This window comes from Carettochelys insculpta, chromosome 2 (assembly GCF_033958435.1).
Source record: "Carettochelys insculpta isolate YL-2023 chromosome 2, ASM3395843v1, whole genome shotgun sequence".
NCBI lineage: Eukaryota > Metazoa > Chordata > Testudines > Carettochelyidae > Carettochelys > Carettochelys insculpta.
In genome coordinates this window covers 185,146,508-185,290,686 of record NC_134138.1, presented here as the reverse complement: position 1 = coordinate 185,290,686, position 144,179 = coordinate 185,146,508, and the positions used below count along the sequence as shown (strand labels likewise).

General features: G+C 42.3%; 2 protein-coding genes across 7 annotated transcripts; one reads left to right on the top strand and one right to left on the bottom strand.

Annotated features, from left to right (window-relative positions):
- The first annotated feature begins 56,456 nt into the window (after positions 1-56,456).
- On the top strand, positions 56,457-108,140 carry STARD3NL (STARD3 N-terminal like). Of its 6 annotated transcripts, none has more exons than XR_012644543.1 (11): positions 56,457-56,650; positions 73,999-74,084; positions 74,638-74,935; positions 78,585-78,662; positions 81,503-81,580; positions 84,911-84,964; positions 85,049-85,166; positions 91,980-92,078; positions 106,061-106,132; positions 106,511-106,769; positions 107,492-108,140. XR_012644543.1 is itself a non-coding variant. In XM_074988093.1 (11 exons), exons 4-10 carry the CDS (start codon positions 74,699-74,701, stop codon positions 106,111-106,113), a joined length of 717 nt encoding a protein of 238 aa, XP_074844194.1. In that variant the 5' UTR covers positions 56,775-57,162; positions 57,896-58,269; positions 73,999-74,084; positions 74,638-74,698; the 3' UTR covers positions 106,114-106,132; positions 107,492-108,124. The 6 variants fall into 6 exon arrangements, 5 of the variants coding, with proteins under 5 accessions (XP_074844192.1, XP_074844196.1, XP_074844194.1 ...); XM_074988093.1 differs by lacking the exons at positions 56,457-56,650; positions 106,511-106,769 and adding exons at positions 56,775-57,162; positions 57,896-58,269 and having other exon boundaries at positions 107,492-108,124; XM_074988091.1 differs by lacking the exon at positions 106,511-106,769 and having other exon boundaries at positions 107,492-108,124.
- Positions 108,141-112,138: 3,998 nt separating this feature from the next.
- Positions 112,139-115,592, bottom strand: TARP (TCR gamma alternate reading frame protein). Its single transcript, XM_074985485.1, has 3 exons — positions 115,292-115,592; positions 113,788-113,841; positions 112,139-112,654 (listed from the first exon to the last, which is right to left on the bottom strand). Exons 1-3 carry the CDS (start codon positions 115,590-115,592, stop codon positions 112,512-112,514), a joined length of 498 nt encoding a protein of 165 aa, XP_074841586.1. The 3' UTR covers positions 112,139-112,511.
- Positions 115,593-144,179: the final 28,587 nt, after the last annotated feature.

The window sequence follows — 144,179 nt, the reverse complement described above, 5'->3', positions numbered from 1 at the left end:
ATAGCCAATCTAATATCAGAGATCCTGTTAAACTTAAAGCCACCAAAGGAAGCAGAACCATGATCCCCCGACCCTTAATTATGATGCCTCAATCCACTCTTCCTTAGAAGCCCTAGTGTACTTTGGAGCATGGTCTGAAAGCTAACAATTTGTCTTCAAGGCCACGTATGGGTCCCCAACCTTGTTGTTTATCTTGTCACTAGGCTTTCATTAGCTTCTTTAGAGAACCACAGTCTGAATGTTAGAGTTGGTTCAAAAACTACCTTTTTCTGAGCTAGCCAAAATCAGACCTATATTTGTGCTGGCTTTTCAATTCATGCTACACCACAAATTTCCTGTGGCTGTAAAGGCAAATGCTAACTTGTAATTTTTCATGGTTTTCATCTCTCAGTAACATTAGCTGATTGGTTCTGGTGGCTTTCATATGTCCTAGTTCATAACCACATGCTTAAGTTCACTCATAAATATGGTTCTTGAGGGGAACCATGTTCTGCCTTGATAGATCAATGTTGCTTCCTTAGCTGAATACGGCTTCAGTTCCATAGCTGATGGCAGTAGCTGTATGCATGCTCATTCTTTGAGACCTTCCAACCCTGGTCTTCCTTTAGAATGCTCACTTGAGGTTTTAGGCTTTCTAGGCATCACCTCTTTTGGGATGAGACTTGTGACACTCTCCTTCCAGATCCAGAGTTTAGGCTTGTACTCTCTCTGCACCTCGCTGTGATTTTCCACAGCAGGTCTGACCTATTTCAAGCATCTGTGGTTGACCTTTTTCAGGCGCTGCAATAGTATACACCAGTTGCCAAACAGCCTTCAAACAGCAGTCTGTTTATTCTAGGGGTAAAAATATCATGGAGAACAACCTAAAAAGAAGCCTACTTGTGTGCTGAAGCATACCAAACATCACTCTCCGCTCCCATGAGGGGCTTTGGTAGGTGTCAATCTGTCAAACCCTTCAACTGGGTTAGCTCTTCTGGTTACCAGTTTGTGTCAGGTTTCAGATCAGGCATGAGAATAACCTTGAGACAATTCAGCTGTTCCTTCATACAGTTTGAGTCTGTAATCTTTGACCTACAGTAAAGGAAATCACTACTCAGTTACACAGGGTGAAGTTTCAAAAAGCTGCACTTTGCATAACTGCTGTTGTGCAATTTGCCTTAATCATCCTCCAGGAAATCCCATTCACATTTACTGTCACAAAAGCTCATGCTGTCTGGTACTGTTCAATATAATAATTTTCTCATCTAAACTTCCCAGGTCTCTTACCTGTCACATGTCCAACCACGTTGGCCATAGCTTAGGATGATGCAGAGCTGCAAAAGAACACAGTAAGTTTGTCAGTCAAAAACTTGCCAAGTATCCTGTTTTGACACAGTGCACAAAAGATACTGTTAGACTGTCTTACATCAGTCACTGGGGCAGATGGTTCTAAAAGTTAGACATAAACTTGAAATGAGAAATAATTTCTGTTGCTATCATAAACCCGTGAAATCGTAGGGGGCGTGTTAATTTTATTAATATTTTTGTTGGTCATTGGATATCTCTTGCCTCTTGTACTCATTTGATGTAGATTTAATTCAGAAGAGACAGCAAAACAAGCCTTAATCTCTCCATTTTCTCTGTAATCACTATCAGTCATTCCTGACATTTGTTACTTTGGGTTTTGGTGAAAGGCAGTGTCCAGGAAGCAAGTAATGGACATCTTAGTGTCTTCCTTGAGAGATGGGCTTGAAAGTAGAGTAAGGCTGATGGAGTAACAATGGCAACAGGTCAGGTTGAGTTCTGACTGTTGCTTCAGTGCTGATGAGAGGTGTGATGTCTGAATTAGGCACTGAGGGTCCTTACACAGCGAATTGGGGAGTTAGGTACATGCTTGAAAAGCAGCCCAGATGAGCTGGGAGTGGCCCAAGCCAGCATGGAGACAGCAGTGCTCACACATGGCAGCCGTCATGATGACAGGCATTAGCAGGTGCCCCCCCATAAGTCCCCGGTGATTCAAGAACAACAGGACACTGTGAAAACCAGCTCTAATGAGTTTATTACCTTGAAAACTATCAGGGCTGCCTCCCCACTTTGACAGTCTAAATGCCGAAAGTGGGGACCCACAAAACCAAACCAAAATAAAATGAAAACAAAAAAACCAAGGGACAACTCTCTGCAAAGCACTGTACTTTGTGTAGAATGTGTTTGATACTTAAAAGGACATTGGTAAAGAAAGTGGCACTTCAGTGGCTCAAGAGACTTTGGGTGTACAAAGGCTGGAGAGGGGAAAATTACAGCACACACTTCAGACATTTTCATTATTTTTATCTCTGGTTTCTTAATATTTCCCAGAATTGACATCTGGGAGCACTAACCCCGTCCCTGTTTCTACATGTGCCCCTTCCTTTAGAAAGGGGCATGTTAATGAGTGGGTTCGAAAGATGCTAATGAGGCACTGCAATGAATATGCAGCACCTCATCAGCATAATGGCGGCCGTGGCAATTCAGTTTTCGAAAGCCCTTCTTCCGATCACTAGATAGGAAGAAGAGCTTTCAAAAACCGGGGGGGTACTTTTGGAAGGTCCTGTCTCCACGGGCAGCACGTGATTCGAAAAGCCGCACTTTCGAATCGCCACGGCTACCATTATGCTGGTGAGGCGCTGCATATTCATTGCAGCACCTCGTTAGCATCTTTTGAACCCGCTCGTTAATATGTCCCTTTTGAAAGGAAGGGGCACGTGTAGACACAGGGAGGGGTTAGTGCTCCCAGATATCAATTCTGGGAAATATTAAGAAACCAGAGATAAAAATAATGAAAACATCTGAAGTGTCTGCTGTAATTTTCCCCTCTCCAGCCTTTGTACACCCAAAGTCTCTTGAGCCACTGAAGTGCCACTTTCTTCTGAAATGTGCTTTTAAGTATCAAACACATCCTACACAAAGTACAGTGCTTTGCAGAGAGTTGTACCTTGTCCTGCTAACTTATTTTATTGGTCTCATAGCATCATTTGAAGCATAAAAATCCATAAGAGATAAAAGCCCTGCACATACACTAGCTGGATTAGACACTGCAACATTTTAAAATAATTTCCATTTGAATCTGCTGAAATAGCTTTATGATACTAGAAAGCAGCACAGGCTAATTTCCACTCTTGTGTGACAGGTGGAAGGTTACAAAAAGGAAAGGCTGAAGTGCCCAGAGTCTTTTCTTGTAAAAGCACAAGGATACAATGGAACATGTGGCGATGATGATAGAGTGGGAACAAAGCACAAACTACTAGTCATTAAAAACCCACATTCCAGACAATGCCACATAGCAGCATAGAAGGAAAACCAAACATTTCTTGCTTACACAAATAAATTACATTGTTTTAGCTTTTACAAAAACAAAACACTGAACAAGTCCAGTGCAGTCACTAAAATAATGTCTTTCTAAAATTTAGTCTTGACATTCTCAAAATAAACTAACTCCCTAAAAAAAAAATCCAAGTAACCATTCTAGTATATTGGAATGTGACCTAAATGAATTCAAAAATAAAACAAGGGTTCAGGGCATAAAGGCTAAAACCTCTTCCCCCATTCACACTGTTTTTGCCACGTTATTGGCTTTTTTGAAATTCCTCATTTGGATATCTCGTGTTATCCTAACTCAGTAGAGTGTCTAGAGAACTCTTTGGATTTCATCTCTTGTATGCTACTTTGAAAGCAAAGCAAACTGGGATTATGTCAGCTCTTTTTGGATCTGCAGTATTCATCCTCTGTCACCAGCTTCATTGCTGTTATTCTTCCTTATGTTTGTAGCTTAGCCACCGGCCCAGTATGTGGGCTGCCTTCCCCTTAGAACTCCATCCTGATCCCAAAAGGTGTGTTCCTTCAGATTCTATTTTACGACCATTACCTGGAAATATTTAGGAGATAAAACAAGTCTGAGAATCTCTTTGGTTGTGCCTACACTAAGAGCTAAAATTGAATTTATTGATATCTATTATTAATGTTATTTTAGTAATTTGATTTTGAGCATCCTCACGTTTCCACAGGCTCCCCATAAAGTTGACTTGTTGCTGCCACACACAAGTAGCTTAAACTGACTGCTGCAGCAGTGTATTGTGGGAACCTATCCCATAGTTCCCTGAGCCCCATAGCATTCTGGCTATTTTCACTGGTGCAGTATGGGAAAAAAATGCCCCGCAAGTGGCTGTGGGTATCTGACAACATCTTCCCACATTTTGTTTCCTACATTTCATTTCCCTCATTCCCCTGCCATGTTAAACAAACGTCTCTTTTGCCAGGCAGGGTCTGACCCTCAGAACAACAATTTTCATCCTTGCAACCACTGCAAAATCCTTGCACCCAGTCCATAATCTAAGTGCCTGGGGGTGTTACACTGAATGTCCACCTGATCAACTTTTGATGGCACATTCTGTGCCTATGTGTAACAGGGAGCCAGGGTTAATTACGGAGAGGAAGCCTGAGAAATGGCCGCCACATTGGAATGAGTACACTTTAAATCCTTTAGCAGTGATCCATTGAAAGACAAATTTGGTCCCAGCCCCTGACTCTGGGCGCTTGATGCTCCTCTGCCCCAACCCCTGACTACATCAGATGCCGGAGACTACTTTCCCCAGGCAGCTGCCAGACCCCGAAAATCGTGGCCGGCAATGGTGACTTCCCCTGGACAGCTAAGAGACTACAACGACAGCCAGCACCCAAAAATCATGATTGCCCAGGAAGACGCACCACCTGATCCTATTAATAGTGTGCCCAGGTTTGGATCTAGGTTTGGACCTGGCAAAGATTTAGACCTCCTGGAAAAGAGGACCCTTAGAACAAAAATCTGCTTAAGTAGACACAGGCACTACACTGACACTGAAATTAATCGCTGAAACAGTTATGGCTCGGGGCAGATAAAAGACTGCCAACTACAGCCAGCCCCAAGAACTGTGACTTCCTTCGGGCAGCTAAAAGAGCCCTGGCTGCAATCAGCACCTGAAAATCATGACCACCGAGGGAGACTTCCTCAGGGCGGCTAAAGGACCCCTGACTGCAGCCAATCCGTTGGCCTTTGGATAAAGCCGATACAAGGATTTCCTCTGAGAGGACAGCCACTGTAGTGACAAAGTATTTTCTTCTGTTGCCCAAAAATTGTGACTGCCAGGGAGTCTTCCCCTGGCCAACTACAGGAACCTCACCTGTGGACTGGGTACATCCATGCCTGAATTTGTTAGGATCTCACTTTGCCTACTGGGGACACCAATTTCAAATAGCTGTAGGAGAATTTAGGGAATTAGAGGGAAATAACCAAGCCCCCATGCTATTGGCTTCTAATCCTCTACTTAAGCACATACTTGAATGTGATGTTTTGTTCCTGACCTCAGCGTACTGTGCATACTAACTGTGACGATGCGTTAGGGGGTACATAGACTCAGAGGGGCAGCTGTGTTAGTCTGTAGCTTCATAAAAAACAAGCAATTCTGTAGCACCTTAAAGACTAACACATTTATTTATTAGGTAATGAATTTTCAGAATATGAAGAAGTGGGTTTTACCCATGAAAGCTCATTACCTAATAAATGAATTAGTTTTTAAGGTGCTACAGGTCTGCTTGTTTTATGTAGGAATACAGTTTCTCTAGATGGAATAAACCTACAACATTTGGGGAAACTAGCTGTTGATACTGAAATAAAGCAATGGTGTTTTACCTAAACTGGATGTTTCTGCTTAAAAAAAAATGCAAACAATGAAACAGCAGTTACACTTTTGCATTAATGCACTGGTGAAATAACTGACTAAAGAATATTAACCTGCAGTTAGTTTCACATTCAGAACGTTGTTTAATGCAAGCTTAAGAGTTAGCTGCTTCTGAAGCAGCTGTAGCACTCTCTCTGCTCTGCAGCTTGTAGCAGAGGAGTGAGTGGACATAGGGAATCTTATATTCCTGTTGTCCACGATTTACCTGTGTTATGAGTAGATGTTAGACTGGCAGCACTCTATGTATCGGACACACAGCATTCACTTTTCTTTCTGACACACTGATGATTGCTGAATACATTACTAACTTGCAATAGAACAGGTGTCTGGGCTGAACATAAGTTATGTCCAGCCTCCCTTTCTTTTCCAATGCTGACATCTATGGTAGAAATTTAAAACTGGTCATTTATTTTGTACAGTATAGTAAACTCTCTCATATGTGGCATTCCATCTTCCAGAACTCTCAAATAACTGGCATTTTAACCATAACTAAATTTTAGTTACGTTTGCCTTAAGTACAGCATAATGAAAGTAAATACAAATATACAGCAAATATAGTATAAGTTTACAGTGTACTGTACGACTGTGGTTGATAAATAAAGTACTCTGCATGCATTTTTGTTTGTTTCTTAATATGAATATCTAATCTTGTTTTTCTTTAGTGTTATGCGTTGCTAGGTATACCTCTCTATTATCCAGAATATTTGTATATGCGGCAACCTCCCAGCCCTGGGGTTGCTGATATGAAAGAGTTTATTGTATATACAAAATATTTCCTCTCTCTTTCCCTTGGAAATCTGAAGGGATTGTTTTGTGTCTCTTATGCGCTCTACTTGTTTACCTAAGTAAATATTTCCATTTGTATTGCATATGTTGCTGTACAAAAAGTAAAAGATCTCACAAACAATTATGTGACTGCTTGTGGGATCTTAGGCAGAATGGCAGTCTAGCTCTCTGGCTTATCCCTCACAGCAGCAGTGACCTGTGCAGCTCACATGATAGGAACTATTCTGGAGCCTCAACAAACCACTGAGCCCGTGTGCTTGTTTTCATCTCAAGCCCAAAACCTCCAACCTCATGGCCTCATTTTGATTCAGCAGGAGCTCTGAATTTGCTAAATGTTTGTGTGGCCCACCTTGTTTGTTTTTCATCTTGTACACCAGGGAGAAGTGTGTGCTTTGGACGAGGTTTCTAAGGCATTTGACTGTTTATTTATATTACAGAAGGCCGGGCCCAGGAAATGAGCTGGTAAGGTTTGTGATAATCATTTCGTAACGATGTATGTGTGTGTTTGGGGAGGGTACCCGTGTTAGTCAGTAACTTGACAAAAAACAAGCAGTCCTGTTGCACAGTGATTCCCAAGCTTTTTAGTAAGACGACACAGTTCAATGAGACAAGAAGTTCCACAGCACACCCACTTTCTTCAGCTGAATTGATTGCTCAAACATTCGCCCTTCCCTGCCAAACCTTTGGAGCTGGGACGTGGCATTTAAATCACATCCTACCTCCAACAGGCCCCTGCCCTCCCTCCTTACTACAACAGGGGGGGCAGGCACCCCACCAGCCTGTTTGGGCCAGGAAGCAACATTTCTGCTGCCTCCTGACACGAATGGGCTCCTGCAGGATCAGCATTTCCCGTCACAGGAGCTCTGCAAAAAGCCACTGCAGTGGGAAATTGAGGCATGGGTTTGCCAATTCCCCACTCCTGCTCCTGCCATGACTCTACAAAGAGCTGCGCAGAGGGGAAATTGATGAAATTTCATGGCACATCGTACAGTTCTCATAGCACACCAGTGTGTCAGGGCACACTGGTTGAAAACATCTGCTGTAGCACCTTGAAGACTAACAAATGTATTTATTAGTTAATAAGCTTTTGTGTGTAACCCCACTTCTTCATAATGGATGGACAATTAGAATCCAGGGTTAAGTGGGAAGGGAAGTGGGAGGAAGGAAGGGATCACCTGTTACTAGTAGGATCCATGAAAGAATTAACTTAAGTGGGCAAGGCGCCATTCTTGCAAATATCAGATGTGGGGAAATTGCCCCTGTAATAAAACTGAGATCTCTGTTAAGTTTAAGATTAAATGTGGCAAACTTGCGAATGAATTCCAATTCAGATGTCTCTTTCTGTAACCTTGTAGTAAAATCCTGTTGTAGAAGAATGGCTGCCCATTTTCAAGCACCAAGTATGTTACTATATATGACTCTATTCTGTTTTGCACATAATTTTTTTTTTAATTAAAATGAGATCTAAGACAGAATCCTACCACAGGGGATGCAATATTTCAAGATAGGAAACTCATCTAAAGCTCTGAAGTTCCAAGAATGTTTTAATATTGGCAATGTGAGCCCCATAGCATGTAATTCAATTGAATTTCTCCATGATGAGGCAGCTTTTTATCCCTTACGCTTTAGATGCTTGCTTAAAGCACTGGTCATCTTGAACTGTAGCATGATTAGATGGCCTGTGGAAGACACCAACTAGTCAACAGTAGCACCTCATCTTGTACTTTGTCTTTAGAACATTGACCTGTAAGCAAGAGTGTCAATGCTTCTCCCCACTCTGACACTTTTCCCCAAGCGCAAAAGGTGGAGGCCCTCAAGAGACCTTAAAAATACCTTGTCTCTATAGGCTTCTGCTTAAAAACTTCCCAACGTCACAGATTCTCCTAACTCCAGGAGGTAGCTGCCAGCACCCAAGTGAGAAAACCTGTCTTTACAACCTGGAACACACACTTGGGATGTCTCCCTGTGGGGTAACCCCAAGCTCTTAACCCTCAGAAGAGAGTTTGAAAACAAAGAGGAAGAAATTAAGCTGCAATCTGATAGCTGCCCTTTCAGTTTTAGGCATGAATATACACATACCCTTCTCTAGGACACAGGAGTCAAATCATTCCATAAAAACAAAAGATATATGTAATCAAGCATACTTGGTTGCTAGGTGTTACAGAGCAACTAAAGAAAAAAAATAGATTAAAGCACAGAGAAATACTTGCCTGGGATTCAGTTTAAAAGTTACAGTGTACAGAGGGAGGGTATATCAGTCAGCCTGAGAAGTTCTGCATCAAGCCCAAAATAAAAAATAACCTGATCATGTCTGACTAAACATTTTGTTTCTACTTACACACCCGTATGCCCAGATCTGCTTGATATTTACCGAATTCCTTAAGCCTGCTCAGGCTTAAGCATCTTTCTGTATCTCTCCTATAGCCACACACATGAAAAACAAACAAATAAAGAAACAAAGCCTTAAGCAAGTAACCGCTTCCATTAAAAAAATCCCCCCTCCCCCTTGGCTCACTTGGCTGCTTGCCGACAAAGAACCCACTCTGTCTGAGTTTAACCCTTTATAGGCATTCATTCATGACAAAGAGCCATTGTTCACCCGTGACATGGGACTCACAAGGTCATCAACTCAAATGCTTGTTAGCCTGGTCTGGCTTGTCAACTGGAGCCTAGGAAAGCTGAATGGCTTCTAGTCTCCACTTCCCTATTCAATTTCCTGTTCCTGTTTAAATAGGTCAGTACGAGGGCAGAAGAGGGAGCATCCTTGATTATACCCAGGCTATTCTGATGGTGAGCTCTTGGGTTTCCCCTAAAATAGCCTCCTTCACATGGCCCTCTAAGAACATACCATACAGACCAAACACCCAGGCAGATCAAGGGCCAAAACTGTCCATTCACTGTATTTAGTAAGCTACTTTCATTGCTTGAAGGATTTTCATTTTTGCCATGCGTACGTATTGCCTTTTGCCTCAATGATCCTTTTTGTCCCTCTTCACCCCAGGCTACAATGTAGACTAGATTCTCAGCTTGACAGTTCTCATTGAGCTGCTTTCGCTGCTGACTCCAAGGCAAAAGGAGCTACTCATTCTAATTACAGATTTCTCCAGAGTCTTGCCATTGTCTGGGTTCGCATTTTTTCCTTCCTAAGTGCCTATCCAAATTGAATAGATACATAGTTACTTCAATAGTTCCCCAGCTTTAAGTGGCATCTGCTGAAAATTTGGGGCCAGCACCATAATCTGTCCTTCTTTCTCTCATTTAAAACACTGGTCAAGGATCGCTTCTGAAATGTACGTAAAGGTGTCCCAGGACTTGTCTTGCCAATGGATTTGTAGCTTCCTGAAGCAGGTAGAACCATCCAACAAACAAATATACGGCAGATTTTAGTTGGTCAATGAAATTGCATAGCTCCTTGTCTAGAGACTGGTTGGCAATATAAAATAACCTTATTTATTCTGTAGTATTACATTTAATTGGTACAAAGTTTTAGAAGCTGCAAGATGACTAGTAAAACCTCTTCTCTAGGTGATTTGGGATAAACTTCTAAATCAATTGTCAATGTTATGATATATTCCTGGCAACAATAATTAAAATAATACTCTTAGTACTCCCCACAGATCTCGGGGAACTGCTTGGTAAAATACATAACATGGAAAAATAATCCCCAAGGTCCATGGTGTGTACAATACATATACGTGTGCATACAGTCTGCCTCTGTGGCCAGATTGTTCTCTTGCAAATATTTTTGGCTGCAAGTGATTATAGTGTTTCAAAACCTATTCTGACCAGTGGAAAACAAATACATTTATTTCATGCATAATCATTGTAATAAGAGCCCATGTCCTCACCATGACATTTTGTTCTGGTTTTCGCCACAAAAATGCTGGGTTGAAGTACAGTGTACACAGAAAGGGTTAAAGTTTGCAAGCAAATGATTAATTAGACTTTATGAAAGTCATAAGCATATAATTGAAGTACATAACCCCAAATCCCTCACGTAGGACCCAAATGAAAACTTTTATGCTTACTGCAACACTTCTCATGTTTTCAGTCAGGGACTTTTGTTTTTAAAGACAATTTAACAAATTAGTCTGTATTATATTCCTGAATAGCCTGGGTTTCCTAGTACAAATTAATGTTATTTTTAAATGTGCTCTTATATGTTAAAGTAATGAGTCTTCTTAATAAAGAAGTGGAGTAAGGTGTGTCCAATCCTGTAGCCTTGGTTCTTCTGGGCTTAGAGAAGATTTCAAAAGGGGGGGGAATACCACTTTTTAAAATTCCAGATAATGGAAATAGCCTTGTAAAATGCAAAAGCTGCAACAGATTGCACTTAACTGATAGACATCCATAGATAGGACCTGGCAGGTCTCATCACTTTTCAAGGATGCTTTATGGCAGTGTTGGCCTCTGCGGAGTACCTTTGTGACTTGCTGTGGGCCTATTCAACCTACCTCAGTCTCCTTCTGGGCCACAGTGTGCATCAGACCCCTCTGTCATGGCCCTGGTTCTGTAGTAACTTAGCATATATGCTAAATTGAGGAGAGGGTCCAGTCCTTCACAGGCTATGAAAGCTCCAGAGCAAATACAAGAATCAAAAAGGAGTGTCATTTGGGCTGGATCAGGTCCTCATCTCTTCTAGCTAATGTCTCCCTCCTTCAAGCCTTCCTTCCCTTGGGGAATCTCTGATAGGCAGCCAGCTGTCAGCAGAGGTAACAAGGCAGGGTTGATTAATTCCACAGGCTCTCAATAACCACTTCTTGGTCAAGGTGGGAGTATGCACCATATGCCTTTCTCAAGACTGTTCTCAGGGCACTGTGAGCTGTTGCTCCTGCGAAAAATCTCTGTTCCAGAGCGAGTGCCTTTCCCACTCTATGATATATTTCTATTGCAGATGGCTAAAGATACAAGTACTATTGCATTAGCTGGGAGTTGCAACCTTCAGTGCATTAAGCCACCACAGAGGGGCATTTTCTGTAATCTAGATGAAGAGGCTTTCAAAGAGGCAGTAGCAGAGGGAGTTCATGACCTTCTTTAGCACCAGTGCTTCTTTCTGGGTGGCAATATATGCTCTCTCTTCCGGAAGCAGCTTTGGGCTGGCCCAGGTGGTTTCACCCCATGGATTTACTGGGACTACACTGCCCAAACACCATGTTGGAAGCATTGTTCTGGAAAATAAACTCCCCTGGGACATCCAGGTAACATAGAACTGGTTTCTTCATTACTTCCTGCAAGGTCAAGGACTTTCATTGGACTGAAGGAGCTTTCAAAAGTTTTCCTGGAGTAGTATCTGATTCTTGCTAGGGTGGGCAACTGAAGGAATCTCTGACTGGCTAGATCTACCTCCCTTGCCCCCAGAAAATTGGCCCTGCCTTTTCACTCAAAGATCTTTTGTCTTCAAGGTTTTCTGGGGCCTCGGGATCTTAGAGAATCATAAAAATTTGAGGTTGAGGTTGATTACAGGCCTGAGTCCATCATCTAATCTAGCTTCCTGTGCTGTAAACTTAGATTACTCTCATAAAATGTTTGTTTCACCTATTCTTAAACATCTCCAAGGATGGGGATTCCATGGCCTCCCTCCATACCTTGTTCCAATGCTTAAGTTAGAAAGTTTGCCTAATAGCTACCCTAAATCTCCTTTTCTGCAGATTAAACCTGATGTTTATTTCAATTGATCAATATCCTCTTCATAACAGCATTTATTACATTTGAGGAAAATACCTACTTAGGCAGGGAATTGCTCATCCCTACTTTCTGGAAATCCCATATTTAGATGCTTGCCTTGCACCTGTGCCATGAAGAGAAAGATGCCTACTTGCCATCTATTCTAGCTGTGAAAATTCTTGCAGGCATGAGCCACTCAGGGAGTTCATTTGCGCAGTGCTGAGTGGGGCAGCATCTAGGTGCAGGTTGAACCTCTCTAGTCTGGGACCCCTAACGAGAGAACTTGCCAGAACACAGGAAGTCAATACTGTCTAGCAGCATGAACAACACTTCCACTGCTTACTGGGTTCTCAGAAGACCTTTAGGGGTAAATTACGGTTACAATTACAATTACAGCACAGACACTGAGAGCCAGGGCCGGTGGCTGTAAACAAACCTCATGGGACCACAGGAGACTTGGTCACCTTCATTATAAGTGGACATCCGGCTAACTAAAACCGTGCCTGACCAAAGAATGGCCATGCCTTTAAAACTCTATCTCACAGTCAGTATTCCCAGTTTGCGAAACCCTACTTAGTCCAGAAGCAAACATTCTTCCCCTTTAGAGGACTTGACTGGACATAAATGAAGAAAAGAAAATTTTCCCAGAATGGTCAGCAATTTAACTTTTGAATTCAAGTATTCAGTGGTCTGGTTTGCTTTTTTTAAGTATACTCAAAATTTTGGAAAGGATATGTATGGTGTGGCTGCTCTGACTGTGGATTATTTTTGCAATGTTAAATAAAACCATGGACCACAACTAATTGTTCAGTATTGTAACAGTAACATGAATCTTCTAGTTACACCTTAACTCTTAACACGCAGACCTTTTCAGCACAAGAGATGTGGGCTGGACATTAAAGTACAAGATTCAGAAACCGGAAACTTGAGTTCCCCTGCTTGCCATGTCGTTGTAACCTAAGGTAAAATACAGGAAACTCTTTCATATCTGGCAGCCCTGGGACCAGGAGGGTGTCGGATATTCAAATATTCTGGATAACAGAGTGGTATACATAGCAATGCATATGTAGTGAGTCAGTATGGCCTCTTGCAGACCCGGAGGCAGAGGAAGCTATGCAGAGGCCCTGGTGGGCGGGGCCAGAGTCAGGAGACCAGAGGCCCGCCCCTCAGAGGGTGGGGCCAGGGGCTAGAAGAGCCAAAGGTGGGACTCAGGAACCATTCGGGGCTGGGCCTCCAGGCAGGGAGGACGTGCCTGCACGAGCTCCTCGGGGCCAAAGGGAGAGGGCCTACAGCTGCCCGGCCAGGCCGCAGGAGCAGGCCCCCAGAGGCTCCACGCAATCCTGGGTCCGTATGCCCCAAGGAGACTACCCGGACTTCCCAGACCTACCAGGACCTTCCTGCCGGTGGAGACCCCCCGCCTTGGAAGAGGCCCTGGGAGCGGGCTGCCTCAGAGTCCCGGCGGATCCTTACAGTACTCAGACCCAGGACCGCCTTGCGTCTCCTGTATTGCCGCCGCCTGACTACCCTAACGACGTCATTATGGACGATTGGCCGGAGCCCCCAAAGGTGGATGACCCAGAGGAGACAGACCTAGGAGGACCCCTCGACCAGATGGACTGGGACCTGCCGCCAACAGAGGGTGAGGTAGGAAGTGGCCTGGGGAACGTCGCTCACGAACCAATGGGAGTGTGTTGCGGTCTGGATCCCCACTGCCGGGGTTGCATGTGAGCGACCCCCAGGGCCCCGGGCCGGGTCGCAGTGGAGTGGGAGGGCCTGCGACCCCCTACCCCCTCCTTGACACGGCCAGCCCCCGCTGAGCCTGTCTGTAAACCCTTGTGTTGCTGCCCCGCCCCAAACTGAGGGCTGGGCCGGTGTTTAACCCTTGTGTTGCTGCCCCGCCCCAAACTGAGGGCTGGGCCGGTGCTTAACTCTTGTGAACTGCTGCCCTGCCCTGGACTGAGGGCTGGGCCCAGAACTATACAACTCTTGTGAACTGCTGCCCCGCCCTGGACTGAGGGCTGGGCCCAGAACTATACAACTCTTGTGAACTGCTGCCCCGCCCTAGACTGAGGGCTGGGGCCTGTATGGTGGTAGCGGTGAGCCGCTAACTGCCCGAACTGAGTACGGGCTGGTGCCCTAACCCCCTTTTTGTTTGTTGCCGCCCGCCCTAGACCAAGGGGCTGGGTGTCACGGGACGTGTTACAGCATAACACTAAGAAAATAAGATTAGATGTTAAGAAACAAACAAAAATGAGTAGAGTACTTTCTTGAGCAACAACAATAGCATTGTACACTGTAAACGTATATTGTATTTGCTGTAGTTATTTGGATTTACTTTTGCTATACTGTACTTAGAGAAAAACCTAACTAAAGTTCACTTATGGTTAAAATGCCTGCTGTTTGAACGTTCCAGATGATAGAATGCTGGATATGAAAGAGTTTAATGTAATGAGTTATGGCCTCTTGCTCTCTGAAGAATAAGTTCATTAATAAGTGTAAAACACCTGGAGATCTTCAAATGGAAGCAGCAGTAATAGGGTGCTGTAGTGTGTCTGTATGTAGCTGCCACGTTATGCCTTTAGCCAGCCAAACAAACTTCTTCGGCCTCTTCCCACTGCAACTTTGCCTGGAAGGTTGCCTTTGGTTTTAGAGCTTTCTGGAAGTGTCCTCCTGCACCATCCAGCCCCCATCAGCAGATGCACACAGAAGTACCCAGCCTGCTGTCTCCAGAGACAGATGGTATGTCAGCTTCCTGGTTAAGTTGCGCATGCACACCTCACTTTGATATAACAACACAGAGGTGAGTTTATCTGAAAACAAGAAAACGGTATTAATAAAGAACAGATTTAAGTAATTCTCGGCAGAGATAATGAAACAGCAAATAGTTACAACTGCTCCTCCCCCCCATGCCCCCAAAGTATAATCACACTTCCTGGTGGATCAAGTTTAACTGAACCAGTTGCAATCCTTGTCTAATACAGCCTTTTCACTTCTAGCTACTTATTAGCATCATGGGGCGAGAGCCACCCTTCATGGAAATCAAAAAGACCACTGCCTTCTTAGCCCCTTCAGCAGTGAATAACAAATGCAGTTCTTATATTTGCCAAAGTTCACTGTCTTTGTCTCAAGCACCAGGATGACCTCCTGTGGTTCTGACTGTGGTGTGTCCTTCAGTGTGTGGAGGTCATACTGTTCGCTCATCCTCTGGAGAACTAATGTTTATCTTGGATGCAAATGAGCTGCCCATTGTCTCACAGTGCTCAGTTTCATTAGAGACACAGGAAAAACTTGTTTATCACCTCTGCCCTCAAAACATACTTAAGGAATATATTTCAAGCACACACACACAACTCTTTACACACATCAGGCTGTGATATGAATGACTGGTAATGTCACCAGATTTTATCTGATGCTTCACATGACACTGTGCAAATAAATACCATGACAGAGATGTGTAGTAGTGAAACAAAAAAAGCAGTCATGTAGCACTTTAAAGCCTAACAAAATTATTTATTAGGTGATGAGCTTTTTGTGGGACAGACCCATTTCTTCACATCTGGAAATTCACTAATGTAGTGACTAAGTCAGGCCATAGAGGAGCTGCTGTATGGTATATATTGAAAGACTCTTGGGGGTCACAGATAGTTGTAAGGTCAGATTCAGACAAACTGATTTCAAACTGACCAGAATTATGTTAATGTCTGGACTCCTCAATACGCTGTAATGCTCCAGATATGCCTCGTATGTTTAGACTGTCATTTATAAGTCAGGATATTTATTCAGGCACTCAACCAAGAGCAGCAACATTCAACATTTTTAGGTGGGGAGTAAAAATCCATTGCATTGAGATACTTAATCTCTTTAAAGTGTTTGCATTTTTAAGCAGGTGACCTCATTCAATTGGAGCTGTTCCCTACCTGCAAGTAAACTAATTCATGCTCAAGGAGTTGAATTAAATTCAAGATGTGTTACAATACTAACCACACAGATGGGTCAATATTTAAAATACTTCAGCCATTGTAGTTTAGTTTATGTGTCAGTCAGTATTCAAAAGCTGTTATCATGCCCCCTCTCAGTCTTCTCTTTTCCAGACTAAACTAACCTAATTCTTTCAAACATCCCTCATAGATCATGTTTTCTAAGAACATAAGAACATAAGAACATAAGAATGGCCATACTGGGTCAGACCAAAGGTCCATCAAGCCCAGCATCCCATCTGCCGACGGTGGCCAATGCCAGGTGCCCCAGAGAAGGAGAACAGAAGACAAGTGATTTATCTCCTGCCATCCATCTCCTGCCCTTGTTATGAAGGCTAGGGCACCATACTTTATCCCTGGCTAATAGCCATTTATGGACCTGACCTGCAAAAATTTATCAAGCTCTTTTTTAAACCCTAATAGAGTCCTGGCCTTCACAGCCTCCTCGGGCAAGGAGTTCCACAGGTTGACTGTGCGCTGTGTGAAGAAAAATTTCCTTTTATTAGTTTTGAACCTACTACCCATCAATTTCATTTGGTGTCCCCTAGTTCTTGTATTATGGGAAAAGGTAAATAATTTTTCTATATTCACTTTCTCCACACCATTCATGATTTTATATACCTCTATCATATTGCCCCTCAATCGCCTCTTTTCCAAACTGAAAAGTCCCAGTCTCTCTAGCCTCTCCCCATATGGGACCCTTTCCAAGCCCCTAATCATCTTAGTCGCCCTTTTCTGAACCTTTTCTAATGCCAATATATCTTTTTTGAGGTGAGGAGACCACATCTGCACGCAGTACTCGAGATGTGGGCGTACCATAGTTTTATATAGGGGAAGTATGATATCTTTTGTCTTATTATCGATCCCTTTTTTAATAATTCCTAACATCCTATTTGCCTTACTAACTGCCGCTGCACACTGCGTGGATGTCTTCAGAGAACTATCCACTATAACTCCAAGATCCCTTTCCTGATCTGTCGTAGCTAAATTTGACCCCATCATGTAGTACGTGTAATTTGGGTTATTTTTTCCAACATGCATTACCTTACACTTACCCACATTAAATTTCATTTGCCATTTTGCTGCCCAATCACTCAGTTTGCTGAGATCTCCTTGTAGTTCTTCACAATCCCTTTTGCTTTTGACTGTCCTGAACAACTTGGTGTCATCTGCAAACTTTGCCACCTCACTGCTTACCTCATTTTCTAGATCATTGATGAACAAGTTGAACAGGATCGGTCCCAGGACTGAGCCCTGGGGAACACCACTAGTTACCCCCCTCCATTGTGAAAATTTACCATTTATTCCAACCCTTTGTTTTCTGTCTTTTAACCAATTTCCGATCCATGAAAGGACCTTTCCTCCTATCCCATGACCACCTAATTTACATAAAAGCCTTTGGTGTGGGACCGTGTCAAAGGCTTTCTGGAAATCTAGGTATATTATGTCCACTGGGTGCCCCTTGTCCGCATGTTTATTAACCCCTTCAAAGAATTCTAATAGATTAGACAGACACGACTTCCCTCTGCAGAAACCATGCTGACTTTTGCCCAACAATTCGTGCTCTTCTATGTGCCTTGCAATTTTACTCTTTACTAGTGTTTCTACTAATTTACCTGGTACTGATGTTAAACTTATCGGTCTATAATTGCCAGGATCTCCTCTAGAGCCTTTTTTAAATATTGGTGTTATATTGGCCGTCTTCCAGTCATTTGGTACCAAAGTGGATTTAAAGGATAGGTTACAAACCACTGTTAATAACTCCGCAATTTCACATTTGAGTTCTTTCAGAACCCTTGGGTGAATGCCATCTGGTCCTGGAGACTTGTTACTATTCAGCTTATCAATTAATTCCAAAACCTCCTCTAATGTCACTTCAATCTGAGTGAGTTCCTCAGATTTGTCGCCTAAAAAGGCTGGCTCAGATTTAGGAACCTCTGTAACATCTTCAGCCGTGAAGACTGAAGCAAAGAAATCATTTAATCGCTCCGCAATGGCACTGTCTTCCTTGATCGCTCCTTTTATATCTTTATCATCCAAGGGCCCCACTGCTTTTTTAGCAGGCTTCCTGCTTCTAATGTATTTAAAAAACATTTTACTATTGTTTTTTGAATTTTTGGCTAGCTGTTCCTCAAACTCTTTTTTGGCTTTTCTTACTACATTATGACAGTTAATTTGGGAGTGTTTATGTTCCTTTCTATTTTCCTCACTAGGATTTGACTTCCACTTTTTAAAAGCTGCCCTTTTCTCTCTCACTGCCTTTTTAACATGGCTGTTTAGCCATGGTGGTTCTTTGTTAGGTCTCTTACTGTGTTTTTTTATTTGGGGTATACATTTAAGTTGGGCCTCTAGTATGGTGTCTTTAAACAGTTTCCATGCAGCTTCCAGGGATTTTAGTTTAATTACTCTACCTTTTAGTTTCTGTTTAACTAGCTTCCTCATTTTAGTGTAATTCCCCTTTTTGAAATTAAATGCCAGAGTGTTTGACCGCTGCGGTGTTCTTCCCAACACAGGAATATTAAAAGTTATTATATTGTGGTCACTATTTCCAAGCGGTCCAGTAACAGTTACCTCTTGGACCAGATCCTGCGTTCCAGTTAAGACTAGATCGAGAACCGACTCTCCCCTTGTGGGTTCCTGTACTAGCTGCTCCAAGAAGCAGTCATTTAAGGCATCAAGAAATTTAATCTCTGAATCCCGTCCTGAGGTGACATGCACCCAATCAATATGGGGATAATTGAAATCTCCTATTATTACTGTGTTTTTTATTTTGATAGCCTCTCTAATCTCCCTTAACATTTCAGCATCACTATCACTGTCCTGGTTAGGTGGTCGGTAATATATTCCTAATGCCATATTCATATTAGAGAAATGAATTGTTATCCATAATGATTCTATGGAACATTTTGATTCCTTTAGGATTTTTACTTCATTTGATTCTATATTATCTATATTATCCTTCACATATAGTACCACTCCGCCACCCGCACGACCTGTTCTGTCTTTCCGATATAATTTATATTCTAGACCTTTAATCCTATTTGTTGCTCTTTTCTGGACCTTCTCCAATTTCTGCACATCTTTCTTGAAATGTGGTGCCCAGAAGTGGACATAATACTTCAGTTGAGTCCTAATCAGTATAGAAGAAATGTGAAGTTGCCTTTGTTCCCATTGTTCTTCGTGTGTGAATCTGCCACTGACAGAGTTTGAACAAATAACACAACTTTTGGGAGCTTTGGCCTATGTGCAAACTTTAAGGCCACTAGTTTCTACATGCTCAGGAAAAAATCTCTCTCCATCAGAGGACAATTTCTTAATGTCTGAAGTCATCTGTAGATACCAGGTTCCTGCATGTTAGCTTCTTTTGTGGTGCAAGACTGTTGAGGGCCCATCAAAAGCATCAATATAGGAAGAACAGAGCTCATCTGGGAGTCTCTGTTTTTTATTTCTTTGCCTGTTCAATTCCCTGGCCTTTTGGCTCTAGCTTGCTGATGAGACTTTGGCAATTTTTTTTTCTTTTTCAGGCTTTTCTAAAGCTAAACAGTTCTTGCTCTGTTAGATAGATTTTGCCAGCAAACTTAATGTCTAATCTTCATGGAAAGAATGTCCCAAAACAGTTCCAGGCAGAAATCCATTGCTTCCATTTAAGGACTGCAGCTCTGGTTTCATTGTCTTCCAGTCTGAGCCACTGCCTGTAGCTGTGTTTGGAGATTATTTCATCTGGAACCTGAGCTGCGATGTCTCCACAGATTGGCAAATGAGGAGGGAGGTGCTGCCTCTAGCCCTTGGGACTGGAAAAGGTGGGAGACTTGGTTACTGCCAGTGTTCTCTCTATTTTTTTCCATTCAGGTGTGGAATAAATTTTGTTGTGGGAATATGCACCCCTAGTATACACACAGGTTGCTGGCTGTGGGTGCTCTGCTAATCAGATAGCTGTCATTTTGTCATTTGAATCTATTCTGGGTGGCCACCCGAGAGCTGAGCTAACAGGGAACACTGGTTACAGCTGTACTTCATCAGAATCTCCGTCCTCCTCACAGTCCTCTGCTGTAAGCCAAAGTCCGTAATGATGACACTGGGCTCAGAGAATTCTCACTGACTGGCTGATTCTTATGGAAAATAAACATTAACTCACCCTCTTTAGCCTATCTACAGGTCTCTCCTCATCTGGTAGAACAGTCTTCCATTCATTTCTCCCACACTGCTTTCCTGGGACTTGGTAGGAGAGAAGGAAATTGCAAACGTGCCATTCAGTGTATGTAGCAATCTGGCCAGAACTGCTGCACTTGCAAGCTGGTCCTTTGGTTTTGATACAGTGCAGCAAGGTTATGCACTAATGGATTGCCAGCTGATTGGTACCTGAGCCTAGCCTTGTGTTTTGAATCAAACATTCTGCTAGGTCTTGTGGAGAGTACTGAGCCTGGGATAATGGCTTGTATCCATGGTGATCTATGGAGAAATGGACATTCAAGGTGTTGTATTAAATTTGATGGAAAAATGAACCCAAAGAGTGAAAGGTAAACACATGACCCTGCCACAGTAACTTGAAATGGATTTGAAGAAGGCTTAGGCTTGGGTATACAGAGATCCCAGGCTGTTTAGGATTATGGCAAATACACCATTAAAATCTCTATTTTAATCTTTTATTAAAGATACAGAAAAGTAAAGCAGCTAAAGCATTTCAAATATAAATTATTAAGTAAGGCTTTCATTCTAACAACACCCCTCTTCACCTTTCCCCTTAGCTAGAGACAAAAGAAATCCATCCACCTTATCTGACTGTCTTGCAGATTGTATTAAAGAAAATATTTGAGGAAAAGACTAGTTGAAGTGGGATAGAGCTGTTGATATTTAAACCCATTTCCTCTCAAACAAAACAAGGCAAATGCACACAAGAGGAGCGTGACAGCCTGTGAGTTTTCTAAGTCTCTGTGCATCTGACAAAGGCCCCCCAGTGGGATAAAACTGAGGAGATAATTGGTTAAGGGCTGCACGATTAACCAATTAAATTAACTCAGGACAGATAGAAGAGACAGGAAGTGAAAACGGGAGAAGGAGAAGAGAAGAGCTCACTGGGGAGAGATTGTGCCTTGGGAGAAAATAAAAACCTGTTGACTGGGGCTACACTGACCTGTTCTACTGGCAGCTTCATGATAATGAGGCCATTGAGAGAGAAGAACTTGTATAGCAGACTATAAATAAAGCACTTGCTGAATCTGCCACTGGTATTCATGAGGACTGTTGGCAGGGAGTGTCTGGAGTGAGGGAGCCCTGCCTTGTGAAAAGAGCAAGAAAGAACAGTAAAGATAGAAACTATATTTTCTGTGTCCTGTGTTGACTCCAACTTGCAAATCTCTGCTGGAAAAAGGTAAACTTTGCACACAACGTTAGTAGCAACTCCAAGACCTGGGAAGCTTGTACAGCACTAGCACTGAGCTGTATTGGATGTTGCTGTTAGCTGCCTCTTTGGTCACAGGCTCAGAGGAGTGTTTGTGAAATATATCATCTTGGTGGGCTAAACTAGATTCCCTACCCTCTTAAACAGAAGGAAAAAGCAGAAAGTGGTGTGTGGGGGGGGGGGAATAAGGTGGGAAAGGATGAGGAGCATACAGGAATTAGGAAGGGGAGTCACAAGAAGAATTGAAGTCTCACATCCCAGGTGGGGCTTTGGATTTAACAAGGATTGGTGGAAGTGATGGTGTTACCTTTCTTTAGGTCCATTTCTTTAGCATTATTTAACCTGGACATCTCTGGGAATGAGTACAATGAAGATTATGACAGGTCCCTCAGGGTGCAGCCTCGAACTGGGGTGCCACTGAGCTAAATTCCCTATAAGCTGTGTGGATATGCAGCAGATTATCAAGGGCCACACAAATGGGGAGAGGTGCCTCTCCCCTGGCCCAGCATAGCCCAAGCTGGCACAGCCAGAGAGAAATGTCCTTGCCCAGCCCAGTCCAGCCTGGCCCAGCCCAGTCCAGCCTGACCCATCTGGAGCTGCTGTGCCTTAGGAGAGGTGCACTTCCCCCAGCCCTCAGCTGCTGCAGTGAGAGAGGGCTGGAGGGTTGGAAGGGGAGTCTCTCTCCTTTGTTGCAGCATGGGGCAGCCTGTATCTTAAACCTCTCATCCCCTCCACTCTTCCTGCATCCCAGTCCATACACCCTCCATACACATACTCCAGACCCCTTTGCCCCCCACCCCGTCCTACCAACTACACACTACTTTCATAGTGGTGCACTTAAAAATGGATTCTGCACATAGATGTAAAAAAACCATAAGGAATGCTGCTGCTAAGCCCTCTGTCTCACCTGCCTGGGCTCCCTGTCACTGTAGTGTAACAAGATGCAAAGTCCTCAGGGTCCTGCACTCACACTGACATTCACAGTCAGAGCCACATTCAGCTGAATTACATGAGTGCTTTTACCAACCACCCATGAACCAACCACAGAGAGGTTTCAGCCAGGCCCCTCCTCCCCCATCCCCAGCCTATAATGTGACAGTCATACTCTTTTGCCTTGGCCACAAGCCTGACCAGTGTAAGTTGTTATCCAGTTCTCCCCTCTCTCAGTGGGGACAGGACAATGCACTAGCTGCTGTTCCTGAGCAGATTTCCCTTTGCACTTCAAACAACATACTCTTTTAGGTTAAAAAAATACAGAACTCATTTATTAACTACAGCAAGATAGATTTCAAGTGGTTATCAGTAATAAATGTAGAGCTCAAACTAAGCAAAACAAATCACAATCTAGGTTCTATAAACTCGAGAGGATTCGAATCAAGTGGTGTCTCATCCCAGTGGTATGAACAGCTCAACAAATTTCAACACACAGGCTGGCATTCTTTCTTTCCTCCCTGGAACCGGCTGCCCATTTAAAGTGCCTTGGACGTGGTCTGAAGTGTTCAGTTTTGTGGCGTGTGAGGCCAAGTGATGATGTCACTTCTCCCTTTTATAGCTTCTGTCCAGTGGGAGGAATTTTGTTGTCTCAGGCAGAGCCCCCACCACAGTCAGTGGAAAAGTATGGGCACAAGAGGACGTCCAGTGTCATATGAATTGGTCACATGCCCTCGCCTGCTTTGACAAGCCATAGCAGGGGCCATTATCCATGTTCTGGCTAGAACAGCCACAGGAAACTCCATCAGGTGGGGGAATAAGATTTTTCCATGGTCCATTGTGTTCATGATGGGCCATCCATTAGAATAGTTCATTCACAATGTACTGGTTAGAGTGGATGTCAGCTACCTCGTGGGCGTTACCCCAGGAGCAAACACATTTGAAATACAGGTACATAGTCAATGTTCATAACTTCTGATATAAAAATGAGGCATGCATGCAAATAGGATAATCATATTCAGCAAACCATAACTTTTTCATAGATCTCATACATGACGTTTTATACAAGATTAGTTGCAGGTATATGATAGTTGTGAATATGGGGTTGTCATGTTGTTGCTTTGGGGTACAGCATGTCAGAAAGGCTCAGCAGTGTCACAGTGGAACTTGAGAATGCAGAAGATGGTGGGGGGTGGCAGCCATGTTGGTAAAGCTTATTCTTTCCTGTTCTTCCATCTTTGTATACAGTTGTTGGCAGGCTATTGCTGCTTCTGTCAACTTCTCCCCAAGAGTTTCTTTTTAAGAGTCCCCCCAAAAGAAGTGGGGGTTGGAATAGTCTACCCCTCTTCATTTTGTCCAACAAACAAGCCTAACTTTCAATGCACACATTTTTGTTCCCTTGATTTTAGGTAACATAATTGTTTACCTGGTATGGTCATAACACAGCTCCTTAATTATATGTGTAGGCCCTTGTACAGATGCATATTTTCCCCATCAGCGCCTATTGTTGTGACATTTTATGAGCTTCCACTCATTGTTCATAACTAAGCTCACAACTGGGGTAACGTTGTAGACCTAATTATTTTTAAAAAAACAATGGACTATTTCAGCTTCTCTGCATTTCCAAGGGGTCCACCACTCCCCTGCCCCCATCCCACATGATGGCTTTCTCAGCTTGAGGCACACCACAGCCACCCACTGAATGGACTCCCTCCTCTAGGACCTTCTGTGGCAGCAGTATCTTTGCTATATCATGAACGACCCTCCCCTTCTTCTTCACATCCTCTACTACTGTATGGTATGCCTCTGTGGGAAGCATAATGCAGAGTATCCTGGTTTCCCTTATTTTGGCATGAATGCTGCTCGCTGATCAGTTGCCCTGGTATTCACTGTATTGTAGGACTCCTAAGCATGCTTTGAACCACAGATAATGACTTCACTATAGCCAGTGACTGCTCTGTGGTATTGTAACTTGGGAAAAGTCCTAACATGTTTACCAAACAGATTTCAAGGGCAAAAAGACCATCCAATACTTGCTATCTTTGCTCTGCATACATAATCCTGCATCTTGGACATCCTATTATGTGTCCAGTAATGCTCATCAGCTGACCAAGAGCTAATGTCTGAGTGCCAAACTTCTCATTCAAAATAGTTATGATGAGCAAAAGCATGTACTTGTACAGATGCCTGTTGAAGATCCATTGTTCAAAACTAGTGGCGTCAGCACATTGGCTGAGGTAGCCTGTCTAATACAAACCAGTTGTCACAATTTAGGGCTAAACTGTCGTTCTTATACATGTGTACAGAGCTGTGGTTTGGGTCCTGTTTTTCTAGAGCATTCCCATAGGCAGACTTTATGTTTGGAGGGGGTTCATCTCTTCCCTGGACATGAGATAAGCTTTGAACAGAGCAGCTGTGTTCCCTCTTCTGAGACAAATGCAAACATGAATGTTCTTGTTCCCAAACTTTTGCCAATGGACTTAGGCTATTGAGGTATAGCAGGTTTGCCTGTTACTCCAGGGTAGGCTCATTTATTTGAGGGTACTCTTATGGGTGGGTGGATAAATTTATCAATGTTTTGCTTGTGTTATTTGTGTTCATAAGGAGCTTTACTTCTCTTCCCTTCTGCCATGTCCCTCCCAATGTGCCTATTCTGCAGGATTAGGTTCCCAGGGCTGTTTTTTCCCACCCTAGAATCAGATGAGCACACACATATTCACATCCACTACCAGAGGATGTATGAGAGGACTGGGTACTCAGCACTCAAAAACTAATACCTTATACGTCCCTGGACTCAGTAGGCTGGTTTGCACAGCAACGCCAATCTGGGAACCTCATGTGCCTTTGGGCTCAATGGATGTGTTTAAACCACACTTTAAGCTGGCCTCTCATATGCTCCCAGATTCAGCGCCTTCCAAGCCCCACTTTTGTGCAACAGCCATTCTGCTAGTAACCCACTTGATGAGCAAACCCCAGAGGCTTTTTGTGTGCTCCAGGGATCTGTAGCTTAGGTACAAGGAGCATTCCTACAGAGTGAATGGAGAAGCTCTAACAACACCCTAAAAAGAAGGTGGTAGTGGACAAGAGAAAGAGAAAAAGCAACCAGCTTAACAAACAAAGTTAATTATTTCCAGGTAGTAGCCATATAAAAGGAGTCAAAAAATCAAAACAAAACAATATTAAATCTAACAAATCTGATTTGCTTGTAAATCATAACTGATCACATCAGGTGGGGTCAGGAGGTGATACCCAAAGATGGAGAGAGAGATATCACCGCTCCCTGGAGTCTGAGCTGATCAGGGGGCCATAGTGTTGGAGAAAGGCAGAGCAAAGACCCCAGTATGATCAGTATGGAGAAGATGAAGTCCCAATGGAACTGACGCAGAGTTTAGATGGAGGCATCCCCATTACTTGGGGATGAATAGGGGTTTTTGAAGGAAACAAAAAAACAAGGATTCAAGAAGGAACACTAGATTTGTTTCTCAATAAATGGATGGGTGAAAGGAATATTCCAAAGTTGTTCTGTTTCGGCTAAACAATAGAAACTGATTATTCCTGGCTGTGGGTTGTGTTCCTTTGAGGAAGTTCAGAATGCAGTCAGGCAGTTTCAATATTTTGGATCCCAAAAGAGGATTTATTACTAAAATTGGTCTGATAATTACTGATCTGGGTGTGGGCAGGCCTGGGTTCATTAACATCCAAAGCAGAGATTTCCCAGCCCGCATGCCCCGTTATTCTGCTTTCTGTATCCCAGAATTCAATGCAATTTGTATTTTTCTCCATTCTGTATGCTAATGGAGCTGTCTTCTCTTCTGTCTCCAATGCAAAAGACTCTAGGGGTGATACCTCAGGTCAGTCTGTCTTGTGGGTGGGATTCTGGTGTGTCCACCTCTGCCAGTTGTCTTTTGTTCAAGCTGAGGCCTGGGTGGGTAGGGCCTGTGTGTCTTCCATTAGTGTTATGCCCTGGTTCCCCAAAAACAGAACAGGTGGGTAACACATTGTTGGGCAGTTTTCAATTAACCCTAGTCCTAGCATTTTTGGGAGTTCCCCGAGGTAGTCACATTAGTTTATCAGATATCATTATGAGACATGCATATGTAACAATGGGTAGAGTGACTGCACTGTCCTATGGAAAATGTGGGACATTGGCCTCCACAGAGGGGGGCTGCTGTTCCATGGGTGCAGCTGCCCCACAGTGAGGCACCAGGGATGGAGGCTCTGCAGCCTCCTGATGAGGAGGAGTGGGGGATGGGAGCTCCACAGCCTCCCAGCAGGGGGTGCCAGGGAATGAAGAGGATGCTTCTGGCAGAGCTCACCAGCAACGGGGGGCCACCTCAGTGGGGTGCGAGGGCATGGGGCAACCACCCAGCAGAGAAGCTCCCTGGCAGTAAGTGACGCCGCCTCAAGACACTGGGTTCCAGGAAATGAGAGCCCCACAAAATAGGGAACAATTTGCTCGTTTGCTTAAAAAAAGTCAGGACACCTGTGAGACAGCTTAAATAAAGGACTGTCCTGGGAAAAATGGGATGGATGGTCACCTCGACAGCGAGAGAATAATACCCTTTATATGGACCCTATATATTATTGCCCTGCAGGGTTGACAGGCACCCTGGGTCCTGGAGCAAGGGTGGAGTGGAGCCCAGCTCCACACCCTGGAAGGGGTGGGGCCAAGATTGGAAGGCGGGTCCGAGGGCAGTTGGCCCTTAGTGCCACTCAGCCCAAGGCACCAAGCTCCCCCACTCCCTTCAGAGCCTCATGAAGCAGCATTACTGTGATGTTTCAGAGGTTCCCGGTGTAATTGTCCCCTGTGCCCACCCCGTCTATGGGCTTGTTATTGTCAAAACTATCCACATATCAACGTGCTATGTATTCCAGAATAACAGACTCAAAAGGATGGAAAAAGGTTAAACAATAACTTTAAATACATCCTAAGTAATTTCCAGAAAACATTGCCACCGTTATCTTATCAGTAATTGCTCCAAGAGCGGTTCTTTCTGGAAAGATTGACTGTTATATGTATGGGACTCTATATTTTTCTTTTGCATTTCCACAGTTTTTATTATTTCAGCTGGAATCTGAAGGTATTAAAAACATACCTAATCCCTTATTATTAATGGCCAATCAAAATAATGGCTATGTCTTGTGAGATGTGAATAATAGGACACTATATTGCAATGTGTGTATCTAAGAGACCTCACCACTGTTTGTGGAGGCTTATGTTGACATGGGAATCATGTGCCACTTCATCAGTTACTTCATTCTCAAGCCAGACCAAATCTAACCAAATCCGGTAGAGTGGAACCAAACCACACACACAAAACATTAGCTCTGTATTCTGTGCCATCACTTATGAATGAGCTATGAAAAGTTTATGCTTACAGTAACTGTGCACTAGGGGTCAATATCTCTGTCCTTTCAGTAAAAACAGTATTTTCAACACTACTTTTTTTAAAAAATAGGCTCATTTATGTATATTATGTTTCAGCTAGCACGACATTGTATATACAAAAGCTGATCAGTTATAGTGACTCATGGCTGGTCTCTATTTATCAACAATGGATTTTTGGATTTCCCCTGCCTTATTTATCTTTATCTTCAAATAACTAAATTTTTCTGGCTTAGTTATGAGCTTTTGAAATTTCTTCCTGGCCTATCTAATCCACATTTTATTTTATCTTCCTTCCTTTTGGTGTTGCTAGTGCTAGTTTCAAGTACCCAATGAGTTCAAATAACCCTTTGAATTTTGCCTTTTTTGCCATATTGCCTCTTTTTCTTAACTTGTAGCTCTCTTTGTTGTGCCTTGGCTTTGTGATGCTGATCTGCTTAAGCAGCCTCTGTTCTGCATTTTTATTTTCACAGATACCAAACACATTTTGTGCAAAAGGCTCAAGTTTTTAACTGTCGTCCATGGGTTGAGGGATAAACTTCGGGCAACACATTGTTCCTTAATCCCCAGTAAATATCCCAGTGATATTGAGAGCTTTGGAAAAGGATTAAAGGTAGATTACAACACTTGTATAGAAATTTAATTTGAAATTATTGTTTTAGCTGTCTTAATTCGGGGAAAACAAGTTGACCTGTGGGATCACCATGATAATTTCTCCTCTCTTTACTTCCCACAAAATCCCTTTGCTCACTGAGGGTATGTCTACACAGCAAAGTTATTGCAAAATAACTTTTCAAGCTTCTATATGATTGATTCAACCACTATTTCAAAATAACTTTGAAATAGCTAACAGTTAATTTAAAAAAATTGGGAAGAAGGGTGCTTTTGAAATCAGTTTTCTTTTGAAGGAACCCCTTCTATATGGCTAGTTTGCCATCTGAAAGCAGCACTTTTGATGCACTGCGTGGCTGACATTATGCAAATGAGGCTCCGAATATTTATGTCAGTGCCTCATTAGCATTTAGGCCTGCTTCTTTTACATGCCCCTTCCAAAAAGGAGGGACATGTGTCAATGTATCCAGGAAATAGGGGCTATTTCAAAATAAACTATTCCAGAATATCTTATTCCAAAATAATTCAGCTGTATAGACATCATATTTTAGATTAGAACCCCTGGAAGCCATACTGGCTACGTCTACACGTGCGCGCTAATCGAAATAGCTTATTTTGATGTAGAGACATCGAAATACGCTAGTTCGATGAATAAAGTCTACACGTCCTCCAGGGCTGGCAACGTCGACGTTGAACGTCGACGTTGGGCAGCACCACATCGAAGTAGGTGCTGCAGGGGAGCATCTACATGACAAAGTAGCACACATCGAAATAAGGGTGTCAGGAACAGCTGCAGACAGGGTCACAGGGTGGACTAGTGCTTCCGGGGCAACAGCTAGCCGCTCCCTTAAAGGGCCCCTCCCAGACACACGCAGCCTGAACAGCACACGGTCTGCAGAGCCATAGGCACGCACACCTCAAGCGACGCAGGCATGGACCCCCAGCAGCAGCAGCAGCAGCAGCCAGAGGTCCACCCAGCTGCCCCTGCAGGAGCAGTGCTCGCCCCGCTCCATGCCATGCAGGAGGCAGCTGAGCACATCCTTGCCACAGAGGAGGAGCTGCCCGCAGGGGAGGAGGACGCAACCCCCAACCCTGCAGCACCCCGCCCCCCCCCGCCTCATACGCCGCTGGCTATGGAGCTACCCCACCAGCACCGACTGGTGGGAGCGGCTGGTGCTCGGAGAGTGGGACGACGACCGCTGGCTCCAGAACTTTCGCATGAGCCGGCAGACATTTCTGGAGCTATGCCAGTGGCTCACCCCCGCACTGAGGCACCAGGACACCTTCATGCGGCGTGCCCTCAGCGTGGAGAAACGGGTCGGCATCGCTGTCTGGAAGCTGGCCACTCCAGACAGCTACTGATCCATGGGGCAGCAGTTTGGCGTCAGCAAGGCCACCGTCGGGGCTGTCCTCATGGAGGTAAGAGGACCCACGGGGGGAGGGGGAGGCAGCCCTGGCAGGGGAGGGAGGCCCTGGCAGGGGAGGGCAGGGGAGGGGAGGGGAGGGGGGCCCTGACAGGGGAGGGCCACACACACCCTGCACACCCCTCACTGGTGCTCTCTCATGTGCTTCCCCTGCAGGTCATCCGCGCCATCAACGCCCTGCTCCTCCACAGGCTCGTGAGGCTTCAGGACCCGGATGCCGCCATCGCGGGCTTTGCCACCCTGGGCTTTCCCAATTGCTTCGGGGCTCTGGATGGGACCCACATCCCCATCCATGCCCCGGAGCACAGTGGAGGACGCTACCTAAACAGGAAGGGCTACCACTCAGTGGTCCGCCAGGCCTTGGTGGACAGCCGGGGCCGTTTCTTGGACATTTATGCGGGCTGGCCTGGCAGCACCCATGACGCCCAGGTATTCCGGAACTCAGGCCTGTGCCACTGGCTGGAGGCGGGGACCTACATCCCCCAACGGGAGATCCCTGTGGGGGACACCACCATGCCCCTCTGCGTCATCGCAGACGCAGCATTACCCCCTCTGGCCCTGGCTCCTGCACCCTTACACGGGCCATCTGTCAGCCAGCCAGGAGCACTTCAACATGCGCCTGAACCACGCGCACCACCTCAAAGGGCTCTGGAGGTGTCTCCTCACCCACCTTGATGCGGGCCCCACCAACATCACCCAGATTGCAGGCGTGTGCAGCACCCTAAACAACCTCGTGGAGAGCAAGGGGGAGGCTTTCTTTCAGGGCTGGGCTGTGGAGGCCGGCAGGGCTGATGTGCAGCCACCTGCTGCCCCCAGTTGCCAGGTAGACCCCGAAGGGACCCGGGTCCGGGAGGCCCTGCGGGCCCAGTTCAATGAGGCCGCAGGGTGAACACTGTCAGGCCTCCCACTCCACCCCCGCATCCTCCACAACACTCCCTGCCCCTGCGCCCACACCACAGAGCACCCAAGAGCACACACCCCCACACCTTTTCTTGTAAATAAAAGCAGACTTTGCTCGTCAAATCAAATATCTGTAGAACTCTTATTATTATTATCAAGACTAACTATCTACAGGCAAAATCAAACATATATATATGTATTATAAATAAGGATTAGATGAAAGGGGAAGACAAGGAGGGGGAGAACTATGTATATGGGGGGGCAAGGATCAGCATAGCAACAGGTGTCTAATATAAAAACTATTTACAAAATTACAATAAACTGGGGGGAATATATACAAAGGGGGGGGGCCACGTCCTGGGCCCCACACCCCCTAATGTCCAGTGCTGGGGGTGGGCGGCCGCGACCCACGCCTCGGCCTCAGCCCTGGCTGGGGCTGGCTGGGGGCCGGGCGGACCGGTAGATACGGTCGGTGGGTGTCAGCTGGCCCCAGGTCCCCCTCGGCGGAAGGGCCCTCGGTGGCGGGTGGTGGTGTGACAGTGGCCGGCGCAGCGGGTGGCACAGCGGGTGGAGCAGCAGGTGGAGCAGGCAGGGCAGGCGCAGCAGCGGCCGGCGTGGCATGGGGGGCCAGGTAGTCGGCGATATGATCAAATGTCCGCATAAAGGCCCCCCATGCCTCCTGGCGCCAGGCCAGTGCCTGTTCCTGCAGCTGGAGGCGGCGTTCCTCCACCCGGAGCCACTGCTCGGCGACCTCCAGCTGCTGACGATGGATGGCCAGCAGCTGGGGGTCTGTCGCTGTCGGGTGGTGGTGCTGGGTCCACCATCGTCCCTGCCGTGGGGCCGGTCGGTCCTCCGCTGAGGGGCTGGCCTGGAGTGATGGCCCCGGTGGGCTGTCCGGGACCACTAACACCTCACCGGCGCTCTCCGGTCCTTCCGATGGTGCAGCTGCGGAACACAGGAGGGGGGGAAGAAGAGTGGAGACAGCCGTTAGTGTGGGCCCCGAGCCGTGGCCCTTGTCCCCCCACCCCTCTGCTGCTGCTTCCCCATCCCCGTCCCCGGGAGATGCTGCTGCTGCTGCTGATGTGTATCCCACCCCGTCCCCCCGCAGGACCCTAGAGGTTCCGCTCCCCCCAGCCCCGGGGATGGGGCATGGCACTGTTGTGCTGGGGGCCAGGGGCTGATGCACTCTTCTGAGGGACATGCCACTGCTGTCCTTGGGGCCATGGTCATCTAGGCATGTGGAGGGCCCTGGTCATATCTATTACCCCGCCCCTCAACCCCGGGGGTGTGCACCGGGGGGGTACGTACCTGATGGTCCGCTCCCACGGTCGGGGGACACCCGGTGGGCAGACGCCCTGCTGGAGCTCTGCGATGGGATGGTGATCCGCAGACCAGCGTCGCTGGAGGAGGACTCCCCTTCCTTCTCCTCCTCCTCCGGTGTCCCGGGGGTGGGCTCCTGGGGGGGCCCCCGGGGTGCGGGGCTTGACTCTGGGGCAGACTCCACCTCCGGGGCCTGCTTGGGCTCGTTGGCCGAGGTATCAAGAGTGGCCGGAGGGGAGGAGGTGTGCCGGGGGCCCAGGATGGCCCTGAGCTCCCTGTAAAAAGGGCAAGTGACGGGGGCAGCCCCAGATCGGCCGGCCGCATCCCGGGCCCGGGCATAACCCTGCCACAGCTCCTTCACTTTACTCTGGACATGATCCGGAGTGCGGGCAGGGTGACCCCGGGCGGCCAGGCCCTCGGCCAGCCGAGCGAAAGCATCCGCGTTCCGCCTCTTGCTCCCCATTACCTGGAGCACCTCCTTCTCACTCCAGAGCCCCAGCAGGTCCCGAAGCTCGGCCTCCATCCAGGAGGGGCCCCACTGCAGCTTCCCCGCCTGGCTGCTGGGCTGGGAGCCCTGTCTCCCCTTGGGGGGGGTCCCTTGGGGGCGCTTGGGGGGCTGGGGGGCGGCCATCGGCACAGGTGGGGGTGTATGGGCGCGGAGGAGCGTGCAGGCTAGCTGCGTGGCAATGCTGCTGCTTGCACGCTCTCTCAGCTTCCTGCACAGGAAGGCAGGGGGCGGGGAGCTTTAAGGGGCCACTGCACGCGGTGACCATCGAGCTCAGGGGCTGGGCAGAGCGTCTCTCAACCCCTCAGCTGATGGCCGCCATGGAGGACCCCGCTATTTCGATGCTGCGGGACGCGCAACGACTACACGTTCCCTACTTCAACATTCAATGTCGAAGTAGGGCGCTATTCCCATCCCCTCATGGGGTTAGCGACTTCGACGTCTCGCCGCCTAACGTCGATGTTAACTTCGAAATAGCGCCCAACACGTGTGGCTGTGACGGGCGCTATTTCAAAGTTGGCGCCACTACTTCGAAGTAGCCAGCACATGTTGACGCGGCCACTCTGGGCTCTGATCTGAAATAGACTCTATTATGGGTAGACACACTATTTCAGAATAAGATTTGCTTATTCTGGGGCTTCCCTGTAGTATTATTATGCATTATTCTACAATAAATTATTCCAGAATAACCTTGTTGTGTAGACACACCTTGAATAAACTTCATTTGGACCCCTTTTTGTAAGCAGTCCATTAAAATGGTCATGGATTAAATAATGGTGTTGGGGGAAAGTAGACCACGTCTGTTTTTAAATGCAGTCAGACTTGAGAAGAAAACTGTATCTGTTTAAACTTTTGACTGGGAAAGGAATATCTTTGTAACTAAAAACTGCTTTAAAGCTTAAAGCTTTAGAATTTATTTAGGTTATAGGAATGTATCAAGCACAATAATTCTGGCCCATGCACCACATGTTTAACACCTCCGTGTGACCATGTTGTTTAAAGTCTCAGGACAAATTACTATGAGGGCTCTGGTAAGGTCATATGAGCACTGAAATACTGCAGGCAGCCACTGGTCACTGCGGTTGTACGCCAACCCTAAATAGAGCTCAGAGAGGGACAGAAACTCAAATCTCCTTGTCCACATGGTAAACATGTTAACCACAGGAAATAAAGCAAATTAAAAGTCCCATACCATCTAGGGTTACTGCCTTTGAAATACAAAAAATCCTGGCATCCCGCTCCACACAATGCAAGCCCACTGAAACCCCAACCCCTAACCACAAGGTGTTTCCACAATCTTTCCCTTCAAAAGCATCAAAGTTCTCAAGCAAGATAACACAGACTGATAAGATTGACGACATTTTCTCACCTTGGTTGTGTTTCTCCAAGCTGCTTTATTTTGTCCACCTTCATTAAGATTATTTTTATCCAAACCTCATTAATTCTATATTTTAACAGTATACTTGAAAGTGAACATTTTAGAATTTTTTTAAAGAAAATCCACTGAGCCTGTTTCTTGAATTTGTATTTGCTGCTTGTGCTGTCTCCAGCCGTTTCTTATATTTAGTGGAAATATCACAGAATTCCACACAGGTCGCATTTAATGCAAAGCTCACTTTTGAACACTTCAACAACTAGGAGATTCTGTTCATTAGTCCAAAGGTTTCCCAACAAAGTGAAAGCTCACTCTGTGAATGAAGTATTGAATGGCACAGAAAAACACATCCTGGACAATTTTCAAGACATTAGCTTCTTACAACTGCCCTGAAAAATATGTGCCACTTATCAGCATGTTTGACAAGACTGTCATCTTCCATTAGAGGTGAGGAAGCAGTACATAGATGTATCTGTAGAAATCATCCTCATCCATGACAGTAGCAGCACTCAGTTACTAAGGTCTTGAAGCATCATTAAATCATCAAATGATGGCACTTCCTTGATGTTTAAGCATGAGAATGACTTAAATGGAGAATCTTCAAAGGCAAACCATTTAACCAGATAAACTGATATTTGAATGTAAATAATCTTTGCTTCATTTCTGCACTTTTCCTGAGTTGCTTTTTGGCAAGTGTGGCAAAACTCTGGTCATCAGGTTACTGAAAAATTTGTCCTCCACTTATCAATCGTCTGGCTTCTGACATCCAACATCAGATGAAAAATTTCTGTGGCATTCCTAAAATCCTATTCAAGAATGGAGAATGATTTCTAAAAGATGGACATGACAGAATGCACAAAATAAATGTAGCACTCGGAAAGTGTCAACTTCTCACTTAACTCAAACTCCCAATTTCCAACAAATTTCCAAATTAGTCCATCTCAGTCAGATTCCTGACACTCTAAGGAATATATCTTCATGCCTTGTCAGTTCAACAGAAGCCGGGAAGGGGTAGTACCAGTGAGTGCGCACATTCAAAAGCACTTACAGATACTTTTGCTCCACAATTTCAAAGCAGGATTGGAGATGTTCTTCTTCGACACTGCATGAGAAGTCAAAATCAAACTTTCCACACCCGCACTGAGGGCTTTCATGCATTTTTTTTTCTGCATTGTGTAAAATGTAACAGTTGCAGTTAGCTTAGATCATCAGTGGTTGAACACCTTTTGGCTTAGCAAACACAGAACAGTTCTTACCTTAATTTGTGGATGCTTTATTGCCTCTGTAAACACTGACATTTTTCTGGTCCAACCCAAACTCATTATGGCATTTAATTGTATTTCCTGAAATCAACCCCAATGTCTCATCTGCTTCCTCATAAAAATCCAACAAGATGTTTATGCTCTTTTTGACGTCAAAAAAGGAGCAGCCAAAGGACAAAACTTCCAGCTTCCTTTATTTGAAGCCTTAGTAGCAACTGTAAATGGAGAAGTGCTGTCTTGTATCTTTTGACTGCTGTTTCCACAGAAAATGGCCCAACCTCATTCTCAGCTAGACTTCTGATATTTGCTCTTTTCAGCTTCGTTTTTATGTGCTACAGCAGAAGCAGAATTGAACCTTGTAACTAATCTGGTGCCACATTCCATTGAAACAATCCAGAAGTCAAGTAGCACTTTAAAGACTAACAAGACGATTTACTAGGTGATGAGCTTTCATGGGGCAGACCCACTTCTCCAGATCTGAGGAAGTAGGTTCGCCCCATGAAAGCTCATCACCTAATACACCATTTTGTTAGTCTTTCAAGTGCCACATGACCGATGGTTTGTTTTGTAAGGATACAGACTAACAGGGCTACCTCTCTGTTGCTATTCAACATTTCACTGAGGAAAAGATGTAGTGGTGCTTCACTCTCCAACAGATGCAGGTCAATTCACTTGCAACCTCAGTGCCTTTAACTGTGTATCTCTATGAGAAAAACGTTGATGTGCATGCATTTGGTTTTGCACTCTGAACTGCTGTTTTGTGAGGGATTTTCCAGTTGAATGTTTCCAAATAGCCCTGATTCCATCATAGCTCACCCTAAAGATGTTCTGTCAGATTTTGCAGCAGGGGTTTGTTTTGTCAGCACATTTTGTCAGCTGTTTTTCAGTCTCTTTTATTTATCCTGTTACTGTTGAATATGCAGCTTCTCATGTGAGCTTTTTTGGAAGGCATAGTAGGATCACTCACACCCCTGTTACCCATTATTTACTTCTCATGTCTCCTCACTTTGGTTGGACTCAAAACTGTCTGTCACATATATACATGATGGGCTTGCATGTTGGTGGGCAAACAGCTTAGAGGTTTTCCTGAGGAACAGTGCCTATGAAAATCAAATCAGAAGCATGGCAATACCATGGAAAGAAATTACTTCACAATAAAACCCAAACCCTGCAGAGAGACTGCAATGTAGACTCAGCAATAGGGTGACTATGGTATAGTTCTTTCTAGGTGGGGCTAACAACTAAATGTGTTTCCTGAGCTGACCAAACTGTCCTTTCAGGATGGTCTTAAAAATCAAGATCAGATTTCATAGAAGCCAGGGAGGACTTGCAGGACTACCATGCTAGTACTGCCATGCTAGGACACCTGCTGTACATGAGAGAAGGCATTTCCAGCAATAACAAAACAGACACCTGGAAGAAATTTCCTTCTGTAGCGTGGTAGTGAAGGAGCATGCTGTGCCATGGGAGACAATTTAATTTCCTTAGCTGAGCTTCTGCACCTGGCAAAGTTTTGTGCAAACGAACTTATTTCAAAACTTAAAACTTTATTTTATAGGGGCAAATATGTCAAACATCAAGTATTTTTGTAGGAACTTTCAGCCATTAGTTGTGAGAGCGCAATCACTTCAAATATTGTATATACCATACTAGAAGATTACCTGGCATTGCTCAGGTCCTTAGCTCAAAAAAGTTGTGTTTTTCTTTATTTAAGCCATTGCTCTGGGGTGAGGTTGGAGATGAGGAGTTCGGTATGCCGGCTGCCCTGAGGAGACAGAATAACTCCAACCCTCTGTCACTGCTGCAGCTTGGGGCTAGGTGAGATGCACCTGTCCACAGCCACAGCAGATGCAGTGGGAACAGCTGGGGAGGGGTGCATGTCCCCTGGCTTGTGGACAAACACACAGAAAGACAGATACACAATCAGACAAACGCTCTAAAATATATAATAGATATCTGTCCCTTTTTTCACCCTTGCCCCTGGCTGACCCTGTGGGGTTATAGCTGTCCTAATCCCCATTGCTGACCCCTTGATGATCCCTCCTCCCTGCTCCCCTCTGCGGTCATTATACAATATGACTGTCCCTGCTAGCACACCCCCTCCCTTTCTGTTTCATGAGAAAAAAACGTATTCCAAGCACATCCCATTGTCCTGGCACAACCAATCCCTTGTCTTCCTTTAAGCTATGACAAGAGGAAGGAAGCAGCATAGCAAATCTGTAGGGCCTAGCTCTTACCATCTAGGAGGAGTTCCTGAAAAACAGACACACAGACAGACTCACGGATGCACAGACAAACCCTCTCAAATATAGAGTAAGATAATCTCCAGACTGCTTCAGTTCAGAATCCCCATTTATTAAGAGCTTTACAAATACTTTCAAAAGTGCTCACCACAGCCCAACTCATATTCTGCCTGTAAAAGCCAGGACTGGCATCAGTGGGGGGGAGCAAGCTGAGCAATTGCCCAGGACCCCATGCCCCAGGAATCCCTGAAAACAACATTGCTCAGGCTTCAGCCCCATTGACCGTGGTCTTTCTCTTTTGTGTTTTCCTTGTGGGTTCCATGTGAGAGCTTGACAGATGTACTGGATGGTGGTTTTCTGAGAGTATGGCCTCGTCATCCCTACTTACTTATCCTGATGTGACCATTCCTAGTCATTGTGTGGTGGCTTGTGTGTCTCAATGACCCAGAGAGCTATGCACGTGGGAGCCACAGGTCCTAGAAACGACACTCAAACTGGACAGGTCAAAGGGTAGAAAGCAGATAAATTTGGACCACCTCTCCCCGAGGTGAAAAAGGGTTGGCTTAGGGGTAGCAACCCTATCCGTAAAAAACCAAAGCTACAGAAACATCAACAAAGAACCTTGGATCAAAACAAAAAGCAGTCAAATAGCACTTTAAAGACTAGCAAAATAATTTATTAGGTGAGCTTTCGTGGGACAGGCCCACTTCTTCAGACCATAGCCACTTGGATCAGTTTACTTGCATAAAAAAATCTTTTTAGGGCATCAAATGTCCAGAAGAGGGAGCCAGCTCCCTTCCACAAGCCATTGTTTCTGAAAATGTTCAGTGAGCTGCTATGAATACCTCTGTTAAACCCACAGTGCTTCTGGCTTATTAATCGTTGTTCCCCACTATGGATCTGCTAGCATCAGGATGAATGCACTTTTCTTCCCTCTTTTCTCATAGCCCTGTTTATTGAAATAAGGGAGAGTAAAGTTTCAGGAAGCATGAGAGGGCACGAGCTGATGAGCAATTTACTCTGAATTGCATCTAGGAAAGACAACGTCTCAAAAGAGCATTTTTGTGGTTCTGGTTTCTCTGTTTGTAGACCCAGAATGTTACATTGTGAGGAGCTGTCCCTCCAGTCGGATGGTTGCTGGATCCTGTTGAACTAATGTCAGGAATGCTGCTTGCTAAAACCCAGCATGCTGGCCAAGTCCCACTTCATTCGCCCATCCCATCCCTGTGGTTCAATAACTCTTCTTGTGTGTGTATTTGATCCAGCACTTGACAGGAAGGGATCGGTGGAAGGATGTCTCTCCCACGCTCGTTTGGTGGTTGAACTGCTCTGATGTCTTGTCATTGTAGCTTGCTGCTTCTGCTGTTTAAAGCCCTGATCACTGACCATAATCTCTTTGCCCATCAGGAACAATCCCTGTAGTGCACATCTTGTGTGGCTCTAATGTGCAGATTTATGCCCAGCTGGTGGATCTTTGCTGGCCAACTGTCCAATAAAGTATGAATGACATGTGGTTAAAACTCATTATACGTGCAAAATAATTTCTACAAAGAATGGAGGCTCACTTTAAAAATGAGGCCATTGGGCATTTCTAAAATCCATCTGTCCCATGTATATTGTTTAAAAAATAAATGTTCCTGCACAACATTTCAGAAGTAACATAGTTTTGGGAACCATAAATTAGATGGGCAAGAGTATATAACTACCCCCTTCACCGGTGAATGTGACAAAGGCTGGTAACGTCACAAATAAAACTATATACACTTACATAGTTATGGTTAAATTGAAGAGAGAAAAAATAAATTTAAAATCTGCTAAATAGCCAATAAATATTGTGGTATTTCTTTATAACTCAGTCAGGAAGAAGTCAGGGTAGTTTTATATCTGAGGTACACTCATATAACAAAATCTTCTATCCTGAGGAAAAGAGAAAAAAGGGGGAAAAAAATGGAAGTGTTCTGAGATTCCCTACAGCTTCTTACCACCTATGCAAAAGTGTTTGTGTTATCTCATTAGCATGCTATAGTGCCTCTCTACTCTTTTTTATTTATTTTTTTTTTTGAGATTGAGAATTAAATACTTGTGGTTTGCTCAGGCACTGCTTCTTATCCAGGCAGGCAACAAAAAAGGTACTAGAGGTTTTATGGAACAATCACGAGAGAATATCAAATTAACTTAAAAAAATTCCCCAAGAGGAACACATAAGAAATCTATAGGATGAAATATATTTGCATAAATTATCCTGTAAACAACTGTACATAGTGACTGCACAGGAGGGGAAAAATCAAAATATGACAACTAAGTTACTAGAAATTGTTCAGTTAATTCTAGTGGCAACACAAGCACAATGTCCAGTTCTAGAAGTACCTTTCCTGTGGAGCAGATGGGAGCGGACGCAAGAAGAGAGGGTTAAAAGAAGGTTAACACAACGTGCTGTGTACATTATAGATATCTGCGATGCAGTATAAGGAGCAGTGATGGATAACTTAGTTCAGTATTTCTTTAAAATATTTTTAATAAAATTACCTTTTTAAAAGAATGGGGGTTTTTGGTCCACAAAAGTTGTCAACAGTTTTGAAAACTATTATTAAATATTGTGCGTTTAAAAATGTTTAAAATTTTTATTGAAATGGATCTTAGTTCTGTTCACCAAAATAACTTGTTTTTTTTAAACAAAAGACTTCCAAAACCATTTCAATAATATTTTTCCTTGTTGTGTAATTTTATTACATAAACAATGCTTTCAAATGAGCTTGAATGCTTAAAACAAATGCTAAAAATTCTGATGAAAATGCTTTCATTTTTTCAACAACCTTTGAGAAAACAACCTCAACAGTACATAAAGACAAATGTTTACACACAGATTGTACCTCCCTTGTCCAGCACCTGGTGATCTGAGTGATCTTGAACAAGGGGATTTGATGGATGACATGAGGTTAGACCTTCTGGCTGCCTTGTGGGGGCCCCATCCAGTTCCCTGATGTGAGGCTGTCAGGCTTCCCTGGCCCCTGCCAGGTTCCCAATGGCTGCAGGATCCCCGGCCCCAGCCACACGCCTCACTGCCATGGGGCTGCTAGCAGGGTTCCATGCCCCACCCAGGCTCCCTGACGTGGGGCTCCTGGCAGGGCTCCTGGACCTAGGCTGGGCTCCCAACACTGGGGCTCTCCAACCCAGCTCCCTACCTCATGGCTGCCTCTAGGGCTCCCCAGAGCCAGCTGCCAGCAGGGTCCTCTGAAACCAGCTCTCTCATCCAGATGGTCTTTGTTCCAGCAACATCTGCGGTCCTGCCGGACAAGGGATGTTGCCAAACAAGAAAGTGCTGGACATGAGCGTTTCAGTCTATACTAAAGATAATAATACAGATATAACTCTGATCTTTGGAGAATGCTGTCCTCTAATAAGCATGTTAAATACTTAAACTTAAAAAATGCTCTTAAGACAGAGCCAACAATCTAGATAAGGCCAAAAACACTTGAGTGTACTGAATAAATCCAACAGCTACAGAATGATCACTATAAATAGCATACAGATAGCATTGAAAGGTTCAATCACGAGCAGTGCTGAATGCCTCTTCTGAGGTGCTGAGAACTTTCTGCTTACATTGAAGTGGAGGATACTCAGCATGCTTTGGAAATCCGACCTTTTCTAAATAGTCTACATCTGTGAAGTTGTTTATTTGAGGCTGCAGCTGTATTTTGATGAACCCTGTTGTTCTGCTGTCTGGCTTTGCAGAATGAATATGATAGATGCTTCTTGGGTAACATCCAGTCTGGTAAAAAATTCCTCAGTGACATTTACAGGGTGGTTTATTGTACAACTGTATATGATTCATTCCTCTTTTAGCAAGTAAAATATGAAATTAAACTTTTGGGAAAAAATCATCTTTCAAACTTCAGATCCTTTCCCCACCCCTTCTTCTAATTTTAAGCTTGATCCTATTTGCTGCCAAATGCCTGAATTTTGGTAAATGTCAGAGTTTCAATAAATCGGATCACAAGAAAATATAAAATGAAATAATGTCGTTTTAAGCTTCCTGTAACCACAAATTAATTTTTATTAGTCCTTACCTCTGTATGTATATGCCCATTACCACTAACCAGAAAAGTTTCTGGGCTTTGGGGAGAGACAGTATGCTCCTTTTTTACAGCAGTGTGATGGCACTAAGGAGAACCTGCTAGTGCAGTCAGCTTTGATGCATTACTTCACCTGCATTATATGTAAAACCCAGAAGGAGTAGTTAAAAGGGGAGTTCAGTTAGGTTAAAAGGAAGTTAGTAGTTAAAAGGGGAGTTCAGTTAGGCCCTGAACTGGGCTGGGTGGGTCTGCCTGGAGAGCTGAGAGGGAAAAATTTCTGATCCTAAATTAACTCACTCTGGAAACTGAAGAAGCATCTATTAGAGAGGGAAAATGCACACTAAGGGTGCGTCTACACTAGCTGGTTACTTCGAAGTAGCCGGCACAACGTCAAAATAGCATGTGTCGCGTCTACATGCGCTGTGTGCTATTTCGACATCGAAATCGATGTTAGGTGGCTAGACATTGAAATTGCTATTCCCATCCGAAGATGGGAATAGTGCCCTACTTCGACGTTCAACGTCGAAGTAGGGCGTGTGTAGATGATCCGCATCCCGCTACTTCGAAATAGCGGGGTCCTCCATGGCAGGCATCAGCTGAGGGGTTGAGAGATGCCTCTGTCCAGCCCCTGTGGGGCTGTATGGTCACCCCGCACAGCAGCCCTTAGCCCAGGGTTTCTGGATGCTGCTGCTGCTGCTGCTGCTGCTGCAGCTGGGGGTCCATGCTGTGTTTACAGGGTTTGAAACTGGTTGTGGGCTCTGTGGATCTCGTGCTGTGCAGGCCAAGTGTGTCTGGGAGGGGCCCTTTAAGAGAGCAGCTTGGGGCTTTGCTGGCCCCTTCTTTCAACGGGGAGCACTTGTGTGCGTGGACGCTCTGCATTTCCTTCCAGGGTGGCTCCTTTCGACGTTCCCGTCACTACTTCGACGTTGAACATCAACGGCACCAGCCCTGGAGGACGTGTAGACAATACGCATCAAAGTAGCCTATTTTGATGTTCTTACATTGAAATAGGCTACTTCAACTTAGCGTGCTAGTGTAGACACAGCCGAAGTGGTGGAGGGGATGTGGAACAAAGAGAAGAATCAGACAATGGTGATATCAGTGAAACCACAACAACTGTAAGATTCCTTAGCAAAACAAGTACAATTAGGAGATGTTCACTCTGTGACAGCAGCTGACTGCATTAATAACTAGCACAGAGGACAGTGTGCTCTTATATGGATGTGAGACCAGGCATACTAAAAATTCTTCCAATCACAAGCTACAGACATTCGTAAACAGATGCCTGCAGGACATCTTTCGCATCAAGGCTACGTCTACACTTATTAAAAACCTCGAAATGGCCATGCTAATGGCCAAATCGAACAATACTAATGAGGCAGTGAAATGCATATTCAGCACCTCATTAGCATGCCACCAGCCGCAGCACTTTGAAAGTGCCGTGGTTTGCTCGCCCACGGCTTGTCTCCACGAAAGGACTGCGCCAACATTGAAATCCCCTTATTCCTATCAGCTGAATTTCAGGGCCTCATAAGTATTCTTCAATTTGGCCATTAGTGCCATTTCATAGACTTGATGACCTCTGGAAGTTTATTCCAGTTCTGTGAATCTGTAATATATAATACCAAAACTATGGCACACCACGGAGAAGTGTTGTCAACTTGATTTAGTACTTGTAGATGTAGTGTGTGTTAATGGAAGTCATTTTTTGAAATCAATGAAAAACTGTGCATGCTTTTTCCAATGATAGCAAAAATGATAAGCTAGAGAGGGGTTCAGGAGTGAGGAGAGGCAGGATGTGGGTGGCTTAGGGCAAAGGGGATTGGTGGGGGCTCAAGGTGGGGAGGATTAAGCAGTGGGTTAGGGGGTGCAGAAGTCAAGGCAGGTAGAATGTGAATAAGTTAAGACAGGGGTCTCAGGACAGAGGGGTGGGAGGTGGGGTGTTACCGGAACCATCTGTGGTGCTGCTCCAGGGGTAGCTCCTGTCAGGGGTCCAGGGCTGTGCTCCCTGGCCAGTGAATCATCCTGGGAGAGAAGGGTCTGGGCCTGGGTGCCTGCCAGGTGGGGGCTGGGGTTCTGCGAGCTGACCCTTGCTTCTATCTGCCCCCTGCCATCCTGCAGCCTGTCGTGGGTGAGGGGGACAGCCCATAGCCTGCTCTTGCACTCCAAGCCTGCAGCTTCTCTGCACTTCTAGGGTAGTGGCTGCCCTGCCTGTAGCCTGTGGGAGGCAGTGCTCTTTGTGCTCAGCCCAGCCTGTTTGGTGGGGCACTCCAGGGGCTGACCAGGTTGTGGCTGCTGCCCCCCGCCTTCAGTGCCCCCTGCGGCCTACAGGCTGTCTGGGTAGGACCAGGCTCTGCTCAGCGCCTCTCCCTTTCCACGTTCTGGGAGGTTCTTGGATTTCAGGCATTTTCCACGTTCCAGGCACAACCAAACCCTGACCTGGGTTTAAGTTAAGGTAAGATGAATTTGGTGGTCCTAACTCTTACAGTTTAAGAGGAGTTCTTGAACAAACATAGCACCGACAGGCAGACGAACGTACTCTAAAATATATAGTAGATTATCTAACACAAATAATACATCTAATACAAATAAGTGCTCTGGTAGGCGTGATGTTTTTTGCAGATGTCTGTGCTGTCTGTGCTAAGAAGGGCAATATTGGAACGGCAGAATTCTGACTGGGGAAATGTCTGGGCTTTCAACTTCTCCACTGCCAAAACCAAAGAACTGATTTTTACAAGAAGGGAAGTTACAAAGGGATGTAAACTGTATTTGTACAGAGAACTATAAGACATATTGAAAAGTTTTGAATACCTAGTGGTAATATTTCATTGTAAATTACTTTGAAAAGATCATATGTTGCTCAACAAGAGTTGCTTGCACCCTTGGGGGTACACTGAGGTCTTCCAGGGGGTACCTCAACTCATCTAGCTGAAATGTAAGCACAGGTTGCACTCACCTCTTCCAGCACCCTCAGTTCCTGATCCTTCCCAAAGAAGGAAATTTGCTGGATGAGGGGAGGTCATCTGCCTCACCCCCCACCTCCAGTCCTAACAGCTCCTTTACCTGCAGCTGGCCCCTGCTGGTCTGGTGCTGCTGGCCCTGACCCACCAGCCCTGGATGGGCTGCCCACTCCAGCCCTGTGTGGAGATGCCACTCTGCCCTGAGTCCTGGGGAGCCACACTGGGAGCTGGCACAAGCAGCTGGCTCCAGCCCCAGCAGGGGAGCTGGCACCAGGAGCCGGCAGATACCCCTGCTGTTGAGCCAGCACCAGGAATACAAGCCCCTGGCCTCCCCTGCACAAGGCTGCCAGCCCCCTTGTTACTGGGCTCCTGCTCGCTCTTCTTATAGCAGCCTCTCACCTGGACTCTCTGATCCAGTAATATTCGTGGTCCTGCAAGGTGACAGATGTTGCCGATGAGAGAATTCCATTTTTGCAACCTGTACAATATTTCTATTCTGTTTCATTTATTTGACCATTATATGGTAGAAAGTCAGCACGTTTTCAGTAGTAGTCTTCCATGATATTTTTGAATGTCTTTGAAAGTAAGTGGTTTTTAAGTTTGGTGGTATGCAAAAAAATCTGACTCCTGAAAAGGGTACAGTAATTTGGAAAGGTTGAAATGACACTTGTTTCAAGACCTCAGATTACCTTAGGACCATGTTTCTCAACCAGTGGTATGTGTACCCTTACAGGTACCTGAGCGAAGTCTGGCGGTACTTATAAATTTTTTTAAAAGAGCTACTTTATAAAAAAAAAAAAAAGAAAAGGTTGAGAAACACTGCTATGGACAGTGTTCAAGAGAAAGGTAAAAGAAAGATTAACATGCTTAAAAATCTTGCTGGGGCTAACAAGAAAACACTACTGATGCTATACAGATTGGTTGTTAAGTGTGGGTAGTTAATCAGACTAATTATTACAAATTGTGTGCAGTGCATTTATCACAACATACATATGCATGCTACAGATAGCTTCAGATAAAATTACACTTATTCTATGAATGAAACTATTAAAGCAACCGTCTGGAACACAGTTAATGAGAATTGTAAAGATGAAAGCACCAAAGAAATATATGAGGACATGCATCTGACAAAACGGGTCTTTGCCCACGAAAGCTTATGATCCAAAAAATGTGTTAGTCTATAAGGTGCCACAGGACTTCTCATTATTTGTGCGGATTCAGACAAACACGTCTACTCCTCTGATATATAAGGATTATGGGGAATTAAACAGGAAAAGCATAACATACCATGTTAGAACTCCATAGGTCATTCAAGTTAACATGTAGATGCAGAAGTTAAAAGACAAGGAAAAATTAAACAATACCAAAACACTTCATTGTGCGGAAAGTAGTTATGGATGGAAAGTCACATGTCTAAATGTATATTTAGATTTATTTTCTATACCTAATTGGAAAAGAGAGATATTAATTAACAATGAAATGTTACCAATATATAAATGAATACATATGGGTCCAATAAAGAAGGATCAGGAGGACTGAGGACAGCACACTGTAGATCAGCATTTTGAATTACTATATCTAGAAATATATGCAATATTTTAACTGTCTTGACAGCTGAATTATGCTAGTAGCAATGATTCTAGTACTAAATTGGATCTGGGATGTATGCCCAGAAGCAATCTGTTTCATTTTGTTTTTGTTTTTGTTTTTGTTTTTGTTTTCAGAGTCAGTTTCAAGACTTTATGGTCTAAGAATATGGAAATGTTTTAATCAATGAAATTATATTTCATTGGGGAATGCATGTAGCAATGGCTTGGATTCCAGAACATATCCAGAGAACAGAATGAAATGGTAGACAAAGCAGCTGAGAAGACCATAAGAAATGGAAAGATTTCTTGTGTAAACAGAAATTCAAAAAACTAGTATAGAATAATTTAAAGAGAATAGAGAAAAAGATGGACTAACAAAAAGATTTTTTGTCTAGGACCCTAGAATTGAGCATAACAACATATTTCAGAGACTTAGAAGAAAAAGAAGTGAGTGTATTTAGCGTACTGACTTTTATGGCTTAAATACAAATCTTTTGCAATTAGACACAAGAATGGACAATGTGCACCCTCTAAGGTGGAAGAAACAATCACCTTTTATGGGTACAGGAAGTCCTTGTTATAAGTCACTTTGCTATAAGGCGTTTTGCATATAAGTTGTTAATTAATTCAGGTAAGCAGATTCATTACAAGTCACACTGATCTGTACTTAAGTTGTTTAGGGGCCAAGGGGCCAACAGCCAGGAACACAGCAGAGCCTTGAAGTCATGGGGGACTGGTGGGGAGCTGTGGGGAGCTGTGAGGAGTCGGGGGGAGCTCACAGGTAGCTGGGGAAGCTATCAGGGAGTCAGTGGAGATCTGCGGAGAGCTGCCAGGGAGCTGCGGGGACAGGTGGGGAGCCAGTGGGGAGCTCCTGGAACAGGTGGGGAGCTGTTGTGGACTGGCAGGGACAGGTGAGGAGCCACGGGGAGATGACAGGGACAGGCAGAGAGCTGGCATGGACAGGTGAGGATCTGGCAGGTGAGCTGGTGGGGGACCGGGGGAACTGGTGGGGAAACAGTGGGGAGCCAGCTGGGACAGGCAGGGAGCTGGCAAGCTGTGGGGAGCTGGTGGAGCACTGGCAAGCAGCTGGCAGGGAGCTGGCCGGCAGCCAATGGGGAGCTAGTGGGGAACTGCGGGGAGCTGATAGCAAGCTGGTGGGGCCTGGTGGAGAGCCTGCAAGGAGCCATTGGGGACTGGTGGGAAGCTGTATTATCTTTTTCTATATATGTATGTATGTAGTTATGTATCTTATTATTATTTATTACTATTTATCTATTTATTTATTCTATTTATTTATTTCTATTCTAATTCTATATATTATTTTTTGTGAGTTATAAGTATATTAGATGTGCTGCACCTGTGTGAACTGTATGTGTTGGGAATTTATCTCAAGCTAATTACATTGCTGCTTATGGATATTAATTCCCCTTTGTAAGTCGTTTCACTATAAGTTGCATTATTTAGGAATGTAACCTGAACTTAGAACGAGGACCCCTGTGTGAGGAATTCAAACAACTGAGGAATTCAAACATCTTTAGATAGCAAAAATTACATTGTTATTTACCCAGGCAATGTGAAAGGAGGGGGCAAGTGGGATCACCTATAGTCACTCCCTCCCCCCACCCAATTTAACTGATTGATTTCCATTGGCCATGTTCACGTGAATTGAACATGCTCAGGAACACCTGCTGAAGCCACTGACCACATTCTGCCCTTCCTTGTGTTGTTCCTTTCCCCAAGTCCCACTAGTAAGCATGAGTCATCTTGGTTATTCAGTACAAATATCAGTGAAATGCAGTAGCATTAGAAAGGCCTTGTTATGCTACCTCAAAGGCACAGGGCAGTGTGAGAGAATATAAAACACTAAGGGTGCGTCTGCACTAGTCTCCTCCTTCAAAGGGGGCATGCTAAGCAGTTAGGTCGGAGGAGGCTAAAGAGGTGCTGCGATGCATATGCAGCACCTCATTAGAAAAACAGCTGCCGCAGGAACTTTGAAGCTGCTAACTTCGAAGCGCCTGCAAGCAGTGTAGCCACGGGTGCTTTGAAGTACGTGCTGAACTTCGAAGTTCACTTGCTCCCAAAAAGTTCGAAGGAGGGGGCTAGTATTTAGGACTTAATGTTGGTGGCAGCTATACACTGTAGAGTTACATCAGCTTTCCCATTAAAAAAAAAAAAGGTCACCTAGAGAACAAGACAGTTGGGAAGGAGCACCCAGGAGTAAGTTTATGCAGCATTTTCTTTGTTGGTGGAGGCTTCTGCAGGGATCAGGAAGATTCCAGCTCAGTCAGTGACTGCTCTGCCAGGGGAGCCGAGGAAACTCCTCTTCAGCAGAACCAGCTGTATGGCAGAAAGTGCAAATATCCCTACAGTGAAACGGTGGAGGAGGCTTACAGGAAGTGGAGCTGTTACACTGGGAGCCTGGGGAGACTCTGTGGGAAAAACCAAAGACACGTCAAGGCAAGGTCATCATTTCAGGTTGGGGGCGGGGCAGTGGGGCTGACAGCCATGGGGGGACCAAGGAGAGAGGAGGCCCAGCCTCACACCCCCGGAGGGGCCAGTGCTGAGGGAGTCAGACCTCAGGCCCCACTCCCAAGCTGGTGGAGTGGCAGAAAGACACAACGCTACTCCAGCACCAGTGAACTGCTCTGCGTGGAAGTTCAAAGGTACCAGGAGATCCCAGCCACTCGTGAAGGGCTAGCCTGGGGGCAATTTCCCCTGGTGACCCCTGCTGGTGTGTGGGGGGGGGGCTCCCCCTTCCTCCTAGGTGAGTGTGCATGTGGAAGGGCTCCCCCCTTCCCTCTGGTGGTGTGGTTGCACATGCCAGCTTATAAAATGCCTCTATTAGTAACCGATGGGTGTGGGGCCATGGTGGCACACATCTCCACATGCACATATGACCTCACTAGTGGTGAACAAGACCAAACTCACTCCACTCGTGGATGAAAAATGTTAGCAGGAACAGTACCCCACGTCTCAACCCCCTTCCTCCTGAACGCTCCCACATCCCGCTGCCCTGAACCCCACCCCTCTCCACGACACCCAACTTCTTACAGGCCTCGTAAATTTCTTATAGGCATCTTCTCACAATGCCACCCCTCCCTTGAGGAGGCCTTTTAGGCATCTGGGGCAAAAAGATTAAAAAAAAAGATCCCTCAAGGATGGTGCTTGGTCCTGCTATGAGGGCAGAGGACTGGATTTTATAACCTCTCGAGGTCCCTTCCATCTCTATGAGATACGTATATATATTACTAGTTGGAAGAGAAGGATAGTACAGGAGACATACAGCTATAAAATGGCTGGCTGCTTAGAGACAGGATTTGTTATTTTTACACAGCAACCAATTGCAAAGGTGTTCTGTGAAAAAGACCTTAGGATTCAAAAGTGCATTTGCCAGCCTGCTGAGTAATCAATGTTTGTGTGTAACAGTCTGGGCCCTACCAGGTAACCTGATCTAGCCCATTGGAAAGAAAGAGTCTCTCAGGCCGTGTCTACATGTGCCCCAAACTTTGAAATGGCCACGCAAATGGCCATTTCGAAGTTTACTAATGAAGCGCTGAAATGCATATTCAGCGCTTCATTAGCATGCGGGCGGCAGCAGCGCTTCGAAATTGATGCTCCTTGCCGCCGTGCGGCGCGTCCAGACGGGGCTCCTTTTCGAAAGGACACCGCCTACTTCGAAGTCCCCTTATCCCCCATGGGTATGCATTTCATGCAATATGCATTTCAGCGCTTCATTAGTAAACTTCGAAATGGCCATTTGCGTGGCCATTTCGAAGTTTGGGGCACGTGTAGCCGTAGCCTCAGACAAGTGTGAAGTGGAACTAAAGGGAAGAATAGATGTGCTACCTTGAGATACTGTCATTCCCTCCAGAATTGGAGAGTTCAAATAAAATAGGAAAATATTAAGTGTCATTTAAGCAATGTTTCTGGTGTGACAGCATGTTTCTTTCTTGACAGCAGGAAGAGATCCCAGCAGGTGGTCATTCCTTAGTTCTGCTGTTGGTATAGTGAAGCATTCCTGGGTGACAGAGCAAAGAACAGCCAGCCCAGGAGGAGTGGGAGGAGAGAGAAGAGTGAACTAGCTTTTCAATCAGTGTGTCTCAGGGCAGGTGGTGGGGAGGGGAACCTCAGAAAGACAGCAGAGCCAGGGATGCATAAATAAATTATCTTATATTTGTCATACCCCTGAGCAGGGGGGAGGCAGGAGCCAATGTCCTTCAGTGGTAGGGTTCTTGCAGGAGGCTTCTGCCCTCCCATGCACTCCCTCAAATAACATTCCTGGGTCAAGGCTGGAAGACCAGTGTAGGAAGGAATGACTGTAAGCAAGGGATGCTAAAGGAGAGTCTGTGATATCATGCCCAGATACCCAGTTGGGTGCTGGTCACTGGGCATCATAAATGCTAAGAGTGTACACATGAAATAACCCTTTCAGTCAGCGAAAGTTTCTGCGTAGAGATGGGAATAAAATCCAGAAAATTGATGTTCATATTTTTTCATCAGATTCCTAACTTTGTGTTGTGGCTCAAGAATAAAAACAAAAAAAAAATCAAAAAGTGTTTGAAAATTTTCATTTTCTGTAAAATTTGTTTTGGCCAAAATATTTCAGCCAGCTCTATAACTGGAAAATGTTTGTTTAAAAAGCAATAGGGAAGGAATGTTGAAACCTTCAAGTTCTGTAAGGACTTGTACTGACCAGTTGGAGAAGCTCAGATCTGAACAAAGTATAGTGACAGCAGCAGGACCCTGCCCTCTCTCGTCCCTTAGATCAGCTCATTTTTCATTGCGGTGTCCCCAAAAGTATCAATGTTTATACCATTCTGTCTGCAGACTGTGGAAGGGCAGGCTCTGGTAGCTGCCCCCAGGCTCCAGCAGTGTCCCCATCCCCTGCAGCCTCTAGGTTGCCTGGATCTGGGTGGCCCCACCTTCCAACTGCATTCCAGCTGCCCATGGCTGGAACACAGGCTATCTGGGGGGTGGATCCAGATACTGCAGGCTATCTGGCGGGTGGATCCAGGCTCCAGGAGAATGCCTCCCTCCAGTGGTCTCCTGCACTGTATGGGCTATCTGACTGGGGTCAGAGTCCATGTGGCTGCCCCTTCTCCAGCTGCCTCCCTCAGCTCCTATTCCCGTCATGGTCTGCTGCCTGTTTTGAAGGATGCAGGCTCTGAGGGCTGCCTCCTGTCCAGCTGCCCCCTCCCTCAGTATGTAGACTCTTGGGGGATCAGGCTCCAGGAATTGCCTTTCCTCCAGAACTCCCCCCAGACTCTACAGGCTGTTGGAGGGGGGGCAGGCTTCATCGAATTGCCCTCTTCCAGCTTCCTTCTGTGGCCTGCAGACTGTCGGGGAACAGGCTTCGTGGGGGCTGCTCCCTTGCAGTCTGCAGGCTGTCAAGGGAGCAAGCTTCAGTGGGATGAGCCCCATTTTTTGCTGTGCCCTTCCCATGTGGTTTGCAGGCTGTCTTGGGGAGCTAGTTTCCACAGACTGTACACCTCTCCAACTGCCCCCCCCAACAGCCCCTCTGCAGCCTGTAGGCTTTCTCTGGTGGTGGCAGGCTCTGGATTTTGGGCAGGAGAATTACTTACCTAGTCTTTGTGGCAGGCAAGCTGGTACAGCTCCAGACCTGCCAGCCTCTCTCTTAGTACTTCAGCTGCCCACTGTGTCCACCCTCAGTATCACAACCTTTCCGTGCCCCTCCTTTTCACCTCTCTCTGTCCCATCCTTTTCCATGTTCTGAAAAACAGCCTCTTCCCAGCACTTCCCATTTTTCAGGCACAACCAAACCCTGATGTTGTTTTAAACTAGGGTAAGACACAGGTGCATGTCAAATTTTGTGGTTGTAGCTCTTATGGTCTAAGAGGAATTCTTGAACAAATGTAGTATTGACAGACAGACAGACACATTCTAAAACATAGATAGATAGATAGATAGACGGGTAGATAGATAGGTAGATAGACGATTAAGGATTTCCTTTAAATCCTAAGCATCAACTTCAATGCTTGATCTGCTCGATCTATCTGAAAGTCCCTTGTTTGCAGTCTAATGAGGTATGGATTTCTATAATGCCTAATAGGTGTTTCGATAGTCCACTGCCAATGAATCTAGTCTGGCTGAGTATGTGCATGCTAGAATACTACACAGCATTCATTACCACACGGTAATGAGCAGAGTTTCTAGATTCTGTGGTAACACAAATGAGAAATAGTAGTATACTTACACATCACATTGGAATGTCTCTTTGTGCTCTTCAAATGAGATAGTTTGTTTACAGTTGGAAGTGTGTAATGGATTTATCTTCAGGCAGCTAAAGAACTGCAACCAGGACATAAAGGACTGTATCTGTTTCCAGCTGGTAGAGATTTTTCACCTAGCACTCTAGCACTCTGTTTGCATCCAAATACTGAACAACTTCAACGGCCAGTACATCCATTATGGCAGTAGCAGTAATTTCACAAAATATACTACTAATTCTCTTGCCCCTTAGATCAGCTCATTTTTCATTGCTGTGACCCCAAAAGTATCAAACTTATGTTTTTATTCCTTTTCCATATTGTAAAGAACTTCACAGAATTATCATTATCCTACACCTTTACTTAAGTAATTTATGGAATCTACACCACATTTGCCATGATGGGCAGTGTCCCAGCTAGGAGTATTTTATTTCTGCCATCTGATATACTTTCCACTAATCTATATCCATAAAACTTATTTTTTTTAGAGTTGACAGACTCGCACATCAGGAAGGAAAGATAGATGTATAAACACCCAGAAAAAAAAATCTCTGTGGAAAGAATTAAAGATGTCATGCAAGAATTCCATCCAGACCTGTGTAGAACACTAGGGCTAAGTCTACACTAGCAAGTTCTTTCAAAATATTTTTCAAAAGAAGGGGCCTCTTTCGAAATATCCAGTGGATTTTCTACACACAAAAAGTGTTCTTTCGAAATTAAATCGAAAGTACACAGAGCCCCTTTTGAAAGCGCTCTTCCACTCCCATTTCAGGAAGAGCACCTTCTTTTGAAAGAAAATACGTGTAGATGCTCCGTGGGCCCTTTTTTCGAAAGAGCAGTCCTCATGGTGCTGGATTTTTTAAACCCTGCCCCGTTCTTTTGAAGGAGCAGGAGCTGTGTGGATGCTCTGTTTCGAAAGAGCAGCTCACTCTCTGGATCTGCTTTTTTGTGTGTGGACGCACTCTTTCGAAATAAGTTCTTTCAGAAGATATCTTCTACAAGCACTTCTTGTGAAAGATTGCTGCAGTGTAGACATAGCCTATGTGAGTTAAAGTATTCTTGGGCCAAAAGAACGTTTCTGCTTCTGTATTGTAAAGTAGCTGCACAAAATACAGTTTAACGGTCAGGCCACCACTGGAGAACCTATAATCCAGGAGAGACGGACTAAGGATTTCTCAGGGGCTAGAACTGGAACAAGTCTTGGGCAGTAAGGTTGCCATGAAATCTTTGACAAAGATAGACACAAGGCAGAGCTGTTTTACCTGAGGTTTCTTCAAGATGGAGTTAGCTGTGTGTAGTCTGTTACTAACTCTGTTCCGGCTCTGAGAACTTGCATACATATTGTGAATGAACAAACAACACTAAAAATACCTGACTCTGCATCACTTACTTCTGCTCCATATGGGAAGCTGATCTCCAAAGCATCAGTAATTAGCTACTGTTCAGCTAGGGGACAAGTATATGAACATTTTTTAGTAGTAACAATCTTGCCACTTCTTCACTCAGCCACACACAAATACAGCAAACAATTGTACAGTTCATTAGTTTGGCAACTTTAGTGGGGAGGGGGATGATGTACTGGAAAGGACTTGAAAAAAATGAGTCTGAGCTTTTTATTCTTCTGCAGAAGGAATAAATTTCTCATTTCCTCTCTGCTCTAATACAACAAATTTGTCATCCACTTTTTAACAAAAAGTAGATATTTGTTCCAAGTGAAATCAAAAGCATCCAAGGCAGTGACCTTTACATTGCAACCGAGTTCCCGGAAAAGGTCCATTGATTAAAAGAACTTAATTCCCATAAGGCATTTTGTGACTGGACATGTGGGTGGAGCAAACTGGCAACTCTCACTGTTACATAGGAAGCAGAGGAGAGAGCTATACACCAAGCAGCTATTGTTCTTGTAGTCAAAAATGCCACCAGACCTTCAGTGATGTAGGTGATTTTTTTTTCCACCAGGAGTATTTAACTCACCCTGTCTAGAGCCCCATAAAATTGTGAGAAATGTAGAATTTTTTCTCACTCACTCAGTTACTCTGAGTCAACATTTAAAGTAAATGTAAACAGATTGTCGAAAAAGCCATTGAATTCATAACTTGAAACAGAAACTGCTGAGATGGTCTTACAACAATGGAACTCACTTTTCCACTGACAGGGATTTGGAAGCTCATTTGGTGAAAAATGCCACTGAATGTTATACTTTGAGAATAACACTTGCCATTTATGCCTTTGAAAATCTCCTTCTACAGCTCTAATCAAGCCTTATATGGCAGGGCACTGGTTCCCCTTCATCTTGCATGGATGCTGAAGAGAAGAAGAGAGGTGAGCGGGAGGGGCAATGTAAACATATGGGAAGGCAGAATTCCACTGTACTGTGATTCAAAAGATGAGGTAGCTTGCAATCAGAGGGAGTCTCCTGTTACGCTGCTGCTCATGTTGTGTGTTTTAATTTCCAGTAATAGGACCTGATCCAAAACCCACTGAAATCAATGGAAAGATTCCCTCTGAGTGGACCGGGCTTTGGATAAGACCTGTGATTTTTTAATCTCTTGAGAGTACACTTTCTTCAGACTGCATTCATACATTTGTTTGTTTCCACTGAAACATCAGTCTCCATTGTTCTTAACCAAAACGGTTATTTCTTAGGGGTGTGCTGTTTTCCACATCCCCTAAACCCAGAGTGCAAGGAAGAAGATACTGAAGAGGACTGGGGAGGCAGCACACAGCTCCGGCAGAACAATGGTGTGGCAAGCTTTGATGCTTTTTCCCTATGTCTCAGGAGCATTCCCAGCAGGCGGTGATCCTCTTTTTCCAATCATGTTGGGACATCACAAAAAAGGGCACAGCAGGAGTAGGGTCAATACTCTGGCCTTAAGTTGGTACCCTGTCCTTCCTGGGTTAACTCCTGGTCAACAACCGACTTGCAGGTATTGTGGCAGTGCATGCAGGTGATGCATTTGTAGAAGGGCAGATGGACACTGCTAAACTCATGCTTACTGGAACACCAAGCACTTCCCCATTATGTCTGGCTTCTCTGTCAGATGATCTGTGACCCTGGAGGGGCTATGCGTTTGTTTTCTTCCCCTCTAGAAAGCTAATGTTGGCAAGTCAACACGTATGCTGCATGGCTCACAGGACAGCCAGGTAAGTGATATTAAGAACACAATTTTAAGGTGATTCTATAGCCTGTATCACACTGGAGGGTGCCTTTGGATTCAGCTGTGGAAGGTGTGCTACTTGGCATGACAGCAATATATGTGATCTCCACAATATGGCTTACCTTTGGGACCTGTCTCTGGAGGAGGAGGGCCTTGTCTACGTGCTTGTGGCTAGAAAGAGCAGCGAGGTTACAGATATGAATCAACAGGGCAGTGAGCTGACTGCACATGAGTTAGTTACTTCACCTTAGTTCCAATTTGTTTTGTTGCCCACAGTTCCTAGGTGTATTTCCATCTTATCTTTGGTGTACCTGTGCACTGGGGTTACCTCACTTCCTATGGGAGAGATTCTCATTGGCAAAGGCAGGTTTGAACTTGTCAACTCTGGCCTTCCTCTTTACTGGGTCTCCCCCATCTTCATGGGGGAGGGAATTCTTCCTCTGGATTCCCCACTCATGCATCTGACAAAGCAGGTCTCTGCCCACAAAAGTTTGTGCTCTGATTATATGTCAGTCTATAAGGTGCCACAGGACTTCTCCTTGTTTTTTCAGATACAGACTATCGTGGCTACCCCTCCAATACTTGAACCAAACTATAAGTCCCGTCTATCACAGGAACCACTACAAGCCAGCACGCCCCAGCACCTGGGTAAAAAAGGTGTCCTAGACCAGGGACCCAGAGGGTGGGAACAGCTTCAACGGTAGCCGGCGTGAGGGCGGGGCTCCCCTGCTTCCCTCATCCCCTCTCACACGGCGCCCAGTCAGGCTGCCCGAGGGACAACGTGACTACACTGCCCGTGGGCAAAGGGGCGTGATGGGCCACACACCAACACCCCCTCGTCCATATTGCCCTGCCCTCGCGCTGCCAGGGGTGGGAGCCACAGGGACTAGCCCCGCCCACCCCGCTCCCTGCCGACGCTGGCCCCCGCCCCCTGCCGCTCATGTCAGGCGGCTGCAGTTGCCAGGCCCCGCGGCAGCGTCTGTTGTTGCGCGGCCTTGCACAGCCGCCCCCAGCCGGAGGAGGAGCCGCCGCTTCCCTGGCCCAGCGGCGCGGCCCCGCAGTAGAAGACGCCGCGCCGGACCCGCTCCCGCGAGCGGGCGCGGTCTGCCCCCCCCCCTTCCCCCCAGCTGAGGTGAGCGCCCCTTCTCTTGCTGCGTGGCCAGATCCTTCCGCGGGCCTCACCGCCCTCACCTTGGATGACTAGATCCTTCCGCGCCCCGCCCAGCCGCTTTGCCGGCTCCCTGGGGCGCGCTGTGTTTTGGCCCGGGGGCCTGGAGCTGCCTCTCTCCCCCTCCCCAGGGCCTAGAGACACGCGGCGTCCTACGGAGGACGTAGGGCCCTTCGGCCTTGCGGGCCGGGCGGCGCAGTGGGGCGGCTGGAGCCCGGCCGTAGGCAGCTGGGTGGGGGGCCGGCGCGCAGGGGAGCTTTGCGCCGCGCCTGGGGCATCGGTCCTCGGGGGCTGTGTTATCCGCCCTCGAGCTGCGCAGGGACCGCAGCGGGGAGAAGGTGTCGGGGCCCGGCCCGGCTACGCCCTGCTCTGGGGGTGCGAGTGGGGGTGCGGTGGGGCCGAGCAGCTGGGCCCATCAGAGTACAGGCTGGGGTGGCGGCCTCCCCCCGGTTTGGGACACGTGGTGTGGGTGCAGGGTAAGCAGCCGTGATTCGGTACTGGGCCCCCAGAGTTTCACGGGCGTCTACAGGGGCGTGGCGGGGTGAGCACCCATGTCCCGGACCTCGCCCCCCACTAGTCTTTGCTTCCCTCCCATCCCCGCTTGCCCTCCCCCAGCTGTAAAAAGGGGAGGCTGGGACTTAAGGGGGTAAACTCCTGTTTAATTAGTTAACAAATTAAACATTAAATTAACCCATTAGACGGCAGAGGGCTGCTCTGGCCCGGCTGAGCTAGAGTGCCCCTCCCACCATGGACAGGGACTGGTCTGCCCTGGCTTGAGTGCCTCGGGGTCCATCACAGACGGGCACGGAGCTAAATGGGCTGCTGTAGCCCCTAGTGGTTGACTGTAACCGGTAGACCTCATCCATTTAGATTAATCCTTAACACCCCTGTTGGGATTCTTGGTTCCCCCGTTTTTGTGACCCTCGGTGTCCATTTAACACAATGGTTCTCAAGCTGTGGGTGTCTGTATCAGTGAACATTTTAGGGCCATGTGACACTCTCAGGGCTGTACAGGGCCATGTGTATGTATATTGTGTGAGTGCAACCCACATAACACAAAATCTGTATATGGAGCCCAAAGTGGCAAATAGGTTGAAGGTGGTTTAACAAATGCTGCGCCATATACACCTCCACAGGAATTCTGTATCTCAGTGCGTTGTCTTTGATAAAAGCCAAAGCAAATTAGTGTTCACTTTAGTATATGCTTAGTGTTCCTCCAGTGGCACATGACCAGGATGCATCGCTGAATATGGTTCACTACATTGCCTGTGCTGGATACCGACAGTGAGCGTAATGTTAAAGTGGATCCATATCCTCCTCCTACGGTGTAGTCATTGAGTGCTCAGAGCTTATTTCCTGCGAACCTGTCTCTGATACAACATTCAGAATACTTCACTGAATATGGTCAACTTCCTTGCATGGGCTGGATACTGACGGTGGATCCAGTGTGAAAGTGGATCCATATCCCCCTCCTACAGTGTAGTCATTGGGTGCTCATACAAAGCAAATAATTCTAATGTCAGATTTCATCCACTGAATAGTTACACGAGTTGCTGAGAGTTGCTTTCTTATCTCAACAACAGGTAAGTTCAAATTGATTCAGGAGCAGGTTTTCAGTTTTCAGCCAAACTCTTACTGACGTCTGGTGGGATTACTTGGAAATCTTGTCATTGTTTCAAGATGAAATGGATTGTTCTGTAAAGACTATGCAAGAACATTTAAGAGGCTATACAGAGCTGTGTTTAAATTTCAGTAAAGTTACAACAGTGAATTAAAGAAAGAGGAAGTCTTTTTTTTTTTTAAACTAGTGGGCTACGTCTACATTAGACAGAAACTGTTGACAAAAAAGCTGTGTAGATGCTCAGGAGTGCCCTTTTGTTGACAGAGAAGATCAAAAGATTGATCCGCTTTTATGTGTAGACAGGATCCGTTGACAGAAGTTTTGTTTCTGTAGACAGATGTTTCTAGGGTAGACATAACTGTAGTGTTGAGTCACTTTTCAACTTCATGCTCAAGCAAGTGTACTGATTTGATATTATATATAATATCGTTGCTTTCATTTTCCATCATAAACTCTCTGTATTTGACTTTTTCCACTTTGGAGGTAGGGAGCAGAGAAGGGGTCAAGATTAAATCAGTAGTAAAAGCAATCCATTTTTATTCTTACTGAACCACTAGCATTTTCTAATTCAGTTAAACATTCAGTTGACCATTGCTCTGGGGGGAATTATGTGTCACTACATATGCAGAGAATTCATATCCCCTGCAGATTTTTTTTTTTTTTTTTTTTTGTAATTTCCCACATATAAATTTCTTCTGATATGGGAAGCAGAGGGAAGTTGTTAGAGCAGTCACGTGTTCCTACTTGGCAAGTTGGTTCAGGCATGTAGAGTGGCCAGTAGAGATGTAAATCAGTGGCACCATGTATTCGTGTGTGTGAAAGAATGCGAGCAAGAGAGACTCTCTCCTTTCCTCACTATTGCTGTATGCTTGGCGTGGAGGGCTAGTGATTGCATGTACTTCTGAGGAGCTAGGGCATGGGGCAAGATCTGTCCTTTTAGGCAGAGCAGAATGTAGTACAGGTTGAATCTCTAATCCAGAATTCTTTTGTCTGGCAGACTCTGTAGTCCAGCATGAGTTTAATTAGCTGGGTGACTGCTTATCATGAGTGTGGCCAAGTAGATCTCCCGGACGCCCCCAGTTGCGCTACAAGATGTCTGCAAGAGAGACCTCCGAGAGGTAGACATCGAGCTGGACAACTGGGAAGAACTAGCAGATGACTGCAGCAGATGGAGGCAGGGGTTACACAAGGGTCTTCAGAAGGGCGAGATGAGGATCAGACAGCTAGCAGAGGAGAAGCGAGCGCACAGAAAGCACAATAAGGACTTGCCAGACACCCACCACATCTGCAAGAGATGCAGCAAGGACTGTCACTCTCGTGTGGGTCGTCATAGTCACAGTAGACGCTGTAAATGAAGCCCTCAATTGAAACTTTAAAGGGCGCGATCCACAGTCTATGCAGACTGAAGGATGCCTACCTACCAAGTTTGCTGCAGTCCCATAAAGATTGTTTACAGCTACCAGTCCTGGTTCTCAGTGTCCTGTGCTATTATTTAGAGGCAGTTTACCCCCACATGTCTTCTAAGAGCCCAGTAAGCAGTGGAAATGTTGGTAATGTGCTAGGAAATATTGACCTCCCATTATGTGGCAAAATCTTTTGTTTTGGCACCAGTCAGATCCCCAGGGTGATTCAACTTGTGGCCTGCCTGTTTATTGAATTGTTCCTGTTGTCTTTGTGAATTTCACTGGAAGTGTAACTGTGGAAGTTTTAAGGCACCAGAGTGGTGTACACGACAGTATAGCCTTATGTATGGGTATAGTGTTTTAGTGATTAGAACCATGTAACTTTTTGGACTGAAATAATTTCCTATCAGATTTGTTCTTCATGCACTGTTTGCTACTGACTTTTTGTGAGTATTGTGAGTTTGGTTCCTCGGCTGTCACTTGTTTATCAGTTGCCTGTGATGTACCATTGAGCATGTGGATGCATATGTTTGTTCATTAATACCTAGAAATGAAGGGTCAAATTTGGTGTTAATGTACAAGGCCAAGGATTAACAGGATTATGGGATTCGCTTCAACACAGAGCCAGTTAGGGATAATGTACTTTATTAAGCTTAACTATTCATGGTACTATAGTTTCACAAGGTACACATTAACAAGCAAAAGGTACAACAGGGCAATGCACTCAACAGGATAACAGGCTCTTTGGAATGCTTATGTCCCTTCTGCCAAGAGGAATCCGGGTCCTGAAGTGCTTCACATCAGGGCTGTGGCAGACATAGCTCCATCTGGTGGGGGTCCAGGGCACCTCTGAGTCTGGAAGTGCCCAGAGAGACTGGGCTAGGGATGGGGTTTCCCAAGGTTTTATCCCCTAGCTGTTTACTGCGTGTGCATGTACTGGCTCAATGATACTCTTAGTGTTCTCATGAGGCTAAAGCCAAGATTGCCCTGTTTATTGGTTTCCCATGCAGGTGTCAGGGCTGATATGGCTATCTTGTATTTGTTTGCAGGGTTTAAGGCTGTAACATAGGGATAGGGACTTCGTTGTACTACAGGAATGGAAGTTTTCACTTTTGCTCTCTCAGGCCTTAAGGCCTCCTAGTGTGTTGCATAACACCTAGCTTCATTACTGTCATGCAAGGTGGTTTGGGGGTTTCCTCCAGTGCTCTCCATTCTCCTCCTCCATGCATTTTATTGTAGTTTAAATAAATTACTGAAATAATTGAAACCAGTGTGATTTATATTGCTTTATTTTGGTAAATAATATATGCAGAATTTTGCAGAATTTTAAAATACTGTGTGCAGAATTCTAACTTTTTGCTCTGAATTTTTATTTTTATTGTTTTGGTCACATATTGTTTCTCCAGGGACATAGCGAGTAAAAAGGAGTTTTCATATTTTGCATCCTCAACGTCTAGTTTAAGGCTATTAATCCTTGTTCTTTATAGCAAAAATTGGTCCTCAATTTTCCTACGGCATCTGGAAATGCATTGTAAAGTAAGCTGGATGCCTGATGAAATATCATGTGTTGGTAATACTTTACTAAATGGACTAAAGGTCTGTTCCGGTGTTATTCCTTTAGCTTGCTTATAAGTGCTTGAAAGGTTTCTTTATGAATAGGTTATGACTGAATTATAAAACTTCCAAAGTTTTAAGCAAGTCTTACGTGGATATGGAATTCATTTATCAGTGCATTAAAATTAAATATTGTCTCCTTAATTTGCTGATGTATTCTAACTTGATTAAATCTCATAGAAGCTCTTTTCCCAATGTTTTGAAGTCCATTCTGTGCCATTTTCTAGGGCCATCTTTTTCGACCTGCCTTTCTTGGTTGAATTCAAGGGGTATGTCTTGAAGTTTGGTGTGCTCTATAACAACTTTTTTATTGAAGCATTTTGTATAACCAGGTCTAATTTTTAGTTAAAGAAAGAACTCTCACTGTGCTGGTGTGTTAAATTCCTTGGAATAAGAACAGTTAATTTTAGCTTTGAAAGTTAAACTTAAATATGTAAGAAATACTCTAGCAGATTTGAAAAAAATCTTATAATCAATGGTTGTTGTAAAAATCACATTCACTTGGTCACCACAGGGTTATAAAGGATTTTCCTTTGTGTGGCATTGCAAAAATAACCAGATGCATTATTATTTGGGATGCAGTGGTGGTGGAATACTTACCCTAATGATTAGGTATAATCCTCTGCCAGGCACAGTGGAGTGAATTTGTACAATTAGTCGTACGGCATCACAAATAGTCTGTTATAAAGCTGAAGTTGCTAGAAAACAAAAGGGCATATCTTACAACTCTGTTGCTATTAAGTGGTTTTTTCATAGCGATACAATTTTAAGTATGAAAATTACTTTGGAAAGAGAGGCTGCTGAACTCTTTTATATTCAAATTCGACACATTAACACATGGTTTGAACCAGGATATGAATTTTCTGGGTCATTATAGGGTCTCTCTTGCATTATAGGGGCCCTTGGCTTAATCTAATTCTTGACTCCCCTCTCCCTCTTCTGCCCCTCTACTCTCTGATTTGCTCACCTTGATAGTTTTTTTCCTGATTCGTCAACCGTGATTACTATTTTTGGTTCTCTGTGCCTTAAATATTGAATCTGTTCTGGTATGACTATGGTCTGAAGAAGTGAGTCTGTCCCATGAAAGCTCACCTAATAAATTATTTTGTTAGTCTTTAAAGTGCTACTTTACTGCTTTTTTGTTTTGATAGTATATAGACTAGCACGGCTTTCTCTCTTTTACATTCTAAAATAGTTTGCATTCTAAAAATATTTCTTTAAAGGTCCTAGGGATTCTTTCGTTTCCTGGAAAACTAACCAAAAATGCACTTTTTTTTGTGGATGATCCAAGCCTCATAGATTTCCCCATGTTCCTAAAATGTGATCCCAAGTAAATGTAGAAATTGCTGTATTGAAGGCTTCCTTAATCTTACTCAGGAAAAACGATCAAAGCCTCTTATGCCCACACAGTGTCGTATGGTAGTCCAGGGCTCCCAGATTTGAATTAGCTCATGAACTGTCTGTTGAATTTCTGAAGGTAGGAATACAATTTATTTCGCTCACTTGGGAGAAAACTAAAGGCGTCTTATCTACAAATCATCGTATAGTAGTGACAGCAAAGCAAAATATAGAAGAGACAATTATTTAAACTTTTTCTAATTCACTGAGTGCACTTAAATAATTTGTAAAATCTTAAACTTTTAAAGCCTTAATGGACTATTCTGCCTAAAAGGACCACTGTTTCAACTGTGATTGGGTGGATTGACACTAATGATCGTTGAGAAGGAAGATTTCAAAAAGCAGGAGAGAGAGGTCCTGTAGCAGACACAAGATTCTGGAATTTTTTATTCACTAGATCCCGACCTTTTCAATAACACAGCACACTTCATCGAGAGAGACAATTCCATGGCACATCCACTTTTTTCAGCTGAACTGATTGCTCAAAAGTCACATTTATTATGGTTACAGACTTACTAGAGATGTTTGTAACACAGTAGTGTGTACAGCAAGCTAAACAAGCATCACATTTGCTCAAATTCACCATAGAATACACAGTTTTAGACAGCAAGTACAGACACATTTTCAAAATCTGCTTAATGCCGTGCTATGGATGTTGAGTATTTGAGTAACTGCTGAAAATTTCAGGGGGTACTCAATTACTTGCGGGTGGGGGAGGTGGCTCCAGAAAGCAAGTTCCCCTCCCTGCCAGCCTGTTGGAGCCAGCATGTGGCATTTAATCCTCATCCCAGCTCTAACAGGCTCCCTCCCTCTCTCCCTCCCTCTCGCTAGTGCAAGGAGCTACCTGCATTTCAGCTGCCGCCCAGGGCAAAAGGGGTTGTGCAGTGTCAGCATTTCTCCTCATTGTGGCTCTGCAAAGAGCAACCATGGGGGTCATGAGAGGAATTCATGAATTGCATGCCAGTGGGGACTGAGGCAGCCTTGTTACTTGGTCCCCAGCTGGTGTGGGGTTGTTTGTTTCCTCCTCAGGGTTGCAGTGAGGGGAAACTGAAGAAACTAGGTTTGCTGGGGGAAGGTGACCGAAACCCTGTGGGTAGAAAGGAACTTGGAGGCCGGGAAGAAACGCAAAGAGGAGTGTACAACAAAAGTGGACCCTTGGTTCGAGTAGTGAGGGTGGGGAGATCGACTGGTTATCTAAGGTACCAATGCCAGAAGCCTGGGTAACAAGCAGGAGGAATTAGAAGCCCTGGCCCAGTCCAAGAACTATGACTTGATTGGGATAACAGGGATTTGGTGGGATGACTCATATGGCTAGAGTGCTGCCATGAAATATAACTGGAGTGCTGCCATGAAAGGGTGTAAACTGTTCAGGAAGAACAGGCAAGGAAGAAAAGGAGGAGAAGTTGAACTCTATGTAAGAGAGCACTATGATTGCTGGGAACTCCAGTACATAGAGGGAGAAAAGCCTGTTGAGAATCTATGGGTCAAGCTTAGTGGTGTAGGCAGCACTGGAGATATGGTGCTTGGTGTCTGCTACAGGCCACCAAATCAGGATGATGAGGTAAATGAGGCTTTTTTTGGACAACTGAGAGAAGTTTCCGGATCCTGGGCTCTCATTATCGTGGGGGACTTCAATTACCCTGACATCTGTTGGGAAACCAATACAGTGGTACACAAGCAGTCCAGGAAATTTCTGGAGAATGTTGGGGATCACTTATTGGTACAAGTGGTGAAGGACCCGACCAGAGGCTGCACACGGCTTGACCCGCTGCTTACAAACAGGGAGGAACTAATAGGGAAGGTAGAGGTGGGTATTACCTGGGAAGCAGTGATCCTGAGATGGTAGACTTCAGGATCCTGACCAAAGGAAGGAAAGAGAGCAGCAAATTACATACATTGGACTTCAGAAAAGCAGACTTTGACTCCTTCAGGAACCTGATGGGCAGAATCCCCTGGGATGCTACCATGAAGGGAAAAGGAGTCCAGAAAAACTGGCAGTATTTTAAGGAAGCCCTCTTGAAGGCGCAGAAAGAAACCGTCTCGAGGCACAGCAAGAGAAGTAAATATGGTAGGAGACCAGATTGGCTTAATGGGGAAATCCTTGGAAACCTTGGGCACAAAAAGGGAGCTTACAAAAAGTGGAAACTTGGACACATGTCTAGGGAGGGGTATGAACGTATAGCTCAAGAATGTAGGGCAGTTATCAGGAAGGCGAAAGCGCAACTGGAATTGCGACTCGCGAGGAATGTGAAAGATAACAAGAAAAGTTTCTACAGGCATGTTAACGAAGAAGGTGATCAGAGAGGGCGCGGGGCCCCTACTGGATGAGGGAGGTAACCCAGTGACAGATGATGTAGGGAAAGCTGAAGTACTTAATGCTTTCTTTGCCTCTGTCTTCACGGACAAGGACAGCTCCTGGACTAATGCGATAAGTGATGCATTGTGGGATGAAGGTGGACAGCCTTTGGTGGAGAAAGAACAGGTTAGGAGCTATCTAAAAAAGCTAAATGTAAATAAATCCATGGTCCCGGACCTAATTCATCCTAGGGTTCTGAGGGAGCTGGTGTATGCTGTTGACGAGCCCTTGTCTTGTTATCTTTGAAAAGTCGTGGAGATCGGGAGACATCCCAGATGAGTGGAAAAAGGTAAATGTAGTGCCCATCTTTAAAAAAGGGGAAGAAGGAAGATGCAGGGAACTATAGGCTGGTCAGTCTTACATTAGTCCCTGGAAAACTCATAGAGGGGCTCCTCAAGGAAGTCATTTTCAGACACTTGGAGGAGGGAAGCGTGATCAAGAATAGTCAGCATGGATTCGTGAAAGGCAAGTCATGCCTGACCAATCTGATTAGTTTCTACGATGAGATAACTGGCTCTGTGGATAGGGGAAAATCAATGGATGTGATTTATCTTGACTTCAGCAAAGCTTTTGATACGGTCTCCCACAATATTCTTGTCAGCAAGTTAAAGGAGTGTGGATTGGATAAGTGGACGGTAAGATGGATAGAAAGCTGGGTAGAAGGTCAGGCCCAGTGGGTAGTGATCAACGGCTCCATGTCAGGATGGCAGTCGGTTTTTAGTGGACTGCCCCACGGTTCGGTTCTGGGTCCTGTTCTGTTCAACATATTTATCAATGACCTGGATGAGGGGTTGGATTGCACCCTCAGCAGGTTTGCAGATGACACTAAGCTAGGGGGAGAGGTAGGTATGCTGGAGGGTAGGAACTTAGACAAATTGGAAGACTGGGCTGCAAGAAATCTGATGAGGTTCAATAAGGACACTTGGGCCGGAAGAATCCCAAGTATTGTTGTTACAGCCTGGGGTCCGACTGGCTCGGTAGTAGTTTTGCAGAAAAGGACCTGGGAGTTGTAGTGGATGAGAAGCTGGACATGAGTCAACAGTGTGCCTTTGTAGCCAAGAAAGCTAATGGCATATTAGGTTGCATCAAGAGGAGCGTTGCCAGTAGATCCAGAGAAGTGCTTATTCCTCTTTATTCGGCTTTGGTGAGGCTGCATCTGGAGTACTGTGTCCAGTTCTGGGCCCCCAATTATAGGAGGGATGTGCATACACTAGAGAGGGTCCAGCGGAGGGTGACCAAAATAATTAGGGGGCTGGAGCATATTACTTACGAGGAAAGATTGAGGGAATTGAGACTGTTTAGTCTGCAGAAGAGAAGACTGAAGGGGGACTTAATAACAACCTTCAACTTACTGAGGGGAGGTTGCAAAGAGGCTGGAGAGAGGCTGTTCACAGTGGTCATGGATGGCAGAACACAAAACAATGGTATTAAGTTGCGGTTGGAAAGGTTCAGGTTGAACATTAGGAAAAACTGTTTCACTAGGAGGGTGGTGAAGCATTGGAATGGTCTGCCCAGGGAAGTAGTGGAGTCTCCATCCCTGGAGGTGTTTAAGTCTCACCTCGACAAAGCCCTGGCGGGGCTGATCTGATGGGTTTGGTTCTGCTTAGAGCAGGGGACTGGACTTGATGGCTTTTTTAGGTCTGTTCCAGCTCTATTGTTCTACGATGCTATGAAATTCTATGGCACACTTGGACAGTTCTTTATGACACACCAGTGTGTTGTGGCACACTGGTTGGAAACCATTGGTGTAAATTGTTTGTATGTTGTGATCAAGTGTAAAACCCTGATTGGAAATAACATTTTACGTAGTTTTTATCTCTTTATAAATATTGAGCATATTGAGCTGCACATATGCTTGTTATTTTGAGGTCTTTCACTGCAATGTCATGGTAGCTTAAAATGGTTTTTGAAGTCTTGTTTTTGAAAAAAATTCAAGTAATACAGATTTATCATTGGTATTAGTCAGGTGGACATACTGAAGTGGTGGTGGTTGTAGTTGTGGTTTATGCTTTTGTAAGTTTTGCCTTCCTCTGCTAATACTCATACTTGTCAGGGAAAAACATAAACAAATTCCAAACCCTGTTATGTGAAACAAGAGCCAGTCTCAAACTGCGTCAGGGTTGTGGTATTTTGGGTAGCATGGACAGAGTTCCAGGATGAAACGAGCTCCAAGAGAAGAATGCAGTTTTAACCAATACATTTAAAACTGCTTTGGAAGCAAGAGATGATGAACTCATAACGAACATACATCTCCTGGTATAATCCAGTAGGGTATTATTTTGTTAAAAACATTAGAGACATGTTACAATGCCTACAAGAGCTGGCTTTTTAAATTTTTTTTTAATTGGTGGCTGGACAAGAAATCAAGTGGTTAGTGTCTCTATTTTCTGTAATTGCTTTTTTCTGTTTGTGTTAAGAGTTTGCATGGCTTGATCTTTCATTCCCTCTTCTATGTAGGCTATTATCAGGGATCTTCGTTTATGTACTACTTGTGGTTTTTCTAAGATCTTTTACAGAACTTTCTAGGTGGATCAGTACAAAAGCCGTGGAGTGTGTGTCCTAATTGGAATGTTTATCATGCCTTCCATATGTGGACTAAAACCTTTATTTGTGGAGTAGATCATATAATCTGGTCATTCCTAACCCTATATTCTGTTTTTTCAGTAGTCAAGCTATAATGCCAACTGAAGCATGTGTCTAAATATTATTTTGCCTAGCAAATATGAGAGAGTATTTTGAGGAAGTAAAACAGTTATTGGGGAAGAGAAAAATATACTTTAGCACATAGCTAGTACTGTGTCAAAACTTTCCTTAAAGATAGAATCTAGCTTAGGAAAGTGGTATGTATTAAGTGGGAAAGAAGTGATGCTCTTGATATTTGTGATTTAGATGGAGATTGGGATGGGCAGAAGTGGGTATTGTAATATTACTAGTAGCTATCATTCGCTATAAGCTGATTTCTCTGAAAATGAGTTCTTAAGTCATCTTAAAAATATTAATATAGAATTGCTCACAGTAAATGACCGTATTAGCGTGAATGTTGTAATCCTCTGGTTCCCTCAGCTGGGGGAAGTGCGTGGCAGGAGCTGAGGGGGTGGGTGGCATAGCTTCCACCAGCTGGCAGAAGTCAGGGGGAAGCCTCAGGGCTCCTCCTTTCAGTGTTCTGCTGGCAGCAGGGTGCTGAAAGGAGTAGCCGCGTGACTTCCCCTTTCAGCGCTCCATTGCTGGCTCCAAGTGCTGGAGCCAGCAGCGGAATGCTGAAAACAGCAGCCCCACAATGTCCCCTTCCTCCCCAGGTGGGGGAAGCCAGGGCGATGCTGCTACTGGAAGGAGGGGAAAGGTGAAAATGGGGAAAGCCCCTCAGCCACAGGGAGCTGGGAGAGAGGCCCTACTGTGCCTGGCTCCCTGCTCCTCCTCTGAGCCCCCAAACAGGGAGCTGGGAAACTGACTAGGCACTGCTGTGCCTGGCTCCTGGGGGCTCAGAGGATGAGGGAAGAGGGAGGAAGGAGATGGGGTGGGGGGGAGCCCCAAGCCAGGTGCAGCAGTGCCTGGTTAGTTTCTTGGCTCCTGCAGGGAGCCAGGAAATTGACCAGGCACTGCTCTGCCTTGGCTCCTGGTTCCCTACCCCTGAGTGGGAGCCTGGAAAGTGACCTGGCTCCAGGCTGCCAGGGTCATGGAGGAGGAAAGAGGGGTCACCCTCCACCTATTTAGGCAAAGTTTGCGTTAGATGGGTCTTGTGAGGAGCTCAAACCCCACATAACTTGGGGTTTTACTCTATTGATAGATGATGATGAATAGAATTGTAGAAAAATTTGTCTAGTGGGATTCTGAAGGGCTTGGAGACAGCCTCAGTCTCAACATCTTTATTAAACTTTGGAAAGGCATAAAGAGCACAAATTTATTATTGCTACCCATGCTGCATTGTGAGGTGCTGAGCACACGAGTAAGGATAAATCACATAGAACAAATTAGAGATGAAAAATGAGGGCATGAAACAACCAAAATAAAATTCAAATTAAAGCAACATAAACTAACAGGTATAGGAGATAAGACAGGAATGGAGATTATTTGGCAGCCTGAAAACTGAGAAGTGGTAATGCTTAGAGACCTTGGGTGGTGATGGACAGTAAATTGGAGTCAAATCCCATTCTTTTAAGGATAGATTTTACAAATGATCAGTTAAACTTTTTCTGCTGCTCAATGTGACTTCAGTCCTTCAGCCAACATTCAAGCAGCTGTACAAGTTTTAGAAGACAGATTTGGTGATGGAGAGGTAGTTCTCTCAAAGAAATCAGGTATCATATGCATAAATTGTTCACTGTACGTACTGTAACTTTGAGATTTTCAGTTTTGATTTTACAAACACAGTCCCCAGTTGGGGCCCAGTACCAACCTTGTCCTCTGATTCCCAAAGCTGACTTGTCGTAGGATAGAGTACCTTAGGTGGGGACGGGGAGGGTGATGGCAGGAAAAGGTAGGGCTTGGAACAGGTAACGGACAGCCCCTCTCCCGTGCCTGCTGGGGGTCTCAAGCTAGACTCTGCAATTGCTTCTGCCTGGCCTGGCCTGCGGTCTGGGAATTTCAGACGCCAAATTTTATTCTTCCTTTATTTTGCTAACTGAACTTTAACACAGAGCTCCTGGGAGCCCCTTCAAGTACATTGTTCCTCTTCATTCTTTCTCACATATTGGACTCTGGTAGTGCTCTGACATGGAGTGCTTTAGAAAAACTCTCATACAGAGTTGTATGAGCCTAACTACAAAGTGCTGGACAGCTTATTCTCTAGATATACACCCTTTCTGTACTCTGTTACTTTTATATTTTTAGCATAGTTCTCAATGTAATACTTAAATGCCACTTCCTTCTTCTCTTAGAATAGTTACTTTTTACTTTCACTTTGCTGAACTGCTGATGTCTGACCTTTCACCTCTTCTTTCTCTAAAAATATTATTATTGGATGTTAAATACTTGAGCATATTTTCCTGGTTTTCAATGTAGTTTAATATTGTATCCTTCGCTCCGTGTAAGAGACAGTATAGTAGAAGATCAGAGTAATGGATCTCACGTTTCATTGCACTGGGACCCCTTTTGTCACCAACATTTACAACACAACCCCAGGAGTAGGGACTGAAGCTTGAGCCCTGTCTCCCCAGGTAGGGAGGAGGGGAGAAGGTGAAGCTCAAGACCACTGCCTCCTGTGAAGGGAGCAAACCTGAAATCCAAGGGCTTCATCGTCTATCTAGAAGCCTGTAACCTGAGCTCTGCTGCCAGCTTAGGCTTCATCTTAGTTTCTGAGTGGTGGAGCTTGGTATTTGACCCTGGACCCCAGCAAATCCTAAGCCAGTCCTGATGTGGTTGCAGTTGGCTTTGTCTTCCCAACCGAGTTTGAGAACTTCCAGACCAGAAACCTAGAGTTATAAAAAGCTGTATTATAGGTCCCAACTTGAGGCATCACATAAAGTGAATAAGACTGAAAACAGCAGGGAAATGGGACAGACTGGTGTGTTGGTAGGTAAACGGGTATATAGAAAAGTGACCTGATTTCCCACCCCTGCCCCGCCCCGCCCCTGGGCATGATCTACCTGTTAATTGGCTTTTGGTTTTGTGACTATTTTTCTCAGTGTTAATTATCAGTGGATTTTATCAGGCATCAATTTTCTGAGGCTAAGCAAAAGCTAATTTGTAGTCATTAGGGAGCAGCTGAGAACATTTTTATTTTAAGTAGATTTTAGGAGAGTTTATAAGTTTATACAGTTACAGGTTAGAGTTTGCATAAAGGTTAATTTCACAACTATGTATCTAACATGGGGAGTGGAATTACAGTCCTGACTTAATATTAGTTCAATAATTTTTCATTTTGCTTGGGTTCATGAGTACAGTATTTGAGGGTCATAAGACCATTTGATTTTTATCTTGGTAATTTTCAGTTGTACTAGTTTTGTTTCTGCTAAGGCAGTTATTTTATCACTCTAGAATAAACTTTAATAGCCCCTTTCATTTGTCAGAATGAGGTAAAATAGCCATAATTTTATGTTATTTTTTACATGTATGTTAATGAAGTATTTAATGTGCATAGCTAAGGAATTCTTTTTTGTTGTATTAGTAAACAAATATACAAATGTCTAGACTGTAAGGGTTGAAACTACAGGTGATTATAGGAGGAAGTTTTGTATTGATTTCAAGCTTTATTTCCAGCCTCCTCACTTCCCTGCTCCTGTTGTCTGTTGTGCATGTTCATTAATGGCTTTTTATTTAACTGTAAAACTATGTCTTGTAAAATAATTTCGTGGCTTCCATCGCAGAGTGAAGGAGGACTGTTTGTCAAAAATGTAGTCTCTTAGTAATAAGTTTGCTGGAAAACAAACATGTTTCTTCTTATCTGTATCTTGTATGATACTTTTTGTATCATGAATAAGAAATCAAATATATTTTTGTTCTGAGTAGTCAGGTTTTGGGGAATCCAGTTCTTCATCAGAATGAAGAAAGATGGAAGTGGCACTTAATTTGATGCATGGAGTATGAAATTAGGTTATGTGGTTGACATTTGGAATAGAAATGAGATATGGTAGGATGGCATAAGGGAAATTTTTTATGTGAGTAGAGGAAGGTTTACACTCAATATGAAGGTTATTTCATAATCTTCGTCTGAAATCCCCTAGCTTCAATAACTGCAGAGGTTTGAAGGCTAAAGTCCATGAACCTGACCAGTTGGTTTTGAAAAATCTTAAACTCTTCTGCTTTAGATGTTTCCAGCAGACATGTTGAGTAGCAGGTGAGGGTCTCCTGGCATCTGGCAATTGCCCATGTTGTTTGGTTTCCCACCTTTATATCCCCTTTTTTCAAGGTGCGTATTCTTTGTGTTTGGTTCATACTTCTTCCTCATCTTTAATGGAAAAGTACAAGATCCAAGATGGTTTGCAGCATCAGGTGGTAGGGTCACATGTTCTGACAGGACCAACCATAATCCAGGCTTACAGGAAAAACAAGACTAATCGGAGGTGTTTGGTTTGAGTAATTGGCCATTGTTTTTCCTGAGTATCTATAATGGCCCTCAGCACATCTAGATTTATAAGCAGATTCAGAATCACAATTCATATTTCTGTAGTCGCATAAAAGGATATGTACAGAAATAGAACATACTTATTCAGCATATAGTAACTTTTAAAATATCAGGTGATACATTTTGCCTAAAGCATCTTCAAGTTACGCATATTCAGATTCCTACACCAGTTTTCCTAAAGCATGGGCAGGGAGTGGGGGTGGGGAGTGACATGCTTTTGTCTCCCTCTGTTATGTGCCTCACAACAGCTTCTTTAAATGAGTTTAGAGCCTGGATATCTTTTCTGAGCTCTGAAGTGCCTATTTTCAATGGTAGGCCTTCTTTTCCCTCCCTCATCTCCCCATATCTAAATATTCCTATAACACTTTCAGTCCCAATTTGCCTTATATTTGGGTGGCTTTTAAGAAATGGTTTGCCACAGGGCTTTCAGAAGTCATGGATTCTGTTACTTCCTATAGTGACAGAAAGGTGGCCGTGTTAGCCTGTATTCTATCAAAACAAAACAAGCAGTCGTGCAGCACTTTAAAGACTAACAAAATAATTATTAGGTGATGAGCTTTTGTGGGACAGACCCACATCCTTAGATTTTTTGTGGGACAGATCAGAAGTGGGTGTGTCCCACGAAAGCTCATCACCTAATAATTATTTTGTTAGTCTTTAAAGTGCTGCATGATGGCTTTTTTGTTTTGATAGAAACAGACTAACTCAGCTATCTCTCTGTCACTATTTCACTGTATGTGTGAGTAAGTAGAGAACAACCTGTAAAAAGTATGGTCTTTGATCTGCAAAAGCATATACAGGGAGCAGTATTCTCCTGCTTATCAAAAGAACTAGAATAACAAGAGGGCAGGAGCCATTCAGCCATGGAGATGTCTCCCATAGGTTGGGAGCTTTTCCTCTTCCTCCTCACAGTCCTGGCCGGGGTCTCTGTTCTGTGCCGCCCCACTCCTGTGAAAGCAGGACTGCAGGGGGCTCACTGAGACTGCTGCTAAGGGCTTCCTATGGTGGTCCCCATTTTCTCTCTCTCCCACTTTCCTCCATACACACCCACCGGGGCATCTAGTTTATCAAAACCTGTTATCTAGACCTTCACTCTGTCCAAACCCTGATGCTGTTCCTGATACAGAGGGCTTGATTTTTCTGCTGATTGACAAAGAAGGGACTGCATAATTTGGAGGTCTGAATAACAGAGCAGAAACTTCCACTTTTGTCCAAGGCTAGGAGGAGGAACTCCTGGCTGCTGTGGTGGGTGGGCGTGGAGGGAAGAGGAAGAGAAAGAAGTTGAAGTTGAAGAAATCCATTTTTTAATACATATTTTTGTGAATTCTGTTGGAGAAAATTAGTTTGTTATATCTGTTGAAACACATGACAGCCTTACTCAGCTGTCTTTGAGGAAGTTCTCCAGAAAAAGGTATCTCAGGCAGCAACAAGTGATTGGAAAAAGAACCATTCTGCTCCTTGGTATGTGAAGGAATGAATCATTTTGAGAAACGTGGGAGTAGTTAATGTACAAATTCAAATGGAATGAACAAGCATAGGCATTTGTTGACATCTATATGTTACCCTTAAGTTCTGTGCTTCATAGCTTCATGCTAATGTAACAGGATGTAAACAGTGGGCAAGTTTAACCATATCGGCTTAGTAGATCAACAGTTGTAATGAGCCTTTGACTTGCTACTGTTCCTTTCCCTGGCCAGTGGTAACTGCTGTAGCAGATACCCTTTAACCTGTAAGAAGTTGTACCAAGTAGACCTTTGCTTTCTTGTAGCTTATTGAAACAAAGAAGTCACACTGGTATAGTTAAAGTGTGATGTTGCATCAATTTAGCAAAACCAGTGAAACTTTGATTTGTTTTAACAGGTCTTTCTATACAATAAAATACTGCACTGCGTCTTTGATTATATCACTACAACTCTCTGTGAAAACAACATCTCAGTTTGCAGACAGTAAGTCCCTCGTTCCTTTTCACAAAATTATGTGAAGCTTGATCTAGGCCTAAGTACTTTGATTAGCTGCATGTTGCTTTATATACAGCAAGTAAATCATTCTATGAAGCAATGAGGAAAGTGGTGGAAAGAGTAGGCACAAATAGAGAATATACTTTTACTAATTGTTTATACAGTGCTTTCTAAGTTGTAAGTACTGTGCATGCATTAACTAATCCAGTCCACACCTTCTCCATGTGAGGCATTATCCAGAGTTATGCAATTGGAGACTGCAAGACAAGCTGGAATGACCTGCCCAGGGCTGTCCAATCCATCAGTAGCAAAAGAGATTAGAGTCTGAAAACTTCCAGTCCTCGAATATGTTTCCTGAGATATGGCTTACATTAATCTATTCTGTCTCAAAATGGGATTTTATAGGTGAACTTTGACAATTACTTTTAACACATTTTTCAAGATACTTAAGTGTTGGATTTCAAAGACAGGTATGATTAGATGAAGTTTGTTTATGCAGTCAGTTTGCTGTGACTAACATTTTGGGTTTTTATTTCTAAAGGCATATCCTCCTATATGGATCAACCTGCTAGTGATGGTGAAGCTGAGAAAAGGCTACTCTAATGACAGCCAGGATGAATCGACTGCCAGACAATGCAGAAAATGCTCAGAGCAGCAGTCGGAGTTCCTGTCCTTCCTTGCAAGACATCCATTCCATCAACCCAGCACAGCTGATGGCAAGGATTGAGTCTTATGAAGGAAGAGAGAAGAAAGGCATATCAGATGTCCGAAGGACCTTCTGTTTGTTTGTTACTTTTGACCTTTTATTCGTAACCTTGCTATGGATAATAGAGTTAAATGTGAGTCTTGTTTTTCAAGCTTTTTTTTTTAGATTTGTTTTTCCCGCGGTGGGACGGTGGGCTCAGAAATGAGTAATAGGTACCATTCCACTTCAACTCAAAGTATGTACTATCAGTCTAGTTTCACCTGTAGTTTTATAACAAGTGTCTTGACATCTAACATTGATAAACAGAGATCCGTTTAGCTTAGCAGTGGCAACTGTTTATTTTTAATTGCTGGGATTCACATTTCATTATTATACATTTGTTTGTTTCTGAAATACTTCAGGCTAAATTCTGATTATTAACCATGTCAAACTCGAACAAGGTAAGTGCAATGTACTTAGTAGACCAAGGAATCAAGAAGATTCAGCTATCTATGGATGTGGATAGTAAATATGAATATCAGTCTGGAGAAGTTTAGGTTTGTCACCACATGACGCAGTGAAAACAGTATTTTCTATCATTGCTTATCTCATGAGAGACATTCCCCCTGAGGGGTGCTCTTGTCCAAAGTTGTTTTGGCTCATCAAATAATACGTTTTCCTTATGCCAAGTTTACTCTAAGAATTTTTAAAATATATTAATTTTGCTGTTGCTGACATCTGTTCCTTAACTACTTTGATAATCTGGATTATATCCCCAGAAATGTCAAATCCCATGTTCATTGTGGTAAACACTAACATTATGCAATTCAAACCACTTTTTCCCACATTTTGTATTTGACATCATAATGTAAAGATCCCCTATTTTCAGTATGTACAAACCCAGTATTGTGAAATTTGGACGTGCGGAGGCTCTGTCTAGACCTTTAATCAAGTTTTTGAGGCATTTGACCTGGAAGCAAGCAGGAACAAAATATTTAGTTTCTTAGAGATGTACAGTCTCATTTGAAGATGATTTAACAAAAAAAGAAGACGCTGATCTAAATGAGGAGGGCTGTGTGGGAGCGGAATGTACATCTTTAGTTGATATAGTTGATGAACTTGTATCACTGTAGAGAAGGCATTTAACTAGTTAAGGTTAATCATATCTTCACAGCTAAGGAGGTGGTCTGTTGGAGGTGTGTCAGGGAAAGGAAAGCATACTTGTACATGTGGTGGTTGTCCCAAATTAGATTTTTCAGATAAAATTATTGCAGAGATCCATTTTATGATAAACTGTTGGTTTCCTGAAGATTCCATGTCCTGCTTTCTTAATATGCTTCATCAAAGGATCTACATTTTAAACAGAACATCACATTTTTCATTGTTAGCTAGTCTTTGTAGTGCACATAATTGGAAACATGTGAGCCTCCCTCCTATAAAATTGTGGTATAGTAAGATGTGAACTATCCCACACCAGAGAAGCACCAACAAGAGGATAGATATGTTGTGATTTTATTATCCCTTCTAGTGTGCTCTGTAGAAGAGGGCTCCCCATCTACCTTCTTTGACTATTACATTGTGTATCACTTATAAAATAGGTTAATATGTTAAAATTTTATTCTAATTCTGCCTCCAATAAAGAGTAATAAATCCGTGAACCTTAAACTGTACAATATCATGAAGTGAAAAAAAAAATTTTTTTTTTAAATTTTCAAGTATCCATAGTTTTAAGTTAATTTCACAACTTAAACTGGGAGGAGTCTAAATCTTGGGTGTTTCTTTTTTTTTTCTTTTTTTTAAATAAACACTGGGTGTTGATGCAATTGATAGAATATGCTGTGTTCTTGTTTTCTCACCTGGTGGACAACTAGTGACATTTAGAGAAGACACCAGGTTTATGATAAGCAGAAAATGTTTTTCTGGGCATGACTGCGATGTTTGGGCTCAAACTGGTTAACATTACCAATTGTTATTTTGACACTTGGAAATTTAACATAAGTAGCACAAGAAAGACTGGATTGCTTGGCTGGAGTGCTTAGAGAAGGGGAAGTGGATTTCTGTTTTGTTTTGTTTTGATTACTGTCTCGCACACAACTGTGTTTTGGGGTTTTTTTCCTGACCTTATTGATATGCTCCCTCCCTGAGGCTAAAATGCTTATGCATATGGACTTTTTTAAAACTTTCAGTGCTATGGAAAAGTTGTGAGAACTAATATGCCTCTTTTGGGTTGTTTTGCCTGTTGTGTTTTTTTTTTTTTTTTTACACACAGTTCTGCTTTTGTTTAGGCTTGATAGCATTCTCTAAATTTTTGTATGCTATATCCATGGCAACTTTATTATCTGTCATGAAGTTGGATAGATGCAAGGAGAGGTCTGCATGCTGAAGTATTTTTGTAAATTTATCTCTGATGGAGTATTTTGAAGCTCAAATTGAGGGGATGTGCTAGATTTTGGAGCTGTACTGACTTGCATGAGAGAGAGAGGTGGGGATAGGTATTGATGACAGAGTATTGAGAAGTGTCTCATTTCCCTTTTCTGTTCCTGTTCATTAGTCTCCTTTGTCTGTAATATCTGTGCACTCTCGTTTTACCATAATTGCTGTCTTGTGCATGTGTGTGGAGTTTTAACCGTGCACTTTTCTTGTCAGCCTGTCACCACCTCTATGATTGCAGATGGTGCTACTCACAAAATTAGGGGGTGGTTTGGACTTTGGGTTTGTGACAACATGCTAATGCCCTTGAATGGTTCAAGTCTGGACTTCCAGTGAGGCTTCTGTCCCCAGACAGAGCTTCCGGGGCGCTGGGCAGCCCTGTCTGCTGTGCTTCTGGCTGGATTTTTTGTTGAGAGAGAGGCTGAGCAGTCCGACTGCTCTCTGTCAACAGAAGTTTTGTCAGAAGATATTTTTGGACAAAAACCTTTGTCAACAAATCTTTGTAATCTAGACATAACCTATCTGCTAAAGCAGTCATTTAGAACGTGTGTTTGTGAACACAGACAGCACTTGTGTGGAATCAGGAAGTATGGCAAACAGATGAGGATTTGTGACCACTTGCACCACTGTGAGGCAGCACTATTGCATCCTGTTTGTAGATATCAGGTAGCGCTACAATAAAAATGAAGGAGGAAAAGAAGAAAAAGTCAGGCAACTCTGGGAATTTAAAATAATTTTATTTTTACATGGGAAGGAAGCCCGTTCTTTGGGCTAGTCAACTTAAGATTGGCAGAGGAATGTTGAATTGAGCTGGTGATAAAAGGAGGCTTAATAAAAGGATTAAAGAGTGACAATAAAACAGCAACAGGCCATTAAAGAGTAGTAGAGAAAATAATAGTCTTAATGAAAAAAGATGTATCTTGAGAGTATCGTAACACAAATATAGCTGGTAACTCTGATAGGTCTAGGTGACTTGTTCTGAGTGTTAGGAAACCAAAATTTCTTTCATGTCTGCCCGTGGAAAGGAACAAAAAATACATAGGCCTGACTATATCTTCCCCAACATTTTCTTTCACGTTTGTCTCAGGATGAGAATCAGAACTGCAGCATGAGCAAGCCATACAGTCATTAAAAATAGTGAATCTTAAACACATTATTAGACTTTTGAAAACACTAAATACATGTTGGTGGAACAAAGCATATTTGTAACAACACAACTCCCATAAAGATGTCATGTCTCTGGCCTATACACTTACTAATTCAGAGTTAGGCAGAGAAGTGCTTTGAAACAATTAGTTGAAAATGGTAACTGTTTTGACTTCAATAAATTTCCCATTTTCTAAAGCTGTAAATACTATTTATTTTGTTTATAGGTAAATGGCGGGATTGGGACTACTTTAGAGAAGGAGGTCCTGCAGTATGACTATCATTCTTCGTATTTCGATATATTTGTAAGTGTTTTGTTTTAGAATTTCTTTTAAAATATGCTTAATGCAACAACTGGGACTTTCCTGATACAGAGAGAATGTACCATTTAGTATCCCCTAATCTGAGCCTTGTGCAAAGGTTAGATTTTCTTGTAGTTTCGAAGAGGAGCATGTACTCTAAATCACATCTATTAAAATTAGGATGTATAATCTTACCTTGGGCCAATATTCCAGAAATAGATCCATCGGTAGGGAGAGGAATTATTGATAGCAGGACAATAGCTGACCTCTGTATGTTAAGTATGTTGCAGATGTATGTATTCAACTAAAATACCTTCTTTATACTTAAAATCTATGTGGACATAATGACCCGGTTGCTACCCTGTACATACAAGCACTAGGTGCAAGGAAGGAGAGCTTTACCTTCATTGCTCGTTCATCCTCCGTATGGGTTGATAGAAACCTTCTATTCCCTTTTTTGAGACCCCAGCTTCGTGGTAGTGTCAAAGGGGGCAAAGTCAGAGAGCAACTCTCCACTGCATGAGCCCTGCAAATATTCACATGCGAATAAATTTATTTTTCTTCTCTTTGGATCATCAAGGTTTGTAGTCTGTTCCCCTTTTCTTTTGATCACATGCATTCATCTTGGGTAACACTGGATCTTGTCTACCCTGAGGAGATCGATTTTTAACATAGCATTTGTTATGTACCAGTTCCCACCAGTAATGGGTGCATTGAAACTACTCATCTGGTATTAGTATAAGCTTTTGCTTGCATATCCACCTTGATGCTGCCTTATATCACTTCAGATGACAAAGCTATTACGTTCACCTGCCCCAAGAGCCAAATGTTGTCCCCTCAAGTACCTCCCACCATGCCATCTTCATCAATGCATCTGCAGTGTTTCCCATTTCATAAAGCTAAAAAAGCTATCTGTTCAGTTTGGTAATCCTGCAGATAAATCCAACCTACAGTTAGAGCTGCTTATGTAGTAAAACATCCAACTTGGAATGGAAAATTCTTGAGTGAAGACTTTGAAATCCATAAATAATTTAGAATTTAAAATTAAAACTTATTCCTACTCTTGCAGAAATGTAATCTTATTCAACTTTATGCTTAAAACTAAATTAGATCCATTTGTACTTCTGGAGCTATTGTCTACTTTGGTATTTTGATTGTCAAGGGAAAGGCAATTATTTTACATGGTTGCCTGTTACAAGTTTGGAACTCTTTTTGGTAAACTGATTTGAACAGTTGATGGTTTACAGGTAGCATGGTCTCAAGCAGGGCCCTGCACATTTGGGGATGGAAAAATATTGCACAGACCCATGCTGCCAGGGTCTTTATAGCTGCAAATCCTGGCTAGGCTAGGGAGGGATAAGACCTATCCTTCCCCTGCAGAGGAGGCTTTTGAAGGTGGGTCTGATCTCCTCATGACAGGATGTGCTCCACCCAGGGTCTTCTAGCTGCTAGTCTTGGTTGAGCTGAGAACAGGCAAGACTTCCTCCTCATCTGCATGGCTGCTCTTAGGAGGTGAAGATCAGTCAAACTCTGAATATCTTTTGACTTGGGACCCCTATGGTTACAACACCATTAAATTTCAGCTGTAAATATCTAAAAACATGACATTGATCAGTTATAAAAACCAGTGGTGGTGAAATTGATCAAAGTGGACCAGGAATTTGATAGCATCTTAATCATGGAATGAGAACAGGAATGGAAGATTGGGAACTTTAATTCAGAATTCTAATCACACTTCAGCCACAAACTTATTTTTTGGTCATATGCAGGTTTGATAAGTTATCTGTCAAATTTTTCTGTTGTAAAATGTGGATAACTGTGTCTGGAAGAATAATTTCCATAAACCTTTGAAAATGTCAAATGCTCAAAACTAATTTTTGGAAACAGTAAACAAAATGTTAACACAAATGAAAAATTGCAGGTAGTCCCTAAAGAGGAAGCTAGTGACTAAGGTTACGATTTAATCACAGGCTTTTGGAAAAAGCCATGAACAAGTCACAGGCTATAACCAAAATTCATAGTCCATGTCCTGTCGATGACTTCCACTAAAAGCATATCTGACTAAATCTTAGAAGAGGGGATCCTTCTGTGGGTGGGGAGAGATATCAGCAGCTGCTCCTGAGAGGGGGCACACCCAGGGCCAGTTGCACCAGATACCCATTGCAGTTGGGCAGAGCTTGGCAGAATAGCAGCTGGTGTGGCTGTACAGGGATCATCTGAGCAGCTGGTCCTGGGATCAGTGATGCTGGCCCCTGCATTAGTCATGGAGGTTGTGGAAAGTCATGGAATCTGAACTCCATGATAGATACAGATAACTATAGTGTATGAGTTGTTGTACAATCTTCATTTCAGTAGTCCTTTTAAACTCTTCAGTTATGGAAATCATTGTATAGATATGTTCCTTATCCCCTCTCATTTGTAAAGTTAAATATTTAAAACCTACCTACACTGTAACAGTTAGATATTTGGCAGACTTAAGCTCTGAAGATAATTAATGTTCAGGCCCTGAACTGTACACAAGCGTACTATGTACCTGTGTAGAGTCCCACTGACTTAATTTACTTCAGCTGGATGTCACACAGGTGCATGCTTGGTGCCTCTTATCTTGCAAACATTTATGCATGTGCTTACTGTTAGGCATTGAGTTGTCTCATTGATTGCTTTATAATTGAGAAGCCAAAATGTTGAATTTATATCTTAATAAGCAAATACAACCTGTAAAACTTTTTCCTAATAACCAAATTCATTTCTTTGTGGAGTCTTGTTCATTTACATTACAAGCAGTTGATATTCTGTTTTTATATGTTCTGAATTAACCAAAGATTGTTTTCTTTTCTCTACAGCTCCTGGCAGTCTTTAGATTTAAGGTCTTAATACTTGCATATGCAATGTGCAGACTGCGTCATTGGTGGGCAATAGCTGTGAGTAGTAGCCAAACACAACGGAGTTGACTAGAAATGGGTCACATGTTAGATGTCTCCAAACATTAGTATGTTGAGAAGCACCTTATATATATAAAAAAAAAAAATGTAGCAATATACAACAGGTAGCATGCCAAACAAATGAGTCTTGGTCTTGAAAATGTTTGTCTTTATTTGTAGTGGGAGAGGGTAGAAAAACTTTTATTTAAAACTTTTTTTATAATTTGCTAAGCTCTGGTTAGCACATAATCCATTGTTTGCCATGTCACTTTGCAACCTTTTGTTTTATCTGACTTGGTTTTGTTAGATCAGAGTTTGAAAAATCCAGTTAGCCACTGGAAAGTAGGCAGCTTTATTCCGGGAGGCTTGTGGGAAAAGAAAATGGCACAGAGGTATGAAAATGAGTGTGCTGACCTCCAACTACCTACTACCACTCTTGAGTTCATGCATTGTACTCACTTATGTCACTGTGCTCATCTTGTTCTATCCTCCGGTTCATAGTGCTACCCAAAGGCCACCTGTAAAATGGGAAATTTCTTCAGAATATTTTAAGTGAACTGGAGCAAAATTCTTTAACATCTGTTTTCTGTAACATGATGAGGAGAGGGAATTAATACATTTAATGGGTCTGACTCATCCCCACCGTTATGGTGGTTTACAGTGAACACTGCAGGCTATGATATAAAGCAAATAGTGCTAGCTCATACTGCAGGTCCAAGAAGGCATTGTTTTCTTACATTGTGTTACTGTATTTGTTTTATTGGTCGCATTTACGTTTCTGTGGCGAATGCTTTCAAAGGAGCAATGCACATGTCTTGCACTAGGCTGGCTCTGAATATCTTGGTTCAGAAAAAATATATTATTATCTTGCCACAGGTGTACATGTAATAGAAATTGGTCCTGAATTTGAGTAGATTAGGTTATTTTTATTCTCAAGTAGGTGCATCTCAAAATTCCTTTGCCAATTAATTCGACTTGTAGATTGCATGCCCCATCTTTACACTTGGGGCTGTGAGACATAGGAAGCCAAATCCGTAACTTGTAACAGGCATTAGAGGAGATACAAAAACAGATTTAGACATTATCTAGAAGAATTGAATCTTTTAAAATTTCCTTTGTTCTCATCCTAAGAGAACCACAGTTTGCTGCAAATTTGTATTACTTGCAGAGATGTTGGACCATTGTGTGTTAGCAGAGCTATGTAGGGAAGCATTTATAGTATCTGTTCCCTGTATGCTTAGATTGATACCATGTAGCCCCTTGCCTTCACGATCACAGATTGATTAAATCTGGTTTCTCCTCTCCTATTGCGCTTAACAACCCCACCCGTGCAACCTCTCAGAATAGACTTCACTACAGTAAACACTTTCATATTCAGGATTCCAATTTCTGGAGCTCTCAAGTAACTGGCATTTTAACCCTAAGTAATTTTAGTTACATTTGCCATAAGTACAATATAGGAAAAATAAATATAAATAAATACAGCAAATACACATTGGCTACAGTTACACTATAGCACTCTATCAACTGAGTCGCTGTCAGGAGAATTTTCCTGACAAAACTTCTGTTGACGGAGTGACACCACACACACACAAGCCAATTGGAATTGCTCTCAGCTCTGTCGACGTAGCAGCCAGGCTGCCTGGCTGCTGTCTCAACAAAACAGACAAAACAGGCACCCGGAAGCACAGCAGAGAGGGCTACCCATCGTTGTGGATGCCCTGTCTGTTGAGGGAATGCGTCCCCTCCTTCCCCCCCCACCCCGAGCAGCCCCACAGCCTTTTTGTCAGCAGAATCTGTCTACAGCAGCGTTATGCCTCAAAGCTTTAAGGCAGCACACTGCCATTAAAGGGCTGTGTGTTGTCCAGACTCTGTTGACATAATTCATTTTGTGTGTGCACGCTTCATGAGTTTTGTTGACAAAACTGGGGTTTTGCTGGCAAAACTTGCTAGTGTAACTGTAGCCTGTACGTTTACAGCATACAATAATATGTTTGTTGGTACATAAAATATTCTGCATACATTTTTGTTTGTTAGTATTTAATCTTGTTTTTCTTTAGTGTTATACATTGAATCACAGAATCATAGGGCTGGAAGGGACCTCAGGAGGTCATCAAGTCCAGCCCCCTGCTTCAAGCAGGATCAACTCCCATTAAGTCATTGCAGCCAGGACCTTATCAAGCCGGGACTTAAAAACCTCAAGGGCTGGAGAATCCACCACCTGTCTAGGCAACATATTCCAATGCTTCACCACCCTCCTGCTGAAGCAATTTTTCCTAACACCTAACCTACACCTCTTCCTCTTCAACTCCAGACCATTACTCCTTGTTCTGCTATCTGACACCACTGAGAACGGTTTCTCACCCTCCCCTTTAGAGCTCCCCTTCAGGAAGTTGATGAATGCCATTAAATCGCCCCTAAGTCTTCTCTTCTGTAGACTAAACAAGCCCAAATCCCTTAGCCTATCCTCTTAGGTCTTGTGCTCCAGCCCCTTAATCATTTTTGTTGCCCTCCTCTGAACCTGCTTCAGCAAATCCACATCTTTTATTCTGGGGGGCCCAAAACTGGACACAGTATTCCAGATGTGGCCTCACCAGTGCCGAATAGAGGGGAATAACTACTTCTCTAGATCTGCTTGAAATGCTTCTCCTAATGCACCCTAGTATGCCATTTGCCTTCTTGGCTCCAAGGGCACACTGTTTACTCATATCCAGCCTTTCATCCACCATAACCCCTAGGTCTATATCCAGAATATTTGAATATCTGGCAACCTCTCAGTCTGGGAGGCTGCTGGATATGAAAGAGTTTACTGTAGTTATGCCACTTGAAGCATTTTTCTGGGTGGTTTAACTTAGATAGGTATTTTAGTCTTTAAAATGACTTTCAAGATAAATAGCAGGGTAGGTGGGTTGGCATTTGGAGTGATAGTTGTCTACTTTTTGTTTTTCTGAAATAGGTGTGGCTTGATGGGTGGTGCTTTATAAAATAAGGTAGTTAAATCACAATTTACAGTAACTCAGTATCTGCATAGTTTCTAAGTTGTTGTCTCTGCTGTGTGGAAATAGGTGAGAACCCCTGCGTTTTGAGGCATCCAAATTAAAATGCCTATTTCTGTACATCTATGGATGATCTAATTTGAGATGGAAGTTTCAGCATCCTGTTAACTCAGTCTTATTTGTCTATGACCTTGTTAATTGTTGGATAAGTTTTAATGAGATAGCTATGACTTTGGATTTCATGCCATAGTGCTTAATAAATTGCTGTACTGTGTTGAGAAAGTAAATCCACATTATAAGCATAGTTTTAACTATTTTGATGTTCATTTTTCAGTTTACAACAGCAGTTACCAGTGCCTTTTTATTAGCAAAAGTCATTCTCTCAAAGGTATGCATTCAGATAAAATTTTAATTGATTAATTTAAAAGCATGGTTTTCCATGAGAGAAAATAAGGTGTTTTGTTTTTTCAAGTTGCTTTCCCAAGGTGCTTTTGGCTATGTGCTGCCCATTATATCCTTCATACTTGCCTGGATAGAAACCTGGTTCCTGGATTTTAAAGTCTTACCACAAGAAGCAGAAGAAGAAAACAGTAAGTAACTTAGTCACCTCAGGTTTAGCTGTCCATCTTCTACTTTTATGATAAAACTGTACTGTCCCCCTAACCAATCCCATAACTGCCAGTGTTTCTGATTCTTAAGACAAAGTGGGTGAGGTATAATGTCTTTTATTGGTGCAATGAAAAGTGTTCCCTTTTGTGTCCCTAATATCTTGGGGCCAGCAATGCTGCAATAATGGTACGTCTTATCTTTTTTGCTTTCTCCCATCATAAAAAGAAGGACTTTCTGTGTAGAAGAAAGGATTTTATCTAGTTTAGAAATGCCAAAATTCGTAGAATCATAGGCTGGAAGGGACCCCAGGTGGTCATCTAGTGCAGCCCCCTGCTCCAAGCAGGATCAACCCCTAAAGTCATCCGAGGCAGTACCTTGTCAAGCCAGGACTTAAAAACCTCGAGGGATGGAGAATCCACGACCTCTCCAGGCAACATATTCCAATGTTTCACCACCCTCCTGGTGAAGTAGTTTTTCCTTATATCTAACCTACATCTCTCCTTTTTCGACTTCAGATCATTACTGCTTGTTCTGCCATCTGACACCACTGAGAACAGTTTCTCATCCTCCTCTTTAGAGTTCCCTCTCAGGAAGTTGACGGCTGTTATTAAATCACCGCTAAGTCTTCTCTTCTGTAGACTAAACAAGCCCAAATCTCTCAGCCTATCCTCATAGGTCTTGTGCTCCAGCCCCTTAATCATTTTTGTTGCCCTCCGCTGAACCTGCTCCAGCACATCCACATCCTTTTTATACTGGGGGGCCCAAAACTGGACACAATATTCCAGGTGTGGCCTCACCAGTGCTGAATAAAGAGGAATAACTGCTTCTCTAGATCTGCTCGAAATGCTCCTCCTAATGCACCCTAGTATGCCATTATCTTTCTTGACAACAAAGGCACACTATTTACTCATATCCAGCCTTTCATCCACCATAACCCCTACGTCCCATTCTGTCATACTGCTGCTGAGCCGGTCAGTCCCCAGCCTATAACAATACTTGGGATTCTTCTGCTCCAGGTGCAGGACTCTACACTTATTCTTGTTGAACCGCATCAGATTTCTTTTGGCCCAATCCTCCAATTTATCCAGGTCACTCTGGATTCTCTCTCTACCCTCCAACATATCTACCTCTCCCCCTAGTTTTGTGTCATCTGCAAGCTTGCTGAGGGTGCAACCCAGTCCCTCATCCAGGTCATTAATAAAGATGTTGAATTACACTGGCCCCAGAACCGAGCCTTGCAGCACTCTGCTTGAAACCGACCGCCATCCAGATATTGAGCCATTGACCACTACCCACTGGGCCTGACCGTCCATCCATATTATAGTCCAGGGATCCAATCCATATTTCTTTAACTTATCGGCAAGAATGTTGTGGGAGACTGTATCAAAAGCTTTGCTGAAGTCAAGGTATATCACATCCACTGACTTGCCCATGTCCACAGAGCCTGTTAGCTCGTCATAGAGGCTAATCAGATTGGTCAGACAGCACTTGCCCCTGGTGAATCCATGTTGGCTACTTTTGATCACTCTTCCAAGTGCCCCAAAATGGATTCCTTGAGGATCCCCTTCATTATTTTCCCAGTGATTTGAGGTAAGGCTGACCAGTATATAGTTTCCTGGATTGTCCTCCTTTCCTTTTTTAAAGATGGGCACTACGTTTGCCTTTTTCCAGTCATCCGGGATCTCTCTTGATATCCAAGAGTCCTCAAAAATAATGGCCAAAGGTTCAGCAATGACATCTGCCAATTCCCTCAGTACCCTGGGCTGCATTAAATCCAGACCCATGGATTTGTGTACACCTAGTTTTTCTAGATAGCTCAGAACTTGTTCCTTCCCCACAGTTGGCTGCCCCCCACCTTCCCATACTGCATTGTCTAGGACTGTAGTTTGGGAGTTGACTTTGTCCGTGAAGACTGAGGCAAAAAAACCATTGAGTGCTTCAGCTTTTCCGACATCATCTGTCACTAGGTTACCTCTCTCTTACAGTAATGGCCCCACACCTTCTCTGATAATCCATTTATTGTTAACATGCATGTAGAAACCCTTCTTGTTACTCTTCACATCCCTTGCCAGCTGCAATTCCAGTTGTGCTTTCGCTTTCCTGATTACTGCCTGGCATTCTCCAGCCGTATGTTTAGACTCTTCCTTAGTAAACTGTCCACGTTTCCATTTCTTGTATGCATCCTTTTTGAATTTAAGCTGACTAAGGATTTTCCTGTTAAGCCAAGATGCCTACCATATTTGCATTTCTTACTATGCAGCGGTATGGTTTGTTCCTGTGCCTTCAGTAAGACTTCTTTAAAATACTGCCAGTTCTCTTGAACTCTTTTCTCCTTCATCTTCATTTCCCAAGGGATCCTGCTCATCCATTCTCTTAGGGAGTTGACGTCTGCTCTTTTGAAATCAAGGGTCTGTATGTTACTGCTCACCCTTCTTCCTTTTGTCCAGATCCTGAAATCCACAATCTCATGGTTGCTGCAGCCCAGGTTTCCACCGACATCTATTTCTCCTACTGGCTCTTCTCTGTTTGTGAGCAGGAATTACACATCATGAGAGAGCCATATCGGCAACTTGCTGTGAACCCAACAACACAGCTTATTTTCATATATTTTACATCATTTATTTAAAAAAAAAACAAAAAACGTGTCTTGGGGAAATAACATTTTTGGGTAGGCGAGTGGGGTGGAGCAGGGAGCTGAACTGTTGGCTGTTCTTGAAGGGCGAGAGATTTCATAAGAGGCCAGGTGCCACTCGTGGAAAGGATGGGGAAAACAGAAAATAGTATGCATCTACACTACCTCTCTCTTACAGAATGGGTATGTAAATGCAGCATGTTGAAAATGCTGATGAGGTGCTGATATGAATATTGAGCACTCATTTGCAAAATAAAGACCAACTGCCACATCAAAAGTGCCACTTTTGAAATGTAAAATAGCTGTGTAGACAGGGTTCCTTTGAAAGGAAGCCCTTCTTTCTAAAACAAATTATGAAAAAGGGTGCTTTCAAAAACAGGGCTTCTTTTTGAAGGAACCCCATCTACATGGCTACATGTCAAAAGCAGCACTTTCAGTGTGGCAAGTGGCAGTCATTATGCAAATGAGTTGCTGAATATTCATATCAGCACCTCATTAGAATTTTCAACATGCTGCATTTACATACCTTTCCCACAAGGGAAGGGTAGAGTAGACGCAGCCATAATGTTCCTGGAGCTAGTGTATCTGTTCTAATATAGGACCAACACAACCTATATACAGTAAACCCTCACTTTACATGTCTTCACAGTGTGCAAAACTCACTTCAGTGCGAGTTTTGTACAATGTGAAGCTGCTGGGCTCTTAACCTGCCTTCCCAGAGCGGCACTAGGCACCACTCTGGGAAGGCAGGGGAAAGGCTTTTAGCCCTCCTAGCTTCCTGCTGCTGCAAGCAGTTAGAGGGGCTAAAACCCCCTTCCCTGCCCCCGCCAGGCTCAACTCCTCCATGGCTCCAGCTCACCCCCACTCCTGTACTCGGGGTTCTGGCTCCAGCCCACTCATGGACCTGAGGCTCCAGTCCCACTCTGCACATGCACAGGGCTAGGCTCAGCTTCTACCCATGCCCAGCACCCCTGTGCCCTATCTCTAATCCCCCGGCTGGCTCAACACCCCACCCAAACCCTGGCACCCTATCTCCAACCCCCCCACGCCCCATCTCAACTCCACTTTGTCCCTCCTGCAGCCCTAAACTACCCCAGGCTGAACCCCGCTGCCCCCTCCCATGCCCCAACGCACTGCCCGAGCCCCCCAACTTACGTGAAAATTGAAGTACACAAGGGTAGTTGCGTATCTCGAGGGGCTACTGTAGTGCTGCTCCTTCAAGAAGAGGCAAGTGAGGGACAGAGGAGGAGCGTGGAGAATGAGGACCTCTTACAGATTCATGGGAGCAAAAGTAAATGGATTCATGTTAACCGAGTAGTGTTAATTGGGCAGGATCTTGAGAATGCATGTATTTCTACAAAAACATCCTCTAGTTTCAACCACTGGACGATTCAGACCTGGTAATAGTATAAAGAACCTTTCATATTTACGTAAGTAGTTCAAATCTGGTCTGAAACAAGTGATCGTAACTGAGTGATTGCTTTGAAAGTTAATAAATTTTGATAGTGGCATCAATAGTGGAACGCAGTTTCTCCTCACGGTAGCGTATTTGTTAATCCAGCACATGGAAACACCAAATCATTTTATCCTCTCAATCTCCCTTACCCCGCTACACCCAAAAAAAAAAAAAAAGTAAATTTCAAGTTTTGCTTTTTTTTAAAAAAAAAAAAATCCAAAATACTAAAGAAGAAAATTTGACACAATTTGTTTGCCTTCCTAATTAGCCAGCATTTTTATTCTTTCACCAAATGTCACCCAGGATCCCAACAGTAGCTAAGCAGCCTAATGAATTTAAAGTCAAGCTTTTTTTTTTTTTTTAAATTAGCAGTACGGTTTAAGTATATATTTGACAATGAATACTCATCAGTTCAGAAGAGATTTGACGTGTGTCGGACATCAATACTGTGTTCCCTGGTACAGAGCACTGTTTTCCAGTTACTTGAGCCCTGCAGACTGTCTGTCTGTTTCCTTGTATTTTGAGAAGTAGAGATACTCAGCATGTCTTGGGATTTCTCCTTCAGGCTGTGATTTTTATATATACTGTATTTTTATGTATAATTTACCATATCATATATTGCTACGGTAGGAACTCTCATCTGGACAGCTGTATAAATCTCTCTGCACCTTTTGGGAGAAGAAAATTATGATTTTTCAGCACAGGATGTGGTTTTTTAAGTAATCTTCTTCAAAGTTAAAGCAAAATATATGGCAAGTATAGGAGGTTGTTTTTGTTTTTGTATTTTAAAAAGGATGGAATGTAGGAGGCTGATTCCAGTTAATTATTTTCATAAAGAGGAACCTGTGTGAATGTATGTATTACAACTAGACATGAGCTAACCACCTGGATAAAACTCCCTGGGTCCCCTTGATCAGAACACCTATCATTTAGAGATGGGGGCAGGGGGAAGAAACTAATGCTGTATTATATTTCATGGGTACTCCTTTTTACAAGACTTTCAGAAAAGCCTTTTAAGCCAAGAAGGTCAGCTAATTTTCTGCATTTGATGCTTCCCTTCACTCAGCTGCTCAATTTTGAGGTTTATCCATCAGATGAGCTCTTAAGATTTGACCCATTTTTAATTACTCCTTTTTGTTTTTTCTGTACTACTGATTCATCACTCTGATGTGCAGTTTTATTCATCATTTTGGTCTTTTGTATTTTCCCACTTGCTGCTAATATTAGATTTCTTTGAACTGTTCCTTCCAAAGGAACTGGATAGCCCAGAGATGGGCCAAGTGTAGGGCCTGCAGGCCACATCCAGCCCACCAGATCCTTCTCTCTAGCTCCTGCCTATGGAGACCAGCCACTGGGCCCTCTTCTTTTGTTCCCCTCTCACTTGCAGCCTCAGCTCCTCTGCTGGTTATGTGGCTCAATTATTGCACAGCCTGTTTCTGTGCTCTGAGCAATTTAGCTCTACGCTCCAGCTGGGCAATACTGCAGTAGCATAGCCTACCCCAGTGCTCCTGGGGGTTGGTCTCGGAGGTGAATTGGAGGCAGGTGCACAGGAGAGGCTGGATAGGAAGTGGGGATTCTCAGGGGGGAATCAGGGGAAGGAGATCTTTGGGGGTTGGATGTGGGGTGCTCCCTGGGAGTTGGACAGGGAACAGGGGGAATTTGGGATGGGACCAGGTTGAGGGGGCAGTCTGAGGGCAGGTAGAGGGGCAGGGGTAGGTGATGCCTATCTGTTTGGGAGACCATAGCCTCTCCTAGCCTTCCCTACATGTCCCTCCAAACAATCCCTGACCCTTGATGTGGCCCTTACGCCAAAATGTTTTCCCACCCCAGTTTAGCGGGATTATGTGCAAATGAGTGGCTGAGATGGAAAACTAGGTTCAGCTCTGATTGCAAAATGAGTTATCAAACTGTATTTGTCATTGGCTATTTCCATGTTTAGTACAGCATCAGTGACGGTAACATTTTAAAAAATAAACAGGACAGCCTCTATGAGACAGAGGATAAAGGATGGGGAATTTGAATCTGTTCAGGTTCTAAGAAAAAGGTAAAGGAGCATTCCTGCATTGGCATGGGAATGCACTAAAGGCCCTAGTGTATCTTCCGTATCCAACACCTACAATTCTGAGACTGGCTGAAGGTAAATGGAACAAGTTGCAATACTAGTCCATGTAAGCTGATTGTGAGTGATTTAATTTTCTTTGTTATCCCAAGTTTTGAATTTGTTCTCATGGGTAGAATTTAGTTAGAATATATTCTATTGTTTGGAGTGAACAGATCATATTTTAGTAAAAAACATCTTTCTCTAAAATGTTATGATTGGCACAAATTAATAGCAAGGTCATTTAAATAAACTAGACGATGTTCCTTATTTACAGGATGGGATTCCTAAGCCTCCCTTCAGCCTTATTCAGAATTGCCCATCCTCATCACAAATACAAATGACTGTCAAAGCTCCCAACCTTTTTTCTACAGCACTCTTTGCTTTTTTGATGAGGCTTAGTCCCTTCGCCCCAAATACTGCACTCCAAGGAGTGAGTCCTAGCTTGTTGTAAGTTCTTTTGTATTGAAATATTTTGTGGTAGCACAGCTTATATAGATCCCAATGAAAACAAACTTCTCGTAATATAGTATCTTACACTCCAATTGCTAGCAGTAACCGTGATGCATTATTTCTAATTACTGCCTTTTATTTTATTTGTTTTAAAGGGCTTTTGCTGGTACAAGATGCCTCTGAGCGAGCCGCTCTTATTCATCCGGGAGTCCCCTCTGATGGGCAGTTTTATTCCCCTCCTGAATCTGCAGCAGGTAATTTTTGTTTCTCTCTCTCTCTCTGTGTCTATGTTTGTGTGTGTGTACACAGAGAATAATCTTCTGTTGGTGTTAAGTTTCTTATGGATTCCCACAGACACTATATCTAATCTAAGAGGTAGTGAGAGAGTACTTTTAGTACCATAAAATATGTTTTTACTTTATTTCATCTGATTAATCAATTGCAATCTATGCTGGCCTGTTTGTAATTTTTGCTAAACTAATTAAGGAACTTATTGCAAGTAAAATTCAACACAGCATTTTAACACTGCAGAAATAAGAGACTTACCCATTGCTATAAATTTTTCTGATATGAAGATGTATCTCTTTTGAAATGTCAGTAGGGCAGTTTAACACTATAATAATCTCTCAAATACTTTTCTAGTAGTGTCAAAAAAATAAAACCTGCTTTTTTTTTTAATCCACTGGTATTTAGATATGTTTAGTTAAATAAGTTTACTGTGCACAGAGGAGAAGTAGTTGTATATAAAATCATGAATGGAGTAGAGAGGTCTGAGTCCTATCATGCGTAATACAAAAGCAAGATGACAGTCAATTCAACTGTAAGGTCAACGAATTTTAATATAGATCAGAATTTGAGGTCAAGGGGTTTTCTGCTCTCACAACACCAGAAAATCACAGCAATCACACCAACAAGCCTTTAGTTGTGCTGTGATTTTCTGGTGTTGTGAGAGCAGAAAACCCCAGCACAACTAAAGGCTTGTTGGCACTATTGCTTAAGTTGAGGTAACTTGTGTTATTCAGGGGTGATGAAAATTATATTGACAAAGTGGTGTCTTTACCACTCTGTCATCAGGAGGCACTCTCCCACTAGGATAGCTTCCTCGTCTTGTTGAAGTAGAGTCGTCATGCTGACGGGAGAGTGCTCTTCTACTGGCATAGTGTGTCTTCAGACCAACCAGTGGAATGCTGTAGTACAGATTAGACCCTGGTGTTAGAGAAAGATTAGGTGAAAGTATGCTGAATTGTGTTACAGCAAACTTCAGTGCATCTTAACTCTACCTAGAGTGCACCTCAGGTGGTTCAGGCTAAGTAGTTACTAGACACAAACCAGAGAAAAACATCTTTACTGTCTGATCCAAAGATGAGTTTGCAAGAAGTGCAGATGCATTTTCATGCAGTTATTTGTAGAATGAACAACAGCTTCATTCTCTCAGAAACAAATATGGAACTTTATAATACCACACTAATCATTTTTCAGACTAGAACTTCACTGCTCTCTGTTCATGCTTCTTAACATCTGAAATGAAATAAAATGAGATCATTGTCTGCAAAAATTTATAAATATCTTGCTGCGTTGTTCTGCTTTATAAAGGTATGCTTTGGCATTATTTTTCACAGTTTGAGTTCCTACCCCTACAGTTTTATCCGAGACTCTTTGGAGTTCTCCATCCTGTCCCATGAGGAGAAAAAAACAAATTTTCATAGATTTCTGTGAGGAGCTCATCTATCAGGAATCTGGACTTATGGTCTTGTTACACTGTTGAAGTTATCTGGCTGAATGGCTTTTGACTCCTAGAAAAATATTTTCTGGAAGCAAACCCATCTCAGTCCATTTGCTGCTATCTTGCTGCGATAATGTAGTGGTCGTCCTTAGAGCCATCCTTACCCATATGCCAAATACACAGCTGCGTAGGGCACCTGAAAATTTGTATGACCACTGGTGTTTAATGTCCACCCACCCATTTCTTCCTCGCTCTGTGGCTTCCCCACAGAGAGGAGTTTGTTAATTTAAAAGTGAAAAAGCCTGCCAGAACTATTACCAGAACATGGAATCTCTGAAGCCTTTTAATGGGCATTTATCAGCCCCAGTTATACACTGTGAATAAGGTTTCTGAATTTACTGTAATAGAGCAGTAGCCCTGTTATTCTGTATTCTAACAAAACGGCAGTAGTAGCACTTCAAAGACTAACAAAATGATCACCTTATGAATTATTTTATTAGTCTTTAAAGTACTACTCAATTTACTGTTAGTCTACAAGACCTTAGTTTAAAATTTGCTTTCAAAATACTACATTCGTGTATTGTGTAAAATTATAAAATCACATTTTTCAAAAATCATCCCTCCTTCCCTGAGCTGCGATTGGGCATAGGGGTACCAGTTTAATAGTACTGCAGGGAGTCCCATAAATCCTGAGGACGTCCTTGGTTACCCTGGTGACTGGAGTGAGCCCGATGTATTCAGTGCTTTAGTTCTCGGGTGCTTTGGGGAAGTGTTAATGGTTAGGCACTCCTTCACTGGACAGAGAGGCTTGTACACAATTTGAACAAGGCAACTACACCTAATAACTAGCTGTGCAGCGGGGAGTACTTGTAATAAGGAGCAACAACCTAGAGTTCATATTGGCAGCCTTTGTTAAAGGAGAAATCCACAGGAAGATCAAATACCCATTTTTCTATAGCTTTGTATTGGTGATAAACACAAAAAAACCCAAGGAGTCCAGTGGCATTTTAAAGACTTAAAAATGTAATAGTAGGGTGATGATCTGTCCCATATTTGGGGTGCCAGAAAGGACTAATTGTCCCATATTTGCAGCACAGCTGTAGCTGCCTGCCAGAGACCATGTACTATATGTCAGTATGTGCTCTCTGCAACAGAGGGAACTAGCAAGTTAGCTACTTTCCCCTTCACTGATGCTCGGGGGCAGAGGCATTCCCAGGCTGCTCCTGCCCTGCTGCTTCCCCAAGGCTCTGGGAAGTGGTGGGAGGAGGGAGCGGTAGGGGGAGCGCCTCACTGTCCCATTCCGTATGTGGCCATGGGCGACATGGTCACCCCGTGTATTAGGGTGTTAAGTCATAAGTGCCACTGCACTCCTTGTTTCTGCTGAAATAGACTTAACACAGCTACCCCGCTGAGACCTGTGATAAATATAGTATTTTATGTTCTTGAGGTTTCTGTTGAGTTATGTGGCCTGTTATGTGGAGGTTAATGTAGAAGTATCATTCAGGGCCCAAGAGTACAATATGATCAAGGATAGTCTTAAAATGGGAATTAACTGCTGAATTAGTAGCATATAATGCTAAACTGTTTACATCAGTGTTTTTCAGATGTGGCCACCAGGGAGAGTCTGATGGCCACAGCCTCCTGGGTAGTAATGAGGAAGGAAGGGAAGCAGCCCCTTCTCTCATTCTCTCTCCCCTGTTCTCCCCCCCACACCAGATGCATGCAGCGGTTGCACCCTGTCCCTTTCTTGAGAGGCAAAAAGCTGGAGGAACAGGCAGCCTTCCCAAGGGCCATGGGATTAGAGTTCACCCCTGTGATGGCAGATGGAAAGCTCCAGCCACAGAATTTCAGGCTTCATTACCTGCCCTGGTGATGAGGAGTCTGAGGACAGAGCTCAAAACAAACACTCTTTCACTTCTGTTTCCCCAGTCTCCCTATGTGCCCTATATCTTCCTCCCGATCCAGGGCTTAACTTATCCCCAGGCTGTCCAGGGCAGAGAATGTCTGCTATAGAAAGTGGCATTTGTTTGTTTTAATGTCACTTTTCGTGGTCCAGTAGTGAGGGTAGAGAAAACTGTGTATCTTAATTGTTGAGTCTGCAGAAGAATCCTGTAAAAAGAAATTACTATGATGTGGTCATGTGTATCTGTCTATTCTAAAGTGAATTACAGTATTTTAGCAAAACTTTTAGCTACTAGACATTTTTTGTTTAGCGACACCCTCCTCCCATCTTTGTATCATCATGGTATAATAAAGATAGCTGTCATATAGTTCCATCTAGTGGTGATCATGCAGAATTAGAACAATGTAGAACACAGATTAAAACAATTCATTGCTCCTGTGCCTATATACTGAGTCACCTGTTGTATCTGAGAGGTAGCTACCTAGGATGTTAATTTTGAGATATGAATACAGGTTGAATATCTGAAGTATTGCATTGTTACCTTGTTAACTCCCTGTTTTGAAATCCACAAAGCTATGATATTTCTTGCCTGTAAACTTTGTTAATGGTAAAATCATGTAAAGATGCATAGAGTAAAGAATAAATCAGACAAGTGACTTTAAATTAGAAGATATTTTAGAAATTTATAGTATATGTTCACTGGTCTAATTTGGCCTCCAGTAGATTTTGAGAAATATTGGCATAAGTATCTATATCAGGGGTCTGCAACCTGCAGTTCTTTAAGGACATCTTTATGGCTCCTGATGCTTTAATTGCAAAATAAAATAAAATAAAACAACAAAAAACCCCTCCTGATTATTTTCAATAAACAGTGAACTTTAAAAGCCCAAAAATGAACAACCCGTAGCTAAATAGCAAACAATATGTGATCTCGAAATATTGGATAACTTCCCTAAGCATGCTCTAAAGAGAAGGTTCGGGAGTGAAAGTGAGGAAGACGGTGGTACAAACAGTTAAAGTGTGAGGAAATAGAATATGTAAGAAGTTTGTGATCATCCTGCAGTCAACATGTATCACATTACAAAGCATGGCGTGTGCTGTTCTTAAAATAGGAGTTACAAAAAGTATGGTTTGATGTTATTTATGTTGGAGCATCTCTCATTCACGTGCATTGTGGCTCTTGAATTCTTGAGTTTTTTATCAAATTGGCTCTTACTATTTCGGTTGCTGATGCTTGATCTAGCTCAATCCAATCTAATGGCACAATAAGAGTTTAAAAAAAAATTTGTGTTGTCTAGTCTCCTGCTGCAGAGAAAAGAATTGAGGTTTGATAGCAGCCTTTGAAACTGGGGTGTTTAAAGGTTTGCTGAAGAGTATACCTGTTCTAGAAGTGTTCCTTACTGTTGATATGAATTAAAGCTTTCTTGAGTTGCTTGGGTCAAATTTATTGCACACATTTTTCATTCTTCCATTTTGTTCCACAAGCTGCCTTCCCTCCTTCTCCTTTCCACTCCCCCAACTTCTTTCTGCCATGGATTCTGTGTCCCCATTCCTCCATACCAGAGCCACCGTTCTCTCCCATGGCAACATCTGTGTGTGCATCCCATAATGAAGTCCCTCTTCCAAAAGTTTCGTGCCTGCCATTCTACCCTTCTCCATGCCAGGTTTCCCAAGGGGCCTTGTTTGAACCTCCATTGATGAAACATTTCTCTTATCCTGGTGTTTTTAGGTTTTCTTGTGCATCCAGTAGCTTCATCTAGAGTTACATTCAATGCTTCCCTTGCCGTTTTGGTTTCTTCTGTGCTAAAAAGATTAGCAGGAGAGCAGAACAACCCTCACACTTTTTTGTTTTAACTTTTTAGTGCTTGTGTACATGGTATGTCCCTGTGCCCTTGAAGGGTGGGAACTCCAAAACACTCTAAAATATTATACTCTGCCCCATATAGACCCTGTTGATTTGCTCTAAAATGTACTGAGTGCATGTTGACATAGTCCCATATGAAACAGAATGTTGTACTGTTTCACGTGGGTCTTGCAGTTCGGTAGAGTTACTGCCGTTGTGTCCTCATGGGTATTTGGCTCCATTGATGATAACCAGAAGGCTGCTTGTGTGCATGTTCAGTGACATGGGACCAATAATCTCAGGAAACCCCACGAGGTTCCCCAAAAACTACAGATCAGAGAAGGATCAAAAGCACCCAGCCAGGGTTTATTGTTAAGCAATGTACAAATCACAGTAGTTAGGTACAGTATACTGTACTGATACCCTGTATGTATGCACCCGCTGCAATGGACTGATACAAACAGTGAAAATTCCATTGCCCCCCTGGGTCAGACAGACGTTCTCTCACCCCCCTGCCCCCGGGCATCACATTGTATACAGGTACAAACAAGTGCATCTCAGTGTTGATGTGTCAGGTTACCACCTTCTGATGTTACTTAGATACCATCCATCTCCCTGTACCTTATGGTTTGGTTAGATCATCTCTATCCATTATGCTGTCATTTTAGACCCTTTCCTGAACCTGGATCTGTATCTATAAGGAGTGGGTATCAAGGTCTTTTTTAATAAGCTGGTGAGACCTTGTGATTTCAACTTACACCAGTTATTGATCTGCATCTGGACCAATTACCAATGAGTGTTGTGTACTCTAAGCCCTGTCTGTGTCAACGTCTGTTAGCAGAGGCCTGCCTCTTGCTCACGACTTAGCTTTGCTTTGAGCCATGTTTTGTCCATTGTTTCTAGGCCTTAGGCCTCACACCAGGCCTGTGCGGTCTGGGCTTAGGCCTTCCATCTTACTACAGGTCTATATCACCACGCATTAGGAATCTCTCAGAACAAATCATGAGGGTCTACCTGGGTCAGTAAGAGTACGTGGGAGCACTCTATAGTTTACAACTCCGTTGTTGCTATATGTGGACAAACCCTTGGAGGCTGCTCCAGTGGAGTATATAGCATTTTGAAGTCTGGTCCTTTCAAAAATGTAAAACTGTATCTCTAACAGGAATTTACTGTACTTACAGACCCTTTATCTTCAGGAAACACCTAATAGTTGCTGAGTAACCCCAGTGGTTAAAGCAGGTGCTAACTAAGGCAGGCAGCAGTTAGCTTTTACAGTTGCTTTTAAATTTCAACTTCACAGTAATAGAGGCAGTTAAGCCACAACAAAGAATTTTTATGATTTAGAATATTTTGGTTTTAAAAAACCTACGTCCCTCCAGACTCTGTCTTTTTACCACCTATTTCATGTGAAAAATAGAGCATTACTTTTGTGGTCCACAATCTGGCTTCAGGATGATGGCACAGATCTTCAGAAATCATTTCCCAGGCATTTTCTTCATAAACTGGTACAATCCAATGCGATTCACAGGAAAGAATCATGCCAAGATGCATACTCGAAGGTGGAATGGTTCAGAGACTGAGAGAACTTTCTCACTAGCTGCAGGCAGTGTATGGTGGGATCAAAGGAATCCATAATGTGAAATATAGCTACAGAACCTGTTTGGTCCTCATCTGACCACTTTAGTGTCCTCACAGTACTACTAAATCCACGTGTACTGCTGACATAGAATTGGGCTTTAGTGAAGTGACTGAGCTGTCCAGAGTGCCTCCTTTCACTTAATGAAAGGTACAGGGAGGTACAGGCCTGCGTCCAGCTGAGCCATTTCTTCTGAGACATACCAGTAGCATCTAAAAAGGTTCGCTGGGTTTAAAATATTTAATTGAAGACGTTCCATTACTGAACGGAGTATCATCATCGGTGCCCTAATGGCACCGATGATGTTACTCCGTTCAGTAACGGAACATCTGCAATTAAAGATTTTAAATGGAACCTCCTGGGTTACCTGTTTTTATTTTTATTTTAAAACATGCCAGTAGATTTTCAGTAAAGGCAAAGAGGTGAGATCCAAATGTAAAAGTAAGAGATGACGCACAAGTGATGTGACCCACAGAGGGTGACACTTAAAATGAGACTGATGGACAGTGAGAGTGGCCTTCAGACTTCCAGTGAATTAACACTCTTCACTTGGACCGAAGTAGGAAGTGATGAAATTTAAAAAAAAAAATAAAAAAATCTAGTTTGCAAACTAGGCTACATTTCTTCTGTATGTTGGCTTTCATGTGACAGATGTTAGATATAAATTTAAATTGGCCTCTGAATTCCAATAATGGCTGCTAAAATTAATCATGACAATAGTTTTCTGTTTTTTGATCTAGAAGTAGCTTTACAGTTAAACTGTTTTGTGGATGGTGGGACATGTAATTGGAAGTCAGAGGAATCTCCTTATCTAAGAATGAATTTAGAATGTCAGCTTGTCACGTAGGTGGGAATGGTTATAGAACAAATTCTTAGTCTCTGGAATAACCTTCTGTAGGCCATTCACCCTAATTGCATGTGGCATGGCACAGTGAGACAGAATAAGCAGGGTTCTCAGTTAATCAGCTGACTTGTGTAATTAATACGAAAAAAGTTAATTATGACTTTTTTAAAAATATTACTTCCAGACATACTAAACATTTATATGCCCATTCATGCTTCAGCCTTGCTTCTGTGCTGATGAGGATAACTAATGCATTTTTTAAAATTAAATTTGTGACTGAACTTCTTGAGGGAGCATTGTATGTCTCCTGCTCAGTCTTACCCACATTCTGTCATATGTTTCATAATATTGCAGTTTTGGGTGACAAAGCACATGTTCATTTTAAGAGTGTTTTCAGGGCAGATTTGGCAATGCCAAGAAGGTACCAGTGTGAGAATTCTTAAGATAGTTACAGCACCAGAACATAAGAATGGCCATACTGGGTCAGACCAAAGGTCCATCCAGCCCAGTATCCCGTCTGCCTACAGCGGCCAATGCCAGGTGCCCCAGAGAAGGAGAACAGAAGACAATGATCAAGTGATTTATCTCCTGCCCCTGTACTGAAGGCTAGGGCACCATACTTTACCCCTGGCTAATAGCCATTTATGGACCTAACCTGCAAAAATTTATCAAGCTCTTTTTTAAACCCTAATAGAGTCCTGGCCTTCACAGCCTCCTCCGGCAAGGAGTTCCACAGGTTGACTGTGCGCTGTGTGAAGAAAAATTTCCTTTTATTAGTTTTGAACCTACTACCCATCAATTTCATTTGGTGTCCCCTAGTTCTTGTATTATGGGAAAAGGTAAATAATTTTTCTATATTCACTTTCTCCACACCATTCATGATTTTATATACCTCTGTCTTATCGCCCCTCAATCGCCTCTTTTCCAGACTGAAAAGTCCCAGTCTCTCTAGCCTCTCCCCATATGGGACCCGTTCCAAACCCCTAATCATCTTAGTCACCCTTTTCTGAACCTTTTCTAATGCCAATATATCTTTTTCTTTGAGGTGAGGAGACCACATCTGCACACAGTACTCAAGATGTGGGCGTACCATAGTTTTATATAGGGGAAGTATGATATCTTTTGTCTTATTATCTATCCCTTTTTTAATAATTCTTAACATCCTGTTTGCTTTACTAACTGCCGCTGCACACTGCGTGGATGTCTTCAGAGAACTATCCACTATAACTCCAAGATCCCTTTCCTGATCTGTCGTAGCTAAATTTGACCCCATCATGTTGTACGTGTAATTTGGGGTTTTTTTTCCAATGTGCATTACCTTATACTTACCCACATGAAATTTCATTTGTCATTTTGCTGCCCAATCACTCAGTTTGCTGAGATCTTTTTGTAGTTCTTCACAATCCCTTTTGGTTTTGACTGTCCTGAACAACTTGGTGTCATCTGCAAACTTGGCCACCTCACTGCTAACCTCATTTTCTAGATCACTGATGAACAAGTTGAACAGGATCGGTCCCAGGACTGACCCCTGGGGAACACCACTAGTTACCCTCCTCCATTGTGAAAATTTACCATTTATTCCAACCCTTTGTTTTCTGTCTTTTAACCAATTCCCGATCCATGAAAGGATCTTTCTTCCTATCCCATGACCGCCTAATTTACAGAAAAGCCTTTGGTGTGGGACCGTGTCAAAGGCTTTCTGGAAATCTAGGTATATTATGTCCACTGGGTGCCCCCTGTCCGCATGTTTATTAACCCCTTCAAAGAATTCTAATAGATTAGTTAGACACGACTTCCCTCTGCAGAAACCATGCTGACTTTTGTCCAACAATTCGTGCTCTTCTACATGCCTTGCAATTTTATTCTTTACTATTGTTTCTACTAATTTGCCTGGTACTGATGTTAGACTTATCGGTCTATAATTGCCAGGGCCTCCGCTAGAGCCTTTTTTAAATATTGGCGTTATATTGGCCGTTTTCCAGTCATTGGGTACCGAAGCAGATTTAAAGGATAGGTTACAAACCACTGTTGTTAACTCCTCAATTTCACATTTGAGTTCTTTCAGAACCCTTGGGTGAATACTGTCTGGTCCTGGAGACTTGTTACTATTCAGTTTATCAGTTAACTCCAAAACCTCCTCTAATGTCACTTCAATCTGGGAGAGTTCCTCAGATTTGTCACCTAAAAAGGCTGGCTCAGATTTAGGAACCTCTGTAACATCCTCAGCTGTGAACACTGAAGCAAAGAAATCATTTAATCGCTCCGCAATGGCACTGTCTTCCTTGATTGCTCCTTTTATATCTTTATCGTCCAAGGGCCCCACTGCTTTTTTAGCGGGCTTCCTGCTTCTAATGTATTTAAAAAACATTTTACTATCATTTTTTGAATTTTTGGCTAGCTGTTCCTCAAAATCTTTTTTGGCTTTTCTTACTACATTATGACACTTAATTTGGGAGTGTTTGTGTTCCTTTCTATTTTCCTCACTAGGATTTGACTTCCACTTTTTAAAAGCTGCCCTTTTCTCTCTCACTGCCTTTTTAACATGGCTGTTTAGCCATGGTGGTTCTTTGTTAGGTCTCTTACTGTGTTTTTTTATTTGGGGTATACATTTAAGTTGGGCCTCTAGTATGGTGTCTTTAAACAGTTTCCATGCAGCTTCCAGGGATTTTAGTTTAATTACTCTACCTTTTAGTTTCTGTTTAACTAGCTTCCTCATTTTAGTGTAATTCCCCTTTTTGAAATTAAATGCTGGAGTGTTTGACTGCTGCGGTGTTCTTCCCAACACAGGAGTATTAAAAGTTATTATATTGTGGTCACTATTTCCAAGCGGTCCAGTAGCAGTTACCTCTTGGACCAGATCCTGCGGTCCAGTCAGGACTAGATTGAGAATTGAGTCTCCCCTTGTGGGTTCCTGTACTAGCTGCTCCAAGAAGCAGTCATTTAAGGCATCAAGAAATTTAATCTCTGAATCCCGTCCTGAGGTGACATGTACCCAATCAATATGGGGATAATTGAAATCTCCTATTATTACTGTGTTTTTTATTTTGATAGCCTCTCTAATCTCCCTTAACATTTCAGCATCACTATCGCTGTCCTGGTAAGGTGGTCGGTAATAAATTCCTAATGCCATATTCATATTAGAGGAATGAATTGTTATCCCTAATGATTCTATGGAACATTTTGATTCCTTTAGGATTTTTGCTTCATTTGATTCTATATTATCCTTCACATATAATACCACTCCGCCACCCGCACGACCTGTTCTGTCTTTCCAATATAATTTATATCCCAGTATGATAGTGTCCCACTGATTGTCCTCATTCCACCATGTTTCTGTGATGCCTATTATGTCAACTTCCTCCTTTGATATGAGGTACTCCAGTTCACCCATCTTATTAGACAGACTCCTAGCATTTGTGTAAAAGCACTTTAAAAAACTACCACTATTTATAAGTCTGCCTTTCACAGACGCGTTGGATTTTTTTTATATGCAATTGTTTTACATCTGATCTTGCCCATATATTATTTCCCACATTCCCTATCTGACTAACTTCTGGGGAATCCCTATCTATGGAGCCTCGTGTAAGAGAAGTCTCCGTCCGATCCAGGTGCTCCCCCGCACCAATCGGCATTCCCCCACCTCTGAGTTTAAAAACTGCTCTACGACCTTTTTAATGTTTAATGCCAGCAGTCTGGATCCACCTTGATTTAGGTGGAGCCCATCATTCCTGTATGGGCTCCCCCTACCCCAAAAGTGTCCCCAGTTCCTAATAAATCTAAAGCCCTCTTCCCTACACCATCGTCTCATCCACGCATTGAGACTCTGAAGTTCTGCCTGTCTATCTGGCCCTGCGCGTGGAACTGGAAGCATTTCAGATAATGCCACCGTAGATGTTCTGGATTTCAGTCTTTCCTAGTAACCTAAATTTGGCCTCCAGAACATCTCTTCTACCCTTCCCTATGTCATTGGTACCGACATGTACCACGACCACCGGCTCCTCCCCAGCACTGCCCATAAGTCTGTCTAGATGCCTCGAGAGATCCGCAACCTTTGCACCAGGCAGGCACGTCACCATACGGTTCTCCCGGTCATCACAAACCCAACTATCTATATTCCTAATGATCGAATCCCCCACTACTAAAACCTCCTTCTTCCTAACAGCTGGCGCTCCCTCCCCCGGAGAAGTATCCTCAGCGTGAGAGGATACAATAGCACCCTCTGGAAGGAGGGTCCCAACTGTGGGATGTTTTCCCTCTGCTCCCATTGACTGCTCTCCTTCCCTGAGCCTTTCATCCTCCGTAACAGTATCGGGACTGTCAGATTGGAGGTGGGACAGCCCTACTATGCCCCGGAAAGTTTCATCAACAAACACCTCTGCCTTCCTTAGCTCCTCCAGTTCAGCCACCCTGGCCTCCAAAGCACGCACTCGGTCTCTGAGGGCCAGGAGCTGCTTGCATCAAGCGCACACATACGCCACCCGCCCACAGGGTAGGTAGTCATACATACTGCACTCGACACAATAAACAGGATAGCCCCCACTCTGCTGCTGGGCTTCTGCCTCCATTTCCTACTCTAATTATATATGAGGGTTTAATTAAATGTTTCAGATAGAGGTTGTTATAAAGGATTTAAGTTTAAGGGCATAGAAGTCACTGGCTCGCTCCAAGCTCCCCCTCTAAACTCCCCTCTCAAAACTCCCTCCTGTTAGCACTCGCCCTGTTCGCAAGCACCCGGTCGCCATCCAAAAAACTTAACAGGGACAAGATGTGGAACATGCTTTCAGAAACATTAAAAGAACAACATTCTGGTGCAGAAACTATAGAACCTGAGCCACCAAAACAAAAAATCAGCCTTCTACTGGTGGCATCTGATTCAGGTGATGTACATTAATGTACATCAGACTGCATTGATTTGGATCGTTATCAGGCAGAACCCATCAGCATATAGGCAAGTCATCCGGAATGGCGGTTGAAGCATGAAGGGACATATGAATCTTTAGCGCATCAGGCGTATAAATACCTTGCATCAGCAGCTACAGCAGTGCCATGTGAAAGCTTGCTCTCCCTTTTAAGCTATGTAAACAAGAAGCAGGCAGCATTATCTCCTGCAGATTGTAACCGGATTTGTTTGTCTGAGCGATTAGCTGAACAGGAAATAGGGCTGAGTGGTCCCGTAACCTTTGAAGTTTTAGGTTTTGGTTTTGAATGCAGGGACTTTTTGTACATAATTCGATATTTGTAAGTTCAACTTTTGTGATAGAGATTGCACTAGAATACTTGTATAACATGAATTGAAAAAATACTATTTTTTTGTTTGTGCAGTGCAAATTTGTAATCAAAGCTAAAAATAAAGTGAGCACTGTACTCTTAGTTTTCTGTGGTCTAATTGAAATCAATATATTTGGAATATAGAAAGCACTCAAACTTTTTAACATGTGTTTAGCAGTGCAGTTAATCATGTTTAATTTTTTTTTAACCGCTTGACAGCCCTAAGGATAAGGTTCAGTCAAGTGGATTTACCCTATTGAGTGGGCACCAGATTCTTAAGGGACACTTCCTCCAATAGGGACAGTAGATTCTAGGTGACAATATAAAAATGGTCCACCATCATTCTAAAGGGTTTATTGATTATAGATATGTGTAGCACAGTGGTTTGAGCTCAAGAGTAGGAGAGAAGTTCTCCAGAATTCTAATTCCATTTCTGATACTATAGGTTGCATTTCATATCTGGTACTCTTTGGTCTGGCAACATCCGTGGCCCTGCAGAACCATGGGTGTTCCAGGATGAGAGGGGCCCAGGCTGGGACCAGAGTCTTGGTGGGGAGAGGTTGTGGCTGCAGCAGCTGTGGGGCTCAAGGCTTTTTGGGTGCAGAAGCCCTGGACCTCCCCTGATCTGGCAAATTCTCTTGTTTGGGACCTGTCAGGTCCTAAGCATGCCAGGTAAGGGAGGTGCAACCTGTAATGCCTTCTGTGATCCTAAGGATCTAATTCAAATTATTTTATTCCTGTCCGTAAAATTGGGTCAATAATTTACACAATTATGCTGTGATCATTCTAATTAGTTCAGGTTTTCACATGTCCTGTAAATGGATTTCAGTGACTATATGTGGATTGATAATGAACTAATAAATATAAGATTTAAGATGGGAAGGCTAGTAAAGGGCTCAATAATCTAAAATAAGACATTTTAGGAAAACCTTGTCTTCACAACTTGAACTGATTTTTTTTAAAAAAAGGATCCTTAGCTTTTCTTGCCACGCTAATAATTTTATTCTTTTCCTGTTTAGGATCTGATGAAGAATCTGAAGAAAAACAGGATCGTGAAAAACCAATTGTATAACAAATATGAGAGATTTTAGGCAAGTTCTTCTTTAGGAAATATCTCATGCATAGAAAATTTTTCTTATTTTCCTGCTATTTAAACACCTGGGAATTAGCCACATTTGAATGGTTAACACTGTCGGAACTAGACAGTTTCTAAGTCTGAGCTGTCTGCTAGGGAGCACAAGTAGGCAAAAATATCTGTCATCTGAAAGGGTTAATTAGGAACCGTTTACAATAAATTCTGACTGTCCCAGTTTTTCTCTTCTTGGAGCCAGCAACAGATGAGGTCAAATTATATTGGGTGCTTCGGTGTGGGTCTGGGATAAACTATCATAGAGCACATGAAAGGAAGTGAGCTAGAAGTGTATGTATATCTATTGGTCTTCAGACGTTCCTTTTGTTTCTCATTTTAGAACAGGAGTTGTCAGTAAGCAGTCCATGGGCCCAATGTGGTTGACCAGGGTTACCCCTGGCAGGCCGCCAGCACTTTATTTACCTTCATGTCCACAGATGTGCCTGTTTGCAGCTCCTCTTGGCCTCAGATCATTGTTCCCGGCCAATGGGAGCTTCAGGAAGTGGCCCAGTCCATACCTCTTCCTACAGCTCCCATTGACTGGGAACTGCTTTAGAGGATGGAGGACAAGAATTTAAAGAATCTTATATGGATAAGAGGTGAGACTTTTATGGGGAGGAGATGGGGAAAGAGGTGTAATAAAGTTACTTGTATGCTTTCTCAAGTTTGGCTTACACATAAAAGCTGGATCAACATGGCTGGTATGGAAAAAAAATCCATATGTTAGAGTGCTATATCTATGGCACCTCTGGTGAAAGAGTGCTGCTCTTGCTTAGGGATGTTAGGTTCCTAAAGCCGGGGGGAAAGCCTGTCCATTGCTATGATAAATATCCATGTTGTCGTGCTACAGTAGCATAGCTGTGGTGCTGTATCAATAATGTAGATATGACCTAAGTGTACAACATTTCAAGGATTCTACATATTAAAGTGTTTAAAGGCTTTCAACAACAGAAGAGAATATATTGGGGGAAGAAAAGGGTTTGGCTACGTGGTGTTTTCCTTATGTTACCCCTTAATACTTAGTACAAATTACTTTGCTATGGATCAGTTTTATTAACTATTGAAGAGACAAAATTCTTTCTATATTATTTCATAGTGTTCTTTTCCCCATGTGCTTGCTGTACTAAAACTGATTGATTATATTATTTCTAATTGATGGAAAATTAATCCTCTTAGGAGGCATAGGTTCCTGCTGTCTTATTTTATAGCTCATTTCTGATTTTTATGTAAATAGAGTGGCTCAATATCCACTAATATCTTAATGTCCATTGTCTCAGATCAAATTCCATTCATTCAACTTTGCTCGTTTTATCTCTTACAGAATGAAAATTTGAATCAAAGGTCTCAAGGGTATTGCTTGTATTGAAAATATGACAGTGTCTGCGGCTAAATGCTAACAAAAGAATTTATTTATTAGAGAGCAAAGGGAAGTGATTCCTATGTACTGTAATACCTCACAAACTTGTTCACATATATATATATATATATATAATAATTACTTATCCACATTGTATGCAATGATTCTTGAAACTGATCTTCTAACTAATAGTTAGCTACTGGAAAGTATTGTGCTTGTGTAACTAATCAGTAGACCTAATATATTGAAATAACACTTCTGTATGATGGGAATATATTTAATGATTGATTGAATTCACCAGATAAAATTATTTTAGTTTAATATTTGTCCTGTTAATTTTTACATTTTCTTTTTTAAACTCCATGCATTTTTAATGTCCTTATGCACTGTTTGTAAAATAAAGAAAAATGTTAATAAAAACAACCTGACATATTGTGACATGTTTGTTTGTCTCTTCACATAGATAGGCCTGCCTTTCCAATCTCCTTGTTTCTTACTAGGAAACTAATGAAAGTCAGTATCAATTTTGTATAGATTTTATGGGACAGACATGTAAAGTTAATTCATTTCTGCCTCCTGTGACAAACTAGTTTGAAAAGTAATTTATAAATATAGCCTGTGCCACAGTAGAATCTTGTTCATTCAGTCAGGAGATGAATATGGAATTCATTATAATATGTATTTTGGACAAAGTTTTCAGAGCAAATAACTGTTTTGGTAAGGAGTTTCAGAAAATGAGTTTCTAGAATAATTATTTGGATTGTGGGAGGATGGAAACTAACTTACTTTAAAATGAAATGACGGATTAGTATCTGATGGCTATTCATAATCCTTAACCATCCTTTATCATGTTCAAATTAAATACTACTGTCTGCTTTGTAAGTAATATTTTCAATATAGTACAAAGAACAGAGAACATTAGAAAAACATTTACTTTTCTTTTTTGCAAATTTGAAGTCTCTTTTCCCTCATCTCATCTGCAAAGCAGAATACCAATGAAGAAATCTATGTTAATGGTATCTTCTTGCTGCACAGTATTACAGTAACATTATGATAAAGCAGTTGCTTTTCACGCTGCAACATAAAGCTTAAACCCTCTGTGGGAAATGTTGACATTAATATCAGAGCACTGTAGGCCACATTGTTTTTAATTGTATCTGCTGAAAAGAAGATACTCAAGTAGTTAAGAGTAAGTCATGGTCTTCAAAGAAATTCTGAAACAAGTTCCTAAATGACACTGCACTTCAGATAGAAAATAATTTCAGTTTTATTGATAGCTTTTTGTTTTTTGTTTTTTTTAAAAATAGTGTTAGCCAGAGAAAACAGGAAAATTTAAACCTCTGGGTGAAAGATCCTTTTTAGTCTGTTTTTGGGTGCTCAATTTGACAACTTGAAAGGACCCTGATTTTCAAGAAGTGCTGAGCACAGGTACATGGCAGTCATCCTCCTATACCTTACTATGTGAATGTCCATGCTTCACTAGTTTAAGGACTAGTAGGTGACTTGTCATATGATAGTTAGTTACAAAATCTAGCCACACGTTACCATAAAAAAGTGAAACAGTAGCTTTTTCATAGCCCTGTAATACCATTAGCAGATCATGTTTCCTTCCACTGGTGAGGTATTCGAGGCAGAAAACAGTCCATGGATAGTTGCCATAGCATGTCTTGGCCTATTTGTTTACATTAGTCAGGCTTTCTGCACAAGTATCTTAATTGTGCTTTAATGGCAGAAGTGACTGTATATTACTACCATGTGCTTCTTCAGACTGACTGCCTTTTAATTTAACATTTTTAACAACAGTTGCTGTTGTATAATTAATATGAAATGGGTGGAGTATGTATAGTATTCATATTTCTTGGTAACTGTTGACCTCTTTGGCCGTGTCTACACGTGCCCCAAACTTCGAAATGGCCACTCAAATGGCCATTTCGAAGTTTACTAATGAAGCACTGAAATGCATATTCAGCGCTTCATTAGCATGCGGGCGGCAGCGGCGCTTCGAAATTGACGCCGCTTGCCACCGCGCGTCTCGTCCAGACGGGGCTCTTTTTCGAAAGGACCCCGCCTACTTCGAAGCCCCCTTATTCCCACAAGCTGATGGGAATAAGGGGACTTCGAAGTAGGCGGGGTCCTTTTGAAAAGGAGCCCCGTCTGGATGAGACCGGCGGCGGCAAGCGGCGGCAATTTCGAAGCACCGCTGCCGCCCGCATGCTAATGAAGCGCTGAATATGCATTTCAGCGCTTCATTAGTAAACTTCGAAATGGCCATTTGCGTGGCCATTTCAAAGTTTGGGGCACGTGTAGACGTAGCCCTTGAATGTAGATTGTCATTCTGGCACTGTATGACCTATGAAATCTTAACTGGTAGAAAATATATTTGCAACCATGTGTTGATACAGTATGATAAGACGTTTACGTTCACAATTGAGATGGTAAACTTCTGAACTGTGTTCATCTCACTAGACAAAATCTAACTTCGTATAATACTTTATGATAGCAAGAATGAACGTTAGTGTGCTTCCCTGAAGTTCTCCCTTGCAATAGTAGCCTGTGTATTTTGATATACTGTAGCTCCGAGGCATTGTAGATTAGACTACACTATTTTTACAGAAACCATCGTAGAAGACTGAAGTGTTACTGTACTCTGTGGATGTTACTCAGGCTTATCTTTGTATTTGTATTTCCATTAGCTAGCTATGGCTTGTAAATGCGTATGTGGTGGGGGTGCAGGAATGGCTGTGGTTTAACTGTGCTCGTTATCATACACACCATCATAACCTTCCTCTGAAACAGTAGTGACTGGCTTAGCATACAGAATTTTCCACTAAATAACCACATTCTCCAGCAAACAAAATAACTCAAGCCTTAAAAATAATACCTAAACCAACCCCTGGCTCCCATGTTCAGCATGTAAATGTGCAAGAGCAGGTCGCCTTCGGTGCTCATGAGCTATTGCAACTGTAAAATTTGCTACCACAAACTGATAAACCTCAGTAATTGCTACATGGTGACTGTGCTTAGGGCTGGTGGTAAGCAAAGGCCTTCGTACAAAAAGCTGAACAATATTATCTGCTTGTGGCTATGCACACAGCTCCAATAAAAACATGGAGGGGGTGCAAAATAGGCACAACTAATTAATTGTTGCAATTTAATTCATTTTTGGAAGCTTCCCTTCTTGCTATCATGTTCAGGGTGTTGTGCAAACAAAACAAAATCACAGTACAAAATAAACCTCAGTGGTAAGTAATAGAGTGCTTTAATGCAACATGAAATGGTTTATTTTTCTTCAGACACAGACCTGAATCTCAGCTGCAAAGCTGTGATAATTTACAACAGCTGAGGAGCTGGGCTGATGAGAGCAAACTTAGTTGATTAAACTTAGTGGATTGTGCTCTGTCTCTTGTCCTGCACAGCCAACAGCAGCAATAGAGGTGTGTTTCATTTTGTTTTTCTCCAAAATATGTTTGTGTATGATTACAAAGGACTCAAGTAGAGTGTTTGGTTCAAAGACAGCTTTGTAGGTATTTATTTTTTCACTTAAGCAGAGCAAGCTAGCCAGTCAAAATGCTAGGAGGTTTGTAAAGTTTCAGAGCTAAGATGCTGCCCGCTGAATAGGGCCAGACTCTTCGACTTTTCATTGAAGAGTATGTAGTAGCCTAATCCATAAGGAATCCTGTTGATTTCATTGAATAAATTACTCAAAATGAGCAGGAGTGCCAGAATTAGGTGCAAAGTACTTTGTTATCATATGGTTTTCTCATTTCCCTGTTCCATAGGAAACTCTTTATTGTTTACATATGATTTGGGAAACACCACAATTGTTTGCTTTAAAGATGTTTAGCCTCTTATGTAAACATAAGCACAACATCTTTAATTTATAAATTCATCATTTTTATAGGATGTGGGAATATGAATATTAGCTGCACAAGCTATTAATGTAAAGGACATACTGGTAATTGTGTAATCAGTAAAATACAGCTAATATGAGTGGATTTTTTCTTTAATGACTGCAAGCATTCATGGACCAGTTGGCATGTACTTATGTCAATAATTTGCCCAGTTGCATAATGTTTTTAGAAAAGATTAATACTTGTAATTTTATATGGAATATGAAGCATCAAAATAAGGACTTGCAGAGTTTGGAGGTATGGAAGAGTTCAAAGTGATACCTGAGAAATCTTGTCCTTATTGGTCAAGAATGGACTGTTTGTGCTTTATTTTGCATTTACTTCCAAAAGTGAAATATTTTTGGAGATATTTCAGTCATCCACTGATGAGACTATATCCAGTTAAGACTGTGTTTCATTCATTATAATTTGTACATTGTTAAAAGTTATCATATGGAAGTTTTCAAAGTATGAGGCAAGTGTGGATGTTTACCTTTATTGTTCTCTTCCAGATTTCTGTATGTCTGCCTTGAAAAATGTATTTTTAAATAGATTTCTGTTAAATCAACTGGACATAGTGTTTTGTAATGCTGAATTTTATTTAAAATACATTAATCTTTCAGTTTAAAAATTACTCATTTCAAAGTCTGTTTTTGTTTAATGAAGGAAATAAATGACAAATACTTATTAACTACAGGTTAGGACCCCATCCCTGCTAATAATTAGAGCAGTGAGTTTTTTCCTTTTATTTAACAATACAGTGGGTGTATCTACATCTGAAAAGTTGTGCACAAGTGTTTTGCAAGATAAGACCCTCAGAGATTGATGCAGGACTGTGTTGTGAAGCAAAATACCCAGCATTATAGCCCCCAGCCCATTTAGTACTATATTTACAAAATTAAACTAATTACCATAAAAGTTCTTGTCCAAAACCATTAACTCAAGGAAAATCAGCGTGTGCAATTTAGAGAATAAACCAACAAAGTCAAAATGTGTGTTGATATTTAGAACCAGGTGTTTTAGATGAACAGGCTTATTGCAAAGCAAAGCTGATTTCAGACACAAAGGCTGCTGCTGGAAGGTGCAAGGAGAAATTAAGGTTTCTTTCCCTGCTGCTTGTTTGGACCTTTTTTTTTGTACATGAAGAAGAGTACGATGGCATAGTACATGGTGCTCTTCAGGAGAAGGATGATGTATATTAAATATGCAGTCCTGTGCAGTAAGTTTGCTTTCATATCTATACAACATTAAAAAAAATCAGTTAATGGTGACTGTATATGAAGGCAGAAGGTCTCTACAAAATTCTACTGCAGTAATCATACTGGGTAATCAGACTGGCTATGGTTACACTACAGCAGCACTCTGTCAACAGAAGTCACTGTCGGAATTGATTTTTTGAGACAAAACTGTTGATAGTGCGGCCTCACACGAAAGCAAATTAATAGTGGGACTGCCTGGCTGCTCTCTTGACAAACAGGCACCTGGAAGCACAACAGACAGGGCTGTCCATTGTTGTGGATGCCCTGTCCTTCGAGAGAGGCCCCCTTGGGGTGTTTACACAACTGTCTTGTCTTCTGTTTTAGGGAAGAAGCTGGGTTTTCTCTGTACGCTGTCCACAAAAGGAACTTTGTGTGAAAACGCGCAGCATGTTTTATCAACAAAACTCTCTAGTGTAACCATAGCCACTATTTATAAATGAATGTGTTGTGCTAACCACGTCCACATTCCACACGTCAGCGGATGCAGAGCTGATAGAAAAACTGTATAGTCAGTGCTGGCAACCCTATTTTCCCCTAAAGAGTAAGCGGGGTGCTAGGGCTTCGCATACTGATAGTATCTAACAGGGTATTGATGTGATTTTAAGCCAGAATCTTAAGACCTTGTTGCCTAAGTTTGTTCTAAATCTGTAATCAAGCAGTTAAATAAAAATGGCTTGATTTTAAGACTTCCTGATTTCTCCACCTCCAAATTATAGTGAAATCAGTTGGGCCTTCAAGCTTTCAGCACCTTTCCATGCCATTTGAAAATTTTGGCTTTGGCTGCTTTTTATACTTCCACATGATAAATAGCAGACATGTGCAGCTGTTCTTTTATCTAATAAAGAATGCTGCCATGTTAAGAAATCACAACAAATGCCACCAAAACATGCATGTCAGCAGAACCTCTGCAGGATTTAACTTAAGCTGTCCACGGGCAGTTGGTACTGGACACACTGCATATGGTAACTTAAGTTCATGGCAGTATTCCACATGTAGCATAACTGTGTGGATTATTTAGATGCAAGAACATTCTCACATTTGTCTTAGCCATAAGAAATAATGCTGAATTCTTAACTATATCGTAAAGAAAACAAAAAGTGGAAACAATTACCTGGGGGCAGCATCTTGATACAATCTCCTGGGGTTCGAGGGACTGCAGAAGTGTCTGAAAGTAGAGATGCATGTAAAGAGGACTTTAGCAGTGAAAGGGATTTTTGATATTTTGTTTAAAAAATTGATATTCAAAGAGATTTAAAAATAACTGCACTGCCTCAGATATGAAAAGTTATAAATAAGCACCTACATTCTAGCCACAGACTAGTGCTCAGTAGCAGGTAATTCATGGGCAAAACCATATAGTGATAAAAACTAGAAAAAAAAGTATGTGCTCCTGTGAGTTCTTGTGTGTCTTTCCTAGGCGTTTAGCTGGTGATGCTGTAAACAGGTTAGTCAGGGCAGAGCTCTGTGCCTTTAAAGAACTCACTTGAAGTCTTTGGCATTTGCCTGGTTGCAGGGGTCTGGACTGGAAGATCTGGTTACAGGATCTGGACATTAGCTCTTCTTTGTATGCAACTATCTATTCTTGTAGAGCCAGATGTGTTTTCTATCACCAGATTACTCAGTTGTTGGTCCTTTGCAATACGTATGTATACTCAGCAGATAGAAACCAGGCCACCTGATTAGCTTGAGGGAGCTTGAGATTTGTTGGTATTCAAGATAGTGATAATGTTGCTCAACAGCTGTACAAGAGACAGAATATAGTCCTGATGAGCATATCATCTCTTAGGCATTTTGGTTCTACAAGTGGGGGGACGGTCAATAAACCTTTTTCCCATTGCATTTGAAAGAGAGAAAGTTGTATGTGCTGTTATCAATTACCTCTCAACTGACAGACCTGGGGTTAAGATAAGTATTGCAAATCAATAAATAACCTTTACATTTGCTTTTACTTGATCACATTTTAAGAACTGAAATATAAGGCACATGGGCCTGATTCTGAGCTCAGGTCAGTTGGCCTGGTTTTTGTAAATGGAATAAAGTTGTGCCAATTTACACCAACCGAGAATATACTTATACGCAAATAGAAGCTGGAAAAATACATATTAAATCAAAGGAATGGAAAAGATTTTGTTCTTACAGATCTAAACCAGATCTCTAATAAGAACCAAACAGAAATTACTTCTCCGTTATTTTCTCTTGCATTATCTTTTCATTTGGTTTGTGTAATTCTTCTGGTCCACTTTAACAAGTTAGATGCTGGGTATGTCATTACTTTTTCAACAATATGTAGTATTTCCAGAAAATCAAATGCTGTAGGCCAGGACCAGGGCTGGTATAAATCTAGAAAGTTTCTCTCACTGCTGTGGAGTTATGCTGATTTACCTTAGCCAACATTTTCTTTCATTATAGAAGGATTTTAAACTGTGGGGCAGGAGACAAAACTGAGCTTAAGATGGAAAAACAACCTACACTGAGAATGAACTGATGGAGGGAGAGAGAGAGACTCATTGGGCTTCAGAGCTCAAACCCTTTTAGGAACAATAATATGTTTTCTTGCAAAGAAGCAACGAACCTTCAAATATTTATAGAACTAGTTTTAATAATGTAGTATATACCTGGAGATCCTGTAAAGACAGAATCACTTTTGCTTTCATGTTGATATGTGCACTCATATTTTGTGTCCACTTCATCTACGGTAAGCCAGCTGCTCACTGAGTATGACTCTTGATTGCCTTTCAAGGACCAAATCTCTCCTTGTACTCCATTTTTCTCTGCATTGTTGCCCTTCCAACTCATCTTAATAACATCTGGGTAAAAATCCTCAATCAGGCATATGTGTGTAACTTTATTCTGTATGGAAGAAGACAGGATCTGGATCTTTTCTGGGTTGAGTTGTGCTTCTGTGGCTGGATTCATTTTAGAGAGGGAAATAAATTTGTTAGTAATTAAGTATACTGAGAATTTATACACTGTATTCCATACTTTTAAAACAATACAGAATTCAGAAGGGTAGCTGTGTTAGTCTGTATCTTCGAAAACAATGAAAAGTCTTCTGGCACTTTACAGGCTAACAGGTTTTTTTAGAGCATAAGCTTTTGTGGGCATCTAATGAAGTAGGTCTTTGCCCACGAAAACTTACGCAGTCCCGCTGCTCTCTGTCAACGCAGCAGATTGCTCTAGCAATCCACTTGGCAGTTTGGCCGTGATCTGTCATACCTTCCAACAAAAACTTCAGTCAATGAATCACTGTAATCTAGACATAGCCTTAAAGAAGTAATCTTTAAGCCTTGTCCACACTGTGAACCTTAACCAATGCTAACAGTATTTTCAGATATTTGCCCTGAAAGTATATAAGATACTTTGTATGGGATACCCAGCAGATGCAACTTCAGAGGAACTGAAGTTGCTGAATCCATCTTGGGACTGTGCAGAAAATACATTAACATTTATCATTCAGTGATGAATTGCAAGAAAGAAATAGGTAAGGCCAGATCTTGAGATTATTTGTTTAATGTATTTGACCAATTTAATGGAGCATATCCACATGCCTAATGCTCAACACTTCTAAAGTCAAACCACTTAATGCTCAAATAACTTTACTTGACCACTTCTTGATTATGAATCATTTCTAATAATGGAACACGGGACACAACTCAACTACTAAATATCTGATGAGGAATAGAGAGGTTGCTATTGTATCCAAATCATGGAGTGGATTAGCCAAGTCCTAAGTAGTGAATTTCTACCAATCTTCAGAATTATTTTAAAATAATTGTGCCAAATATTCATTTTATCATTCTTGAAACAGAAGGGATTAAATAATCCCAACTCCCATTATTTTCTGTCTGTTTCACATGGCTGACAGTAAAGAATAGATTTTTTAAAAAATAATGTATTAAATGTACATTGATCAGAAGACATGAGCCAATTCTAAATAATTTTACTGCAACTAATCTCTTTCCCCTGTTTGTTACTTGGAATGCAACCCAGAGAATTAGGTTCCCAACCCAGGGAACTGCCAACGAAGTATTCTCTACAGAAAGACGAAACATCCTCATGTCATAAACATACACCAGAGAGGAGAAATAGAAGGCTGCCAATATTTCACTAGCGTTGAAGGTCCCTAAAGGAGCACCTTGGCTCCTGAACATTCTCTATTTGTTCCAGCACTTAGTTATAGGTGAAAAATTGGAGGCCATTTAACACAATGGGTGGCCTGTATGCCACAAACCATATTGGCTGGAATTTTTAAAGGCCACAAGACAGGATTTAAGTGTCCAAATCCTTTTGAAATTCAGGATCCTTTGAATTTCAGCTATTGTCTTTAATCAGTGAAAACTAATTAGATTAATAATTGCTAAGTTCCTGATCCCGCAAATTCTTATTCGTGTGCTTAACCTTATGCATTGTGTGTAGTTCTGCTGGTGTCAAAGCTTGCAAAGTTTCCTTCCTTTTCTAAAATGATTTCAGCATATTTTTGTGCGGGCTGGCTAATCTGGAGTTTTCTGAAACAATCTGGAACAGAACCAAATTACAAACCAGCAATAGGGGTTGTGTCAAAAAAGTGTTAAAATATCTCGAATTGAGAAACAGTTAAAGACATGTGAAATGCAAGTTTATCTGAACAATAAAAATTGATTAAAGAAATTCCCCTCATTTTGGAACCAGTTGCCAGAAGGGGGAATTGATTTTTTTCCTTTCTTTCCAGTTTAGATCCTCATTCTCTGACACTAATTAGTTCAATATTTGTGGCTCAATCCTTCAATCTGTATGCAGCAAAAGAACCCCAGCAACACCAGATTGGGTTTAAACAGCAGGTTTAACAAATGATTTACTCACTCAAGTTGTGTATGTATTCATAAATCCTCTACATATTTTCCTGCCCATTGATGTTTTGCTTTTCAAAAACTTATGCATATTTCTGGCATTAGACTTAGATGATTTTAGAAAGCAAAGTGACATTTACATGATGGCTTTTTCAAGCACATGTTCAGAATTTGTGTGTGTGTGCGTGTGTGTGTGTTTGCACCTCTAGTTAAACGGTCTCTGTCCAATATAAAACTGGAATTTTGTGGGAATATAAGCAGCAAGTGTGTCTTCCATGGGCTTCTGGTAAGGCACTTTAAGAAGATCAGACCTTTAATTTCCAAAGCAGTTATAGTTCTAGTGTGGAACTACTTGTTTCATTCTTGCTCAACTTTTCAAAACAACTTGCTTGTGTGATTTATATAAGTGGAATTTTTAACAAGTAGTTATGTTATACTTCATATATTTTAATTATTTTGTATATCACTTCTCCTTTTTAAGATGGTGATAGACTCTCAGCCTGTTATCTTCACTCCTCCTCAAAAGAAATTCCTACTAGTTGTAATCTGAAATTTTCTAGAGTGAGGATTAAAGTGTTTAGTTATAAATGATTCACTGAAAACTATTGGTGTGTTTTTGCAACCTGCATGTCAGTGAGAAGTAAATTATGATATGTAAATAGTGCTGATGGACTATTTGTGAGCAAGATCAATTATGCCATAGCAACTTATTAAAATAAATAAATGATATGCTTGTAATTTTAATATGAATTATGTACTTGGTCCAGCAAAAGGCTGAGGAGTCCTGTGAAGTTCTCAATGATTCTCATTTCCCTTTGTAACTAGGAGACATTGAGGGTGCTCAGTACCTGGTACTAATTGCACACAAAAGACAAAAGGTTTGATCGTATATTTCTCTGTTGCTAGCCAGTGACTTATGATACTGTCCAATACAATGCTGTCTAATACAATTTTGCTTTCCTGTGCAGTACGGTTAAAAGGACTTTTAGAAGACACACAGGCTTTGGGACTGGTACTATTCCTTTTGACTTGTTGGTGAAAAAAGGGAAGTTTCTGAGTTGCATATTGTAGCAAACTAAATTTAGCTGACACTCTTGAACGTTATGCAACAAAGACTAAACGCTATCTCTACCTTCTGTAGAACACATTGAATGGAATCTCTCGCTGATAAAGATAGGTGACAAAATACATTGGGCCAAATTCTTGGCATGAAAGCATTACAGTTACACTGATGTAACAAGAGGAGAATTTGACTTAGACTATAGCATATCGTCCTTCATATTATTTGTGTTTGAGAACAATCACTCATTTTATTTTTGCATAATTTGGAAAATTCCTCATCTTCTGGCAACAATATTTCAGTATTTCAAGAAGAACTCCACACTCCATTATGCAGTGTGACTAAATTAATCAAGAAACTGACAGGGACCCTGATCCTGTGGGACTGAGCTAATGGCAGATCAGTACCTTTCAGGACTGGGTTCATCATGTGTATTATAGACTCAGTCCTATACTTATCCAAGCTATGGGGAAATTTGAGGCTGGATCAGGCCCTTTTATTCCCACCCCCACCTTCACTCTGATGGTGTTTTGTGTTTTGATATGAATTCAAATTGATTTTGTGTAATAGAAAATTAGTGTATTAATATTGGCTCTCTTGGTTCTAGGGCACAGCCTTTCTCCTAAGTCTTCCACCTGCTCTTATATAAGAGAGCAAAAAATGAGGATGAAATCCAGGCTACATCCAAGTCAACATCAAATGTCCCATTGACATCAACAGGGCCTGAATTTCACTCCTAACTTCTTACATATTGACTAATATATACCTGTGATACAAGAGGCTAAACCCTGGTCACCAATAATAATCTGATAAAGTGGACTTTACCCATGCAAGCTGATTGCCTAATAAATGAAATTGTTACTCTTCAAGGTGCAACAGGATGGCTTGGTTTTTTTTTCAGAGTAAAGGAGGCCTCTCTAGGAGAGCTACATGATGGATGAAAACATGAAGTCTTTCTCCCAACCTATCTAGAGTATTACAGCCTTGGAACTTTAGTAATGTCCATGCTGTTGCCCATCACCTGAGCAAGGATTTTGGCTAGTTTCTCTCTCTAGTCACCTCACTTCTCCTCTGCCTCTGGTCCCTTCTGCTTGTTGGTGAACAGAGATCCTCAAATATTACAGCTTTGTCTTGTCCCTTCCCCACTCTGAGCAGAGATGTGGATGGTCCTTTGGTCTGGGGCATTGACTCTTACACCAGAGAACTAACCCAGTTTTGACCCGAGTTGAGGCAGAAAAAAAATGTGATCACTCATCACTTTTTCACTGAATTCTGTACAATAACCTCACAATTATCTAGTAAAGACATTCTTTCACTCTCCTGCTAGCTGCATATCACATTTCCATTGTTATTCTTTTTGAATAAATTGTGCTCTGCATTCTCTATCATAAGTAAATTTTTTCTCTATGCAACTATAGAACTTACTTGAAACCATGAGCTCTGTGCGAGAGCCGAAGACTTTGACATCGTACTTTTCACTGTGCTCTGGTGCTTTGCTAAAATCTCAAAGGCCAGATCTTCAGCTACTAGATATCAACGGAGCTCTGCTGAGGATCTGTTCCATATTGCCTTATATGTTTTTATGTGCAATTGTGAACAGAAGTTGATAGAATCACCTCAATACACTAGATTTGCAGTGTAAGTGCCTTTTCCTTACAAAACAATAAACGCTTAATCCTGTAGTCTCGGGAAACCCCAACTCCAATAGATCATATTGGATAATGGGAGCACTCTAGGAGCAGAAAGTAAGTCAAAAACTTCAAATATGTTTTACATACCTAAGATTTCTAATTTTCCTCAGGTTGGGGTCCTTTAGCATTACTTGAAATTTCTGTTTTGTTAGTTTAGCGCTTGTGAAAGGTGCCAGGTTGGATAGGATACTACCTATATTGAACATATTGGATCATTCTGCAAGGATGGCCCCATGTTTAGTAATGCTCTTGTAAATTGTGATGTGCCATTTTGAACCATCATTGGAGAATCTATTTATTTAATCTTAGATTTCTCAGCTTTTTATAACTGTATTTGAAAACTCTTTATAAAGGTCTCCTTTAAAGAACGAGAAGGTAAATGATTTTTAATGGCCATTAAATTATGTTTTTCTGCTAAAAGTGCCTATTATGATGAAGTTTTTTAAGGTGGACACCTGTACTTGGAAGATTCTTTGCTGTCAACTGCACATCACTTTCAAACATAAATTTGGTTTGGTCTGTTAGGGCCGATTGGTTTTGAATCAGATACATATTTTTCAATAAAGAGTTTATTGTGTTCAGTTGGTAATGTCAAAAATCCACACTCAGAACTGTTTCAAAAGGCAGCAAGTCAATTTAAACAAACCCTAGACTTCTTGAGACTAATCATCAAACAATTCTCAAAATAATCAAAACAATTATCAGTAATAGTAGCTCATTTGTACTTCATAATTAATGATCTGCACTGATCATTTTGTTCTTAATGCACTTAATTTTACAAAACCCAGATACATTCCATTTGGCAATGTGACATACAGCTATCTTTTAGTAAGCTCACCCAATGTTTTTGCATTTATGCCTGCTATGAAACTTAATTAAAATTAATGGACCAAGTGCTTCTTACAATTGCCACATTGATAGTATTGCAGACTAAAATCTCTTCCTTTATAGGATATCCAACACAGGCAGCGACAGGGGAGGTGTCTCCAAACCAACCCACTGAGCCATGTCAGTTTTGTCTGGGAAGGACATCTCTAGAGATTAGAGGGGAAAGTTAGTCTCCACATTCAAGCTAATCTTTGTCTTCTGCACTGAGCCTGCTGTTAGTTCCAGTTTATTCTAGACTATTACATTCAGAAGGACCATTTTCAAGTAAACGTCTTCAATGGTGGCTAGATGAACTTTAATGGGTACAATGTGAGAGGCACCATTATTGCTATGTTATATTCATTGACAGCAGCAAGATTGGTTCGTTTTCAAGTCTTTATTTACTCTTCTATTCCAGTAGGCAGGAATTGGGGTTGATTCTGACCCTACTCTCAGATTTACACTGGTGTGAATCTGGAGTAACTACAATTTAAATGAATGGAAAGAAGACAGTTTAGAAGGAGGAATGATTATGGAGAGTAAAATCAGGACTGATAACTATACATAACTTTAAAAGCAATCTCTGTTTGTTCAATGTACTTGTGAATAATACCCCTGCTAATAATTATGTTTGAAAAACATGGGTAAAATCCTGGCCCCACTGAAGTCATTGCCATTGAGTTCTGTGGAGTCAGGATTTCACCTCACGTCTTTGGAATGCAAAAGCCCCGAGTTTCATAATTCTTGAGTCAAATTCAGCCTTAGCACAAACATAATAAATTAAGTGAGCAATTCTAGGGCTTCATGCTGTAATAAATAATCTGCTCTTATCACAGACTTGCTTCTGCATTCCTTATAATGTCAAACCAGCTGGTAAAACTATTGGAAGTTTTTTTTTCCCATTAAAGAGTTCAGGATTTTCTACAGGTAACAGGATTTGTAAACTGTAAAGCTAACTAAATTATATGTACATTTGTAATAATATACACTAGCCACTTACTGTGACATGCTGATCCTGACCTGTTGTGTTTAGAATAAATTACGGTAGTGTTTTCACTTTAATGGGTAGCATTAGAGAAATTTACCTTTATTTGAGCTATAGGTTATTAACGAAAACTTAATTGTAACCTGAGGTTTAAAATAGACAGACATGACTAGTTTGATTTATATAAATGTACAAAGCATAATTCTGGGCAAATAAGGATCTGATTTTCCTTTGTCTTGTGCTTGCTCAGTCATTTAAACCAATGATCAGAAAGAAAGCATATCCATTCGACTGTGCATAAACAATTGCTTGCTTTTACGCATTTTAGTTAAAGAATATGAGTAATATCAAAACTATTTTTTGTAACTAGACTAAAGAGCAGCATGTGTATGGCAGCACATCGTCTGAAAGAGCAGATTTTTTGAAATATTCTTTAACTTGGAAAAAAAAGTCTCCACCTATCACTTAAAATAACAGATTTGCTCTGGGAGTGAAAAGTTAATGTATTTCCTATTGGCCCCTACCAGCTGCCAACAGCCCAACTGAATACTAAACTCTACAGGAATTGGTGCTGTTAAGCACCTCACATTAAGTGCTCAGTACAGCGCAAGATCCAGTTCACAATTGCTGGCCTTCGCTATGATAAAAAGCTTTTCTACGATCACAATAAACCTCTTTGTCTTTGCACTCCTGTAATTACCACATAACTTACCTGTTACAATGAGCTTTGTACCAGAGCCGAATACTTTGGATCTATAGCCCCTCACAGTGCGCAAATCCTTTGCAAAATACTGCACAAACCAGGTATATTTTTGATGATGAACCAGTAGCTGTTCTTGTAAAATAAATCTGATTTGCTACTTAAATTGCTTTCCAGCCTTACAGAGAAATAGCAAAGAGGGAGAGTACATGTAAAAATGTGAAAACCTCGGGGGAGGTGGACACTTAGGCATCTAGCCACCATTCTTGTGCTCCTGTATGCCGTTGAAAATGTGCCCTGAAATTAATCTGATACAATATGCTTAAGATTAGGTGTGTTTACTCATTTGTGGAAAGGAGAAAAATACTTTTGGAATTAGGATCCAGGGCTTTGGATATTACATTAAGCCTGGATGCTGCCACTCTTCCATGATGGGGATCCTGATGATCACAATAGATCGAGAGTAAAACATTACTCTTGTTTTGGGTATGTTCATGAAAATTACTGTAGTTAACTTCTACCATTTTCTTTTTAGTTCTTCCTGAACAAGAGCCTTATTTAGGACAAAAGAGCCTTTTGCCTTAAGTTATTGCTACTATAAATGTAGTCTTGAATGCTACCTGAGGGCCAGATCCTCCAAGTGCTGATCAACCTCAATTCCTATTTAAACTAACGCATTTTAAAGAAGCTCAACGTCTCAAAGGACTGGGTGCTAACTATACTGGATTGTATGAAAAAACATTAAGTTCTTCATTTCACACTTACCGCTCACTGTAAGCTTGGTTCCACTTCCAAATATTTTTGCATAATCATCTCACAGTGTTACAATGCTAAACAAGATCTCCAAACCCTCATTCTTGTTGATTACTGAGGAATAACAGGGTCTTTCTGAATTAAAGAGACTAGTATGGCTGAAATCCTGACCCGACTGATGTCAATTGGAGTATTGCTTTTTACTTCACATGAATCAGGTTTTTACTCTATTTATGAATAGCTTAATTTTGTCCTGGATAACAAAGAGAGCAAATGCAGAGAATAAATGTTAGTTCTGAGAACCTTTTGAGAAACTTACCTGAAACCACCAATTTGTTGCCCGAACCAAAGTACTTTATTCTTCCATACTCACTTCAGTGAAATCCTCTACAAAAACTAATGAATCGTCAATGTTGGAATTTCTTTCAACTAAAATTCTGAAGTTCCTGTTTTATATACACAGTCTAATACCTAAACCAGACTTGCTATTGACCATACAACTATGTGAGTAGTATTGTGAGTGTATGCATGTGGTGAATCCACAGGCCTTTTTGCTGTCAAGAAATTTTTGTTTTCCTTTACATACATCACTGGATGGCAAACTGATTGGTGTGAATTGCTGGTCACCAAGTGCTTCCATTACTTTGGGTGGCTGAGCCAGATTTAGCCCTCAAATGTGCCTGAATAGGAAGGATGATCATATGGTTAAAGCACAGGCACGGGACACAGGAAATTTGGCCTTGTTTCTGTCTGGGCTTGGGCAAATCACAACCTCTGTGCTTCACTTTGCATTAGAACACGTTCTTAATGTATGCTATTAGACAATGACATTCGTTTGACAATATATTATAAATACTGTTATGTGCGCAACATTAACTAGCACTTATATTCTCTGTTGGAATTTTCTGTAGCTTTAATGCTAAACAGAGAATATTATACACAGGAATAAAATGTAGGAATTGCACCCTAACGAATTTTCACTAGTTAATCATCAAAGCTTGATATAGAGCTAACAAGAACAAACTTTTTAACAATTTCATATCTGATAAATTGACACCCATTTTGTAAATTTGGACTCATTCAGTGGGAAATTAACTTGGTCCAATATTTTACATTTAAAGCTCTTTGTTTTCCCACTTCCCAATCCTTAGCAGCTAGTCAGTAGATATTCCAACCTCTTGCTCTTGCATTCATTTTGCTCATTAGAACCAAACCGTGCCATAGTGAACCCACTGGTGTCCGTGGGAGTTCCACATACAGATCAAGAGGAGTACATTGTATGTGCTAATTTCTTTTCTTATATTCAGCGCAGTTTTATCCTTTCAGTCCACTTACCAAAAGAAAAAACAATCAATACTAAAAATACGTACCAGAAACAACTACTTGGGTTCCTGTGCCAAAGTACTTGATCCCAGAAGAAGTATCACAGTGACTTCTTGTTTTACAAGAACCTGTATCCTTACCCACATAACCAAACATTCCAAGCAGTAGATGAGATTCATGAGAAGTATTAAGTGTTCTGGATTTCTTGATAGTTTGGGGAATTTAATGAATTTTAAAGTTTTGTGTCATCATAAAACTGATACATAAATTCTCTTCCTGGTCATTGCATCTCCATGCAATTTTTCTGCAAACAAATCATTACTCCCAAAAATGGAAACTAGAAAAGGGATTCTGTTTGAGTTTAATTTTGTAAATAGACTGTTGTATCAGGCAGTCCTCAAACAATTCCATTGTGCAGTCTGCTTGCTGAAAGAGAGATTGTCTCATGGCCATAGTATTGCTCACCTCCTCCTTTTCCCATCTGCACTCACATCTCATCCCTGTAGCAATTGCTTACGTTGAATAATAACACCTGGAAAATATTTCATTCTTAGCTCTAATACTGACCTTTAATAGCTGGCACTCAGGAGGAACCCAGCAGTGTGTGATCAGCCAGCTCTCTTCTGACTAGCACAAAAGGCTCTGTGAACTGCAGCTGGGAACCTGTACCCTAGATAGATTTATTTGCAACCCAACTGTATGTTGAGATCATTGTAGTTTGTGTGTTACCAATTTACTGTTATCTTTTTAATATGGCAGGTGGAGATGGGAAAATGTGTTCCTCTGCAGCCACACGGGTTTTAAAAGAGAACGTAGAAACAGCTGAAAAAGCCCACCTTGTTTCAGACAAAGGGTGGGGATGACAAAGTAGCAATGGTAAGGGAACTAACCAAAGTATTCAGTCTCTCTCACAGACACCCTTTCCCGCCACCTACCACTCGCATTCAATAATTCTGGGAAATTGCTGACAGTGGGTACAAAAATTGAAAAAGAACATACGGGGAGCGGTTCTGCCAAAAGACACCAGTGGTTGTGTCAGAGGCTGTTCCTGTCCAAGACTATTTTGGGACTATCTCCCAGCGTTGCAGTGGTGCTGGTGAATCTTCAGGGGAAAGCACTGGGAGAACTGGCTTAGTATGGGTACTTGCATTCACTGACATTTTACACCACGTCTCCAGAAGTTCTCTGAGCAGAATTAAGCAACACCATCTTAACAAGGCCCTTCACTAGCACTGCTGCAGTTGTTGGCTTTTGTGAGGTTGTACTGAAGTTATTGTAATAGTGGGAGTTTTCATACAATAAGTCCATTGTTGCTCCTCTCCCTGGCAAACCTACCAACCCATGGCGGTACGTTGTGTAACACCATAGCTGTAATACGATTTGCTCTTTCTGGTATGCAGAATGTTAGCCAGGGAGTAATCGTCAAGCAGAATAGTTTGTGTTATTGCAGCACTTTCCAGCCAAGAATGGCTGTGCCCTTTAACGCATTAAGCTTAAATGTCTGTGCGAGGTGGCTATTATCCACAGCAGGAGAAATGCTTATCCAGAGAGCCAAAGTCACGCAGTCACTCAAGGAGTGGGTGAAAGAGAACTAGATCTCCTGTATTTTAACCAGTAGCTATGCAGTAGTAAGAACTACCAGGGAACCCGGGCTGCTGTGGGAAGGCCCAGACCCTCCACCTCAGCCTGGGTAATGCGCCCTTGGTGGGCATGGAGATACAGTCTTGGGAGAAATGGGAGGAGCAGGGGCAGGGTCCCAACACAGACTCTGGGGCTGGTGCGCCTATGGGGAAAAGTTAGAGGGTGCTCAGCACCAACTGGCATCCGAACACAATGCTCTGCCTGCCTTCTGCCAGAGCCTTTTGCCTGCCAGTACTGTTTCACGGCATTCAGGGTAGTCCAGCAGCGAGGAAGAGAAGCACAGATGCAGTCTGTGCAGGGGAGGAGGCCAGGAACAGGTGGGATGGGTGCAGGGGCTCAGGGAAGAGAGGTAATTGGGTGGGAGACAGGCAGAGCAGGGGTGGGAACAGGTGGGCAGAGGCTTGAGGGAAGTGGTGGAATCGAGGCGTGGTGGGGGAGGAAGGGGCAGGGCCAGGACAAGGGGATGGAACACACCCTAGCTAGAGGGGAAGTTGGCACCCGGGTTAGTGTTCCCTCACTTCTACCTGGGTTCTAGTGCTCCTAGGGGACCCCAAAGAGGGGCCCGTGAGTTACTCTGCTACTGAGTAAAGCAGAAGAATTACATCTCAAGACTTGCTTCTGAGTAAAGTGACCATCCATCCTGTTTTTACTGGGACAGACCCATATTTAAGCTGTTTCACAGGCGTCCCAACTCTTTTAAGAAAATGGGCAAATTGTCCTGTATTTTGTGGGACACCAGCACTTGGTGTCTTGTGGCAGCAGCCTTCACTTCTGGGGAGGCCCACTGCAGGGCAGCTGCCCAGTTTCCCAGCACCCCTTGAGTGGCTGCCTTGGGATGGCAGCCTCCCACTGTGAGGAAGCTCCTCTGGACGTGGGTGTGCTCTTCCCTGATGCCCTGAACCTCGGGGTGGCAGCTTCTGCTGAAGGGGAGCTCTTCTGTGTGGCAGTGGCCCCATTCCTCAGCACCCCATGGAGGCAACACCTCCCACCCCCGCTGCCTTGTTCCATGTTATCCCACACTGAAAGGAGTAACCTCCTGCTGCAGTGAAGCGCTTCCATGGGGCAACTGCCACATTCCCCTGCATGGCAGCCCCTGATGCCAGGGGCCCCTTCTGCAGGGCAGCTGCCACATTCCCTGCCCCCACACAGGGAGGCTGTGGAGCCCCTAGTTTTGGAACACCCAACAAGGAGGTTGCAGAGCCCCCATCCCCAGCTGTGGTGTCTCCCATCAGGAGGCTATGTAGCCCCCATCTGGTGACTAACTGGGGGGGCAACAGCCCCCATTGCTGAGGATCCTTGACATGGGACAGCAGCCCCCCATCCCTGGAGGCTGGTGTCCCGTATTTGCCACTGGGCAATGTGGTTACCCTACTTATTACACTCCTGCTGGTAAACCCAAGAATGATCCCTTTTCTTACAACAGTGTTCCACTGCTGACTCCTATTGAACTTGCAGTTCACTAAGACCCCCAGATCCCTCTCCACAGCACTCCCGCCTAGACAGTTATTTCCCATTTTGCATCTGTGCACTTGATTGCTGCTTCCTCAGGGGAGTATTTTCCATTTGTTCTTATTGAAGTTCACCCTCTTTACCTCAGAACATTTCTCCTGTTTGTTTAAATTTTCATCCTGTCATTGAAAGTACTTGCAACAGCTGGAAGAGAAGCTGGGCAGCCTCATTCCATTTGTAGCAGCTTGATCAGAGGCACCTGTCTGGTACTGTGTGGCCACAGGGGCCATATAACTCTTGATAATGGTGACAGCAGAGACATAGCTGGGTCCTTAGTTATCATGTTGTTTGCTTTCAATAACTGTAAGGAAGAGGAAGGGGTGGGAGATGTGGGGGGACTAGCAAACAAAGAGCCAGGCAGGCAGTGGGGAGAGGACTGTGTGAGAAGAAGACTTTCAGAAACAGGTTTGGTGTGGAGCCAGGAACAACAGCAGCCTGTGTTTGTAGACCCTGTTTTGGTTTGCTGCTTGGGGAGAGGGGGAAGAAGCCATATTAGCAGAACTTCAAAAGTCCTGGACTTTGCAGGACTGTCCATTGAGCTCCATAATTCCCCTGCTTGCCTCAAGTCTCCCATTTGAAAGTGGCCTCAATCCAAGTGTCATGGTGACCTAGCACACGAAATCAGGCCACCACTTTGGTTGGGCTCATCTGACCCTCAATCTCCACAGCCCTCGTTAGCTACTTGAAATATTGAGACATCTGTAATGGAACGCTGGGGGGAGCAGTGTCACTGGCCTCGGCAATTTGGGGGCAGTTTTTCGTATGTCTTTGTGAAAACCTCAGGTTCTCAGGTTGACAACGCTGCTGCTGCAGGCCACTTCAGCACTGGATGTGAGCGCAGGGACCTGCTCTCTTGAGTGCTGTCAGGGCCGTCCCACCCCTGCTGGCGCTGAGGAGAAAGAAGCAATTTGACTAAAGCTGCAGCAAATCAGCAGGTGTGTGTGTGTGTGTGTGTGAGAGAGAGAGAGAGAGAGAGAGAGAGAGAGAGAGAGAGCAGTGCAGGAGCCAGAGTGAAAAAATCAGACTTGGGGTGGGCTGCGTGTGCCAGAGGTGGGGGCAGCAGTGAGACATGGGAAACTGAGCAGGGGGATCAGATAGCAGAGAAGATAATGGATGAGAGGTAGCAGGTGGGTGATGGGATTGGAGGGAGGGACAGGGATGGATGGGGTGCATATACGTGTATGGAGTTCGGAGGAGGATGGGAGCAGAAGGTGATGTGGCAGAAGATGGAGGATGGAGGAGGACAGGAACTGAAGAGGAGGGGTGGATATGGGGAGGGAGACGGAGACAGGGTTGGGTTGAAGGGAGGGGTCACGGTCTGGTGCTTAGTGCTTGATCTGGACTTCAGTATCTGTTTTACCCTGGCTCACTGGTGGTGGTGGTGGTGGTGGTGCTGCTGCTGGTGAGGGGCGGGTGGACAAAGAGTTCAGTCGCCCTCGAACCTGGTGCTTCAAAAGGGCCTGAGGCTCCCAGACCCCAGGCTGCTACTTCAGCAGCAGCAATGACCAGACCGTGGGCCTCTTAAATCTGCTCCGGAGTGATGTGCGATGTACTTTGGGCACTGCTAAGGGCTGGCTGCCCCTGCCCCACCCCTTCTACCTGAGGCCGTGCCCCTTCTGAGAGCACAGATCCAGCCCCGCCACCCCACACACACATTGCTCAGGGGTCCGGCATGCTGTCAGAGTCAGGGCACCGCTTACCTTGGCCTCACCTGCTTCTCCATCTCTACAGCCCTCATTAGCTACCTGAAACATTGGGACATACGTACTAGAGTACTGGGGGGAAGAGAGGAAGCATGTTACTGTCAGGGGAAGTTTTGAAGGAACAGTGTCACCAGTTTTTCCAAAAGCTTTCCATGTGGCTTTGGACAAGTCATTTAGTGTCTATAGACCTCTGTTCCCACATTAATAAAAATAGTGCTTCCTTAGCTCACAGTGGCGTTGTATGGATAAATGCATTAGAGATTGTGAGGTGTTCAGATACTGTAGTGAAAAAAGCTACAGAAGTGAGTGATATGTTTGAGTGCATGGGATGAAACAGCTGGGATTCCCAAAAGAACCCTCCCTTGCAGTTTCTAGAATTGATTTCCGTGAAATACACAAACTGGACAGAAGTTTGCAATGCTGAATTTTATTTGAAATACATTCATTTTTCAGTTTAAAAACAAAGTCTTATTTCAGAAGCCAGTTTTGTTTGATAAAGCAAATAAATGAAAGTGGTGTAAATGAAATGACAATCTTTTTAAATTACAGATTAGGACTCCACCCTTGCAAATATTTATGGGATGAGTTTTCCCACTGACCTTACTGAATGCAAAAAATTGTTTGTATGCACAAATATTTTTGCAGGATTAGAGCCCAAAGGAGTCCTATCCTGCATGGCTTTCTGATGCACAGCTCCCACGGAAATCAAGGAGTGCTGCCTCAGCACTTGCAATTCAATAGCTGCGAAACTTAAAATAGAAATGGGCACCTACAAAATGGGTGGGTCCCAAGCAGAAGAAGCCATCTTGAGCTAATTAGAAAAATAACCAACAAAATCAAATTGAACCGCAGATTTTAATATTTAGAGCCAGGTCTTTCATATGACCAACTTTATGAAAAAAGAAAGTAAATTTCAGGCACAAATGTTGATACTGGAAGGTGCAAGGAGAAGTTTATGGTTTCTTTCCATGGCGTTTGATTGAACTTTTCATTTTGTACATGAAGAAGAGTACGATGACGTAGTACATGGTGCTTTTCAGGAGAAGGACGATATATATTAAATATGCAGTTCTGTGCGTTAAGTTTTCTGTAATATGTACAAAAAACACAGCTAAGTTTAATGGGGCACGTTCCATAACCTGAAAGAAAAACAATGTAAAACCTCATATATGATAGTGTAAGGTATATATGGTGTTTGACTGCAATGATTATGCCACCGCATCAGACTGGGTATAAATTAATGTCTGATATTGTCCTATGAATAGGTCTATGGTCTGATTGTACCTTTCCATCCAGCAAAGGGAACAGAAACAAAGAGGCACTCTGAACACTGGTATCCTTGGTGTCTGCTAAGGAGTAAGCTGGATGATCTTAGTGTCCCTGGCTCTGACAGTTTGTATTAGGGACAGCCGAGGTCGTTTTAGGCCACATCAGACCTGGGTGCCTAAGTTTGTTCTAAACCTTACTGCACAGAAAATGAAAATTGGACATAATTACCTGTGGAAAGTGCAGTGGCGTTCTCAGGACTCTTGATACAGCCTTCTGCGTTTGGAAACGTGGTGTTGGTGGCTGAAACTAACCCATCCTTGCTTTCTAGACCTTCAAAGAGAAAGATGTTTAAAAATTCTGTAACTACAGTGCTTCAAACAGGAAAAATTACTATTTTAAACAAATGAGCACTGAAATTCCACAGACTAATTGGCAGAAGCAATTTATGGGAAGCTAGGAAAAACTGCGAAAATGCATGTGCTCTGTGAGTACTTGCATGCTTTCGTGACGCATTTAGCTGGTGATGTTGTAGACCTGTGTGCGTGTAAAGTACTCACTAGAAGTCTTTGACATTTTCATGAGTGTGAGGGTCTGGAATAGCAAGTCTGATTGCAAGATCTGGATGTACGCTGTTCAGTGAATGCAAATTTCTATGTGCATGGAGCCAAATAAGTTTTGTCCTACCAAACTATTCAGCTGTGTTTGCCCTTTTACAATATGTACATATACTCTGCAGATGAAAACAAGGCCATCTGAATTGTCTGTGGCCTGAAGGAACCTGGGGTGATGGTTCGTGTTCAGGATAGTGGTAATACAGTTTAAGAGCTGGACAAGAACAGAAGAAAATAACCTGATGAGCATACAATTGAAGGGCCATCTTGCAGGCATTTTAGATGTACAAGCAGTGGGTGGTCAATAAATCTTTTTTTTACCCATTGTATTTGAAAGAGATGCATTTGTATGTGCTGTGATCAATTATCTCCCGGATGACTGAGATCTCTAGAGGCAAGTTAAATATTTTAAATAATTTTGAAATTTGCTCTTGACAGCATATTAAGAATTGAAATCTGAGGCCCATGGACCAGATTCTGAGCTAGCTTCAGTTGGCCTGACTATTAACTTGAATAGATCTTTGCCACTTGACACCAGGAGGGAATCTTCCTATATGTGAATAGTACTTTGAAAAAAAATACCTATTCCATCAAAGAATGGAAGATATTTTGTTCTTACAGATCTGGACCAGATCTCCAAAAACAACCAACAGAAATTACTTCTTCCTTTATTTTCTATTTCCTTTATATTATCTTTTCATTTTGGTTTGTGTCATTCTTCCATTCTGCCAACTGACGTCAACTTCAGAGTGCAGTCCCTTTTAGGAACAGTAATATATTTTACTGTGTTTATTGTAAAGAAACAGTGAATCCTCTAAATACATAGGGAACTAGCGTTAATAATATAGTATTCTAGCATATTTACGTAGCACTGCTTGGGACCTTAACTCAGCAACGGATTTTTTTTTAAATAAAAGGAAAATGTGCATGCTTTATTGAAATTATTGTATTTTTCAAAAACAGGGAGCAAGAACAAAGTGCACAGTTTGTTTGCCTCCCTGCGCTCTCCATCCAGAGTGAGAAATGTAGCAAATTATGCACTTTCCCTTCCTCCCTGACAAAGGGAAACAGCCAGCTATGTCCCCATTCAAATCCGGGGGGCACTTCAGCCCCCACCCACCCTAAAGGGTGCTGGGGAGTGAGACTCTTGGGATTGGGATACTCCCAGATGGGGGAAGTGCACCCCCAGCCAGCCACTTGCACTTTCCTGGAGATTCTGTCTCTCTCCCATACGGCTTTATGAAACGCAGTCCCATTCCAGGCACATCCCATTTTCCTGAAACAACCAAACCCATATGGTATGAGCAAGATTAAGGTAAGGTAAGAGGAAGCTGTATACTGAATTTGGTGGTCCGAACTCTGACCATTTAAGAGCAGTTCTTGAATAAACAGACATACAGACAAACTCTCTCAAATATAGAGTAGATACCTGGGGATTCATTACGGACAACCTTTTCTCCTCTTTCATGTTGATATTTGCAGCGATAATTCTGTATGGTGGGATCATCTACAGTCAGCCAACTGCTCATGGAAAAGGAGCTGTTGTTATTCAGGGTCCAAATTTCTCCATGTACTGCAGTTTTCTCTGCATTGTTGCCTTCCCAAGTCACCTTAATAACATTTGGGTAGAAATCCTCAATGAGGCATATGTGTGTTGCTTTCCCATCCTGTCCAGTCGTAGAAAGGATCTGGCTCTTGCTGTCTTCAAGTTTTGCTGGTATGTCTGGATTCATTTTAGAGAGAGAGAAATGAATTCATTAGCAATTAAGTAAATTGAGAATTTAATTATACATTGCATGCTTCTGAAACAATACAAAATTAATGGATTTGAGAGTGGACTAAGAGAGAAGCAATTTTATTTCTTGCAGCCAGTTCCTCCAAATTACACTCAAGCACACAACCATAACTCTGAGTTGACAGGTATCTTGTTGCCAAATGCATTTTAGCTATTTAATTCTATAATATATGTCTTTGGCCTAAGAAATGCTGAAGATGGGAACAGGTGCAGCATAGATGTTCAGGCATGAGCTGGAATGTAGGATCTGCAGCCTGAAAATGGGGGAAGTGTAAAATGCCAGGCTCCAGTCACAGCCTGAATGTCTACAGAGTGGAAGTTAGCACCAAAGCCCAAGTCCTATAAGTCCGGGTTGAGCCAGGCTCTGAAACTTGGCTCTATGGGATTTTTATTGCAGTGTGGATGTAGCTGAAGGGAAAGGTGTGAAAGATTCTACAAGCTTTTTAATAGGCCTCCCTTTTACAATCACTAAAATATTTTTATCAGGAGATAAGTTTTCCCCAAACTAACTGCATCATCTACTTAAGACTCTTGCTCAGCATACTTACAAAGAGTGTTAGAAAAATAACCTTTAAGACTTGTATACACTAAGAGACTGAACCATTGCAAAATTATTTTTTATGAATTATTCACCTTAAACCAAGATAGGGAATGACTTGTGTTGGAACAAAGACACAACCAACACAACTCAAGGGGGACTGTTGTTGAATGCCATTTGGGGAAATTACAGAAATACTTTGACATATCACTCAATGAATTTCAGTTAAGAAATTAGCGAGGTGGGTGCATCATGGAATATCTTTGTTCATTTATTTGACCAGCTCAATGGAGTGTTATGTATAATGCTCAACGCTATTTAAAATCAAGCAACTTAAATGTCCAGATAAGTATTTAGGAGTCTAACTTTTGTCAACCACTTCTGAAAATCTTGCTTCATGATGCAGAGTAGAAACAGAAGGTTGTTGGTAGTTCAGTAGCATCCAAGGTCCCCAAAAGGGCACCATGTGTGATGTGTATTGTCTGTTTGTTCCAACAGTTAATTTTAATTGAAAACTTAGTGGCCATTTAACAAAACAGTTGGCTTATACTCCAGAAAAAACATAATGATTGGAATTTATAAAGGCAGCAAGAAGGGATTTAGTTGTCCAAATCTTTATGAAATTCAGGCTCCTTTGATATTGCCTTTAATCAACTTTGACTAAACTAATAAATACTAAGGCCCTGATCCTTCAAAGTCTGACTAATGTGCTTAACTTTATGCACTGTGTGTGAGTAGTCTTACATAAATTCCATATGTAGTAAAAAGACCCATGAGTATCAGATTGGGCTTGAACAGTAAATTTACCAAATGATTTACTCAATCAAGTCTTGCACATATTCGAAAAACCTTTTCATAGTTTCCTGCACTGTGATGTTCTTTGTAAACAAAAGTATGATTATTTCTGGCCTTTCCCTTCGCTGCTTTTAGAAAGCAAAGCCATGCTTACATAAAGACTTTTTTAAGGGCATGTTAAGAATGTTTGGGGTTTTTTGTTGTTGGTTTTTTTTTGTTTTTTTTTTTGTATTTCCACGTGGGTATCTATTCAATATAAAATCTGAATGTTGTACATATATAAGCAGCAAGTGTGTTTGCAGAAGTGGATACACAGATGCATGGGCAAAATCAGATTAAAATTTCTGGCCTCATATTACATCTGCTCTAGAACCTCTTAAAGCCAATGGAGATTCTTTCATTTGCCTTCAGTAAGCCTGGTATGGAATAGTTTAAGAAGGTCAAACTCTTAATTTCCAAGTCACTTCTTGTTTCCAGTGTGAAACTCCTTGTTGTTTTGGTCCAACTTAACTTTTCAAAACCCCTTGCTTGTGCAATTTATGTAAGTGGAATTGTTAACAGGTCGGCAAGTTGTATTTAGTATGTTTTTATTATTTGAAGTATCACTTCTCTCTTTTAAGAAGACAGTTTACTCCACGCCCTTTAGCTTTACTCCTTGCCCAAAAGAAATTCCCATTAATATCAATGGGAGGTTTACCAAAGCTTGAAAAGCCATGACTCACTGCTAAATCTTTTGTGTACATTTGTAATCTGCATTCCACTTACAGGTAAACCATCATATGTAAATAATGCCAATGTACTATTTGAGCACAAAATTAATTAGGCCACATGAATTTATTAAAAATAGGTAAATGGTATTTTTGTAATTTTAATTTTGCTTGGTCCTGCAGAGTGCCAAGTGCTCCTGTGAAGTTCTGAATGTTTGTCATTTCCCATCATAACCAAGAGATATCGAGAGTACTCAGCACCTGGAATTATTTACACCTGAGAGACAAAAGGGTTATTATTACTGTTCTCTGTTGTTAGCCTGAAACTTATGATTCCATTCTCATGAGTGATGCCAATAAATTATTACATTCATAAAAAATTAATGAACATACATTTCTTGCATTCAGAAAAATTAAGATTAATTTGATAGGTTATTTCCATTATTTAATAGTTTTAAAATAGTTTTTCTAAAAACTTACTGTTTACAAGAAGTTTTGTGCCACTTCCAAAGATTTTCACATTTCCCACAGTATTGCAACTTACTACACAAACTGCCCTAGACATTTCTATTCAGCTGGATCAGAGCTTTACATACATGGCACAGTTAGGCACAACTGAGAGCCAATTACTTCAACCAAATAGGTAGGAAATTACACTGATACTTTCAAATATTGTGTATTAATATTAAATTGGTAGATTTAAATTTGTGTTTAAAACAAAATCTTCCATTTCACAGATAGAGAGGATCTGGTTCATTTTTGAGACAGGATGTTGGACTAATAATTTCTGTTGCATAGTGAATTGATAGAAAAGGATATTTTTGGTTAAAGTCTGCTAGATGCTTTGTGTTTTTATCCCTATACTTTCAGAGTTGTTGAATGGGTACATTTTAAAATGCCAATAAAATTACAATACAGTTAGAAAAAATACACATTTTACAGCATACCTATCCTCTTTTCTCAAGAAGTTTCATGACATCTTCCAGCCAACAAACTCCATGAGAACCTTTGAAATTTGTGCCCATAACACATCAGAGGCTTAGTTCTATACTTTTGAAAGTTATTGCGACTTTTGATGCTGGATCAGGCTCTTTCATTCTTTTTCCCTTCCACTCTGATGTGACGGCATTTATGTTTTAGGATGAATTTGAATTGATTTGGGTCAATAGAAAATTAGCATATTAATTTAAAACGCTCATGTCAGTTATCACGCATGCAGTATTCACAAATATCCCTTTTCCCAGACTTTCCAATTGCTCTTGCACTCCTAAGAAAAAACAAAAAAATAGGCTCCATCCAAGTCAATGTCAAAACTCCCCTTGCCATCAAGGCAGACGGATTGCATGCCTAGCTTCTACATCTCCTGACTTATACGTACTTCTGATCCAAGAGGCTAAATCCTGATCACCAGCAATAAGCAGAGTAAAGGGTATTTCTCTAAAAGAGCTATAGGATGGATGGGAAGATGAAATCTTTCTTCTAACCTAGTTAGTAACACAGTGGCTTTACTAATGTCCATGCAATTATCCAGTCACTGATCAGGGATTTTGGCCAGTTGATCTCTCTACGTACGGATCCACTGGCTATTCTATGATCTTTCCCCTACACCCAATCCCCTAGTTTTGTGCCCTACTGCTGTACTGAATAGAATTGTGGATGTTCTCCTGGTTTTGACCCCTGTATAAGAGAACAACCCATGTTTTACTGATGGTGAGACAAAAAATCTATGTCAATAATTAATAGTCAAGGTGATCACTCCTCTGTTTTATACTGAATTCAGTACAGTGACCTCATGTTTAGCTAGTAAAAACATTCATTCATTCTACTGTAGATTGCATTTTTCATTTCCACTGTTAGCCTTTCTCAGTAAAATGTGCTCAGCATTCTCTACTTTCACATTATGATGAGTAATTTTCTTCCTCGGCTATAACAGAACTTACTTGAAACAATGAGCTCTGTGCCAGAGCTGAAGACTTTGATAACAGAGTTTTCACTGCATTCATGTGCTTTGCAAAAACTCACAATCTTGATCCTCAACTGCTAGAAATCAGAGGCGTTCCACCGAGGATCTGGCCTATGTAGCGTCATATTTTCTGATGTTCACTTATGAAGAGCAGTTGAGAGAGTCACCTTAAGATACTAGACTTGTGATGTAGGTGACTTTTCCTTGCAAAATGACAAACGCTTGATCCCTAAGTCTGCTGACACCCCAAACTCCAATAGATTGCATTGGATGCTTGCAGTTGTGTAGTAACAGACATGCAAAATAAGTCAAAAACTTAAAAAGCATTCTACATGCCCAAAGCTTAGAATTTTCTTGGGCTGGGATCCTTGAGCATCATTTGAATTTTGTGAATTTAGCACTTATGAAAGGTGCCAAATTGATAGCATTAGAAACTATCTCTACTGAAAAAATGGCACATTCTAGAAGAGAGGCCCAGTGCTTATTTATGCTATTGTAAATTATAATAGGTGATTTTAGACCATTACTAGAGAATCTATTTTAATGACTGCTGGATTTCTTACTTTGTCCTAACAATCTGTATGAAATCTGTTTGCACAGGTCATCTTTGAAGGAAGAGATGATAATTTTTTTCTGAATGACCATTAAATTCTTTATATTTCTGCTAAAATCACCGGTAATAGTACCTATCATGATGTAGGTTTTAAAGGCGGATACCTGTCTTCAGAATATCCTTTCCTCACAACGGCACATCAGTTTCAGTCATAAATTTGGATTTGATGGTTTTGGGCCAATGGATTTTGGATCAGATTTTTTTTTATGAGTTTGTTATATTCAGTTGATAACGTCAAAAATTTTAGCTCCTTTATACGTAATGATCTGCACTTGTCACCCTGTTCTTAATGCAGTTTATTTTACAATAATTCAAGTAAATTTGATCATATCATTTGAGATAACGGTCTCGGAGACTACCTTTAATAAACACACTAAAAAGTTTTGCACTTATTTTTGCTATGAAACTTTATATTAAGTTTTGGTGAATTATTTTTCTTATTTTACAATGAAACGACCGAGTGCTCATGAAAGTTGCCAGACAGATAGCATTATAGTCTGAATCCCTTTCTTCCCGGGATAGATACAGCATAGGCAGGGACTGGGGAAGTTCCTTCACACCATCCCACAGATCCATGACAGCCTCTAGAGAAGTCAAGAGGAAGTAGTTGAATGTCCACATCAGGTCAATCCTTGGCATCTGTGCTGAGCTTTTCTGCTATTAGTGCCATTCTTTTTTTATAATATTATATCTATAAGAATCCAGATAAACCATTTTAATGTTCTTTAATGATGACTAAGGCTACATTTAGTGACAGGTGTTTTTAGGAAAAGTCATGGACAGGGCATGGGCAAAATACAAAAATTCCTTGTCCATGAACTATCCAGGACTTACACAATAAATACCCATGACTAACACTTCAAGAGGTGTTACTGGCATTGGAGTACCCGAGTGAGGTGTCTGGGGAGGTTTTTTGCTGGAAGGAGCATATGGGAGGGCCCGTGCTGTGGGGAGCAACTGAGCAGTGACTTCTCTGGCCACAGAATCACACAGAATCACAGAATCATAGGGCTGGAAGGGACCTCAGGAGGTCATCTAGTCCAGCCCCCTGCTTCAAGCAGGATCAACCCCTACTAAGTCATTCCAGCCAGGACCTTGTCCAGCTGGGACTTAAAAACCTCAAGGGATGGAGAATCCACCACCTCTGTAGGCAATGCATTACAATGCTTCACCACCCACCTGGTGAAGAAGTTTTTCCTAATATCTAACCTACACCTTTCCCTCTTCAAATTCTGACCATTACTCCTTGTTCTGCCATCTGACACCACTGAGAACAGTTTCTCACCCTCCTTTTTAGAGCTCCCCTTCAGGAAGTTGAAGGCTGCTATTAAATCACCTCTAAGTCTTCTCTTCTCTAAACTAAACAAGCCCAAATCCCTCAGCCTATCCTCATAGGTCTTGTGCTCCAGCCCCTTAATCATTTTTATTGCCCTTCGCTGAACCTGCTCCAGCAAATCCACATCCTTTTTATACTGGGGGGGCCCAAAATTTTCAGTGAATGGGGCGAAGTCCATTTAAAGAGACGAATGATTAGTAAGAGCAAAATCTGGACTTCTAACTATATGCGACTTTAAAAGCCATTTCTGTTTGATCAATCTACGCGTGAATAATGTCTCTGCTAATAATTATGGTTAAACAACATGAATAAAATCCTGTGCTCGCTGAAGTCATTGTCATTAAGTTCTGTGGAGTCAGGATTTCACCTCATGTCCTTACAACGGAAAAGCCCCAAATCTGAAAATTCTGCAGTCAAATACAGCCTTGGACAAACAGCCAACATTCCTATCGATTGTACTGAGATTTGTATCAATGTCTGAATTTCTGCATGATCTTAGGTGTATTTTTTCTTAGGAGGATACTATTTAGCCAATATTTAAGATTTCTCTTTAAGAAGATATTTTATTGTAGTCTAACTCTTCAATACACTAATAAATCAAGTGAGTAAATCTTAGGTTTTCATGCTGTAATAAATAATTATGCATATCAAAGATGTGCTTCTCCATTCCTTGCACCATCAAAACACCTGGTAAAACTATAGGAGTTTTTTCCATCAAATCACGAAAGATTTTATACAGAGGACTTGTGAACTATAATGCTAACTAAATACAATACCATAATGCAATAAACTATTTAATTAATGTGACATGCTGATCCTGATCTGACATGTTTAAATGTAATTATGGTAGTATATTAATTTTAACAGGCAGCATTGCAAAGATTTGCCTTTTATTATTAGCTGTAGGGAACTGTGAATCGAAGTTTAAAAGAGACTGAAAGTTTTAGCTGATTTATATATATATGTACATGTTCTGGGAGAATAAGGACATAATTGTTCTTTGTCCTGTGTCTGTGCAGTCATATATACCAACGCAATCTGAGGCTAACATGGTACTGAATCAGAATGGTAGCATTACCCATTCATTTTGTGTTAGCTAAATTTGCTTAACAAGAACAGAGCAAAGAAGACTCAAGCCCCAAATATATATTGTTCAGTGCTTGTAAGAATACATGCAACCACTACTTTGCCTGCAATGCCAAAGGTACTTTGCACATGACAATCTTTAAGGCCTAAATCTTTCATTCTCACTGGTGTAACTCTTGAGTTATGAAGACACTGACTGCTGCACAGATAGCTTCTTTTGTTTTAATTGAGAAGCATGCTGCTGTTACTTATTTCGCAGTTGATTAATTTTATGCCTGGTTATGAATTTTCATTAAAGAAATTGAGTAAATTCACAGCTAAAACAAATTTCTGTCCCTGGACCGAGAACCGATAGGCGTAGGGGAGCTCATCCTCGGAAAAATGTCATGAAACAACTGATCTTTCGAAATACTCATTAACTTGAAAATATTTACTTTAACTCTCTCAGTGAAAAAGGTAAGTTTTTTCTGGGATTGAAAACTTTATGCATTTTGGATCAGACCCTACAAAGTGCTAATAGTCCTGACCAGCATTGAACTCCAGAGCAATGGACTAGCTTCAGAGATTCTCAGCAGGTAGCCAGTACCTTACCAGATCAAGCTCTTATGACTTTACGTGTCACAAAAAGCTTTTCTATGATCACAATAAGCCCCTTTAGCCACAATAAGCCTCCTTAGATGTCTATTACTGTAATTTTCACATAACTTACCTGTTACAATGAGCTGTGTACCAGAGCCAAATACTTTGTACCAATTGCCAGAAGATGTAACACAGTGAAAAAAGCCTTGACAAAAATCTATACAGATTGGGTCACTTTTTGTTGAAGTGCTAGTAGTTGTTGAGAAAAGAAATCTGATTTGCTATTTAAATTGTTTTCTGGTCTTACGGTACAATAGTAAATAAGGAGAGTGCATGGAAAATAACCTGAAAATAATTTTGGCTAACTTCGGCCATTTGAAACAAAAAAGCAGTCCAGTAGCACTTTAAAGACTAACAAAATAATCATTTTGTTAATTAATTGTTAACTAACTATTTTGTTACTCTTTAAAGTGCTACTGGACTGCTTTTTTGTTTCAAATGGCAGAAGTTAGCCAAAATTATTCTCATGAACATACCCAACTGAACAGCTGTATTCTACCTTCAATCTATTGCTATCATTAGGGACAGTATAGAGCTTTAATTTTATAATTAGAACCTGTGGTCCCAAATTTTACAAGAAATTTATTCCTTGCCACAAATTATTGGACATGCCTAATCTGAACCACTTTGTTTCAGATTAGGTTTAAAGACAGATTTTTCAATGCCATCTACCTGCCCAGGAACGAGAGTGAGATGCCTAAGTGGGTTTTGCGCTACACAGTTTTCGTGTGATTTTCCATGCACTCTCCTTATTTCCTATTGTACCGTAAGACCAGAAAGAATCAAATAATTATTTTGTTAGTCTTTCAAGTGCTACTGGGCTGCTTTTTTGTTTTCATAGTATATAGACTAGCACGGCTATCTCTTTCTTACTCTTCTGCCATTTGGTGTAATAAGAATTATTCCTCAGCACAAAACATTTGCTCTTCAGAATATCATTTTGTCTCATATTTGGCATTAGGCAAGGATGGTCTAGCAGTGTGTAGAGGGAAAGATAAGCTCAATTTCAAAAAACAGAATTCTCTCGGTCTGCTTAAATCCAAACATGGCTAAAATATTTTTAACAAAGCATCTTTAAAATTGAGAGTGATATTATTGGCTCTTTTATTGTATTTTTGCAATATATAAGATATTGTATATTGCTTGTGTTCATGCAAAAATAAGTAAACTTCCTTGTTTCTCATTTCTCCTTACTGCTTTGTGGTCTTGATTTCACCTTTGAGTTAAGCACACGCTTAAATGCATTGCTGAACAGGAATGGAGACATACTTTCAAGTGCCTTCGTGAACTGCAGCCTTTTTTAGGCAAGAGAACACATTCGAGTTAAGTTTTTGTCACTATAAATAGACCCTTTAATCCCACATAAGGGCTGGATCCTGAAAGTGCTGCTCAACCTCAACTCCTATTCAAATTAATGAGAGTTGAGGAAGATCAAGAAGTCGTAGGTCTGGGTACATTACTATGTATGTCACATTTCATAAAAAGTTCTATATTTCACACTATTAAAATGCTAAGCAAGATCTCCGAACAAATGACGTCGCTATCGCTCATTACAGATGTGTAACCAAATCTTTCTGACTGAGAGAAACGATTTTGAGTGAAAGGTTGACCCCGTGGATGACAGTTGGAGTATCACCTTTTACTACATAAGAATCAGGATTTCACCCAATATATTTATAAATAGCTTGATTTTTGTCCTCGGCAGCACATACAGAGAGCAAATGCTAGCTTTGTAAACATTTTAAGAAACTTACCTGAAACTACCAGTTTGGTGCCTGAGCCAAAGTATTTTACTGCTCCATACTCACACCGTTGAAATCCTCTACAAAATCTAATGAATCATCAAGATAGGAATTTCATCAGACTAAAATTCTGAAATTCCTGTTTTACATAGGAAGTCCACCATCTCTACAAGACATGCTATTGGCCACACAATTATGTGAATATGAATCTGAGTTTAAGCACTTTGTGAATTCCCAGGCCTTTCTACTGCCAAAAATGTGTTTTGCTTCTTGACATGCATCACTGCCTGGCAAATTGATTGGGGTGAACTGGTGGTCACTGAGTGGTTCCTTTAATTTCAGTGGATGAGCAGGATTTAGTTGATGATCTCCAATGTGCCTGAGTGGGAAGGATGGTCATATGGTTAAAGCGCCAGGGTGGGACTCAGGAAATGTGGTTTTATTTCTGTCTCTCCCTGTTTGGCCTTGGGCAAGTCACAATCCCTGTACTTCACTTGCATTTGAACACACTCTTACTGTACAATATAGACAATGACACTTGCCAGACAATATATTAAAAATACTGTTTTGTACTCAACATTAACTAGCTGCCTAGCATTTATATAATTCATTTGACTTTTTTTTTTATAACTTGAATACTATACAGAGAACATTATACACAAGTGGAAACATTTACTGTCATAAAACCAGCTACTGAAACCCTGAATATTGTTGCACCCTAGGCAATTTTCCTTCATTAAATATCTAAGTCTAAAATAGTGCCTTAGTGATAACAAACCTTTTCATAATCTCATATCTGCCAAACTGATACCCATTCTGTAAATTTAACACTTGCCGGCATTTGGAGATGAACTTGGTCCTATAGGTTGAACTTAAAGCTCTGGATTTCTGATCTTCCCGATCCTTCAGAGCTAGTCAGTAAACATTCCGGCCCTTTACTCTTGTATTCCCTTTACTCCTTAGGGCCAGACCCTGGTGTCCTTGCGAGTTCCACATACAGATTGAGAGCAATACATGAATTATATACTTAATTTTTTCTTATATTCATATATTCAGTGCAACTTTCGTCCTTTCATTCTATTTACCAAAAGAAAAACAATCAAGAAGAGAAATACTCACCAGAAACAACCAATTTTGTTCCTGTGCCAAAGTACTTGATCCAGTTTGTAGTATCACATTAACTCTTTCTTTTACAATAACTTGTGGAACTTTACTTATGCTACTGTGTCATTACTCACATAGCCAGGCACTCCAAACAGCTGATGAGATTATAAAAAACATTAAGTATTTTTGGTTTTTTTTTGACAATTTGCAGAATTAAATGAATTTTACATTTTTGTGCCTTGGTGAA

What these genes read in the sequence shown, in the direction of transcription:
- STARD3NL (XM_074988095.1), top strand. Translation starts at nt 74,699, where the DNA reads ATGACAGCCAGGATGAATCGACTGCCAGACAATGCAGAAAATGCTCAG. An exon ending in CAAAAGTCATTCTCTCAAAG is followed by an intron (nt 84,965 to 85,048) that starts GTATGCATTCAG and finishes TGTTTTTTCAAG; the next exon opens with TTGCTTTCCCAAGGTGCTTT. An exon ending in CCCTCCTGAATCTGCAGCAG is followed by an intron (nt 92,079 to 106,060) that starts GTAATTTTTGTT and finishes TTTCCTGTTTAG; the next exon opens with GATCTGATGAAGAATCTGAA.
- TARP (XM_074985485.1), bottom strand. Translation starts at nt 115,592, where the DNA reads ATGAATCCAGCCACAGAAGCACAACTCAACCCAGAAAAGATCCAGATC. An exon ending in TGTCTTTACAGGATCTCCAG is followed by an intron (nt 113,842 to 115,291) that starts GTATATACTACA and finishes CTCTACTTTCAG; the next exon opens with ACACTTCTGCAGTCCCTCGA. An exon ending in TATCAAGATGCTGCCCCCAG is followed by an intron (nt 112,655 to 113,787) that starts GTAATTGTTTCC and finishes AATGTTGTATAG; the next exon opens with ATATGAAAGCAAACTTACTG.